A 144,179-nucleotide genomic window follows, 5' to 3' on the forward strand; every position below is an offset into this window, starting at 1 on the left:
TTGAAGTATATTCTTGGCTCCTGTGACATCACATTCGGGTGGTTTTCCTTCTGCATTTTTGATGCTTCTTTTTAATCTCACCTCCTTGTTCCTGTGGCTGTACACATTCTGATGGTGCCTTGCCTCTACCTCTAGCTAGACTGCTTTCCTAAAGTTTACACTGATACGTCCTTCTGTTATTTAAGTACCTTAAGTTCTGCATGTCCAAACTGAACTCATGACATTACTTTCCATATCTGCCTCTTCCTCTGTTTCCTATCTCAGTGGATAATGTACATATGGCTATTCAAGTCAGAAACATAGTATATGTTGTATATGTATATATATATCTTGACTCTTCCCTCCCCACAATCTTCCATGTGATAAACCAGCTCGTCTTTACATTTTATTTTTTAAGTATCTCCCAAGTTTCTCCAGACTTTTTCATCTCCACTGTTGTCTCCTTGGAACAGCTCACCATCATCCTTTGGTTGGATGGCTGAAGTAGCTGTCTGCCTTCAATCTTTTCTTTATCTAACTCTTTCTATACATCATAGCTAGAGGAATCTTTCTAAAGTTCAAACATGGTCTCTGTGTTGTTTATTTCCTTAAAGCCCACTGAGATCTCCCTGCTGTTCTTAAGATGTCTAAATCCCTACGTGAGGCTCACTGGCCTTTCCTGTTCTGTTCCTGCTGATATCTTTGGCCTCATCTCTTGCTACCATCCCTCAAGCCTCCAGAACTCAGCCATTCATTAGTGCACTTATCATTTACTAACTAATCAGGTGAGTATCCATGGCTCAAGGCATTTTCATCCCTATGTGACACACTTATTTCCCTTCCTCTTCCTCTTCCTCTGGTCTCAGCAGGGAAATCACTACTCAGACTGGCTCTTTACTTGTCTTGCAACTCTTTGGGCCAATATCCCTTATAGAATCTAAAACACTTTAGATAATCAGTTTACTTTTTGGATGAATGAGTGAGTGGGTATATATGAGGTATCTTTAAGCAATGAAAGATCATACAATTTGACTTCAGTGTAGGATATATGAAGACAGGGGTGAAAAATATTGAAAGAAGCTGTTTGGAATTCTTAAATGTAAATATTGAGATGAAGATTAATGCAGGGGTTGGCGCCACAGCTCACTTGGCTAATCCTCCGCCTGCGGCGCTGGCACTCCGGGTTCTAATTGCGGTTGGGGCGCAGGATTCTGTCCCAGTTGCTCCTCTTCCAGTCCAGCTCTCTGCTGTGGCCCAGGAGGGCAGTGGAGGTTGGCCCAGGTGCTCGGGCCCTGCACCCGCATGGGAGACCGGGAGGAAGTGCCTGGCTCCTGGCTTCAGATCGGTGCACCACGCTGGCTGCAGCACCCTGGCTGTAGTGGCCATTTGGGAGGTGAACCAATGGAAGGAAGACCTTTCTCTCTGTTTTCCTCTCTCACTAACTCTGCCTGTCAAAAAAAAAAAAAAAGATTAATGCAGGAAGTTTATTGGAGAGTGTTCTTGGGATCAATGCCTAAGGGAGGGTGAGGGAGGCAATGTATGTTAGAGGGGAAGTTGGACTGAAAGGAAGATGCATCAGTGGATCCCATGGGCACTCAGAAGCTGGGATAGGCCTACAAAGTAGTTCTTTTTTTTTAAAAAAAAGATTTTATTTATTTATTTGAGAGATAGAGTTACAGATAGCAAGGGAGAGACAGAGAGAAAGGTCTTCCATCCATTGGTTCACTCCCCAAATGGCCACAAGGGACAGAGCTGAGCCGATCTGAGCCAATCTGAAACTAGGACCCAGGAGCTTCTTCTGAGCCTCCCAGGTGGGTTCAGGAGCCCAAGCACATGGGCCATCTTCCACTGCTTTCCCAGGCCATAGGCAGAGATCTGGATTGGAAGAAGAGCAGCTGGGACACAAATTGGCACCCTTATGGGATGCTGGTGCCGCACGTCTAGGCTTAGCCTACAGCACCACAGCACTGCCCCTCCCCCCCCCCCCCAGTAGTTCTGAATTGAGGAATGAAGCTTGGGGTCTTTGTGATATCACAGCATTCAGTCACTGGGCATGGGTTCTGTCTGGCTAAGGGAAAAAGTTGGGCCAAACAGCTCCCTTTGCCAGGGGCAATTTTTGAAAAGAGATTCAACTATGATCTGTCAGAAGCCAGCGTTACTGGCATCTAGGGGAATGAATATCCTGGTTTAGGGAGCTCTGGGTGGTACACCACAGTATCCACTACACTGGGCCTAGTTCATGCCACATTGAAGAATTTATACTTTATTCAGTAGGCCTTGGGATGCCATTAAAGGTGTTTATAGGAGTAATGTGAGTCAGAGTTATATTTGAGAAGATTAATCTGGCTGGGGTGTTTAGATTGGATTAGAAGAGGGGAAACTGGAGATAGAGACCAGTGGGAGACTTTTGAAATAGTCCAGGTGAGGAAATAAAGATCTGACAGGGGTGTTGGCAGTGGAAATGGAAAAGGCAGGTGGTTGCAAGAGATATGAGAATGCCAGAATTCACAGGCCCTGGTGACTAACTGAATATGGGAAATGTGGAAGAGGAAGGAGACTCAAAGATGCTTCCAGAGTTTTGAGTCTGGCTGAAATGTAACAGTGATAGTTCTAATAAAAGAAACCTAAGAAGCATATAGACTTCGTAATATATCTATTGAATTTGCAGTATGGAAGCTTTCCAAATAGAAGTGGTCTACATGAGGTATGGAAATTTGGGGGGAGGGCACAATATATCTAAATAACAGGTTATATAGTGATATGAGGATGGTCATGTAGCAGTGTAAGTATTATATGGGTACAAAAACAGATACTGCTACAGGAGGTAAGAGATAAATCTCTGGGGCTAACAGATGTTCATGAAGGAGGTAGCATTGACATGAGGTCCAGATTGGAGGCCTGTATTTTCCAAGCGGACCATAAGAAGATAAGTTTTGCTAGAAGTTAAGGAAATATTGGTTCAAAAGTTGGAAAGTCAATTTTGGAGGGACTTGGATGACTGTTTAAATGACAGGGAAGGTAAAGGAGCTTAGGAGGTTTTTTGTGGAACTTTGCCTCTGCTTCTGAATTTTGATCTTATCCATCTGCCTGAATGTAGGCCTCTAGAAACCCACAGAACCAGAACTTCCCACTTGAAAGACACACTAAGTGTTTTTACACCCAGGTGGCTGTGATTAGAAGACTACCGTCTTTGGGGGTCTTTCTTTATGGAGATTGAAGACACATTAGAGGATTCCAGTCTGTTTGTTTTTCTGAGGCTTTTATACCCACAGTCTTTGCTTAACTTTCGTGAGGTGTAAGGAATCCATGGCCTAATTAGTCAGCTGGTTTACTGGCTCACCCTGAAAAGTAAATATTGTGTATCTCAAGTGGAAAGTCAGTACGTATAATCTAGCTGCCTAGTCATGCCTGCCCCAAATGCTGTTGAAAACTTTAACCAAGAACTATAAAACTGTCAAGAGCTGGGATCCAGGCTTGCTTACACACCAAATAACTCGTTGTTGAAGCTATTGGGAAGATAACTGGACAAGCATTTGACTTGTTGAGATTCCTTGTTTGCTACTGAAGCATCTGGCAGAGCTAAATAGCTTTGTATTATATCATTTTCCAATTATTTCTTGCCTTTTGTTTATTATCTATTTTGATTTATTTGACATGAAAGTTTATCCCACCCAATCCTGAACACTTCATTGAATAAAAAGGATATCTTGATGTAACTTTACTGACTTCCAAATGGAGTCTTCAGATTGCCACTTGGACCACTTTTTCTTTTCAGAAAACAAAATAAAATTTCTTTGATGTCCTTGAGCAGATGTTTAATTTCACCTTCCTTTGAAGTAGTCTTGAAGCTGCTCCGGGACTTCCCCCTCCCACTTTGTGCCAGTCACAACATCTCATGTTTTGCTTCCTTTGCATAATTTTATCACATAGTATTTGAAACATCTCTTGGGAAAAAGATGAAAATTGGTGCTTAAGAGATTAAGCTGTTTTCAGGAACAGGAAGTAAATGATGTGTATGGAAGACTCCTGTGGTTGCTTTTGGAATGCATTGCTGGATTTAGGATCAATGACAGAGTATTGGTGTGAATGGTTACTTCTGTTAAGGTAAAGCGATCCTAGGATGTGTGTAGCTTTCCTCACAGTTAATTGCATGGGTTTTCATTCAACAGAAGAAAATGTGCCAAATCAAGAGTGATTAAAAAATATGAGCATGTTATTAAGTTGCAATTGATATTCAAGCTCTATATTAACCTCTGACAAGCAAACAAAGGAGTATTTACTGTTTTTATTAATTGGTCAACCTTGCCCAATTGAATATTTTCTTCCACAGAATTCACAGAATGTTCACTGTACTGCATTTTAAAAATATTTATATTGATATTTAATAGTTTTCTTTAGATGTTTGATCTAAACGGGGCATATTTCAGCAATCCAAAAAAGATTCCTACAAGGGTTGTATGTTGCATTTAAATTTAAATTAAAAATCTTAACTGCTTAATGTGTTGCCTACTCCATTTAAATCAGTCCTGAATCCAGACTAATTTTTCAAGGTTGTATTAGGTATTCCTAGTTAAAACTTTTTACTTCCTTTCTATTTATTTTGCCTAGAGATGGAGAGGAGGAGTTGTCTCCTATCCCCATCATGTGTTGTTAGGGAGGTGGTGTTAAAAAAATTCCTATTTCCCAAGTTAACCCTCATCAATAGTTTTCCCTTAGGAGTATTTCTTTAACAGGGACCAAATACCTTAATGCAGCTTACTTACCCACAGTGTCTGCCAGCCCCACTCCTGTTTTTGGTTCACTGCCATGTTGAAAAAGAAGGCACATATCACAACCACATAGAATCAGGCACTCTACCAGTATTGAGGTGGTTAGGAATACATCAAACTGACCTGGCTTGGAGAACTGGCTACTGTACTTTTTAGTTGTGTGACTTGGGCAGTTTCTTATTTCTCTGTTTCCCAGTCTTTTCATTTTTTTTCTTCTGTTTTTTTTTAATTTTTTATTTAATAAAAATAAATTTCCAACGTACAGTTTATGGATCACAATGGCTTCCCCACCACAATTTCCCTCCCCCTCACACCCCTCCCATCTCTCGCCCCCTCTCCCATTCCATTCACATCAAGATCCATTTTCAATTATCTTTATATACAGAAGATTGATTTAGTATATATTAAGTAAAGATTTCATCAGTTTGGACCCACACAGAAACACAAAGTGTAGAATACTGTTTCAGTACTAGTTATAGCATTACTTCACATTGGACCCTAATTTAAGGACAGATCCCACATGAGAAGTAAGTACACAGTGACTCCTGTTGTTGACTTAACAATTTGACACTCTTGTTTATGGCGTCAGTAATCTCCCTAGGCTCTAGTCATGAGTTTCCAAGGCTATGGAGGCCTTTTGAGTTTGCCGACTTCGATCTTATTCCGACAGGGTCATAGTCAAAGTGGAAGTTCTCTCCTCCCTTCAGAGAAAAGTACCTCCTTCTTTGATGGCCCAGTTCTTTCCACTGGGATCTCACTTGCAGAGATCTTTCATTTAGGTCGTCTTCTTTTTCTTCTTCTTTTTGTTTTGCCGCAGTGTCTTGGCTTTCCATGCCTACCATACTCTCATGGGCTCTTCAGCCATATCCGAATGCCTTAGGGGCTGATTCTGAGGCCAGAGTGCTGTTTAGGACATCTGCAGTCTTTTCATTTTTAAAATGGGAGGAAATGCTCATGTCACAAAATGGGACAATGTATGTAAAGCACATAAAGCAGTGCAGTGGGAAGCCACAATGTTTGGTATATAATAGGTGCTCAGTAAATATTTGCTGTCATCATTACTATTTAAGTATCTGGACATTTCCAGCACTAAGCTATTCCAGTAAGCTGATCGAAGGCATGCCAAAAGTGGGCCTGGTTTTCAGATGAGTTTCTAGCCCAAATTCCATCCTAGAGAATTAATATGAACTACGCAGCATTTGAATGCTTGCTCCTGAACCTCACTTAACATTTAGGAACCTATTTTGCTCCTGAAACTTTCTGGATCTGCTTGTTTTACATCTGGTACTCCTTGCTGCTTCTGCTGTGGTGGCCAGTCTTTGGCCTTTCCCCCTTGTTTTCTGTTGCTCCATCTCATCTGCCCAAGCCTGATTATCTGAAGTTCCTTTTCTGTGTCAGCATTGATGAACCCTTCTGTGGACTGCATATATGACACCAACATGTCAAAGTTAATGGGATTTTGGGTTTTGTACTAAAACACTGTTAAACAATCACTTATGTAGAAGATTCTGGTAACCCATTCCTGGATTTTGCAGTGATTTTCCAGGTATAATCTGATGTCCATTTTACTTGGGAAGCTTAAGTCTCCTATGGATTTCTTGAATTTTCTTTGAATTAAAAAAGCTTTTTTTTTTTTTGACAGGCAGCGTGGACAGTGAGAGAGAGAAAGATGGAGAAAGGTCTTCCTTTTTCCGTTGGTCACCCCCTCAAATGGCTGCCATGGCTGGCACTGCAGCCGCTGCACTGTGCTGATCTGAAGCCAGGAGCCAGGTGCTTCCTCCTGGTCTCCCATGGGGTGCAGGGCCCAAGCACTTGGGCCATCCTCCACTGCCTTCCCGGGCCACAGCAGAGAGCTGGACTGGAAGAGGAGCATCTGGAATAGAATCTGGTGCCCCAACTGGGACTAGAACCCGGGGTGCTGGTGCCACAGGCAGAGGATTAGCCAAGTGAGCCGTGGCGCCAGCCTATAAATATAATTTTAATTACTGCACAGTAATCCACATACAGATGTGCCGTGGTTTTTTTTTTTTTTTTTTTTTGACAGGTAGAGTTATAGACAGAGAGAGAGAAAGAGAGAGAGAGAGAGAAAGGTCTTCCTTCTGTTGGTTCACTTCCCAAATGGCTGCCATGGCCGGCGCTGCAACAATCTGAAGCCAGGACCCAGGTGCTTCCTCCTGGTCTCCATGCGGGTGCCTGGGCCCAAGCACTTGGGCCATCCTCCACTGCCCTCTTGGGCCACAGCAGAGAGCTGAACTGGAAGAGGGGCAGCCGGGACTAGAACCTGGTGCCCATATGGTATGCCGGCACCACAGGCGGAGGATTAACCAAGTGAGCCACAGCTCCGGCCCCTGTGCCATGGTTTTAACTTATCCATTATTATATGAGTATACTTCAAAAAGTTCATGGAAAAATGAAGCAGCAGGTTTCATCTCAGGTAACAGGGTTCCTGCTACCTTTGTGGGAGACTTGGATTGAGTTCCTGGCTCCCTGGCTCCCAGCTTTGGCCTGGCTCAGCTGTTGTGGTCATTTTTCTCTTTTTCATTATTTTATTTATTTGAGATGTAGAGTTACAGAGAGAGGGAAAGACAGAGACAAAGTTCTCACATCTGCTGTTTTACTCCCGAAATGGCTGTAACAGCTGGAGCTGGGCCGATCTGAAGCCAGGAGGCAGGAGCTTCTTTTGGATCTCCCTCGGGGGTGCAAGGGCCCAAGTACTTGGGCCATCTTTCACGGCTTTCCCAGGCCATAAGCAGAGAGCTGGAATGGAAGAGGAGCCGACACAAACTGGTGCCCATGTGGGATGCTGGTCCTGCAGGTAGAGGCATAGATTACTTCAGCACAGCACTGGCCCCCTTGTTGTGGTCATTTGGAGAGTGAACGAGAAGATGGATATTCTCTGAAAGATTGATTTATTTTGGTATAAAAAATTTTGAAACCTATGCATAGTTTGCCATAATATGCATTTTCTCTGAACTTTTGATGTACTCTCATACAGTTTTAATGTTTGGCTATTAGAAAAACACCAGACTGGTTGTATTTGCACATAAACATTTTTCATAAGCTAAAAATCCAGTTTTAATATTCATTTTTAAGTTATTAATTTCCCTTTGTTTCTGTGATCCTTGGCCATTTGAAATGGTCATTGGTTATTTATTTGTTGATGCCTTATTGTGGTATATAATTATCAGTTTTGTGCTATTTTCACTGATGTTAGTTTTCCATATCAAAGTAGTGGGGCATTTTAAATCCTTTGCCAGTGCATTAACATGATTCACCCCTCTTCACCAATTTGATTATCAATAAACTCAAGAGTTTATTCATTGCTTCTATTTGAAATTTACTGCTTCTTTTCAGTAAGTTACAGCTTTTGCTATTTTTCTGAACTTTTATTTTGGTTACAATTCTCATTGTCAATGATTTCTGGTGAGTTCTGATAGAAATATATGAAAATAATTTCATGGGATGGTATATTTACAATTGTATATGCTGCATAATTAAATATATTCGTAACTAGGCATTGATAAAAAACCAAGTCCTCTGCTTATCATTTTACATCTCTGGTAAATGGAAGAATTTTTCACAGATTAGCTTCAGGCTGTGTACATCTCAAAGCTCGATTTTTCTCTACTACTTACATGTCATGCTGGATGCTGTAGGATGTTACATTGTGATAGGACAACTGGCCCTGAACTTTCATGCATTCTCTCATGTAAAGTCAACACAAAAGGTAGTAGGAATATTTCTAAGAGCTATCACTATACCAGACAGTAGTTCCAATTAGTTATATGCATAAAGTTACTGTGAACTATATAAACATATCCTACTAATCCCAAACTAAATTTATCTTTTAACTCAACTTCTCCAGGCTACATTCCCAAAAATCCTTGTGACCATTCCAGTATTACATAATATGAAGAGGTGTACCACAGGGAACCTGAAAGAGCAATCCTAATCAATTTATCTAAAATGTATTACTTTCGAAAATTTTGTAATGTATGACTAGTAAACATAATAATGCCTTGGAAGGAATTGGTGCAAGGTGGGGATTTTGAGGCTTTAGCTTCATTAACTTCCTTGAAAATTCACCATTGAAGGGCAATCCGGTCATATCTGTAGTTTGATTTGTAGTGAGTCTAGAATTATACAGGCCATGGTGTTAACTATATGATTTCACTTTGCATAGTATTTTATACCTATTTTTATCTAGTTCAGACCCTGTGCGTTGCCTCCTAATTGAGTAATACTTTGAGGAGAACAAACCTTTAGTAGAAGAGGAAGAGAGGGGAAAAGAGAAAGTGAGAGAATCAATGGAAAAAGGTCAAAAAGGAGGTGTAAGTGAAATGAAAGCACCAAGCAAGTAAGTAATGCAAATTTCAGTTGTCAGCGAGATTGTGCTGACCTTGCTCAGCAGATGTTGCTGTCCTACCCTACAACCCCTTAATCCACGAGTTTCCTGGGAAATCAGCCGCAATTTCTAGCTTGCTAATAGCATGTCATATGAAGCTTCCATCTCTCTTCCCTGCTGCTTGAGAGCTTTCTTCAGTACTAGGGTCCTTGTCCACCTGCAGGCAGTTACAGGCATGTGAGGCCGTCCCTTACCGTGGGGATGGGTGTTGTGGATAAGTGCCCCAGTCTATTTTGCTTCTGGTGGAATGCTTTTGCAGTGAGTTCCATTGGCTTTCTCAGAGGATCCCAGATGGACTGAGCCCAGTTCCCCACAGAGGTGGCCCATTCATTACTTGACTTGTTTATTGATGTTTCTCCCCTTCCTGACTCACTTTCCCCCACCTCCTTGAATGTGCTGCTTGAGATAATCTCTCAACTACCTGAACTCAATTCTTGTGTCAGGGTCTGCATTTTGGTGAAGGCAAACTAAAACACCTGGTTTAAGCCATGTGTGAGGAATTTACTTCTTAAAGCAAGATAATCTAAATATTTCAATACAAAAACATGGAATATGGTTTTAAGGGAAATAAACAATTTAGAGATATCTAAATAACTCAACAAAATTATTTATTTATGTTATATGCATCTGTTTATGCAGAGATTCTTCAGAAACTAATTTAGTTTCTATGAGAAGGTAAAAAACTGAATTGTTACATTCATGTCTTTAAAATTCTCTTACATTTATATTCCAACTTTGGCTTATTATAGGGGTCTGTGATCCGTTAACATACACATGTGCTTACAATATAAACAGCTTAACTAGACATCTGCGTTGACTGCATATAAGAGGCAGTTAACTTTTTGCTTTGTTTCTGTTCAGCGATTTTGATATTTTAGTCTGCTAGCCAGATGAAACAAGATTGGCTTTTCTGGTACCAGATGTGTCACAGTTTGGGTTTGTATTTTGCAGGTGTTCCCCCCCAGCTGGGGAGATGGAAGCTTGCCATCTTTCAGGGATAATGATTCAGGATAGAAATATAAGTGTGTTAAAAATAATTCGACATATTAATGGGGGTCTTTGTCCCTTGTGGGCTGCGTATGAATAACATATGAGGAAATCAGCAGCTGTTCTATATTTTAAAAGGAGAGAGAGTTAGATGCATACAGAGCTATGCAAAACATAAGCAACTGCTTGAAGTCATGGAAACAGGATTCAACAATAAACTTTTATTTGTGAAGCTTCCTCCAAAATAATAATCCCCTTGAGCTGTGTTCAGGTGGTCTTAGTGTATTGAACAATCTATTTCCATTATTTGGATTCACTAAAACATCTTCTTTATTAGAGGCAGAGTTGTAGAGATGTCTACATTTGTTAGATATGGGTTGGTTTCTAGCTGATTTCTATCTCCCCCTGCCCAGTATTTACATTTTTAAGTCATAATCTTTTTTAAAAATGCTTATTTGTTTTTACTACTTTCATGTAAACATAATGTGAAGGAATTAAAAGCCTCTCTTAAAAATTGACTTGCTAATAAAGTGTGGTATCTTATCCTGCTCAAAGCTTTAGAGAAAGAAGACTTTTGATGTACATATTTGCCTCTTCAAAAAATTACCTAATGAATAGTGACCAATCTGACGGAATCGTGGCATTCTCTAGCCCCTTTACCTGTTGCTGATCTTTATGGTAAGAAGAGTTTTGTAAGCCAGTTGTCCAGCTCCTGGACCAATAGAGTGTTAGACCCATTCTATCTTCCTCACTCCCACTCCTGCTCCTGCTCCCACTCTCTCTCAAGATTCCCATGCAAAGAACTCTAGCAGGATCTTTAGTAGTAGGCTTTTTTTTTTCCTTTTGGAAATCACTGTTCTGTCTGGTAAGGCCTACTTGATTGCTCCTTGCATTACAGTTTCTAGAGTTTAGGGATATTTTGTACTACACAATTACATCCATCTCTCTGGAGTTAAAGAGAACTAATCAGCTTCAGTTTAAGAGACTAAATGAGAATCCAGTTGGTGTCTGTGTTATTTCTACCTAATTGTATGCAACAGAAGGGTGACAACTGGTCATGCAACCAGCAAAGCTGGCCCATGATGTGGAGTGGGTATTTTAAAGGAAGAAGCTTGGAAGGAAAGGGATCGCTCATTAGAATTTGGCCAAAGAAAATAGCTCTAATCTGTCTTATGACCTGCATTCTAGGCACAGTGTTCTTGTTCAATTAACTGCAACCTTGAATAAATTTTAAAAATAAGCATGGTTGACAAGATGTTCTGTAAGTTCTAGAACTCTATTGTTATTTGAAAAAAGATGTGTAATAGTGTAATATTATTTTGAAAAGGGTATGAAATATGTTTGGAGGGGATGGAGGTGTCAAGTTGTCAAACTACATAAGAGGTGAGGGCAATTTGGCAGCTGAATGGAAGCTATTCTTTGGAGAGGGCTTAAGCACCAAGAGGTCTTTTCTGACTACTACTGTCCAGTTAGAAGGTATATGAGTCTCAGATCCCAGGCATTAGAATTGTGAATGATAGGAACATCTCAGTCAGTCCTCATTACTGAGGTTAAATGAATAAAAACATAGACATTTTCCTGGAAATATGTTTGAAAGTGCGGGAACTCATAACTGGCCTTTTTTTCTCCACTGGTGAAACAAGGTAAAAAAATAAAAGAGGCTTTCAGTTTAACATGAGTAATCATGATTCAGTTAGTATCAGGGAGAATGAACAAAAACATGCATATTTCAACAGAGTGAATATTAAAAATATTTATTTTGTTTATTCAATGTATTTTGAATTGTAATTAAAACAAACTTAGAGCCAAATTGGGTTGTTCCTCATTTCCTCAGCCAGAATAGCTAACCCACATTGTGAGGATTTGTTTTGAGGTGGGAACTATTAATTTGTTATTAATATATGCCCAGTGTTTCCTAATAGCCGCTGCATAGAAAGAATACTCGGATACTTTCAAAGACTGGCAGATAGAGCAGTCCCTTCTCTCAGTGCATCTGTGGGGTAGAGATTAGTTATAGTCTTTAAAATTGGGAAATCTCTTTGATATAGAAAGAAAAAAGACAGAGACCTGATTAGAAGCAGGTCTTTCACTTAGAAGCAGATTTTCACTTAGAAGCTAAGTGATCAAGATCTTTCAGCTAGCTAATGTTAGAACCAAGACTGAAAAAACGATCCCTGTTAAATATAAGAGTGGGAATAAGAGAGGGAAGAGATGTACAATTTTGGACATGCTCAAGCTGACTTGCCCCAAACGGTAGAGTTAGAAACATACCAGGGGATTCCACTTCAATCCCATCAAGGTGGCATGTACCAATGCCATCTCACTAGTCCAAGTGATCAATTTCTGTTCACAGTTGATCATAATGATGGGACTAAGAGTCAAAGGGATCACATAAACAAGACTAGTGTCTGAAAATACTAACCTATAGAATAAAAAAGGCAGAGAATGATCCAACATGGGAAGCAGGATACACAGCAGACTCATAGAATGGCAGATGTCCTAAACAGCACTCTGGCCTCAGAATCAGCCCTTAAGGCATTCGGGTCCAGCTGAAAAGCCCATGAAAGTATTTCAGGCAAGGAAAGCCAAGATACTCTGTCAAAAAAAAACAAACAAACAAACAAAAAAACACCTAAATGAAAGATCTCTGCGAGTGAGATCCCAGTGGAAAGAACAGGTCATCAAAGAAGGAGGTACCTTTCTCTGAAGGGAGGAGAGAACTTCCACTTTGACTATGACCTTGTCTAAATATGATCAGAGTTGGTGAACTCAAAAGGCTTCCATAGCCTTGGCAACTCATGACAAGAGCCTAGGGTGATTGCTGATGCCATAAACAAGAGTGTCAATTTGTTAAGTCAACAATAGGAGTCACTATGCACTTACTCCTCATGTAGGATCTCTGTCCTTAATGTGCTGTACATTGTGATTTAATGCTATAACTAGTACTCAAACAGTATTTTTCACTTTGTGTTTCTGTGTGGGTGCAAACTGTTGAAATCTTTACTCAATATATACTAAACTGATATTCTATATATAGAGATAATTGAAAATGAATCTTGATGTGAATGGAAGGGGAGAGAGAGCGGGAAAAGGGAGGGTTGCGGGTGGGAGGGAAGTTATGGGGGGTGGAAGCCATTGTAATCCATAAACTGTACTTTGGACATTTATATTCATTAAATAAAAGTTAAAAAATTTATTTAAATTAAATTAAATTAAAAAAAAAAAGAGCCAAGACTGGAATCCTGATTCTTCTATACTACCTCACACTGTTAGATTTTGGAAGAGATTACTATAAAATTTTCTCAATAAATGTGTTCTAAGAAAAAATAACAATGACTTTTTTTTTTTTGACAGGCAGAGTTAGACAGTGAGAGAGAGAGAGAGAGAGAGAAAGGTCTTTCTTTTTCTGTTGGTTGCCCCCTCAAATGTCTGCTATGGCCGGCGCACTGCGCCGATCCGAAGGCAAGAGCCAGGTGCTTCTCCTGGTCTCCCATGCGGGTGCAGGGCCCCAGCACTTGGGCCATCCTCCACTGCCTTCCCGGGCCACAGCAGAGAGCTGGACTGGAAGAGGAGCAACCGGGACAGAATCCGGTGCCCCAACCAGGACTAGAACCCACGGTACTGGCGCCGCAGGTAGAGGATTAGCCAAGTGAGCCATGGTGCCAGCCATAACAATGACTTTTTAAAAAAAGGTTTATTTATTTATTTGAGAGGCAGAGTTAAAGACAGAGAGAGGAAGAGACAGAGAGAGAGGTCTTCTATCCACTGGTTCACTCCCATGGCTGCAGTGGCTGGAGCTGGGTCAATCTGAAGCCAAGAGCCAGGAGCTTCTTATCAGTCTCCCACATGGGTGCAGGAGCCCAAGCACTTGGGCCATCTTCTGCTGCTTTCCCAGGCCATTAGCAGAGAGCTGGATCGGAAGTGGAGCCGTCTGGACTTGCACTGGTGCCCATATGGGATGCCAGGGCTGCAGATGGAGGCTTAACCTACTATGCCAGAGCACCGGCCCCAACAATGATTCTTACAATGAATTTTTCCCACAATCTAAATCAGTGATTTTTATGGAGGAGAGAACTAGGGAATCGTGTGTCGTTTGAAAACAAACCAGGGCTTTGTCTTACTGCTTTGGTTTGTTTTCACTCATGATGTTTACTTTATTTTGAATTTCAAATTATTTTGAAACAGAGCCTGAGGTTTTTGTGTTTACTAAGGATGGTTGTACCTGTAAAAAAACTCATGTGTTAGCTTTTCGAAGTTTTTTCCAGGTTTTTGCTCCAGTAAATTAAAAGTTTTTTACTTGCTATTTTTTATTAGTTAAAAATGAAACTTAGAATGGGTATATTTAGGCTGTGAAATTAGTGGATTAGTCTTGGAATTTATTTTTTGAAACCTAAGATCAAAAGGAATTGTAGGTATTAACAACTGATATCCATCAACTGATTAATGGATAAACAAAATCTGATGTATCTGCAGGGTAGAATATTATTCAGTCACAAGAAGGAATGAAGTTCTATACATGCTACAGCATTGATGTTCTTTGAAAACATTATGCTAGGTGAAAGAAGCCAGATGTAAAAGGGCACATATTCTATGATTCTATTTATATGATATGTCCAGGGAAGACGAATCCATAGACAGACAATAGATTAGCGGTTGTTTCCAATGGAGCTTACGAGAAAAGTGAATGACTGCTAACGGGTCTGGGGTTTAGTTTTCAGTGATGAAAACATTATAAAACTGGAAAATGGTGATATTGGCACAGGTTATCAGTGGTGATAAATGACACTGACTTCTATATTTTAAAATGGTAAATTTTATATGTATTTTACCACAATTTACTACAAGGTACTGTGTCAATGACACTTCAGTGTATCAGTCCCCTCCGTGTGTCTGTGATTTGTGAACAGGACTAGACTTTGGGTGAAAATTTGCCTGTATTGATGGCTTCTGCAGGTTCAGACTATGGATACAGTACTTGAAGGTGAGGGCAGGGTTTGGGAACAGAACTTATTCATAAGTATTCCAGAGATTGCTGTTTGTTTTACAATCCTCTGGGGAGCTATTGACAGGATTCCACCTTCTTAAGAGTGAGAAATTTGTTGGAAGAAGGCCATGGCCTTTTTGTTTTGTTTTGTTTTTTGGACACTACTTTTCCCAGTTCTGATTTGAGAGCTGTGTCCATATGCAGGAAAATAAGTAGACTGATTACAAATGGAAATATTCCGATCAAGTTTCAGTTTGTTTGGACCACAGTATCATGTGGCTAGGGTAAGAAGTCATACTCTAAAGTCCTGCTGTGTGTGGCTGGTTGTTTACTCTGCTTCCATAGTTGCTCCTTGGTCAGGCCTGTTCTTTTTCCATGGTGTCTTTACTCCTTTAACTGCTAAAATCCTGCCCCCACAACTCTCAAACAAGGAGCTTGTGTTTTGTTCTTTGGTCTCTTGATGAACATTTGTTTTTTGATAATTCCTGCATATTTGGTCAACTCTTTGAGAGATGATTGTTTTACAAGAAAGCTTACTTGAGTTGATTCCATATCTTAGCTATGATATGGAATCATCTCAGATGCCCAACAACTGAAGACCAGATAAAGAAATTATGGTATATATACACTATGGAATACTACACTGCAGTAAAAAAAAAATCCTGTCATTTGCAACAAAATGGATGTAACAGGAAACCGTTTTACTTAGTGAAATAAGCCAGTCTCAAAAACACAAATACAATATGTTCTCCCTGATCTGTGGCAACTAACAGAGTACCTTTTGATACTGTTAAGGTACCTTTTAAGGTGATCCATAGGTATGAAATTGACACTTTGAGATGTGATGATTTTTAACAGCTCTTGTCTCGACTGTTGAGGTACAGTGGTTTTTTTTTTTTTCTTTTTTTCTTCATACAATTTGTTGAACTCTTTAATTAGTGTAGGGTTAACCTTATGAGTATAAAGTTAACTGAAAATAGATTTTTGTAAAACTAGAATGAGAATAGGAGAGGGAGGAGGAGGGGTGGAAAGTATCACTGTGTTCCTGAATCTGTATATATGAAATACATAAAATTTATATACCTTAAATAATTAAAAAAAAAAAAGAATGGTTACCTTGTGACAGACATTATTCATTTGTGCTTTGAAACTGGATGTAAGAAAAAAAATGGTAGTATGTATTTTTCTTTTTCTGGTGTGATTTTAATCGTCTTTTTGTTTCCTCATCTTTTAGTTTATATATTTATACTAAAAAATTAATGGGCATTATTTCTCTGACAGCTATAAATGATTTTTTCCTCAGATATAAAATTATATTAGCCATTATTAGCTACATTAAAAAAATCTTCAAAGACCAGGTGACATCTAAAAGCGTATTTATTTTTTACTTAAAACAATTTTTATTAAAACTATAATACACCAAAGTGAAGCAGTTACATTTTAAACAAATAAGAAGACATAAAACTTTTTCATAGAATTGGAAGGGAGAGTAATTTGCTTTAATTCACTGTCACTTTGGATGCCAGGAATAAAACCATAATTTTCTTCATCTGTGAGCACTTAGTACAAAGATTGAGAAAATTTCTTGTAAATTAGTGAAATTTAAGATTGCAACTTTATTTAGAAATTTAAACTTTCCCAGCAAAATACCTTTTCTTCACTTTGCTCCATGTGGAAGTTCTGAATTCAGTGATATAATTACATTTCCTGCATATGTTTAAGAACACATTGTGATTTAGGAAGAATTTATTTTCTTATCTTGTCTCCATAGATATTGCATCATAATCATCTTCTAGGGGATACTAATTCAATTCCGGAATTTTAGAAAATTTTGCTTTTTTTCATAATCAGTATTTTCTTACAAAATTAAAAATGTCCTATAGAAGCCATCATATTGTATAATACTGATTTATTACTATGTAGTAAGCAACCATCTTTAGACTGATCTTGAAAAGAAAAAAGACCAACACAAAGATAGAGTAGAGCCTCATTTTCTAAAGAAATATATTTTTATTGACTTTTTCCATTTTCTTACAAAGCGGTTAAAAAAACTCCTCCTTGCCCTTCCATGCTATTCAGTGTATGATGGCTGCCTCCTATGAGACTGTGGGTGGAGCTATGGTAAGTTTCCTTAAGCACCACGAAAGATCTTCATTTCTCGGTCCCACTTTTACAGCAAATAATCCAAGTTTCACCAGATAGTTTATGCTTAGCTCTCTTGAAAAAGACCAGTTTAGTGGATTAATGTCTAATTTACATACAGTAATAAAGACAAACTTTGAATCTTTACAGATTAAATGCCCACTTTATACCAGGGTGTAATTGTTTGAATTATGGGTGAGTGAAAAGTATATAGATGTAGATGTACTAGATATGTCTATAAATAAAATAGTGCTTTAAGGTAACAATATTCTTTGGCTGATTTAAAATGCCTATGGTGGACTCTTACAAGAGACTAAAATGCAAATGGCCCCACGATTATTGTCAATCGCAACACTGAGCTTGTGCGGAAGGTTCCTATGCTGTTGACTGTCAGCATCTCCAGATCCACGATGTATTCTCTGGGTCCTGTCAGTGACTTCACAAGCACAAGCATTGCACTGACAGGACTTGTTTGCTAAAATAAAAGAAAAAAGAAGGTGAAAGAGAACACTTTTTCTTGAATATTTTCTTGAGTATTTATTAATTATTAGTATAATTCTTATAAGAATAAGGAAAAGAATTTTGAGGTTGAGCTAAAACAGTTACTAGTTAGTCCTGTTTTGGTACCAAACCTTCTTGGTTCTTATCCCTTGTCTACCCACGGTCACTAGCTCCAAGTTACAAGTACCTGTTTTTAAAAGTTTTTTGCTTCCTATTCTTCTCTGTCAACATTTCTCTTCCCTTTTATTGAATAGCTCCAGCCTTTACAGAAACTAGATTTCAGGCCGGAATCTGATAATTTTTTAACAAGTACAGTACTTTCTTAACATTGTACACTTTTTATATTCTCATAGGTGAAAACCGAAAACCTACGTAAATTACAATAGAATGCTGTGAATGTCAGGCTCTATGGAGATCTGTGGGATTATAGAAGGGTGTATATACATACAGAAAAAGAGGAAGAACCCTGAAAATTGGGCGATGGCTTCTGATTGCCTGAAGAGAGTCACCAGGATAAATGGAAGTTTTGTAAAGCAGTACATTCAGGAGAACTGGATGCAGTTTCCTTATGATGAAGAATATGATGGGTACCCGAGAGCTGTGGGAGATGAGGTTGGAGTAGCAGGTGAGTAGATGTGTGAGTCTGGATGCTAACGGGCAGAAACATGGATTAGGAATTAGCAATGACCCCAAGAGTTGGACATTTAACCAAAGATAGAATGTGTATGTGATAAGACGGAGTTCCAGAAAAGGAGAACATTTAAGGAGAAGGCAGAGGAGAAATTGTTGAAGGAAGCTGAGAAGAAATGGTGATTCAGTAGAACACATATGAATAGCCCATAGCATCCAGTAGAGTAGGGGAGGATGAATTACATAGTTCCCTCTGGGTTTAGCAGAAAGAATGGCATTAGTGTCTTTTTTTTTTTTTTTAAAGAAATTTCAGTCCAGTAGTAGGAGTAGAAGACAGAGAAGTGACTATGAAGTGAGGACTTACAGATCATTATTACAGATTGTCTAGGGAAGGAAGGAAAGGGCAAAATCTGGAAAAAAGTTAAATGCATAGGAGACAGAGGAGAGTCTAATGGACAAGTTTCCAGAAGAGATGGAGTAAAGAAAACAGGAGCTGGGTTGGCCTTGATTGACAGAAGTAACTGTCTTTGGAAACTAGAAGGAAGCAATAGGAAGGGGGACACATGGTGTGTGTAGGGGTGTGGGATGGAAGCTTCGGGTAATTCATGCATGTTGGTCTCAATGGTTTCAGAACAATTACAGGTGAGGTCTTCTACTGAAAATAAAGAGAGTATGGAGACATTTATGATTAGGAACTGAAGAGAATGGAACTAAAGAAATATGAAAAAGTTATGGTATATTATGTTGAGCTTACTGAGGACTTATCAAAGGTGGAGACTAAGATTTGATAGTGCAATGTGAGCTGGGGAGGAACATAGAAATGGATTATAGGATTGATCCAGGATTACTATGGTGGCAGAGTAGTTCAAATGTCCACTAAGAAGTTGATATGGAGGCCAGCACTGTGGTTTAGCATGTAAAGCTGCTCCCATGACATCAGTTTCCCATATAGGTGCCAGTTTGTGTCCCAGCTGCCCCACTTCCAATCCAGCTCCCTGATAATGGCCTGGGAAAAGCAGTGGAATATGGCCCAATTGTTTGGCCCCTGCCATCCATGTTGGAGAGTTGAAGACTAGCATCATTTTGAAGGTGATCCTCTCTCAGAGAGAGGACAGAAAGTCAGTTACTGAATTTCTATTCAACACTGGGGACCAAGATTCTCTATGGAGCTGTTCTGAATGATTATAAAGCCCATAGAGCAGTCATGGGCCTTGGTGGCAAAGTAGAATGAAGTTGAAGATCATAGGAGATGAGATGGCTAGAGAATGGTAGACTGAGGTATGAGATGATTCTGATAGTGCCAGATGAAGTGTCAGAAAGTGAAAGTCTTCATAATTTAACCCCTCCTTCTCTTCTGAGGAATCCGATCCACTTACTACACAGCTAAGCCTTCAACTATAACATACTTCCCAGCACTTTGTATTTGAGTTCCAAGCCCACATGTCCAGCTGTCTACTCATCTCTACTTGGATGCCTGATGGAACTAGGATTTAATACATCCAAACTGAATTCATCACCTGCCCAACACTAGTTCCTTTTTCTTTGTCTCAGTAACTTGCAATAGCATTTACTATTGCTTAAGACAGAAAAAAGAAGGGAGTTATCCTTGGTACTACCTTTCCCTCTAATTTTAGCAAAGCAAATGGGTTATCAAGTCATGTATATTTTCCTCTCATCTTCATAAATCTACCTGTTCTTTTGACTGACAGCCATTACTGAAGTCCATATAATTTGAAATGCTAACTGGCCTCTCCACTTCCATTCTTGCCCTATTCAGATCCATGGTTTGCAGTGTAGCTGGAAATCTTTTTTTACATGAAAATATTATAGGGACTCCTCTTCTTGAGACCCCACTTGTTCTGTAAGGCTTTGTGTGATCTGGCCCCTGCTCTTCTCTCCTAGCTCATCTTAAGCCACTCTGCTTCTAGAACTTGGAGTTCCAGATTAACTGGACTTCTTTATATTCCTTTCATTCATTATTCTCCAATTTGTCTTTAAATCCACTTCTTCCAGGAGGCTCCTAGACCATAGTTGTCTTGGTTAGGTCTACTTGTTATACACTCATGATCCACTTAGAACTCTTGTGTTGTAGCACTAAGTGTCCTTCATAGCACTTGTTCAATGTCTCTTTTTTAAAGGTTCATTTATTTATTTGAAAGGCAGAGTTACAGAGGTAGAGGCAGAGAGAGACAGAAAGGTCTTCATCTGCTGGTTCACTCCCTAATGGCCACAATGTCTGGAGCTGGGCAGATCTGAAACCAGAAGCCCAGATATTTCTCTGGGTCTCCCATGTGAGTGCATGGGAGACTGCTTTCCCAGGGAGCTAGCAGGGGGTTGGATTGGAAGTGGAGCAGCCGGGAAAGGAACCCATGCCCATATGGGATGTCAGCACTGCAGGCTGAGGCTTTACCCACTATGCCACAGCATTGGCCCCTTATTCAATGTCTTGACTGGAAGCTCTACTGGGGAAGGAATTGGCATGGTTTTATTTACTATTTTGTCTCTAGAATCATCCAGGGTTCTTGTCTCTTGTAAGCAAGAGGTGTAGATCATAATAATTCACAATTACCAACAATAATTATAAAATTAATTGAATCAACATGCAAAAATATTGACTGAATTAATTCATTTAAAAATATTTTTTGAGGGCCAATATTGAGGCACTTCCTGCAATGCCAGCATCCCATATATATTCCATCTCAAGTCCCAGCTGCTCTGTTTCCAATCCAGCTCCCCACTAATGGCCTGGGAAAGCAGCAGAAAATGGCTCAAATACTTGGGCCCCTGCACCCAATGTGGGAGACCCAGATGGCGTTCTAGGATCCTGGTTTTGACCTGCTCTAGCCCTGGCCATTACAGCCATTTGGGGAGTGAACCAGCTGATAGAAGATCTCTCTCCATTTCTGTGTCTCTCTGTAACTCTACCTTTCAAATAAATAAAAGAAATCTCAAAAAAAGATCACTTTCTATGTGTTCAATAAAATTCTATATGCTGAGGTTAGAAGAGTGAACAGAGGGGCTGGCATTGTGGCACAGCATTTAAGCCACTGTTTGCAACATTGGCATTCTATATTGGAGTGCCAGTTCATGTCCTGGCTACTCTGCTCCCAATCCAGCTTCCTGCTCATGCTCCTGGAAAGGCAGCAGAAGATGGTCCAAGAACTCAGGCCCCCACTACTTATGTAGGAAACCAGGATTGAATTCCTGGCTCTTAACTTTGGCCTAGCCCAGACCTGGCTGTTGTGGCTATCTGGAGGGTGAACCAGCAGCTGGAAGATTTTCTCTTTCTCTTTCTCTTTCTTCCATTCTACCTTTTAAGTAAACAAATAAGTCTTTACAAAGAAAAGCAATAGTGAACAAACAAGCAAGTACTCTAATTATGGTCACATTCTAGTGGATGACAATAAAATGAACAATAAGCTGGGTAGTGATAGGGCTATGAATAAAAATAAAACCCAGTAAAGAAGCACAGATCCTGTTTGGGAGGGTGGTTGTCATGATACTCTACCATCAATATCATATACTTTTTGACAATATGTCCCCTTCAAGGGAAGAAGCTTTTCTAAATAGGCTCTTGAAAGGAATATAAATAGAATCCTATATTCCACATACCCTTCAAGGATCAGGCCAACTCTTATGGCTACCAAAAAACCTCTTGGGGGCAGGCATTTTGCATAGCAGTTAAGTCACTGCTTGGGATGCTTGAATCTCATGCTGGAATGCATGGTTCAAGTTCTGGCTAAAATTTAAAATAATATAAACACCCAATAAATTCAAGTTATTTAAAATTAGTTAATTTTTGAAATAAATTGTCTATTCTACTTCTTCCCAGCTTCCTACTAATGTGCACCCTAGGAGATTTCACGTGATAGCTCAAATACTTGAGTTGCTGTCCTACATGGGAGATTAGGATTGAGTTCCAGGCTCTTGGTTTCAGCCTGGTCTGGTCTGTCATGGGTATTTGGAGAGTAAACCAGCAGATGGAAGATACTCAATCTTTATGTCTCTACCTTTCAAATTAAGTGAAAAACAAGCAAATATAAAAATTTAAAAAGAAACCCTCTTTGACTATACCAGCCCATGTTAATTTTTTGATGACTTTAGACTATAGCACAAAGTTGTCACTTCTCTTTTATTTATTTATTTATTTTTTTGACAGGCAGAGTGGATAGTGAGAGAGAGAGACAGAGAGAAAGGTCTTCCTTTTTGCCGTTGGTTCACCCTCCAATGGCCGCTGCGGCCGGCGCACCGCGCTGATCCGAAGCCAGGAGCCAGGTGCTTCTCCTGGTCTCCCAAGTGGGTGCAGGGCCCAAGGACTTGGGCCATCCTCCACTGCCTTCCCGGGCCATAGCAGAGAACTAGCCTGGAAGAGGGGCAACTGGGATAAAATCTGGCGCCCCAACCGGGACTAGAACCTGGTGTGCTGGCGCCACAAGGCGGAGGATTAGCCTGTTAAGCCATGGCGCCGGCCACTTCTCTTTTTAATAGTTGTTAAATTTTGCTATACAGTAATATTTAAAGCTCTTTGAAATCATGAAGTATGCACTTCATGTCTTTGTAATTTGATATCACAGCACCTAGCATGAGCCAATCACATATTAGGTGCTTAATTAAGGTCTATTAATTGATTTTACGCATTTTTTTGCTCAAGTGGAATTTAAGTGGGCAAATTTTGTAGGATTTTATCCAAGTTTTTTTTAATTATGTGGTAAGAAATAGGAAATATCTATTTTTATTTTTATACTTTATCAATTATTAAAATTATTCAATTCTGGACATATATTGGTAATATTTTATATCATTCATGAGAAATAGGATTTCATTTGAGGAAAACACTTTTATTATTTCTTTTTGAAAATATCAAGTCCATAAATACAGATATGAATCAAATAACTTCTATGTTTATTGGGGTAAAAAAGTTTGACCTTTGTTTAACTGTTTGCTATTTCTGCTAGGAAATTTTATTTTCTTTAATAATTATGGCTAAGAATTGAAAGTAGAAAATTATTTTTAAAGATTTTTGAGATGAACTTATTTTATAACCATAATGTTACTTTTTGGGTTTGAATTATTTAATTGATATTGTCTGGTGCTGGTGTTGTGGCACAGTAGGTTAGGCTGCTGTCTGTGACTCTGGCATCCCTTATGGGTACCAGTTCAAGTGTTGGCTGCTCCATTTCTGATCCATCTGCCTGTTAATATGCCTGGGAAAGCAGCAGCAGATAGCCCAGATACCTGGGTCCCTGCCACCCACATGGGAGACTCGGATGGAATTTTGGGCTCCTAGCTTTGGCTTGGCCATTTGGGGAATGAACCAGCAGATGGAAGATCTTGCTTTCTCTCTGTCCCTTTCTCTATAACTCTGCCTTTCAAATAAAAAAAAAATTTAAAGAAACTTCTTACAAATACCTAGTGTGTTTCAAGCTTAAAATATCAAACCTCATTACATTCCATCATCCCAATTTTATCTGTAAAGACTTATGCTGAGCAATAAGTATAGCATTTATGGTAACTTTGAAATTAGCATATTGTTGAAATATTTGCAGACTTGAAAATTTCGGACTTAATGGGTTGAAGAAGCTTTCTCTTTCCTATTAGGACAAAACTAATAGTAATAGGTTGTATTCTGGGTTGCAGTTTTCAGAAGCTGGTCATGAGAAATTAATGATTTCTAATTTACCGGCAAAGAAATAGAGTCACGTAACTCGAGCTGGAAGGGAAGTTAATATATCAAAGAACAGGATAAACGTGTAAACATTAAAAATCTGTAAGCTTTAGCACAAGGATGAATTTCTCAATTTACTTTCATATTCTCAAAATGAAATTTTGACTTTAAAATTTACTTTCATATTCTCAAAATGAAATATTGACTTTAAAATTTAATCAAAAGTGAAGAGTGCCCAAAGAAGTTTTGAGAAAATTGTATCTGGATGAATAACATCCTTAGCATGAAATAGTTACAGTAACCCTACAAACTGCTTGATGGGGTGCCATCATGTTCATATTGGGTGGTGAGCCATATTTTAAAATATTTCAGAACCTTATGATAAAGTGAACTTGCAGATATATTGCAGGGGAGGCTAAAGGCTGAGACACAGGATCAGGAAGATCAACCCTGGAGCCACTGAAGAGACCAAGGAGGTGACAGGAGCAGTTTAAAGGTTTAAAGCAGCTTAAAGGAGCAGTTTAAAGTGGGGGGCGTGGGGGAGAAGGAGAATGGGCAGCAAAGATGACCCTGGAGACACTGTGAAGAGAGGAGCAGCAAAATTCAGAAGCTAGATTTCATATTGGCAAGGTCAGAGAAAGGACACACGGTAGGCAAGGATGGCACAGCTCTTGACAGGTACCATTCAGGGAGGTGGGGCCGCTTCTCAGAGGTTCAGGTTTCAGTTTTGGTTTGAATGTAAATTCTCTTGTGAATGCAACAATAAGGAATTAATGACATTTGAAAATGTCTGCAGGAATTATTTTTTTCTATGTACGGCCAAGTGTCACTGACTTGTGATTTGTGGTACGTAGGGATATGTGTGTATGTATAGACTTGTTCTTTGGTGTTCCCACCAAACTACAGTAGAGTTTGTAGCTTAGCATCTGAGTGACTTTAGGGAAGCTGATTAATCTCTCTGAATCTCATTTGTCTCTTCTGTAAAAAATGGAGATCAACATTACTATCCACCTGACAGTGTTAGCAAGAGGATTAAAAGAGAGAATGTATACTGAAAGGCTTTATACAAGGTCTGAACACAAAGCTCTTTCCTTCCATGTGAATGCTACCCAACGCCAATAACCACAGCAAACTTCCAAATTTCTCAGTAGCTAATGCAGTTTTCAGGATACTTACTCTTAGGTAGAACTCTCCGTTTTCATTTCCAGATTTAATCCGAAAAGTATTGATAGTGTTGGCATAAATGGTTGTGGCCTGTATCTGGAAGATGTCTGATGGCACCGACCTGTCCGATCGAATGCTCATGTATTTGTAGACTATAGACTGGGGCAGATCGCGACACATAGCATTCGAGACAGGGCAAACACATCGGCTGCAGAGACAAACAAAAGTATTCACCACTTTGGCTTAGGAAGATCAGAAAATTCTCACTTTCGAAAGCTCTGATGTTTCTTACTTCTCTGATGTTAGGATGTAGGGATCTTGACAGGGATTTCGTGGGTAACAACGGAAGCCACCATGATAATTCCAACACATTTCATCCTCCCGGCATTCATTTGTGGTCTCACACTCGTTTATATCTGTAGAGACATAGGGGCAAAGAGTTTACTGATTTATGGAAACTGTGTAAGTGGCAGATTCTGGTTCTCAAGTATGGTTGTGTGGGAATCTGGACTGTGTTAATTGTCTCATCCACAAGACTGGATGGAACCAGACTGGACCAAATTCAGCTAAGCCATTCTTGATTTAACAATGTCATTTCATGACAGTTTTTCAAGCACCTATTGTTCATCTGTTGAGTTTAAAGCCAAATGCTAATTATAGCCTCTGCTTGTATAAAAGTAAAAGCCACCAGTGCCTACCCTCAGGGAGATTATAATTTAGGTGGGAATGTAGATATGGTAACAGTTATTTCTAAACTAAGATGGAATTAAATAAAAGGTAGGTAGGTAAGTGCACTGGAGGATTTGAATCAGAAATGATGAAATCTGCCTGGTGATTAGGGAAGGCATTGCAACTTGGTTTTAAAAGGTATCAGGTGGAGTTACATGGATGGGGTAGGGAAGGCTTTCCAGGCTGAGAAAGCAGCAAGCAAATATAAAGAAGGCAGCTCATCATGTCTCAGGAGCCGAAGAGAGAGAGAAAGGCAAGAAATGTGGATTCAGTAAGGGGCAGCATTCTGGGGGAGGGCTGATTCTCTGGGAGTGGATTGCACATCTAGAGGAAGCCCAGCACAGAAGTGAAGCGTGGGTAGAACATGCGTGGGTAGAGAACGGGGCTGTTAAGGGCAGTGTGGAAGAAGAGGAGTTAAGGAAAAGGCGGTCAGTGGTGTCAGGAAAAGGCAGTGCAGGAGAGGGTCCCGGGAAGAAGGGCTGTGAATAGTCCAGGATGGACAAGGATTGACTTCAGATCTGAGAACTAGAAACCCCTAAATGACAGCTGAGAGAACAGTTTTACCAGTTTATCCCTTTACATTTGGATTGTCATTTATATTTTATCCAACATGAGTCTTTTCTCATTTTTCCCCATAATTGAATATTTTCATTCATTTATTCACTTATTCCTTAGTAATTTACTCAATCCTTGCTGCAAGTCATATGTGGTCAAGATGCTGGGATGAAAACTGTGCTTAAAAACCCCACTACCAACCAACCCCTTTGGGTTTTTCCTCTCTTGGAGCCCCCATCCTGGCCACTCTGCCAGGAGGTCTCTGACTTAAATAAATCTTGCTTCTCTCTCTCTTTCTCTCTCTCTCTCTCAAAAAAAGGGTGGGGATGCTAGGATGTGATTTCCTTTGAATCCTTGTACCTCATATTCCCCTTTTAGGAATTTTATTATTTTCTGCCTTGCATTATTGAAATCTGTGACTGTCTTAATCCTTCTATTGGCCTGTAAACTAAGAGTTGTTGTCCTTGTCTTTTTACCCTTCCACCAGCTAGCATTAATCCACTGGGGCACCTGATGCTTAAGCAGCATTAAATTCAACTAAGTTGCTCCTTACACAAACTCTGTGGAGATGGGTGAGAAATATATTATGTCCTTTTGATATGGAGGAAAAGCAACTAAGGGTTCAGTGGTTGGTTCAGGTTCCTTGGTTCGTGACAAGCATCTTTCCATTGAAAGGTACTCTAAGAATCATTCCATGTCTTGGCTTTGGAGAAATACTTCTTTTAGCCTCCAACTAATTTATCTGGAATTCCTGAGGAGACTAGAAAAGCCTGTGCAGTTTCCAAGAGTTACAAGAAGAGTCTTCTTGAAGTGGCTATGGCTGAAGGAAGAAAACTCAGATTCCTCAGAAGAAATCACAATTCACTTTTCCTTCAATATTTTTACTTTAAAAAGGATGCTATTTAGCTACAGAGAAAACTCAAACTGGTTAGTTATGTGGAATCTAGCAGCAACCAAAGGAAACTTTATGTTGTACTTTTTTTTTTTTTTTTTTTGACAGGCAGAGTGGATAGTGAGAGAGACAGAGAGAAAGGTCTTCCTTTTTGCCGTTGGTTCACCCTCCAATGGCCACTGCGGCCAGCACATCTCGCTGATCCGAAGCCAGGAGCCAGGTGCTTCTCCTGGTCTCCCATGCAGGTGCAGACCCCAAGGACTTAGGCCATCCTTCACTGCACTCCCGGGCCATAGCAGAGAGCTGGACTGGAAGAGGAGCAACCGGTTCAGAATCCGGAGCCCCGACCGGGACTAGAACCCAGTGTGCCGGCGTTGCAGGCGGAGGATTAACCTATTGAGCCGCAGCGCCAGCCTTTTTTTTTTTTTTTTTTTTTTAGTTACAAGCTTCATACATTTCATAATTACAACTTTAGGAACATAGTGATTTTTCCCACCATGCCCGCCCTTCCACCCATACTCCCATCCCTCTTCCTCCTCCCTCTCTTATTCCTACTCATTTTTTACTAAGATCTATTTTCAATTGATTTTATACACATATGATTAACTCTATCATAAGTAAAGGTTCAACAAATAGTATGAAAAAAGCTCTTCCTCAACAGTCAAGTCAAGGGCTGTTCAAAGTCATTGCTTCTCAAAGTGTCAATTTCACTTCTACAGAATTTCATTTATTACCTATATTAATTTGGAACGTAGAATAATCAATACCTTCATTATTCTGGAATGTTTTTCAGAAAGTAGGAGTATTAAATACTTGATGAGTCTGTGTGTGTGTGTGTTTTCTTTGTCTCAGTCTTTCTGTTACCTCCTCCCCATCCTCCCCCCGCCCCTGCCGTAGTGATTTCATTTTTGCAAGCCTGTGGAAATGACAGGAGTTACTTCAAACCCATAATAAGCCTTTTGGAGGAAGGTAAGAATCCAAACCTTTTCAATTTTACTTTATGCTTGTGGACAAAGCTCAGAAGGGATTGTTTCAGTAAGGGAAAGCAATTGCTTTATACTTTAAAAGAATGTAAGTCTCTTCCCCAACAAAATCTTCTGGCTTAACCAAATATTCTAAAGTTGCATGTCTTCAACTGTTAACACTCATGAACCTCCCTCTTGCAATTTCAATGCATTTCTCACCTTTAATTGTAACAGACAGAAATATTTTCAGACATACAGACTATGGCATGTATTATCCCCCTGCACATTAATTTACTTCCTTTTTTCTTTGAGCATCAAATCCATTTATGATTAGAAACACAGAAACATTTGTTTGAAGGGCTCTGGGGAAATTGGTTAAGATATACCTCCCACTGGCTAACATTTTTCTGCATGTAATATTTATGTTAAATTCACAATTAGGTTCAGTAAATAAGCCCATTTGGTGTGCAATGTTTTCCCAGAATTAACATTTACAGTTTCTAGTAACTCAGAAAGGGTTGTAAAGATGCTCATCATGTAATGAACAACATTTTGATTATGCTCATATCTAGTGTTTGGAGACTATTTGAATAATCATATGCATACCACAAAATCCCAGGTCATGGATATTCCTTTGAGTTAATATTCTCCTGTAAAATAATGGTAAAGATTGGGTCTCCCCAATGTCTCCTTTCCTTGATCTTTTCCTTTCTTGTGCTCCTCATTCCAATTCTGATTTAAAGAGGCTCTGGAGCAGGTTGACTATTAGTCATTATATTTCTAAGTAAATTTAATAAAGACACTTTGAATTGTTCAGGCTTAGTCTACTAATTATTTTTACATGTTATCCAACTTCGTTTCTACAACTTCCTTTTCCAAAGGAGAAAGCGAAGGCTTAGAGAACTCGATAATTTGAATATAGTTCAGTTAGGATTTAAGTTAAGTTTTCTGGCCTCAAGTTAGGTCACTTTTTTTTCTTACCCTTTCACTGCTTTCTATAAATTAAATGTATGTAGTAGCCTTTCCAGGATTGTCTACATTTTTTGTTTTACCTGACAGTCTATTTCCTGTTAAAGCAGTTTTACTTTATAGGAAGCTTTTATTTAATAAATATACATTTAATAAGTACAACTTTTGGATAATAGTGGTTCTTATCCCCATACCCACCCTCTTATCACCAAACCATCCCACCTCCTACTCCCTCTTCCATCCCATTCTTCATTAAGATTCATTTTTAATTATCTTTATATACAGAATATCAACTTTATACTAAGTAAAGAGGTCAACAGTTTGCACCCACACAGACACACAAAGTACAAAGTACTGTTTAAAGACTAGTTTTACTGTTAATTCTCATAGTACAACACATTAAGGACAGATATCCTACATGGGGAGCAAGTGCAGTCATGAGCTGCCAAGGCTATGGAAGCCTCTTGAGTCTACAAACTGACATTATTTAGACAAGGCCATAATCAAAGTGGAAGTTCTTTCCTCCCCTCAGAGAAAGGTACCTCCTTCTTTGATGGTCCCTTCTTTCCATTGGGATCTCACTCACAGAGATCTTTCATGTAGGTCATTTTTTTGCCACAGTGTCTTAGCTTTCCATGCCTGAGAAACTCTCATGGGCTTTTTAGCCAGATCTGAATGCCTTAAGTGCTGATTGATTCTGAGGCCAGCGTGCTGTTTAGGGCATTTGTCATTCTGAGTCTGCTGTGGGTCCTGCTTCCTATGTTGGATCATTCTCTCCTTTTTAATTCTATCAATTATTATTAGCAGACACTTGGTCTTATTTATGTGATCTTTGACTTAATCCTATCTTTATGATCAATTATGAACTTAATCTGATCACTTTGACTAGTGAGATGGCATTGGTACCTGCCAACATAATGGGATTTGGAATTCCATGGCAAGTCTGTTAAAATAGTTTTACACTCATTATAGCATTGAAGGTAGGAAGAGAAGGATGCATATTTTCAGGTCTTCCTGAGAGAGTTTGAAATCATATCAGTGTAGAGAACTGCCTCTGCTACTTATGTGTAGATGTGAAGATTATCTGAGAGCTGCTTTTGAAACTGGATCCAAGGCCATTAGCTTTTTCTGGATGAATAGTTTTTTCTAAAGAATTCAGAAACCCTAATTTTCATTTTAATACACATCAGGATGATTTTTCTCAGCACTTATATTGCCATCCAATTTTTTATACAGGTATTTTAGAGAAATGAAACTGGCTTAAGGTATGCTAATTCACATAATAAGCTTAGATTCTAAATTCAAACTCTTGGTGAAACATTTTAATAATAGAATCTTTTCTGATAAATAGTTGGAAAGATCTATCATAGAGATCATATAGGCTATATGAAAAGGATATCAACATGTTACTAAAATTACTTATATTTTAAGAAATAAAAGCTATTACTTAAATTTCAAGGAAAGTCATTGTTAACACTGAATTTTTTAAAAAGATGTATTTGAAAGGCAGAGTTACAGATTAAGAGAGGGAGGGAGGTAGGGAGAGAAAGAGAGAGAGAGGAATCTTCCATCTTGAAATAGTCACAATGGCTAGGGCTGGGCCAGGCTGAAGCCGTGAGCTAGGGGCTTCATCCAGGTCTTCTACATGGGTAGCAGGGGCCAAATACTTGGGCCATCTTCTACTGATTTCTCAGGCCATTAGCGAGGAATTGGATTGGAAGTGGAGCAGTCAGGACTCCAACTGGTGTCCCTATGGAATGCAGGCATTGCAGAAGGTGGCTTAACCCAGTACACCACAACTCTGGCCTCTGATTCTTCTTTTTGTGATATATATATATATATATATATAAAATTATATATATAATTATATACATATATTATATATATATATATATCTCATGATGAACAGTGAAAGAAAAAGCTCAAGTTGAAGTTGTATATTCAGAGTGGGGGAAAAACAAAAGTCCAAGGTAGAGAATCCTATGACTTTCTCCCTGCTCTTCTTGCTTAAAACAGAAAACATATATGATAACAATAAGCTTACCCTGACATGTTCTACTTCTCACCACTTGGTATCCCTGTGGACACATACATGAGAATTTCCCAGGTTCATTGACACACTGATATTGACACAGGTAGCTTGAGGTTCTGCATTCATCAATGTCTGTTGAATCAGATAAGAGTGAGAACACAGAGTTGAAAAGCTTACATGCCACTACTTCGGTAATTTTGTTTTAGATGAGCTCAAGAAAGTAAAAATATCACAAACTCCAAAACAGAAATGCGGCTCCAGGGCAGATTCTAACAATATCAGCTCATTTCCCTCTATAACTTCATAGCAGAAGGAACTTTTCTTACCATCAGTTTTACTGAATCATTGCTGACGGTTTGGCTAATTCTGGACCTAACTACACCAGCCAAATAGCCTGAATGAATTGGCTTTTGTTTGACACTTTTCACATTGGGCTCTGTAGACCCACCCAGGATGTAGATTCATGCTTGCCTTCTCAGAAATTGGGCGACTCTGCTGCTGAGTTCATCTGATCTTTGAACTCCAAGTCCCATCCCTGTGAAAGCTTCCAGAGGTGACATCGTGGCAGGATCTGGCTTTCAAGGGGAAATAATGCTTTGCATTTCTGAATAGGAATGTCCATGTAGGTTGCTCAGAAAAGCAGAGGCAGCTGTCCAGAGCCAACCCTTTCAGTTACAAGCAAAATGGCATGATGTGAGGCCTCCTGGCCTTTGTGGCTCCAAGTGAGGCTGACAGGAGCCATGAGGAGTCAGGGACATCAAGTGTGCATGGCAGCCCCCCCAGGGTGCCTTAAGCCTTTTGAATTACCAAGGGAAGATGCACATGCGATGGATGCTGAAGGTTATCCATCCTGTTAAATGACCCTGTTTTCACTCGTGTGGAAAGGGAAGCCCAGGCAGTTTATGAAACATGCTGCAGTCTCACCAGAATAAGAGTAGGAGCCAGGGCTCTAGTTTTTGATTGTTCATGATATGCCTTCGGCTGTTCTCAAACTTGAACGGGCAGACCTGTCATCCAACAGTTGTGTTAAATGCGGATTCTGACTTTACCAAGTCTGGGCTGGGGCCTGAGATTCTGCTGATTTCTTATAGGCTCTCATGAAGTACCCATGGCTCCTGCTGATCATCAGGTCACACTTGCAGACACACGATACTAGAGCACCCTTTCTAGTGATTAGACCCAGCCTACCACTGATATTTCAGTTATTTTCTTTCTTCCCCTTTCTCATGGTAATGTATTAAAATGTCATTGTTATAGTTGAACAAATTAACTGGATCTTGGAACAGAATTTCCTTGTGTAAAAATCTGTTTTCTTTAACAGATACATAGTTAGATGAAACAACAGAAATGACACAGATTGTACTTTTATTGCATATTATTTGGAAAATAGTTTACCTTCACAGTTGAGTCTGTCGCTGCTTAACTCGTATCCTTGATTACACTGACAGATGAATGAACCAAGAATGTTGTAGCATTGCTGAGCACACTGATTGCTGGCATCACATTCATTTATATCTGAAGGGAAAGGTTTTATATAGATTTATGTCTCTAAATCTATTCTTGCTGCTTTGTACCTATATCATCCGATGATAAGTAATTCCCTAGTTGAATTCTTTGCCCCGCAGAAGCTCATTGGAGAACATCCATTTGGTTTCATATTTGTTGGAACAACTTCAAATGTCTGTCATTTACTTCTTTGAGAAATACGAAAATATTTTTTCTAGGAATATCAGTTTGATGTTTGATGAATCTTCTGAAAAGAATTTAATGCTCCTAATAAATATACATTCCTGTATCAATTTTCTTTTGTTGTTGTGTTAGATACAAAATTCCAAGTCTATAAATAATTGATATAAGACACTCATACTGATATGGTCTCTCAGCATGCTGTGGTGAAGATTTATCTGTGCTATTTATTACTTTTTAAATGGTTTCTGTTAAATTCCATTACAATTATAACATAAGCCTTTGAGACCCATACTGTGTTGTGCAATGCTCTGAGGCACTGAAAATATTGGGAAAAGGCATTTTTCTTGCACTAGATTCTTTCCATGTCATGCCAATCTTATAATTGTGTACCGTGACATTGCATTCTAAAAGAGGGGAAGCAACATGTAAAAATCAGATGTGCTTTCAGTGGAAAGTTTATGTACTTGAACTTTCAGTAACCCCTTTGGCACCTTCAGCATTTATAGCACACACTGTTGACTAATTGGTGTGTGTATTTCAATTGATCTGTAGTTTAGAATATTTTTCTGGATGCACCCATAGAGGAGAACTAGAAGCAATGTTTAAAATATTTTCCATTTATAGAGCTTTCCATTTACATAGCTAGCTGTGTTTTAAGAAACAGATTAGTTATAATCTTTTCAACTTCATGATTGTTTTAGGGGAAGTTGATGGAAACTAGTTCACTCAAGAATACAGAAACTGGAAATACTACACTGTGGCACGGGGTTTCCGTTTTCTGAAGACAAAAATCAGCCAGGATATTGGTTCCCCAACGGCTTACCTACACAGGTGTAGTTATTTGCGGCCAACTGAAATCCAGGACTGCACTGGCAATAAAATGAGCCTGGAGTGTTCACACATCTTTGGTGGCAATATGGAGGCACAGTGCATTCATCTATGTCTAGATTATCAGGCAAACACACACACACACAAGAGAACCAAATTATTGATTTATCATAATTCTTTGCATTCAAGTTCTAAGTGTAGCATTATCTGAAAAAAATCCTTCTAGGAAAGACTTCATTTTAAAAATAATTATTCCTCTTTCTGTTCTTCTCTTTTCATAGAGTCTATATGTTTTAAATATACTTTGGTCCACATTCTGGATGTTTAGTAAGAGGACTGATCAGTTGCCCCATTCAGGGATAAATATAACTACCAGGGTGGGCTGAGACTTGGAAAAAAAGAAGAATCATAAGACCATCTCAAGTACATATGAGAATGTCAGTCTGGGGAGCCAAAAACTTATTTAGAATGAAAGAAGTAGAAAAGAATGGCCAAAGAATTGAGCAATGCAGTGCAAAACTAAGAGAAAGGCACTGTGGGCTGTGCTCAGCTGGTGACTTTGGCTGAGTCACTTAAATGTTCAGTTCAGGATCTCATTTTTTCCCTCTGCAAAATGTGACAGTAAGACTTACCATGTGTATCTTAGAACTTTTTGTGAGAGAATCGAATGAAAAAACACCGTGGAAGGAATCGGATGCTCAGCAAGTTACCTCTTGAGAGTGCCCTTCTGACACTCTGATGACGTGTTCTAGTTTGTATCCTTCTCATATAAATATTTCCAGCTATAAAATGCTCAACTGAGAACTTGCAGAGTAGGACTAGCATCTTAAAAGTATAATAAAATGTCATCATTTCATGACTCTACACTTTGTGACAACTCCAACATGGCATGTGTAATTCAAACAACAATTGTGCACGCACAGTGTAACACTATATAGTGACACTGCCTTATGATAAAACAAACAAAGCTAAACTTTGTTCTGGGCTCTTTGGGTACTTTAAATAACTAAAAATGTGGGAGGCAATATGCTCAAGTGATCTCAGGGTAAGCTGAATTTGAGTCTTTGTTCTGGCAGTTACTTATCTGGTCTTGACTTCCCTGTGTCCCTTTCCTCTTCCCTAAGTAATAAAACAACAGCATATTGGAACTATTGGGAGATGACATGACATAATGTAGGCCACGTTCCTGGTACACAGCAGATAAAAATAAATGGAAGCTATTATAAACAAACTGTAAAGTATATTTGCTTTAACCTGAATATCAAAATAAATTATAAGAAGGATGGCCACATGGCTTCCCCTCTTACCTCATTCAGGTGTATGCTCAAATGTCACTTCTCCAGGGAGACTACCCTCCCACCCATACTTTTTCTTTTGCCTTATGTATTCCTTTGTCCTGCTTTAGAATTCCTTGTGGCCCCTGACATTACTTGACATTGTCTTCTGTGTTTATTTGCCTTTTGTCTATCTTTCTTACTACAGATAAGATTTGCCTCCTCCCCTGGAGGTAGAGGAAGAGGGTTTTTTGTTTGTTTTTGTCTGCTCACTGCTATATGCTTAACACATAGAATGGGGTTCGGCATAGCAGTTGCTCAATAAACATTATTTGATTGAAAGGAAATTGAATGGTAATTAACAGCAATTTCAGTACAGTGCTTCCTAGGTCCCAGTATGATAGCCAGGTGCCAGTACTGCTAGGTAACTTGTATAAATGGCACTTCCTAATAACTTCATGATCATCAGGATTTTGTTTGTACACTAGGATAGCCCATTATCCACAGCAGTGCCTGGCACACAGTCAATTCTCAGTGAATACCTGATGAACAAACGATTCATGTCTTCCCAGTCAGTAAACACGTTAAGCCACTGTTATTTGCTATCATTATGTTAGGCACTGCACCTTTTCAGTGATATTAAATATACAAAATTCTGCCCCATCCAGTATGGAACACAGGCATAATTGCTCTGTGGAATGAAAATATCAACAAAAGAAAAGTGTAGAAGACCCAGAGGGAGTACTGTGCTATTCAAAGTGTGGCCTGCTTACTGCTGCTGGTTCACGAACTACTTGGGTCAGTCTCCAGTGAATAATTAGAGGCTGATTTGACAGTACACAACATATTTATTGTATGTTACAGAAGAACTGGTCTGCAACAGATTGGAAATTTACAGAAAGGACCCTTCAGTATAATTTGATGAGTAAGGAGCAACTACTTATATTTGGGTAGATCTTGGAAGGCTTCCCAGAGGTGGTGACCCTGAGCTAGGATTTGATAGGAGTTTTCTAGGAAAGAACATTCTTGTTGCTGGCAAGAACTTGTCTACACAGGCACTGAAGTATGATGCTGCATGACATATGTGGGAACTGTAATTGGTGAGTGAGGCTGGACTGTAATATTTTTGAGGAGGGAAGCGTGTTGATGTAACAGAGCTGAGTGAGGGTCAGATTGAGGGAGATATTTTATTCTGTGTTGAGGAATGGGCACTTGCTTCTGTGAGTGAAGGGAGCAGCAAGGAGGACACAGGATTCTCTGAGTTTAAGTACGTTCCCCCTTCTTCATCATGGGCAGCTGTGACCATACGTTCCTTTCTCTTGGTGCACCTGACAGTAGGTTGGGTTAGTCCTTTTTTTCCTTGCTTCTCATGTCTTCAAATGTTTATTTTCCTAATACAGTTGTAAAAGGTGGCTGTTGGTGGAATCTTCTGCATATTTTCCTGCTCAATCAGGGCTTCAGTCACTGCAGAGCCTGGACCCCTCCCTCGGAGGCTGGACACCAACAGCAGCATCAGGGCATAGCCCACAAGAGGCAGAACTGGGCCAGGCCCAAAGGAGCTCAGTGCTGACAGCCTCACGGCAGCAGCTCATATTCTGAGACAACAACTGATGCTGGTTGCCTGGCCCTGCTCCTAATCTCCTGTTCCTAAAAGAAAACGAGGTCTCTTCGGGGGTCTGTGGTATGGACCTAAATGGCCAGGGGAGTCCACTTGCTGAGCTTCATGCCTAGTGCTGGGCCCCATGACTGAGCCAAGAACGCTTCTTCTATTCCACTGTTCGCCAGCTGATCTTCTCCTGCTGGCAAATTGTTCTTCCAATTGTTCGCCCACCATGTACTGAGCACTCTTCTGGGCCTGGGAGACAGCAGTGACTCTAACCAGCCTCGTCCTTGCCCTCAGGGCGCTCACACTCTCAGACCTTCAAGTCAAGAACATGCTCCTTGTGTCCTACATAGCTCTGCAACATCAAAAGCCTTTGGTATTTGTCTACTAACTCACTGCTGACGACAGCACGTAGCTATATGGCCCAGGGCCATTTACTGATCCACATGTGCACTCCTAAGGTGGAGACTAGCACTATTTTCAAAGACAAATGAGTAAGATGAGACACTCAGAATTTAAGAAATTTGCCCAGGCCCTCAAAATGAATTCACTGGTGCTGGAATTTGAACCTCACTGTTGCCTTACATGCTATGCTATGCTCTGTGACAGTGAATGAAGCCCATGTCCCCAGTGTGTTGGTGTTATGGCCTCAATTATTTTCTCATTCACACTCCAAATTTCTGCTTTTGGTCTGATATGTAACCAACACTTTGATACTCAGAATAGTTCAGCTCTTAAAAGTTGCTTCGTTCTTGTTGATATAGAAAAGAGATTGGTAGTCAATGAATGAATAAGTTCGCATTCTTAAAAGAAATAAGTGCTGTGATTTGAATGCCCAAAGCTTAAGCAATTCAGATGCTCAAAACAGGTCTTTGCTCACCCAGCTGTGGCACTTACCTACACACTGCTCTCCTCGCTTCTGATACCCTGGAGGGCACTGACAGGCAAAGGAGCCCCGGATGTTGACGCACACTTGGTCTGCCCTGCAGTTGTGTGTGCCTGTGGCGCACTCATCTATGTCTGTTAAGGACATGCAACACAAAAAGATGAGTCAGTTCTGAAGATGTCAGTAGTTCCTCCATTCTGCCATTATACATTTCTTAAACTGTATTTTTTCCTTTACCCTTTTTTTATTTGAAAGGTAGAGTTATAGAGGGGCAGAGGCAGAGAGAAAAAGGGAGAGAGAGGTCTTCCATCTGCTGGTTCACTCCCCAGATGGCCACAATGGCCAGAGCTGTGCCAATCAGAAGCCAGAAGCCAGGAGCTTCTTCTTGCACATGGGTGCAGGGGCCCAAGGACTTGGGTCATCTACTACTGCTTTCCCAGCAGAGAGCTGGATCAGAAGTGGAGCAGCCAGGAAATGAAGTGGCACCCATGTTACCCACTATGCCACAGTGTCAGCCCTATCCTTTTACTCATATTTTTTTTTTTTAAATTATTTATTTATTTGAAAGGCAGAGTTGAAGACAGAGAAAAGTTTTCAATCCACTGGTTCTCTTCCCAAATGACCATGGCTGGAACTGAGCTGATGTGAAGCCAGGACCGAGGAGCTTCCTCCAGGCCTCCCACATGGGTGCAGGGGCCCAAGGGCCTGGGCCATCCTCTGCTGCTTTCCCAGGCCATTGTAGAAAGCTGGATCAGAAGTGAAGCAGCCAGGACCTGAACTGGCGCTGTAGGCAGCAGCTTTACCTGCTACACCACAGCGCCGGCCCCGCATCTCTTTACTCTTAAAACCTTACTATGTAACATTGTTACTGGCAATGTTTAAAATACAAATAATTTTAGGGTTCAGAAAACAATTTCATAGAGATCAATGTATACCACGCAGATTGGACAAATGCTGACCTTTTGCCATGCTTCTCTCAGTTCACTTTGTTAATAAAAGTATTTCAGACACAGATTATACCTCCCTCCACCGTCATACCTCATTCTCTTAGGTATTGATCCTTTCCTGTGATGTTTTACATTTCTATTATACAGGGATGCACCCATTAGAATATACAATATTGTTTTATGTATTTTAAAATTTGTTTTATAATACTAGTTTTCCACCCAACATATTGCATGTGGGATAATTTCTATTGATAAATTTAAAACTATTCCCAATAACTAGGTATATTAAACCTTTAATATTCTATATTTCCTGTTTTCTTAAATGATAAGGTAACATATTTGTATAAATCTTACATTGTACATTTGAAATGCAAAAGATTCAATGTGATTATATTCTTTCAGGAGAGAGAGCTGGTGTACTGTATTTATTTTATTTATTTTATTTTTTAAGGGAAAGAGTTTATTGGGGGAAACCTGACAGGCCGGAGGGAAGGGGTGAAGAAGGAAAAAGAGAGAGAAGGAGAGTGTAAGAGAGATAGAGACAGAGGTCAGAAGATGGAGAGGAAGAGAGAGAGAGAGCCACGTGGTCAGGAACCAGCTGGTGTAGTTTAAAAGACACATTTTCCCAAAGCATTTTGCTTCTGGGAATAGTTTACAAAATGTGCCTTAAGGAATTGGCAGCTTTCAGTTCTAGAAAAGTAGGAAATGCCAATTTATAACAAAACAAAAAAGTTATAAGTAACTTCTTTGGTTGAGACCAAAATGTGATATGAATTTGTGTGTGTACATTCACATTTATAGTAATTTACAAGTGAAATTAAATTTTTCCACACTTATATCACCTTTGCATTCATTGAAATCCTTCATATTGTGAAATTAAATAGGACAAATGAAAGATTACACAATTTTGGCATTCTTCCAACAAGTGAAGACTGAACTTCATTAGAAAAATCACAAAACTGGGGAGTACGTGTTCATTTTAGTGGTTAATGTGACAGTGTCCCACTCTGGATTGTCTGGGTCCCCTTCCTGACTTGCTTCTGATTCCAGCTTCCTGCCAATGCAGACCCTGTGGGCAGTGGTGATGCCTTAAGTAATTCAGTTCCTGCTGCCCACTTGGTAGACCTGGATTATGATCCTGGCTCCTGGCTTTGGCCCTGGCCCAGCTCTATCTGTTGTGAGCATTGGGGAGTGAACTAGCAGATGGGAACTCTGTCTTACTTTTCAAATAAATCAAATATCATAAAATTTTTAAAAAATCATAAAACTTGTAGTTTGTATGACAAATTTTGCATAAAAACTGAGACAGACTAGGGTCTATTAAATAATTATTATGATATATCCAAGGTGGTGCTTTGGAGGAAACAGAGGCCCAAGATTCAATTAAAAAAAAAATGATCCTGGGTCGGTGCTGTGGCTCACTTGGTTAATCATCCACCTGCAGCACCAGCATCCCGTATGGGCACCAGGTTCTAGTCCTGGTTACTCCTCTTCCAGTCCAGCTCTCTGCTGTGGTCCAGGAAGGCAGTGGAGGATGACCCAAGTGTTTGGGCCCCTGCACCCTCATGGGAGACCAGGAAGAAGCACCTGGCTCCTGGCTTCAGATCGGCGCAGCGCCAGCCGTGGTGGCCATTTTGGGGGTGAACCAACAGAAGGAAGACCTTTCTGTTTCTCTCTCTCTCTCAAAAACTCTGCCTGTTAAATAAAAAAATTTTAAAAAAATAAAAATTAAAAAATGATCCATCAGTATAATTAGAATTTTCTCAATTTCTGGCTTTTCTTTAAAGGACCCTGGTGTTGTTTGCCTTTCATTTTTCTTTATTTTCAGGGAGAATTACTGCACTTACATTACAGAAGTTTCCAATGTAGGAAGCTCAGTTTGTAAGAGGGTTATCCTCAGATACTGGCTTCACTTAGATGGGTGTGGAAATCGAGATTCTACCCTTAAGAAAGAGGGAGAGATGATGAAAAATACCTGAATGATATACAGCTGTCTATTGGATAATAACCTATAAAAACATCTATTTACATAAGCCTTAGAGCTTTGTTTTAAAGTTTGGGCTAAGGTTTTTTTTTTTTTTTTTAATTTATTATACTATTATTGCTATCATTATTTTCAAGCCAATGATTATAAATTCTCCTTTTTAGGTACTACTTAAATACAATGGTGCAATGATCTTGCTTTGAAGCAATCTGCTCTTTTTTGTGTCTTTCCTTATTTTTTCACATGCACTTGACGAAAACCTTTCTACTGGGGTTTCTTCAGAGCTTTCTGACTCGCTAATGCAGAAATGACAGCCGAATTCCTATTGTTTTATGTCAAGAACTTTTGCCAGCATTTGCAGTGATAACAGCCCTGAGAGATACGGCAATGTTAGATTCAGATGTGGCAAGTTTCCCTAGTACATCCTGGCAGAAGATCAAGGGCAAGGGCTGGCTGCTGCATTTTCTGAGGGAGGCCTCAGCAGTGACTGAGTCTTTTCTTTCTGAGACATCTCTTTGCAAACTGCCTCCACCCCACCACATTCCTGATGTCCTACAATTTCCTTCCTACTTTCTTGTTAATTTCTAAGGCTCTTTGATAAACAAGCCAGTCTTTCTAGTGAAACTAATATGTCATTAAATAGTTTTGTTAAAAATTATATTTTTTTATTTGATAAAGACAGAGAAAGGGATCTTTCATCCATTGGTTCATTCCCCAAATGCCCACAAACAGCTGGGGCTGAGCCAGGTTGAAGCCAGGAGACTTTAACTTAATCCTGATCATCCACATGGGTGGTAGGAACAGAATTACTTGATCCGTCCACTTAGGGTCTGCATTAGCAGGAAGCTGAAGTCAAGAGCCAGAGCCGGGTTTTGAACCTAGTAATTTGCATATGGGACATGGGTGTCTTAATTAGCATCCTACCCACTAGGCAAATGCCTGCCCATATTAAATAGGTTTTATATGAAAACCCATGCTATACTTTCTTAAAAACCAGATCTGTTTACCTTCTGAGATGGATTATTAAATAAAAATATTAACTGAGTTTAACTAATTTAGTAAAAACAAACAAAAAACCCAAATACTCTCTTCTGCAAGGCTAATATATTCTTTTCCTTTGTTTATCTAAAAAACAAACAAGGCTGCAACAGTACTAGCCTCATCTAGGATCAACTGGTAATTATACTTTCTACTTACCTGTACTCATAAACTCATTAAACAAATAATTTCTGTGACCAGGAAGCAGCTATTAAGCACACTTCCACTTGTGGCTATTGTGACTATAGTTTAGGATATTTCTCCTCTTACTTGCTTTTAACAGATTATAATAATGAAGGCTATAGACAAGCTGCATTTCTTTGAATTATCTTCGATTATTATGTACACTTATTTGCTTATTTGAATAACACAATTTTAGTATTTTAAAAATTATACTTTGAGATTCTTGTTGCTTATTTACACATATATACAAAGTCACATAAAATCACTTGTACATTGTTAAACTGTTTTATGTTTGTTTCTACTTGTATGCATTTCTATTCGTTTTAGATGTCAGAAAGTTGAGTGCCACGCGGAAATCACAGCCATATCAGACACTCAAACCAGAATGCCCATCCCTGTGTGGATGCTCCAGAAATCCTGGCTCACCCCAAGAGTATTTATGCAACCCCAACTCCTCCTGCCTCATCAGGTAAACATCATGTAAAAGAAAAATCAGTTTCATGCATTGATATGGGAGACTTCTGCACTGGCAAAAACAATGCTTTACTTATAAGGAAAACACTACTCAGGCCAGCTATGATTTTCCTGATAATCTAGGGCAAAAAGCTCCAATGAAAGAAGTCTGTTGTTGTTGTTAATTCTTTGTAATTTGTTCAGCAGTCAGTTAACTTATTCTCTGGTCCTTGGACTTAAGCTCTATGAGGGTGGGGTCTATGTGGTAGTCTTTTCTGCATTACCAGTGCCTATGTGTGTAAAACATGGTGGGCTTTCAGTAAATATTTGCTCAGTAAATAGGTGAATAAATCATTACTCTTTGCTGAGAGAGGAGCCTGGAGTTTAAGGAAAATAGGTTTACTGTTTTATCACAGGGACTAGAAACATAGAGTAATGGCAAGATCTGAGAAAACACAGCAGCACGGGTCAGTAAGTGGAAAATGATTAAAGCTGTCGAGTGTGGAGTCAAGAAGCTATGGGGAATAAAGCAGCATGGGAGGTGGGTGGCCGTGGAGGGCTTGCCAGAGGAGGTGGGTTCTGAGCTGCATTTTGAAGAAGGTGAGATATATGGATTTTCAGGAAAAGAGGATGTCTGTAGATAGGAGGCAGTTCACATTAGAATATACTGATACAAGACAAAAGCAGCTTGCAAGAGGAGAGTGACAGGCAGATGAAGTCAGCAAGGATGGAGGGCCTGTGTGTGAAGAGCATGCTGCAATGTAAGATGGGAGGTGCTCATAGAGTGGTGGTTCAAATCAAGAGCAATACACAGGGCCTTAAAGGTGGGATTAGAGAGTTTGGATTGAAAACCAGAGCGAGCAGCTCTGAACACTGTGGTCACAGCCTAATGTTAACATCACCAAAGTACAAAATAATAGAATGTGCTTCCTAAAATATCACAACACATTTCTCCATTCTAATAGATTAAGAATAGCTAATGGCAATATTTGGTGATTCCCTCATTTTTCAAAAATGTGGCCGTGCTTTCCCTCCTAGTGATTTATTCTATTGCAGGTCCCTCTTTTGCTGACATTGGCAGTGTAAATTGCTTTAAATAATCCAGTCTAATCTTTGCTCAGTTCTCACTTCTCACCTCTTTATCATGCTGACCTCAAGTCTATGCAAGCACATAATGGACTTTTCTCTCAGAACTGATGGAGGCAATGATATGCACATCTCTGTGCTGTCTGTTAAGTGTCTGCTTAGGCCCTCATTCTCTGTTTTTGGCTCCTTCCCTTCAGTCTGACTCACATTTCCCCAAACCCCTGACTCATGCTGCTTTCTCTCTCTTATGCAACATTTTAATCTCTGTAATGTTCTTTCCATAATTTGATAACTTACCACGACATGGAGTCACTTCAGTGTGTTTTCATGGGCAAAAATTATCTGCACCTTGAATGCTCTTGAGTACCATTTTGACTTTTCTAATTGGTGCTTGCTTTCAATTTAAGAAAAAATTCGGAACTACTTTTGAATGAGTCACATCAGTTAGTGATAAGGTTGCACTGAAATAGGAGGGAGAAGACTGAAATTATTTTGCTTTTGTCACTGCCTATGTATGTGATCTAGGCCATGGTGTTGATGGAACTTTTCTGATAAAAGGCCTCACTGTGTGAAGATCTTGTGGTAATTTGAAGTATTCCGATTGTTTTTCAGTATAATCCTAGGAGATAGGAACTATCAACTTCGAGCTGAGGGTACTGTTGTTTTACTACTGCCTCACCCAAGCATGGCTTTTGATAATTAGAATCTGAGAAATCAAGATATCACATTACCTGGATTGAAATCTGAGTAAGAAGAAAGTATTTAATATATAGCTTCATACACAAATTTGTTAAAATCCTTCAATTAATTGGTATGAAAGCAGATCAATGTTTAGCAACATGAACAGATCTATTATTTGATTAGGAAAACAGATTTACAAAGGCTCTGATAGTATCTCTGGAAGATGTGATCACATCATTCACAGTTTACAGATAGGGAAGAATGTCCCTGAAATGTAGACTGAATGAGCTGACTTGCCCAAGATCACACAGAGCAAAGATTTAAAACAAAGATTTCCATGTTGATACTTCCGTACAGGTCATCAGAAAGACTTACTGCCTAGGAGTTGGGATAACAGGTTTTTACAATAGTTGCACATATTTTCAATTTTTCTTAGCATTAAAGAGAGGATTGTTAATTTACAAGCACTTGTTTTTCTCTTGCATCTTTCTTCAACTTAAAATAACATTCACAGCACTCCAAGTTTTCTGTTTCCCTCTTCAGTCTTTAGCCAATTATCAACAATTTTTGTCAAAGACTTTCTGGTTCCCTTGCTGCTTCCTTCATAGTACTGGAATCAGATTTATCTGGGCCAAAAGCCCAGTTCTAGTTAGCTTTTCACCCTTCTGAAATTATCAGCTAGAATTCACCCAAGCTAAGCAGTTCTAGCAGAGAAAATAAATACTGATATTAAGTAACAAAAGAGAACTGTCTTCATCGATAGCCAGCAGTAGATTTATAGTTCTAGATTCTTATCAGTTCTGGCAAAACAGATTGTTAATAATTTAGTGTGCTTTAAATGATAAACAAAAATATCACCAAAATCAACAAATATCAGCCTCCATGATAGTTCCTTTCTTTGTTTCAGAGAGTAGTGAAATCAAGTGTCCTGGAAGTCGTTGGCATTGCACTGTGTTGTCAGAACTTTGCAATGTTTTATTCCCATATGGAAAAATCATGCTACATATAGTTGGAGGTTGATTTTGGAGTGATGCTGACGGATTTGCATTGCAAATGAATCCCTTCTCACCTAGTTTCCTGTGCAGATCAGAGTGTCCATTTGCAAGATGGTTAGGTGTGGTTAGACATAAAGTTCATGAACTTGGGGAAGAAAACCTGCTGGTGCATATGAATGATCCATCTGTGACTCACAAGCACTACACACAAACCAAAGGAACCAGTCAGTCATGGGCTGAAACAGAAGACCCAGCAAAGAGACAAAGGCTGTAATTCTCATTCTTCAACTCTTTCTGCATCCTGGCAAAGTGAGGCTGATTTCTTTCAAAATCTTAAGGATTTATTTTCTACTGACAGGTGATTGTTAATTGTCAAGAAGTATTTTCTGCATTTCTGTGAACGTGATACCCAGATGAACTCTTTTTTTTTCTTCTTAAATTTAATTATCTATTTTTAAATGTTTGGGGACAAATGACTTTGGCGTTTGTTGGCATTTGAGGATATCAATTTTTAAAATTTAGCTCCCATGTACAAGGAAGAACATGTAGTATCTGTCTTTTTGTGTCTGGCTTATTTTGCTCATGTCCTCCAGTTGCATCCATTTTGATGCAAATGGCAGAATTTCATTCTGTTTTATAGTTGAGTAGTATTCCATTGTATATATATCCCACACTTTCTTTATCCAATTCCAATTATCAATCTTTGACTGACTGTATCAGTCTTTGCTCCAGATGGTTCAAGTTCAGGCTAAGAGTAAAGAACTTCTGTGTGTAGGTTTAAGCCCATTCTAAATAGCCTGGGGCCTTTGGAGGAATTATGATTCCATGCTATTGTGGAACGCCTTTGCAATGACATTTCAGTTGTTTTCCTGGTTCCCCTGTACTTTGCTTCACTTTCCCCCCATCCTGCACTTCCCTGGCTCCCCAGATCAAACCCTGAAGAGTGGTAAACTGAATTCAGACTAACTACATTCAGCTGAGTCCACCATGCCCTGCCTGAGCCCTATGATTTGCTTCTTGGCCTCCCTCCCTGAGGCCTTTACAGCCAGATTAGTCAGTCTCCTTTGCTCAAAGCACACACATTCCTGGCTTACTCCTTTGGGCTAATCATCACTTGAGGGTGCATAAGCCCCTGGCTATGGAAATGCCAATTATAACAAGCATGGCTTGGTGACCTCTTAATTATACGAAACCAATTATATTATACTTGTTGTTCATTCAACAATAAGCAGCTTTTGTGCCCACCAAATTGAGATATACTACTCCATTTTGTGAGTGTAACTTAGCAATATTTCTCCAACTCATTAACTGCCCAGAGCTTTTTCAATAAAATGCATCTTTGTGCTTCTTGCTTTCCAAGCATGTTACATTCCTGTGTGTATTTTCCTGCCCATTTCATTACATCTTACTACAATATTTCTGTTGTTTAAAAAATTTAATTTACTTGAGAGGGAGGGAGAAAAAGAGGAGAAACAGACAAGCAGAGTTCCCATCTGGTGGCTCACCACTCAAATGCTCCAATATCTGGGTCTGGGTCAGGCTAAAGCTGCGATCTGAGAATTCAGTCTAGGTCTCCCACATGAGTAGCATAGATCCAACTACTTAAACCATTACTGCTGCCTCTCAGGATGAAAATTAGCAGGAAGCTGGAATTGGAAGCAGAACTGAGACTCACACCTAGGTACTTTGATAGGGATGCAGGCAACCCAAACGGCAACTTAACTGCTAGGCCAAATGCCAATACCTTACTTAAAATATTTTTCCACAATGTTTCCCCATTTTTGTTTTCTGAATTATAAATGGAGAAGAGTGCTATGATGATGTTCTGAATTCTTTTTTCTTTTCCATTCAAAATTTCAGCACAATGAAAAGCAATGAGAAGAATAAATATGTGGGTAAATTTTAAAGAATATGGATTATAAAATAATAAAAGTAAAGTATTTAAAGATTTATAAGGTATTTAGAAATAAAATTCATGTGAATAATAGCATATCGGTTGGCAAGAGGCTAAAATGGATTTTAAGTATTTTAAGGCCCTTGCACTGTCTAGTAAGAATTAAAATTTCTTTTTTAGATTTTTATAAGTCATGGAAATACATTCAGGTAGTCTGTAGGGAGAACACTAAAGGAGTATAAAAGAAGATAAAACTACAAAGCTAATGGAGGGGAAAATGGAATCATAGGAAATACTCCATCAATTTAGAGAGAAGGCAACATTGGAAAGAAGAGGAAATAAAATGTTCTGGACAAATGGAAGGCAACTGTTTGAATGGATATTATAAACTTAAATATAGCATTAGTTTAATTAAATGTAAATGGACTAAATTCTCTGATAATAATTGTCATATGGGCTACAAAACATAACACTGATACACTGTTTCAAGAGACATAGTACAAATATAAAGTTACAGAGATTGAAAGAAAATAGGTGGAAAATATATAATACAAACACTAACCAAAAAAAGTTGGCTTTGCAATTTTAATATTAGACAAAATTGAGGTTAAGGGAGAAAGATTAATAGAGAATAGAAATACTACATAATAAGTTCATCAGGAAAATGCAGAAATTTTATATTTAAATGTATTTAGTCACATAGCCTCAGTATAGATAAAACCAAGGAAAAATAGACAAACATAAGATTTTTAACACACCTCTCCCAGCAACTGAAAGAGTAAGCATTCATTTTCAGAAGTGAACAGCAAATATGAATAATATGATTAAAAACTTTGAACTAGGTAGGCATTTGGTGCAGCATTTAAGTGGCCACTTAGGATGCCTGTATTCCATATTGGCCTTGGTCCAAATCTTGGCTTGCTTCATGCTAACGTGTACTCTGGAAGACAGCAGATGATGTCTCAAGTACTTGGGTTCCTTACCCACATGGGAGACCCATACTGAATTCTCAGCTTTTGGCTTAACCCTGGCCCAGTAATGGACATTACAGCATTTATGGAATAAATCAGTGGATGGGGATCTTTTTCTCTCTTTTAAATAAATTTTAAAAAGTTATAAATTAAAACTTTGAACTAATCAACATATACAGAATATATAAACCTTTTTAGATATTGAGGGAACATTAAAGAAAATGGCTCTATGCTAGCCTTAAGGTAAGTCAAAATGAATGTTAAAGAATTGCATACAGATTTATGCTCTTTAACAATAATGAAATAAGAGAAACGATAGTGACAACAGTTATAAAACTAAAAAAATTCTCTTCTTTTAGAAAAGAGGGCAACATTTTGACCCATGGTTTAAATAACATAATAAAATTTGAGAATGTCAAACTGAATGAAAATTGAAATATTACATGTTGAAATTAGTAGGAAAAAATGCCAGTCCATAGGAAGACCTATAGTCCCTTCCTGCCTGCTCGCATCATACTTATCTTTTCCCTTGGGCTCAGCAGAGAAGAAAATGCAAATGAGATCTGTATTTGAGATCATGTGAGAGTGGATTTTAGTAATGTAAAGGGCTGCTTTGAGAAGAAAATGATCTGGACCCCATTCTTACAAAAGGCAAACTAGAACAAGTGGCTGGGAATTCAAGGAAGGTAGACTGTAGTTCACTCCAAGAAAAAAAAAGTGTGATGTTTTAATGTATTAGAAGATAATGAATTTCTATCACTGAAAATATGCAAATAGTGTAATGTGGCTCCTAGCAATGGGTGGAGAATCTGGTTAGTCATCTGGGTTTAAATATGTCAAGGGCATGCATGTGAACACAGCAGTGTTGATGATTTTTAAGTCTGGATGTTGGGTGTTCAATGTTCACTATACTGTAAATCAATTGTTTTCTAAGTTTGATAATAAAAAATAAAGGCTATATCCACCATAATATAGAAAATTGTGAGGATTCAATAAGATTGAAATGTCTGTATCTTCTCTTACTTGACACATAGTGCACATGCATACACATATATATATAGTATAGTTGTGAGGTTAACTTTTATAGATTTATAATTTATCCACTAACATCTGAAAAACTGGCTTGATCATAAAGTATAGCAAGAATAAATCTTAAGTGGCTAATTATTCCTTCCCTCTTCCTTGAGTAGGGAAGCTGTTAAGAAATCTTTGTCCTCTCTTAGGGATTTCTCAGGAAGGAAAACTCCATAGTCTTTATCATGTTAAAGAATCAAAAATTGCCGCACCGAGGCTCAATAGGCTAATCCTCCGCCTTGCGGCATGGGCACACCGGGTTCTAGTCCCGGTCGGAGCGCCGGATTCTGTCCCGGTTGCCCCTCTTCCAGGCCAGCTCTCTGCTGTGGCTCAGGAGTGCAGTGGAGGATGGCCCAAGTGCTTGGGCCCTGCACCCGCATGGGAGACCAGGAGAAGTGCTTAGGATCAGCGCGGTGTGCCAGCCGCAGCGGCCATTGGAGGGTGAACCAACGGCAAAAAGGAAGACCTTTCTCTCTGTCTCTCTCTCTCACTGCCCACTCTGCCTGTCAAAAATAATAATAATAATAATAAAAATTTTAAAAAAGAATCAAATTACTCAGTGATCAAAATGTTACATGAGAGAATAAATATGTGCTTGTGCCCAAATCTTCCATATACCATAAAACTGATATTTGACTTCTTGATTTTGCAGCAAATTAATGCTACAGTCAAGTTTTCCTCCAAATTATACAGGCAGTATCATGCATATTTGAGTAACTTGCTGATAATTGTGTTGATGTAGGCTGTAGGATTTACCCTTCTCTACTTCTGCATAAACTTGTTTGTGTAGAGAAACTACAGTATTGAAATCACCCCTCAGTATTCATTCAAGGTGTGGTGAAAGGTCATAGGAGACAAAAGAAAACACTGTTCAGAAAGACTACTGACCTTTTGAGTGAATTCTAAAGACTTTTCAAAACTAGCACAGAAAGTAGTCTTTGAACTTTTAACCTAGGCTGGTGTATTTTATTTTACATTTCCTTTGTGGGGGAAAATAAGTTTGGACTTTGTATCCTCTGAGATCTCTTTCAGTTTTAGGAATCTGAAATAATGGTTACTTCCACGTGTTCCTTAATGCTGTTTTGAAAAGCTTCCATTTTATAGCTCTGATCTCTTCTTGTCTCTTTACCTAGAAACCTGAAGAACATGTTCTTGCTCTTTGGGGTCCCTAGTCATGGGTCTCTATTTCTTCTTCCCCCGTATTTCATTTTTCAGCAGTGACTTCTCCCTCTCTCCAACACGTAGGATCAAAGGAGAGTCTAAGAATGGATTCATCTTTCTGGATGAGATCAAATGGCTCCGTTTGCATAGTGGGATGAATAGAAGTTCTCTTCAATGTTCAAATGCACTACTGTATACCTGTAAAGTTACACACTTGTCAGGAATTTTGAGAAGCTTAATGTCTGTTTGGCAGTGTAAACTCTGGAGGAAAAAAAACCTCATGGGGAAACATGCTCTGTTCATGGTTTCTATTTCAGTAGAGAACAAAGGCAGATGGACCCATGCCAGTTATGCAGTTGATGTGTTAAAGGTAGATGCCAAACTAAGTTAGACTTCGAATTTCTTGGCATGAATGAATACAGATGAAAAACCCCAGCACATTCTTAGATATGTTACATATACTTAAAACAGTTACCGAATGCAGCACATCCATGGAGTCAATCATACTACAACTTTTATTTTTGGAAGAAAATTGGAAAATTGATCAATTTATATTGTTAATTTAAAAATTAGTCTAGGCTTATTTTTTCTAAAGAAATGTACTAATTTGTTTAGGGAAACCTCTAAATGAAAACTTTGGCTTCAGGCACATGTGTGGTTACTGTGGATGACTGTGAGACGGCCAGGTGAGTGTAAGGAGGCTCCCTGTCAGGCATCTTCAATTACAGATCTCTTTTTATGGTTTTCAGAATTAGGAGAATCATGATATTCTCTCACCATTAGTATTTTTAGGGCCCAATTGTTTTACTTAAGATTTTATCTTTCTTTTGTTGCTTATGCTAGCCTTACTGATACCAAGAATTAAACGTTTATATATAATTTATTTGACCAAGATTTAGAGTTTAAGGGGGGACCTATTGATCTTTTCAGAAAGTCTGAGACCCATGGAATAAAATTTTTTCTTATGTAGCTCACTGACAGAAATATGATTGAGACAGGAGAGTGGGTAAGATTATGGTTTTTAGAGTCAAATGTAAGTTAAATCCAAATAACCTCACATTTTACTTATGTGTCCTGGTAAGTTATTTAATCTTTCCAAGCCTCAGCACTGAATCTATCAAGCAGGGATAATACCAATTTCACAATGTTGTGAGGATTACCTGCAATTATATGTCCCCCAAATGGTACCTGGTCGATAGCCAAGTGCTCAGTAAATTGTACTTAACAATGTGAAAAGACTGTAAGTTGGTCGTGGATCGGGGTGGTATTTTTGTTGTAAACAGAGGAAAGAGAACCACAGAAAGCCACAGTTTTAATGTAGTTTTCTATGTACCTGCATAGAATTAAACATCCTGTCTTCATTTCCTTGCTTAGTGTCAGGTTTTGAATATGGTCCATCATGACCAAAAGCCAATAAGGAGGAACAGCACAGCACTGTGTGTCCTTCCCTTCCTTTGACATACTCCAGATGAATGGATACAGCAACAGACAAAACCAGCCTTTCCTTCTTAAAGTTATTTCTCATTAGGGTAATTGCAAACATTCAAACAAAAGGGATCTGGCAAAACAAAATGAATCTGGGATCTTTTGCATTTCATATTTTTTGATAGGATAGGATTGCTTGTTGATAGCTGCAGGACATTTCACAACAATGAGTTTCAATGTTTATGAAGACTACTAAACAAGCACAGCTTTTATCAGAACTTTAATAATAACCCATGTGTAACTCTACTCACTATTTCACTATTTACTGTATTGCCTAGGACATTATGGTCACCATCTTTCATGGAAGTAATGCGATTATAAATCGGAAATAGAGAATAAGTGGGAAATATTTTCAAATGTCATCAAAATAACTGCCTATAAATCCAAGACAAAGATTTCTGGTCATTTGTTCACAAGGGCAAGGTTCAGAGTTAGACTTCAAGACAAAATGAGAAGGCTCAAGGCATCTCCACAAACTAGAATGGTGATCTCTATCACCAGTACTAGTACAGGATTCATCTACTGTGATTTGGAACCAGACTTTTTAAAAAATGTATTTATCTTATTTTCATCTACTTGAAAGGCAGAGAGAGAGAGAGAGAGAGAGAGAGAGAGATGTGTGTGTGTATATATATATGGAGAGAGAGAGAGAGAGAGAGAATGAATGAATCAATCTTGGCCGGTGCTGCGGCTCACTAGGCTGATCCTCTGCCTGTGGCGCCAGCACCCCGGGTTCTAGTCCCGGTTGGGGTGCCGGATTCTGTCCCGGCTGCTCCTCTTCCAGTCCAGCTCTCTGCTGTGGCCTGGGAAGGCAGTGGAGGATGGCCCAAGTGCTTGTGCCCTGCACCCACATGGGAGACCAGGAGGTAGCTCCTGGCTCCTGGCTTCAGATCGGCGCAGCACCAGCCGTAGCAGCCATTTGAGGGGTGAACCAACAGAAGGAAGACCTTTCTCTCTGTCTCTCTCTCTCACTGTCTAACTCTGCCTGTCAGAAAAAAAAAAAAAAAAAAAAAGGAGAGAACCTTCCATCTGCTGGTTCACTCACCAAATGCCCACAATGGCTGGAGCTGAAACAGGCTGTAGCCAGGAGCCCAGAACTCCATCTGGGCCTTGCACATGTGTGGCAAGGGCTATAGCACTCATCTCATCATCTACTGCCTCAAAGGATACATTAGCATGGAGCCAGATTGTAAGCAGAGGAACCAGGACTCCAGTTCAAAGCAGCACTCCAACGTGAGATGCGGACATTCCAAGTGGCACCTTAACCAGCTGTGCCCCAATGCCCTTTCTTTGACCCCCCAGTCTTTCTTTGTTTAAATGCTGTGCTAGTAATACAGTAAATTCATGGCATATTAGAAAGGCTCTTTTGGAAAGTTAATTTTAGTTTCTTTAAATATCAGTTGAGCTCCTCCAAACACTTTCATTATAGCTGTAGGTAAAGTATATATGTATATGATTGTCTCTTGTTCTCATATCAAGGTTGTAACAGAATTAACAAGAAAAATGAAAGAATTTAAAGCCTGAGGAAAAGCACATGCTATGGGGGAAGGTGAAAAATCAGCATGTGGCTTAGCTGACTTCCTCTGCTGCTTTCCTATCATACCTGTCCCTGGCCAGCATATCTGACTCCTTCCTACTGAAATGTTCCATTTTGCAGTGGTTCTTCGACCATTCTTTAAACTGGACAGCTCTGCAGCTGCCACGTCTGATGTGTTGCAAGGACTGCCTCCTACTGGTCTGAAGGCCCTGGGCACTGCTTTTTGGATAATGGTTTGTGCATTCTGCTTCCCTGGCTCAGCACAGGGCATGCCCTGAGCCCCCTTAAGGAAAATTGGCTGAGCTGCTCTGCCTTTTTACCTCCCTAGTGAGGCTGGCTGCTGTCAGCCTCCCAGGGCTCTAAGACCTGCCTGTGACAGCACACACAGATGGTAATAAAATGCAGATGGTCCTGTGTGATTGCTCTGAAACTTCATTGCAATATAACAGGTGGTTTCACGTGAAAAATACGCTCTTCTTTGGACTCCGTGTCGCTGCTTCCCTAGTGATCCTCCACATCAGCCAGACTGCCTGCTGTCATGTGCAACACTGCTGTGCCACTTGTTTGCCTTTGCGCGCCTACCTCAAACCTGTCTGCCTTACCAGGACAGAGTCTTTTGCAAGGTCCATTTCCCATCTACCCTCTTTTTAAAAGATTTATTTATTCATTTAAAAGGCAGAGATATCTACCATCTGCCAGTTCATTCCCCAAATGCCCTCAAGAGCTAGGCCAGAGCCAGGACCAAGGAACTCCATCCAAGTGGATATCAAGGACTCAAGCTTTTGGGCTGTCAATTTCTGCCTACCAGGAGAATCAGCAGGAAGCTCAACAGGAAGAAGAGGCAGGACTTGTTCCAATATAGGATGAGGGCATCCCAAGTGGCAGCCTAACCCACTGCACCACAATGCCCATCCCTTCTTTATGCTTCCCCCAGCCCTGCCCTCCAGGCTCCTTTGGCCAATGCACGATCAGCATAGAAAGCAGATTGACTAACTGACCTTGTTATGAAAGAGAAGTAGCAGCAAACTTGCTATCCTTGGAAAGTCAGCTGACTTTGTGAGGCCCTCAATGGCTGCTCCCCACCTCATGCTTAACTAAAGCCACCTGAGGGATGAAGGAGTGGCTCACGGCACCTTGTATGGCTGAGGTTCCTAAACAAGTTTTGTTCTGAGCCCCAGAATTTCGCATTGTCCATTAGGAAACCAGCAGCTGGACAGGCCTAGGCACACATCAGTGGCCTTTATAATTTTATAACCTCAACTCATTGAAGGTAGCAATTGAGCACTCCATTAAATTTGATGTACAAATTCTAGCACTGCTACAGAGTAGCAAAACAAAATAATAGTGGATGCTTCCATGGTAGTTATACAATCACACAGTCACTATAACAATCTTTTTACAAGATTAGGGGATGATTTGCCAAATAAGGTGAATGTGTAGCTTCTGCAAAGGCTGAGTTACAATTTTATTTTGAAACCAGTGTCCAGTAAGTTTTAGTACAAACTCTAAACTGGAACAAATCTTCGATAGCAAAAATCCTTTAAATATTAGTTATATTCCATCTGGAGAAAAATGATGAGTCACTTGAAATAGCACAACTAAATTCTGAATGAATTTTGAAGTCTTATTTGATTTCTGTAGCTTTTCCTTGAGTGAACATATTTTCTCAGGGCCGGCATTGTGGCATAGGAGGTTAAGCCACTGCCCGCAATGCCTGTATCTCATTTGGGTGCCAGTTCAAGACCAGGCTGCTCCACTTTCTGATCCAATTCTCTCCTGATGCACCTGGAAAAGCAGCGGAGGAAGTCCCAAGTCCTTGGGCCCCTGCACCCATGTGGGAGGCCTGGAATAAGCTTTGGACTCTTGGATTAGTATGGGCACAGCCCCAGAAATTGTGGCCATTTGGGGAGTGAACCACTGGAAGGAAGATCTCTCTATTTCTCTCTCTTTCCTTCTCTCTCTCTCTCCTTTCCACTCTTTCTCTCTCCCTCTCTCTCTGTCTCCTTCTCTTTCTTTCTCCCCTCTCCCACCTCCCTCCTCACTCCCTCCCTCCCTTCTCCCTTCCTTCTCCTCTCTCTGTAACTCTGATTGTCAAATAATAATAAATAAATCTTTAAGAAAAAGATATTTTTGGGCCAGCGCTGTGGCTCACTTGGTTAATCCTCCACCTGCAGCGCTGGCATCCCATATGGGTGCTGGGTTCTAGTCCCAGTTGCTCCTCTTTCAGTCCAGCTCTCTGGTGTGGCCCAGGAGGGCAGTGGAGGATGGCCCAGGTGCTTAGGCCCTGCACCCGCATAGGAGACCAGGAAGAAGCACCTGGCTCCTGGCTTCAGATCGGTGCAGCGCCAGCTGTAGTGGCCACTTGGGGAGCAATCCAACAGAAGGAAGACCTTTCTCTCTGTCTCTCTCTCTCACTGTCTATAACTCTACCTGTCAAATAAAAAAAAAAAATTCTCCACCACATTAGGCTTGATAAAAATCTAAGCTTAGGCTCAGGCATTTGGCATAGTGTCAAGATGCTACTTGGGATGCATGCATCCCATATACAAGTGCCTGGGTTTGAGTCCAGCTTCCTGCTTATGCATACTCTGAGATGTAGCAGGTGATGACATAAGCAGTTGGGTCCTACCACACGTAAGGGAGACCCAGACTGAGTTCTTGGCTCCTGGCTTTGGCTTGGCCCAATCCTCCTGTTGTAGGCATTCAGGGAGTAAACCAACGGAAAGGAGACCTCTCTGCTTTTCAATAAAAAATAAAAATTAATAAAATTTAAGTCTACAAATAGACTGTGCTATTATTAGGATAAAATTAATGATTAATTTGCTTTTGTTACACTATTCTAAATGAATAAAACCAATCCTAATTAAGTTACAATAAAATTATCTGACTAGGTCAAAAATTAGAATTCAGAAATAAATTTAAAAAGCAAACAACATTTTTCATGCATTGAATTCTTTTGTGGGCACTATGGCTTCATTTGGATTTGCCCAAGTAGATTTCAAATCGGTAGAGGGCATCATTCACTCGGAAAGGAAAGCTGATTACGTCATTTCTCACCATCTTCAACATGAAACTCAAACTTTTTTTTCTAAGAGGCAGCAAGACAGAGAGAGCGAGCGAGCAAGCAAGCTCCCTCTCACTAGTTACTCCCCAAATGCCTACCATGGCCAGCAGCTGAATCTGGGAGCCAGGAACCCGGTTCCAGTTTCCCACTTGGAAAGCAGGAACCCAACTACTTGAGGTATCTTCTCTTTGGGTCTGCATTAGTAGGAAATTAGCATCAAGACCTGGAACCAGGAACTGAGCCCAGGTGTTCTGATGTGGAGTGTGAATATCCTAAAAGGAGACTTAACTGCTAAGCCAGATACTCACTTGAAAGCCAAAGTTTAACATGACGTGCAAGCTCTCCATGATTTGACTCCCATCTACTCTCATGTACAGCACACAGAAGTCATATAGGGAGAAGCTCCCCTCTTCTGTCTTCAACTCATGACCTTAGCAAATGCTTCTTCCACTGCCTGGAACATTCTTTCTCTTTCCCTTCTTCCCCTAACCTCTAAAGGTCAGTTCCCACAATTTCCTGGGACTGAGGGCTGTTTTGTCTGATTCCTCACAGAGAGTGAGTTCTTTCAGGGCAGGGCCTATAAGCTTTCATCTTTGTATTCTCGGCACTTAACTACGTGTCAGGTTTGTTGAATAATTTCAAAACGTAAGTTTAGGAATCCAGCTATAGGCTATGCCATCTCCACAATTGTAACTAAGCACTGTTAATTTTCCTCCATCTTATTATTCCCAAATCCAATATAAACTAAAAAAGTAAATCTGGACAACTAACATATCAACTCCAGCAGATTCTTAACCTTGAGAAAGATAAGTACAACTATTGTTTATGAAGTGTGTCATAATGGAAACTTTAATAGGTTAGTAAATGGACAAGCCCACTGCTTTAAGCTTTGCAAGCTAGCTGTGAGTATGTCTTCCAGGGAAAAACCAGAGTGAAGACTTCCTGAAGTAGGGCCAGTATGGTAGCCCAGTAGGATAAGCTACCAACTTGCCTGTGATGCCAGCATCCCACATCAGAGCACTGGTTGAAGTCTCAACTGCTCTACTTCAGATTCAGTTCTTTGTTAATGTGTCTGGGAAGGCAGCGAAAGATGGCCCAAGGATTTGGGCCCCTGCCATCCACGTGGGAGACCCAGATGTAGTTCTTGGCTCCTGGCTTTGTCCAGGCCAGCGCCTGCTGTTGTGGATATTTGTGAGTGAACCAGTGGACAGATTCTCTCTCTCTCTCTCCCTCTCCCTCTCCCCCTCTCTCTCTCTCTCTCTCTCCCTCTCTCTCTCTCTCCCTCCCTCCCTCCCTCCCTCTCTCCCCCTCTCCCTCTTTCTCCCTCCTTCCCTCTCTCTCCCTCTCTGTTACTCTGCCTTTCAAATAAATAAAATAAATCTTAAAAAAGTAAGACTTCCTTAACTGAGGTCTAAATCCAGTTCAAATTTCTTTGGATTATTCCAAAAGCTAAATTATAATTCTCATGTCCTTACATTTTCCCCACTTTGTTAGTTTAGTAGTCCAGCCTTATCCCATTCCTAAACCAGCATTCCTCTTTATGAACTCCTTTAAAGTTCTTAATTTTAAGTGAAAATAACTCAACTGGAAAATGTATTTCCCCTAGACATATCAGGAGAAATCATTGCTCTCTTCTGTGTATAGCCAGACGATTCCTTAGTTCATCTGTATTTGCAAAATAGATGGTAGGAGGTTTCAAGGGGAGAATGGGCTTATGGGATAATTGCTTCTTGCTGTAGTTTTTGATAATATCAAAAACCTTGTTATAATCAGGGCATGAGTCTGCATAGGTTGATTTCATTGCATTTTGCACGTCATAGCCTTAAATATGATAAAATAAGGGTAACCACTGCTAACACTCTATGTATAAAAATAGTTTATAGTTGGAGAATGGCTCCATTTTTCCTTTAGCTGCACATTATAGGTAATGAACATTCTACATTTTAACGATGTGGGCATGAGGCAGAAAGGCTGATTGTTCAGAAGATCATTAAGGGTTTATTTAGCATATAATTGGTTATTTCATAGGGCACAGAAGCTAAAATTATACCATCTTATTAATTTGTAATTGATGCTTACCTCTATAATCCTATAAATAAATATATCACTAAAGAATATTATGAACCATTTATTCTACTTGGAGTTGAACTTGTTTAGAATCAGTTTGACTCAGGAGAAGCACATACATGCACAAACAGTGAAAGTTTCTGCTGGAAAAATTTTCAAACCAATTGTTATGATCCTGAAAATGTGACTTAAGCTCTCATGTTATGCTTCATGCTAGCTTTGCTACTGTACATACAGTACCTAAAAATAATACAATTGTTTCTTGAGAAACTCACTTTTCTATGAGTCAGAGTGACACATGCCCCCTCCACCCCTGCCCTCACCCCAATCCCATGAGGATGATTTAATACAGTTAACCATATGTGTATACTTATTTTTCCTCCTCATCCTGCAACTATCTGGAGGTAGCATTTTCATTATGCCATGCCTTGCTCAGAATCTTTCACTAGTTATGAGATTATTAAATGTAAATGGCTCAAACAAGAACTCAGGGTCCTACCTAAACTGTCGTCCAATGAGTTTTATAGTCTTGTTTCTCACCATACCTACTGTAGTTCCCTTTTCCCTCAACCCAAGCAATGATGCAACGTTGTCACCATGATGCTGTGTCAGGGTGCCCACTTAGCGAAGTCTGCCCTGCTTTTTCCGGATTTCCTCCTATCTAGTTCACCCTTCATGAGCTCAGTCACATCTCCTTCCTCTGAAATCTCCTAACTGGCTACCTCAGAGTCCTCCAGGGTTGTTTAGTACCCATGACTGACTACAGTGAAGACTAAAATTCCCAACTAGGCATGTGGACTTGAATTGCTGAGTTTAATTTATTTGTATGATTTAATTTTTTAAAATCCGAGCTTATTTTACCTCTTCAGATGGACTGACAAGTCCTTCGGGAAAGGTGGAGTGCCTAGGCATCTAGCAGAGTTAGAACACATATTAACTGAATGTGTTGATGCTTGGATAGATGGATAGATGATTAAAAATTGAAGAAACAAATGCCTGAATAGTATAGATTTTAGGGTATATGTGGAGAAATATATCCTAGCAAGGAGAAGAAAAGTGAAGTTCTTAAAGAAAAAATAATGCTCTTGATATTTAAATTATCCTTTAATGCCCGCAGGGCAGGTTCAGCAAGAATAGGCTGGAAACAGGCTCTTTTGGTTCTATAATCCCTCAGAGCCCTGAGTGTTTAGGAATTTAAGAGCGGCTTGAGGTTATGGTGACAATCTGGCCACAGGACATCTCCCTTCCCTTCCCTTCTGTGACCTCATTCTTTGGGAAGTGGACATTCCCCCAACACATTCACAGACCACCCTCTGAAGGATTTAAATGCAATGCAAAGTAGGAGCAAGACAACAAATCTTTCTCAGAGAGCATGCATGAGTTCTAGGGGGGAAAAGCCATTGCTTAGTTTTATAATTTTTCCCTTCTGAACCTTTGAAAAGATCAACTCTGGTTTCAGTTTAATTTTTTTTTTCTTAAAGAAACCTAGATGGCCACTTTTTCAAATTTGTTCCAGATGGATTTAGTCATAGAATGATTGATTATCCACTCAGTTGCAAGCTATGTGGTTAAGCTCAGAAACCTACAACAAACTGGTTTGGAGCTGTGTTTCATGGTAAGTGGCAGAAAGGATAATCCTTAAACTGTCATTTTAGAGTTAGTGATGAGGAAAGAGGAATTTAGCGGGGCTACTTATGTCAAGAGAATGTATTAGCAAATGGATGACTGAATATGAAGAAATTTTATGAACATAATGTTGTTTTTTCCTTTTGGGCTTTGCAGTGAAGGGAACCATAGTTGACTGGCAGCCCCTACAGAGTTGCCTCAGCATTCACTGCCAACTCCATGGGCCTTACCATTCTTTCCCGGATACACAAGACTGGGGCTAGGGGCTCGCTTCTCCCTGGCTGTGAGACACTCATATGTCCCACAGCCCACTCCATAGGTCCACACAAGTTTGTGTTAGAGGCATCACAGACACCACGATATACCTAGGAAATAATCTGGGAGACAGTAAACTAAGGAAAAAATATAGACCCTCCTTATAGAACTGTATCATGCATTTTAGAAAGCAATTTAAGAACATTTGGTCCATTTCCATTTTCTTTACCAAAATGCCTTCTTTAGCATTTTAGGTACTCATCTGAATAGATGTATTTGCCTTTTTCTCTATTCTTTCTGGTTAAATCACAATCTCACTGCTAGAATATTTTGAAGAAGATGAGGTGTGACTGCTGGCATTCTCTTTATGTCACCATCTAATTTTATATTTGAATTTTTTATTTATTTGAAAGTTGGAGGCAGGGGAGGAATCTCTCCTACCTGCGGTTCACTCCCCAAATACTTGCAACAGCCAGGGTTGAGCCAGGCCAAAGCTGGGAGCCAGAAACCCAATCCAGGTCTCCAACTTGGATGGCAGGTACCCAGCTCTTGAGCCTTCATCTGCTGCCTACCAGGGTGGTCATTAGCAGGAAGCTGGAATCAGAAGTGGAACCAAGATTCAAACCCAGACACTCCAATGTGGAATGTGGCACATCCCAAGCAATGTCTCAAACATTATGCCAAATGCTTGTTCCACCAGCTGGTTTGGTAGGTCCTCTTATGTACTATTCAGTTACACAGCTTCCACTGTCAATGATTTTTCTCTGTTTTTGGAATATACATCTTTTCTCTTTTTCTTGGAATGACATTCTACTTTATTAATGGCCTCTTGTCAAAAAAATAAGCCACTATCCTCCCTCTTATCAGGACACTTACTCCTTAGAACCCCATGAAAGTTTATGTTGTATTTGTTGCTCCTGAATTTTTAATTCTTTTTTAGCCTTAGATTATGTTCAGTGTAGGTCTCCTAGTAGAATGTGGAGGCAAAAGAAAAGATGTAAACATATTTGGACATAAAGATGATGATTCTTGGAGCAGGCTTTTTAATAGGCCATGGAGAGAAAGCTGAGACCACAACAGAACAGAGCTTTCTATGGAGTGATGGAAATGTTTACCAAACTCCCAAACACACAAATAGCACTGAGCTTCAGACAAAAGCTAACATAAAGCTAACAGTGTTTATGGAACAGGCATGTGACTACATGTTAATCTGGAAAAATAAAGGGAGTTTTTGTGCTTGCTCATAAAGGTTTTGTTTATGGAGATTGTTTATTGGTAGAGTGAAGTGAAAAATGATTTTAATTTTTCTGAAAAGATTTAAAGCAATTTTAAAGTGGTTTTGGGAAAGATTGATAGGTTTCTAGAAGCACCAGGTCAATGAAGAAGGAAAAAGGAGTTGTTAGAGCAGCTTGGTTCTTCTTCTGGATCGGCCTTGGCCTTTGCTGCCAACCACACCCACCCACCCATCAGGCTGTGGATCTGAATGAGTCATCCAGTTCCCTGTACTGCGAGCAGGAAGAGTGCATTTTGATTTTAACTTATATTTTGACTTTTGAAATTACTTAAAATTCTACATTTAACTCTAAATGTTTGGTTGCGGTCAGTTAAAGGGGAATGTTAATTACAGATTGGGGCTGGTGGCTTCTGCCATGGCTCCCAATGGTGCCAGTCTCCTGGCATCTCTTCATGTTCTTGGCTATGGGCTGGATCTAGAGATTTGTTTCTATTGAACAGAACATGCAAAAGTGATGGGTTTTCACTTTCATGATTAGGTTACAAATGTCCTTAACTTCAGTCTTATCAGCATTTTCTCTCCTGCTGGCACCTTCTCTTGCTTGCTTACTTGCTTACTCTGATGAGAGCTGCCAAGTTGTGGGTCCCTGGGTCCCTATGGCATGAATGACAATAATTACCCACGTCAGTGCCTGGGGAAAAGACTGCAGGGATTTAGCTTCTAAAGCTTCAGTAATTTGGTCCAGACTTTTAGCAAACAAATAGTACTAGGTGTGAACTATTTTGTCAATAAAGCTTCAGGTCATTAGAACTGTCTGATTTTTTGTTTCTGAGTCATTAATGCTATTATAATCAGAGAATGCACCTGCATTCTTTCCAGGGCAGATTTCAGCTTGCCCTGGTATGTTTTTCTGATAAAAATGCCATCCAAGAAACCAAGAAGAACTATCAATTGACAGTTTAAATAGCAGGCATTTATCAGTCAAGTGCCACATTCTTACCATACTTCTCTAAAAGTTTATATCCTAAATAGAGTGCATTCTCTCTCTGTCTCCCCCACCCCCACAATTACCTTGAATAATAACTGTAAAGGATAACTTAAATTTTACAGCTGAGAAAACTGAGGCCCAGAGAGATAAACTGATTCCATACAGTCAACAAATCACTTAGGGGGAGAGCCAATGGGAATCTTGGTCTCTTGCTAGGTTTTATGTGATTACCACCACTCTTTGCTGCCAAAGACTGCTTTCTGGAATCCTCCTGAGCATTCAAGCATAGAAACATTCCAGTACAGGACAAATTTCTATTGATTAGTAAGCAAGGGAAATATCTGTGTATTACTGCTTGTAGTTGTTATAATTTATACTGGAGGAACTGGGTTTCTAACTAAAGGAGAAAAATAGCTCTTTGAAAAAGCACCACATGTAAATTTTGATTCTATGTGAATTATACCACAATTTGCTACTGCAGTACCTAGGGAATGAAGCATCATCAGATATTATCCGCATCTCAACGGGAAGCTCATTGGCAGAAACTGGAAGATAGGCTCTGTGTGCATCAACAAAATTGAAGAGCTGGTTAGAAATGTGTAGTATCTGTCCTCAACCCAGACACACTGAATCAGAGTCTTCATTTTAACAGCATCCTAAGGTAGTCTGCATTTTCATTCCAGTTTGAGAGGCACTGGTCTATAATGTATGCTACATGGGAGCTTCTCAAAAAATATACAATGAAACAATTGAATTTAAAACTCCTCTAGCTGATTTTTGAAAACAGCAAACTGATTTATTTAGGTGTCACCTTTTCTTTTACTCAGCAATCATTCAAGGGAAATAGGCATTTACGCCACCTGCCCCCCGCACATGTGAGAAGGCTTCAGAAAGTTCATGGAAAATGTGCCTTATCTTCTAATTCCGTGTTTTTCACCAACTTTTTGAAGTCTCTTCACATTTGCAGATATGAAAAGTGTGCAGTATTGTTTTCTGAAGTGCCTCGGCAGAAGCCATGTTCCATTGCTAGAGTCTTGTGAGCACCCATTGTCCCCTGTGCTCTTATCTTGCTCTTTTTTCCCCTCCCTCCCAGTTCCATCCTACATCTTTCTTTGTTTCTTTTTCTTTTTCCCTGCATCTCACTCCTCTCACAGCTACTTCTGTCTCCAGAGTAAAAGAGGCTCCTGGAAGAAAAGGATGTGGCTTAGTTCTTTGCTCCATTTTGCTTTTTCCTCCACAGATAAATGAATGCACTCCTGGTCCCCACCTAGCCAGCATCTCTTGCATTTGTGCTTTTTTCTTAGATGACTGTTTTTCGTACCTGAGTCCTGTGTGGTGGTAGGCGGTACTGGGGGAATACCACTGTTTCCTGAGTCACTCTGCCCAGGAGCAAGTGAGTTCCCATAACTGGCTCTACTGTTTCATCCTAACAATACGTGGTTTGTGATTTTTAAATTGATCAGTGGGTAAGCAACCCCTCAGTCATGGGTTTTCAGCAACTCTAGTTGTCCAGTTGTGATCTTGGTGGCTAAGAGGTTGGAATGGTTAATTTTATGTGTCATTGTCAATGGGCTAAGGGAGGTCCAGATACCTGGTAAAATATTATTTTCTGGGTGCTTGTCAGAGGGCATTTTGAGAAGAAATTGCATTTGAATTGGCAGACTTGGTGGAGGAGATGGCCTTCACCAGTGTAAGAGGACATCACCCTTCTATCCCTGAGACCCATATAGAACAAAGCAGTAGAGGAGGGGCACATTTGCTCTCTCTTCGTGAGCTGGGACATCCATCCATCCTTTCCTTCTCTCAGCTGTTGGAGCTCCTGGTTCTCAGGCCCATGGTTTCTGGGTCCTATACTTGCAGCCCTCACCCCTCATGCCTTCTGAGGATGTGGACTGATTACAACATTGGCTTTCTTGGTTCCTCAGCTGGCAACACTGGAAACTGTGGCACTACTCATAACTGCATGAGGGAATTAATTCCCATGATAAATCTCTCTCTCCCTTACTCTATAAAGCTATTGGTTCCATTTCTCTGGATAACTCTGACTAATACTGAGATTCACTTAACTGTTACATAAAAGATAAAGGATTTCTTCTAAAGAAAGTGGTATTTTATTTTTGCTGAGTAATAGTTTTGACATAACAATAACATGTTATCTATTAAAAACATTTAAAAAATTAGGTGTTCAAAATCAACTGCAAAGTCTTGGTCTGAATTTGGATTTGTTCTGATTCTTCTTGTCCTAATTTCCTGGAGGAAGAGGCAAGTCCATTGCTTGCAGTTAGTTTTATACATTTCTCAGGACACTTAATTTCTTAAGCTCTGTAGAGAATTCAAAACATCATTCATATTTAATCAAATAATTTATGCACTCTTCCTTATTTTCTCTTGTCACTATAACTTTTCCTCTCAATCTAAGATCAGCAACTGTGTTTTACTAAGAAAAACACAATTAAAGACATTTTGTAATAGCTTTATAATACTTTTGATAATGTGTAAAGCTGCCTATTCTCGATTTTAATATTTTAACCAGATATTCCAATAATTCCTTAAAACTATTAGAACTCTACTAGCACTTATGACCAGGTTTTTATAACGGCAACTAGTGGCCTAGGGTCTTTTTCTTATAGAGTCACATTCTGATAGTCTATTTGGGCTATTAACCCTCTTTGATAAGTTGGTTTTATTGGAAACTCCTGCCCTGGCATGCTCACACAATCCATTTTTCTGCTTAAATTGAAAAATCAATGAGAAGATTTTTCAGTTTACTTAGAGTTGAGCTCTAATTCACAATGGTCTTGTTATTTAACATTTCTTTTTTTGAATGAACTATTCACTGAATAATCTTTCCTGGTTTTTCAGAACTGTCATTAGCTGCTTAAATTGCACTACAATTAAATTTCCTCTTTTCATTTAGTTCTTTTTATCATTAGCACCCTCCCCCAACATTGAAAGAGGGAGGTTCAACAATTGAAGTTCACAACAAAGCCCTGTGTCTTTTACAGTTTGTGTGGGAGGACTTTTTTCTCTGGTTCCTTCCCTGGCTTAGGGTTCTTGTGATACACTAGGTCATGAACTGTTTTAACAAAAAGGGCCCACAGCTTTTCCTGCAAAGTAAAATTTGTCATGAATGACTGGAATTTTCTGCCTTGCTTATTGAGTGGAGTTGTATTCCAGACTACCTCCTGACTGTACAATTTACCAGAGTCTGAGGAATGAAATGGCTTGGAGACTCAATGTCAGCCGAGATAAGTTATTATTTCCTAATCCACTCTATGATGGCATCTCTAAAATGTTAGTTTTGCTAGAATTTTAGTTGTTTAGCATAAAGGTATGTCAGGATGGAATCCAGGTAGGTCACTCAGAAAGGTAAGTAGAGAAATGACTGTGGTGCTGCAGAAGTGCCAGACAGCAAAGCCTCTAAGATTTATGCCTTCAGCACTTGCCATTTTATCTGCTTAACGCTTTCTATATACTCTAACAAAATTCTTTGCTGAGCCAATAGCGTAGTAGCTGTCCAAGGTGCCCTATTCTCTTGTGATAGGTAAACATGTGCATTTAGGAAGCAGGTTTCAGTGTTAATTTTACAGGAATAATGAGAGGGGAACTGAGTTCTGAGTCATTTCAGAAGCATCTTCATCTTTGATCAGCTTAATTTTGGTTTACACTACTTTCCTACTAAAAATAATTGTGTGTGTACATATTTGTGCTCATGTATGTATATAGTCATGTACTTGAGTAGGTATGTGTATGTGTTCACAGGTGAGCATAAATAGCTGAAATAAGCTTACTGAAGACAAGAAAGGGAGTATCTAGCCTTTTTTTTTTTTTTTGACAGGCAGAGTTAGAGAGCGAGAGACAGAGAGAAAGGTCTTCCTTCCATTGGTTCACCCCTCAAATGGCCTCTACGGACAGTGCACTGCACTGATCTGAAGCCAGGAGCCAGGTGCTTCCTCCTGGTCTCCCATGCGGATGCAGGGCCCAAGCATTTGGGCCATCCTCCACTGCCCTCCCGGGCCACAGCAGAGAGCTGGACTGGAAGAGGGGCAGCAGGGACAGAGCCGCGGCACCGGCCAAGGGTATCCAGCCTTTATAGGCATGTTTCTCAAGTATCTCTTAAAAATTTCTACTGGGATTTTTTTTTTCTTTCTGTTTTTGATAAAGGATCTTCTGATATCACAAACTGTTTCGCAAAGAGCAAGGACAAGGAGAGAAAGCCGTTTACTACAACAGTGTCTCTTTAGATCTCAAATTATGAAAAGGAATGATTAGAAAAAAGTTCATTGGTAGGTTTTGCAAAGTTCAGTGATGCCAAATACCCAGACTGTTGACATATTTTAGGAGAATGGTTATCAATGAAGTAGTTCTGTCAGAAGCCACTTAAATCACAGTGGTCCTAAGGATTTAAGATCAAATTCTGAAAAACAAATCTATACTGCTCTTTGTAATTTGGTATGTTCAGAAACATCAGAATATTTAAGGATTTAGCAAATAGTAAAAATGCTAACGACAATTCAGTGGCATGCTCTTGTGAATGAATGCATGAGCAGGGGGCTTTGCTGCCTTTTTTTTTTTTTTTTTAAATAAATTAAATCTAACTAGTCATCCTCAGATAAAATCTCTTCCCTAATGCAGGTTGTGATAGATCTAGTCTCCAGGGCAGGTGCTGAAGAGGATTCCTTGAGTTGTTTCCCATTTTTGGATTATGTTCCTAGACTCCACTCAAGGCAGTAGGATTAGATTCCTGGCAGCACAAACAGTTGTTGAGAGTAAGCGCTTATTTCACCACAGTCCCTGGAACTTTTTGAGATTTAACTGTATGCACACAGAGAGGTCCAATTTCTGTCACTTTACGTAGGAACACATAAAGCCACACATCCAGCCTCCATGGCAGTCTGCAGTTCATGAATAAGTCAGTTATCAGCTCTCAAGGGGCTGTTAGTAGGTAAAGCTCTTTATTCGTGGGTCCCTGAGATCAAGGGCATTCCTTGTCACTTCTCTAGCAATTCAGTTCTTTCTAGTTGGAGACCAGGTTAGAACTGCTGCATTTTGAGTCACCTACACCCAAATTTGTGAATTTCTGGCACCTTATAAACAGAATTAAAAAGGATAATTTCTAGCCTGCAGTCCTGGAAATGGTTAAGGCAAGAAGGATTTCTGTGACCCCCGTCCTCCTTTCTCTCATTTCACAGAACTTCATCAGAAGCTCTGAGTTTCTTAGCAATATCAGAGAGATCACACTAATATTTTATGACCCTACAGAGATGAATACTGCATGATTTCATTTTAAGTAGCATCTAAAAGATGCATAGAAGGAGAGAGAATGTGAGCAAGGGGGTGGAGATAAGTAGGGAGGTGCTAGTCAAGTTAGAAAGAATGAGTTTTTTAAAGATCTTTGCCCAGCATTTTAGACATTTGTACCTCTCCCTTAACACACAAATATATGAGGTGATATATATGATAATTTGCTTGAATTAATTATTAATAAGGTATGCATGTATTAAAACATCACATTATACTCTTTCCATTTATATAATTATTAATCAGCAATTAAAATGCAATTAAAAACTATTTCCCAGACTCATGATTATCTCACTTCAACTATCAAAAATGTTAAAATTTCTATAATTCATGTGTGTTTTCATTATTCACTATGAGATTTCTGAGAAAGAATATATTAGATACATACATTCACTAGTTAAAAGGCTTGTCAGAATACAAAAAAAAAAAATCTAGCATTTCTAATTACTAGTCTTGCTCTAGAAACAACAATAACCTATTTAGTCACCAACACTCATTAAAAAACTCATACTACAAGATTAAAAAAATAGTTTTTTATATCCTTCTTCCCAAAAGTTAAGACTGAAAATAGAAACAAAGGGGATGTACTTTGTGTTCAGGCTTCTGCTTAGGGTATTTGAGTGCCTGGGATTAAGTCTCACCTCTGACTGTGCACCCTGGGAGGTAGCAGATGATGATCCAAGTATTTGGCTTCCTGCCACACATATGGGAGACTGGATGGAGTTCCTGGCTCCTGGCTTTTGCCTATCCTACCCTGGCTGTTTTGGGCATTTGAGGAATAAACCAGTGGATGGAAGATTTCTCTCTCTCCTGCTCTCTCTCTGTCATTCTGCCTTTCAAATAAATAAAACTTCAAAAATTGAAACAAGGTATGTAACTCCTTCATTATTTAAGAGATATAAGAGTCTCTTTTAATAGCTACTCACGGACACTGAAATTTTATAACATTTATAGTTCAGGCATATATCTTATAGATATGGTATTAAAATAGCTTGTTTTCAAGGCTGGCTTAATTTTTAAAACTGAGTTCTCTTAGGATTGAAAAGCATGCATTTATACAAATAAAAAGAAAGCTTTTATCAAGGACCTATTTAATATAAGTAAAACACAGCACAGTTCTTGTAAATGTTTGTACAGAGTCAGATGAATTAGTATTTTGTTGATGAGAGTTACTGAGTATGGAACTAGTCATAGATGTTTGCATGCAGAGTGTTCAGAGTCATGATTTATTTTATTTATTTGAAAGGCAGAGTTACAGAGAAAGTGAGGGAAAGACAGATCCATCTGCTGGTTCATTCCACAAATGGCACAATGGCCAGGGCTGGGCCAGGCTGAAGCCAGGAGCCAGGCACTTCATGCGGGTCCCCCACAGGGTGGCAAGGACCCAAGCACTTGGGCCATTTTTTCCTGCTTTCCCAAGTACATTAGCAGGCAAGTGGATCAGAAGTGGAGCAGCCAGGACTCAAACTGGCACTCATATAGGATACTAGTGCTGTAGGGGGCAGCTTAATCTGCTGAACCACAGCACCAGCCCCAGGCCATTCCTTCATTCTACTTTGACTCTATCAAAATAGTGCTTTCTTTCGAGTTTGAGTCCATCAAATCACAACAGAAAGTGGTTCTCCAATTTGCTTGAATTCATTGAATTCATCCACTCAGTGAATGGTTTTGTGTTCTGTTTGATCAATTTCAGTTGCAATTTTGCCTGGTTAACCTGGACTAGTATAAATGCACAACTATTTGAAAGGTAGTTGATGTTTTAGAATTTACTTTGTTACAAACCGCAAGTTTTTAGCTTAGTTAGCACACATTTACATAACATTGTTTCACTCTCTCCCCTTTTGTTTCCTCTGTGGTCCCATGAAATTGACAGTAATAAACAATCCCTGCTGCTGCCAATATCTTGGCACTCAGTCTTTCTTTCATGTCATTTCATTGTTGTTAAACATTTACAAATCATTTAGGTTTACACTACAAACCTGCAAATATGTCTACATTTACACAATGACAACATGTTCTTCTGCCAGTGTAGTTTTCTTGATCAGTTTTATTTCTGAGTGTGCAATTTGCAGTTACCTCCTGGAAAAAGCAGCATGCTAATGAATTTCAGATGTGGCATGAATTACTTATTTGTACATTCGTGCAAAATCAAACACATTTGGGACAAATTTTGTTTACTCTTTGGTTTCAAAGAATAAAATAGTGCCAGCAATTCAACAAGTGCAAAGGCAACTCTTACAAAAGGGCAACTTGTTGATTTCAGAGAATATAGCTTGAGACTTTCTGCTGGAAAAAGAATAATAAGCCAATACCAGTGCGCATTCCTGAAGTTACCCAGGCTTGCAATTCTACTCTAATCTTTTTGCTTCTATGGGGAGAGAGAAATTCATTCCACAGATTAAGCGTTAACCAGTCTTAACAAGAATCTTCTTGTCTTTGGGAAGTACATATGTGATCAAGTTTAAACTGAACAGAAGACACTTATGTGAATACTCTTCAAATATATGATATTTCACAGAGTCTAAATGGAATGAGATGGTCACCTGTGCATCTGATACTGGAACAATTCCCTATTACTTTGTTAACTGAAAGATTTTTTTTGCCACCAACAGAGTCAACCTCCTGGCCTTTCTTGGTGCTACATAAACTGGACTTGCAAACAGCATTGTCTCATCTCACAAGTTTGTGCCATGAACTTATGGGGGGGATTGCTGTAGAAGATATAGGTATCACTGAGTACCAATCATCACCAGAGATAGCCAGAACACACCATAAAAATTTAATCTACTGACAGTTTAAGGCTAGTTATATTCTTTCATATTTGTTAGCTTTATGGAGCAATGTAAGACTCTCCTGTTTGTTTTCTCAAGATATCACTCCCCCACCCCTTGCTCTAGATGGCACATATAAAGTCCCTGGTTCAGAGAAATAGCCCTAATCAGACCTCATGATTGTCCATGTTTAAGGATCATAGTACTGATGATGACAACCAGCAAAGTGAGAGAGATAAAATGGGAACATTATTCTCTCCTAGAAGCAAAATGTATATTCTTAATGTTTTCCCTTCACTACTTCACGTATCTCATGTCAAGTATTTTGACTCTGCCTCTGATTTATGTAGCAGGATACAATATCCTGAATTTAAGTTAGGACATTGGTTCTCAGACTTGATCAAACACCAGAATCCTGGGATTGTTAAAATACAGATTGCTGGGTCCCACTCCCAGAGTTTCTGATTGAAGAAGTCTGCTTCAGGGTGTAGGAATCTGCATGTCTAATATGTTGCCAGGTGATGCTGACACTGCTGGTCTGCAGTCCACAGTTTTGGACTCATTGAATTTGGTTTGTCTTTTGCTACAGGAGAGTGATCATACTGACCTCATCTATCCTTCCACCTCAAACAGTTATCATTCAATTTTTATGAAGAAATTTTAAAGACATTTTCTGAAGCTATGAATCAGATGCACATACTATTCACAAATGCATATTAAACTGTCTTCAAATGACTAAAAATTCAGTAACTGCAGTTTTGAAAATTAGGAAACAATGCTACATTTTCAGAAGGGTATCAAGTACTGTTACTATACCGTATTAGCTTATTTCAAAAGTAATTAAAATTTCACTATAAACTCAACTCCAAACCATTTATATGGCTTTAGAGCATTTTCAGGTACTCAAAGGTAATTACAACCAAAAACAATGAAGAACTGTAAGCAGGATAAATGCCTACTTTACTTTCTGCTTTAAGTACTTTTTTAGGTTAATATCATAATTTACTCAATTATAGTCTTCCTTTTGTAAGATATCTATTTTCTGAGATCAAAGTGCTTCACCGAGCTGTATAATTATATGTAATGAAAATTAGGCATTTCCTTACAAAACTAACCCACGCAGCCAGAATGCTAATGACATTAGTCAGGATCAACAAAAGGACAGTGTTTTAAAGTTTGGTAATAACAATGCCAGGTATGTAGAGTCACTTGATTACACTATAATTTTTTTTTTTTATAAGCAGAGTTAGAGAGAGAGAAAGAGAGAAAGGTCTTTTTTTTCCCCATTGGTTCACCCCCCAAGTGGCTGCTACAGCCGGTGCGTTGCAGCCAGCGCACTGCGCTGATCCGAAGCCAGGAGCCAGGTGCTTCCTCCTGGTCTCCCATGCGGGTGTAGGGCCCAAGCACTTGGGCCATCCTCCATTGCCTTCCCAGGCCACAGCAGAGAGCTGGACTAGAAGAGGAGCAACCGAGACAGAATCCGGAGCCCCAACTGGGACTAGAACCCGGGTGCCTGGCGCTACAGGCGGAGGATTAGCCAAGTAAGCCCCGGCGCCGGCCACTATAATTTATAAATCCTGTTTTTGGATATGAGATCATTTAAATTGGAAATGGAAGAAGTCAAATAAAGGTGTCCCAAGCATCTGAGAAGCTCAACTTGTTAGTTCAAGTTTCCCTTTTTAAAAGTAGATGTGTAGATAAAAACTTCTTTCCTTTTCAAAATGGTATTTTGTTATCCTTATGTTTACAAAGAAATGTGCATGGATACTACATGGTAGAGAGCTCTTTTTAAGCCTGAATATAACTCGTTTGTTTCTTTATACACTTTATATGTGGAAAAGCATTTTTTAAAAGTGTTTTAGTTGCCTCTGTAGCATAGGTAATAACAGTAAGAACAAATCCAATCATTGAAAATACATCAAAATTGCAAAAAATTAGCAATCTGAGACATGTACAGTACATGTGGTAAAATTTTTCCAAGCAGAAATGTGAAAAGATGAGCCAAATATGGTATGGCATACATCTAAGTATATGCATGCTAAAGTCTGAGTCTCCTGCAGGTGTGATGTTTCAAACAATGCGGAGACCTGCTCACTGGCGAACTGGCAGGGCAAAGAAAGGTCCTGTCCAAGTAGTTAAAAATCAGTGAAATTTTCATTTTGAAAGTTCAAAACAAATTGAAAAAATAAAAACCTCACTGGACAAACCAATTGGTGAAAAATGTTTCTAATCTTAGAACTTGCTCCCTCTTGGCTATGAGGTACAGAGGATATGGTTGTAGGACTAGGCTAGGCTGACCAATCACCCTGTTGGCTTGAGATTGAGGTATTTTCTGTTACATGGAACTATTAGCTTTAAAACCCAGACAGTCCTGGTAAACAGAGATAGTTGAAACTCTAGAGTACGTTTTCACTTCTCTCAGTGACACCTTATTGCATACGAGCCAGGTACCACACTCTAGATTTGGCTCCATTGGACATTTGTACTGGGCTTACTCATGGATGGTACAGTTTCTACAGCAGGTGAGTAGTCATATGTGTAGATCCTGACCAAGTCTAGTAACAGCTTAATTACCAGCTATGCAAAATGCTCTATGTTTAGTTTTTTCAGAGTCTAATTAAGTGAACAAATTCTTGGGCAACCAGTGCTTTCTCCTTCTTGCCAGTTCCCAAATGATTTTTTTTTTTGCTAAAAAAATGGAACTCTTAGAAAGTTGTACGTGATTAAAAAAAATCCTTTCTCTATGTAAACTAATGATTTGTAACTCCATCTCCTTTGAAGAGGATTACAGAAAGGCTATGCAATAAAAACTCAGAAAACTCAAGATGAGCCGTCAATGGATTATAACACACTCCCTATTCAGGCAACTTCCTTTTGGCATAGATGAATATTTGTTGTCTTTGAGGTAGATAGTATCTCTTGGGATTAATTAATTTCTAAAACTATATGTATGACTTCAGTCATATAATATTGAAATGATCTTTATATAATTTTATAGCTGCCAAGGAAAACACCAGTCACATGGAACTCTGTGACCAGAAGCACCCTCATTTGGCAAAAATTACTTGAAAAAAACTCACTGTGGCTTGGTCTTCGGATGTTATATTACATTTCAAACCTTGTTTTTGCAAAAACGGAAAACTCAGGAAAAATACACAAAAAGGAGTAAAAGTGCCATTTAAAAAATTAAACTGTCAAAGCATGGAGAGCTGATTAAAAAACATATTTATAAATCATTGCACACTAAAGGATCTCATAGTGTTATTTCAGTAATTAGGAGCCTTCTGTGACATAGTAGATTCAAAGGCACAATTGATTTTAAGACTGAAAAGACAGATTTCAGCCCTTACAAGAAAATGTTCTCAGTTTTCAGTTATATAATCATAAACTGTACCTGTTGAGAAATATATGTGGAAAAAAGAAATAATTTTTATACATCTGACTCATTGCTAGGCATTCATTTATTCTAATTCAGCCGACCATGGTAAATGTGTTTGGATTATTGGGCATAAGTATGCAACATTTAAAAGGGAGTGGCGATCTTTATTAAAACAGAAGGCTCCTCAAACTCCACAATGATGTCAGGGATATAGATCCTCAGAGTATGTTATTGTTTTAAGTGGAGGTCTCCACACTTTCACATTGGTTATAAAACATGATTTTGTGCTGCTGGCCTGGAATGAGAAAGTCATACATCTGCAGGCAATTAGAAGAACTGGACTGCATGTTTGATTAGCTCAATAATAAACGGGCACAAGTGTTACTCGACTTATGTTAGTCAGATTCCCTAGATAGATTATCCTGTTGTTATCATATGAAATAACCCCCTTTTATCAACAATTAAGTAAATCCACATTTATGGGCACTTTGCAAAATTGTGAAGTGGGAAGAAGTCCAACTTAAGCCTTAAGTCATCCAAAAAACTTTTAACCCTGCTTTCAGTGGTACAGACCCCTATCCCAAATTTTAGAAATTGACTGAATTAAACAGAACAGTTTGGGTTGGAAATATCCTGTGTGCACACAATAAATATGTTTTTAACATCTTCCCTAGAGGAAAGCATTTAATAGTTTTAGTATATAATCAAAACAGAAGAATTAGAAATGTTTTATTATGTGAAAGGTAATTCACTTTGTAACATAGTCTAAATATTTTACATAAAAATAAAATTTCATTTTAATTGTTTGAAATACAGTTTTTACTGTAGCCAGTGCATGTTGTTAATGTTAATATGTATTTAATTCTAGAACTTCCTCCTTCAGTTCTAAGCATTGTTCTTGAACTCAATCTTAAGTGTCAATGATGAACTAAAAACTACCTTAGGAAATGACCCTTTCATTTATCTTGTTTGTTTTTTCTCCCAAGTACCATTAAAATATGCAGCATCTGAAGTGCTAAAAATAACTTCATGGATAAACATCAACACTTTTAAAAAAAAATTCTGCAAACCTTTTTTACTTCAGGAAAAATACCACTAAACCTTCTGACCTAATTTTATATTTAAATAATGCCATTAAATGTTAGTTCATAAATAAAGTCAAGGTATTTTTATCACTATTTACCCAAATGTTCTACAGGAATAACTTCATCAGTTTATCTCCTTGACATCCTTAGATTAAATATCAGAAGATCGAGCAGATGCTGAGGCATTCATCATCAATACTGGAACTCTGACTCATGACAGTAACACGAAACAGATGCTAATGTGATGTGCCCTCTGAAAAGTGACACCGTCCCAGCATGGGTTAGCTCTTGATGTGGGGTACTTAAAATTTGAACATAAAATATAAAATAATGAAAGACAGATCATGAAAGTTTTTCTTCATTTATCAGCCATTTAAAATCTAGCATCTCTTACACAGAAGATAAAACTAAGCCCTGGTGAGTGAGGGCAGCATCCCAGGGCACAAGGAGCTGTGTCTCCTACTTCAGGCAGCAGCTGCAGAATCCTCACTGAGCCCTTCCATGGCCTGGGAGAAAGGTGCTCTCTTCCTTGCTCATAATTGATCAGAAGGTCAGAGATCCTGGGCCCTTTCCACTGGCCTATGTGTAGCATGCACTCATGTGGTGGTGACAGGGAGCCCGGGGAACAGGGGTATACCCATTGGTTACACTGTCACCTCACTAGGCAGCTCTGAGAGGGTTTGCTAAGAAGAAAAAGGGAAACAGAATCCCTCAGCACAGTCCAGTTAGCTAATATCTTACATGTCTTCAAAGCCTGAGATTCTTATCACTTTGCTAGCATGAGTCTACAGCTGTTTCTAGAATACACACTGATGTGTACTCTTTGTGCAAATAAACAGAAAAGCCCAGGCAGACGATGCCATGGTGCAAGTGATAGAAGCGAAATGTGCTCAAATGAGAGCTTTACAAGAGATATAAATGTGAGCAGGGGAGACTCCCTCCAAGGTATTGAAAAGTGGGAGCCCCATTCTTTATTCCTGAATGAGGAAAATAAGTCAGCGGCAAGTTCACGGAAAAGAGGCTTGAGAAACCGAAGGGCAACATTTATGGAGTAACTTGACAGCACAGTTTCAAATTCCAAGTGAATACAGTGATCTCTGCTTTAGCCAGCCAGGGCTCTGGCATCTGCCTGCCTGGATTTGAAGGCCAGCTCTGCACTTCCCACCTGTGTGGCCTCTGCTTCTCAAACTTGGCTCCACACTGGAACCACATGGGGAGCTTTAAAAAAATACTAATGCCTGGAACCCACCCCTTAGAGGCTGTTATTTGATTGGGCTAGGGTGTGGCTTGGTCATGAAGAAGTTTTCAAGGCTCCCAATTGACTCTGTGGGTAGCTAAGGTTGGGAACCACTGATGAGTTGCTAAGGCACAGTTTTCTCCATTGGAAAATAATGATACCGATAGTAACAGCCTTTGAGGAACGTTGCAGTGATTAAATATGATGATGTGTAGAAAAAGCACCTCGCACAATATCCAGCGCAGGGGAAGCCCCCACTCAATGTGAGCTATTATCATCCTTCCCACAAGATGCACTTGGGCAAGAATTTTGTTGTTAGTAAAAGAAGTCATGCTCACCTTGGCACACGTTATGCTCGCTCTGCTCATAGCCTGCTGCGCACTGGATCCGGTGGGAAGGGTTGGAGGGAATGCGTTGTGGGTCGGCTGGGTTCCTCCGGATCACGAAGTTGTTTCTGCCAGTCTGCACTTCAGGGCCTGCAACTGCAGCAGCACTGGCCACAAAACCACCCCCAGGCACCACTCCACTGGCTGCCATGCTACTGGCAGCTACACCCCCGGTGGTTGCACCCGAGGATGCTTCAGCGGCTGCTGGTGTTTCTAACTGAGGTTGTTCATTATTGACAATAATCTGGGCTGTTTTGGGAAGGCAGAGGTATCCTCCATAGTGGTTGACACATTTCATCCCACCTTTGCAGGCATCTGGGACAATGTCACATTCATCAATATCTGTGTCCAGTAATAAAAAAAAAAGTCAGAATTCTTTTGAGAGGGAAAATCATGTAAATAAATGCTCATGCCTTTCTGGAATAAGACAAACAGTGCAGGGACACATGAGAAGGAGACAGAAAGCTAAATTCAAAGGGGAAGTTTCTGAAGCTGGCTTACCTTTGCATTGCTGTCTTACAGGGTCCCACTCATATCCATCAGTACATTGCTGTGAAAACAACAAAGTTGGGGCCAGGACAGTTATTGGTGGGTCTGCTCCCTGAGCAGTCCTTCTAAAACTTCATTCTTACAGAAACTATCCTTGTGCTAGAATCCAAATATATGATGGGAGGGCAGGTTAACATTCTCTGGCTTGAAGTTTTTTAAGGACAAGTCTGTGCATTGGGCAGCTCCAGGGGTCCTTTCTTTATCATCAGTTGCCTAAACTCTTCTCTTGGGTTTGGTCCAGTTGCTCATCACCATCCTGATAGAATTGTAGTCTTTCTGTCTTCAGGCTGATCTTTCCCAATCTTTCTAACTGCTCTTCTAAAAAATGTAATTTGCTCCACTTTTCCACATTATAAATTTTACTACAAGGAATTCAGCCAAGTTCCTTTTTTTTTTTTTTTTCCCAGTCCTTAACTACTAAGCCATTCAGACATCTGACTTTGCTTATCTTTCCCACCTGCCTTTCACACCCTGCTCTGCCTCCTAGCTTCAGTTCCTGTGGGTCCTCTGCACAAACCATCCATCAGGTGCCTTCTCACACCAGGCATTGTCCTAGGCTCTGGGAATGGCAAAGGTGGTGATGATTTTGGCCCTCTTCTGAAGAAGTTCACGGGGCAGAATAGCAGACAGACAGGTTGACAAGTTGGAGCAAGAGTGTGTGGGGAAGGAGTGAGGGGGCTCCGCCTGGGACTGTACGGTGGGTGTGACAGAGCAGAGGAGGTAATAAGTGGACTGGGTCTTACAGGAACAGTAGGAATTTTCTAGGGAGATGCTGGAATTCTAAGAAGAGGTGCCATTATGAGCAAATGCATACAGTGTTCAAGAGGGAAGGATCTCCAAGTAGTCCTAGGTGGGGGAGAGGTTAGAGAGGGTAGGCAGGACCGAGTCTGGGAAGCCTCTCTGGCACAGGGGACAATTCGATCCTACTTTGCAGATGGGTGAATCTTCAACTTTATGCCTAAGGACTACCCAGTGTGCTTATTACACATGCATATCCGTGGGCTCACAAGAGGATCTGATGCTGTAGGTGTGGGTTGGGGTCTGAAATCAGAATTCCTTATGAGCATCCGTGTGATTCCTATACAGGCTGTCTATGGGCCACATCTTGAGAAGCTCTGCTGTCAGTGATAAGTAGCTCCTGAAGAGTTTTTAAGCTTACGAAACAATTTGATTGGATGCTCATTAGCATGGGAGCAGTGAGCCAACAAGTGAATGCATTCTTTTAAACAGGACTGAGAGTTTCTTAGGCACATGCCAGATGCTTGGTAAGTAGATAGTGTAAATAGCAGAATGGATGCAGATATCAGCTTAGATACTTCACAGCTATTTAAAACTTCTCAGGGTGAATACTGAAGTCACAGCTATCCCCAGACTAATTCTCTTCAGTTTCCCCAACACTGTCCAAGGTACAACCATCCTTCTTACCACCTAGGATTACAACTTTAATTCCAGTCCTGACCTCCCCCCACCCCCGCCCCCATTGATTGTCCTTTAAGCTCTGCTGACTTGTGTCAATTTCTACATCTATTGTATTGGTACAAGCCTTCCTGGCCTCCTGAATGGGCAAGGCTTGGTATCTCTACATCCATGACAATCTTTCTTGCTTTCTTGAGTCACTCTACCTGACTCGGGTGCCTCTCGGGCCCTTCCTTATCAATATGAGGTCATAAATTCCCTTAAGAACTAGCATAGAGTCCTATATTCCCCATTGTATCAGCACCAACACCAATCAACTCCTTGCTTTTCCACTTTAGCAATTTATATAGTCAAATAGTCTTATTTACACTTTAGCAACTCTGTAGTTTTCAACAGTGTCTTTTTTCACAGAGTAAACTCCCTGCAGGCTGAGTTGTCTTGGGAAACAAAGCTAAAATTCTTTTGATAGTGATGGAAGTTGCTTACACACATATTTGTCAAGTAAAGTAGTTAAATGGACCCTATTGTCAATATGGAAGGGGAAGTGAAGCTATCGTGACTACCATTCCATCCTTTGGAAAAGTATCTTTCAAGCCAGGCAAAAAATGCCAGTTCACTTGAACCATATGTATGGTAACTAGAGAAGGCTTGTGGTTTGTTGTAGGTATTTAGTTCCAGTGCATTTAATATGGGTCTACTATTAAACAAGCCTAGACCAAATTTAGCTTCACCACTTGCTGGCTGTGTAGCCTTCAGCAAGTTAGACACTCTCTGATCTTCAGATCTACTATCAGCAAAAGGAAGATGATGCTACTTGCCTCATACTTTGTGGCAAGGATGAAAGGAGACAGTGTCTCCACAGTGGGGTACTCAAAAATGGGGTTACTTCTTGTCCTTTAACCATGAATTACTTAACATAGGCAATTCAAAAGAGGATAGACCTAATCTTAGCGCTAAAGGGTTCATGACAATAATAACGAACCCTGTAGTGTTTAATCCACAGGGAACTTCCTCTGCTAAAAATAAATATGATTTAGGTAATTAGCAAAAGGAAGGGGGTATAGATAAGCAACTGTAAAAGCAATAAAATCTCATTTGATGATTATAAAAGTGAGTAGTGAATTTAATTTTAACTCCCTGAGATGGTATTAAGTTTAGTTGGAATAACAAAACATTTTCATTTGAAGATAAACAGCACATGCATCCATTTTTCTTGCTTTATTTATCTTCAGCAGGGGAAGTAACTGCATTTATCATCAAGTTAACAAAATATTTATATTAAACTATTTTATTTATAGTTGATCTGAACAACGGCAAGGAACATTTACCAAATGAATGCTAACATTCTAGGAATAACATGGTACCTAATGTTTATCATCAGTAATTGACATTAGCTCACTTTTAAGAGTTTTATTTTCAAAATTTTTCACATTCTTTTGAGTAGGATTACTTAATTTTAAATTGGGAGCAAATAGAAAAATGTGTTTTTCATACTCGAATCCAGGACAAATGTCATTTGCTTCACAGCACTGATTAAAGACAAGAAAACATAAAGCAGAGGTGCAAACTCATAAGTGAGGTAAGTGTGCCTTGTTCTGTTCTTTCTGTATCTATTCCTGGGAGTGGGAGGGGCCAGATGATATGTTCAATGTTTTATTAAACATTAACTGTGTTCATGCAGTTAATTAAATATTAGTTGGAAACATCAGAGATGCTAATTAGAATACGCAAAACTGAGTTGCACAAACAGCATTTTAAAGCCATTTTAGCAAATCCTGTACCCTAGTAACACACAAATTGTATTTGAAGGGTATATATATGAGTTACACTATATATATATATATAGCCTTTATAAATGCAGTGAAGATCACTTACAAGTCAATATATGTCACAACCACAAACGTTGTACAGTGCTTTCATGTCTAACATTCTTATTTAACTTGAGTGTATAGCTTTTTATCTGCATGTATGAATAAGCAGGAATCCAGGTTTTTGGATTCCTTATACCCGTTAAATTATTGAGTAAGTTAGATATGTACAGCTTACTTTGGTCCTAGTTTTAGAAGAGATCCCTTTTCTGGCCTCACACAAATCAGTACATTTTGGTCCTCACTTCAGGTGGTGGTCCAAATGAACTTTGGAAAGGACCAGTAGCAAGTTATGAAAAATTTGAAATGTGAACTATGGCGAAGTGTTGTTTATTTTATTACCCTCCACACTGCACAGCCCACATGCATTGGTGGGGATGGCTGAAGCCTTACTGTGTCACATAAGCCCACAAAACCGCACTTATCTCAAATTCCATCACCCCTTACCGTGTAAGTGATGGTTTCTTCTGTGTCCTGTGACTTGACCAGCACCAGAGTCAGCATAGTTAAGAAAAGGGCTTTCAACATTGTGAATCTTAACGAAAACAGGACAAACATGTTTAGTACCAGCTGCAGGGGAAACAAAACTTTACCAGAGAATGGAAATTCTGGGGCCAGGGGAGGCTGAGGCTCCACCAGACCCAACTTCCAATCTGCCTTCTCATCTCCCTCCCTCCTCTTCAACCTTCCCCACAACCACCAAAATGAGGCGCAAGCACCCTAACGCGGCTTCAGAATTGCACTGTACTTTTCTCCAGCCGCATATGAGGAATCTTCAAAAGGTGCATGGAAAAGGTGCATTCTGGAAAAACTGCATGGGCTTCAAAATTTTTTTTTTTTTTGCACCAAAAATAAACATCTTTGAATTGCATTTTCCCATGAGTTTTTTGAAGTCTCCAAGTATATTCAAAGGCTATTCAGCATGATTTTATACTGCACCTACCCAGTGGGCTCCAGAAGATGAAGAGGGAAAAAATACAGTAATCAATCTCAAAGCGACAGTGTATTTTTTTTTTTTCAGGGCTAGAAGTGGGGCAGATCTCCCTGGAAGGTTAAAGCATTCCCTATATGCATACCTCCAGCGAGTGAAGTTACTCGAGAAGTCAGCAAAATTCGTGCCAACCAGTCAGCATTATCTTGGCCTCAAACTTTTAGTCTATTATTATTATTATTATTATTATTATTATTAAGACACGTACCTAAACAATCTCCTCCTGGTTCTGGGAGAATGCTAGTGCTGCTTCTCACATCCCTCTGAGCTACTTCTCGCATAACCTCTCCTCCTCCCCCCGCACAGTCTCTCAAAGTGGGATTCCCACTCCCTTCTCCACGCACAGCTTTGTTCGAAAGCCCCGGGTCGAGTCGTGCGGAAGAGCAGCCCGGGGAGTCTGATGGCTTTGCGGCTCAATTGTCCTTCGGTCCCTAACGTGCTACATTCAGGGACCGGGGCTGCCCATGGCCTGGGCCCACGAGCGCATCACAGCCCGAGGCACCAGTCCCGGGGCGGCCGGCTTGGCGCCCACGGGGAAATAAGGTTTCTTTCTGAGCAGCCGGCGACCAGGCGGCAGTGCCTCGGCCACTCGGCCACTCGGCGCCGCAGCTTCTAAGCAGCTCCTGTGGAATCCAGGTGCGGCGGTGATCTCGCACAGTGGTTCCCTGGAACCTTCCAAACCACGTTTCGGGGCAAATCCCTCCGGCTGGTCGTCGGCGCGCACTCTTATGCCCATCCCAACTTCTGTCAGCGGAGGACTGGCTCCTGCTGACAGATCGCATTCCGAGCCGCGTACCTCCACCGCCCTCTGCCAGCCCTGGGACTCTGCGCAGCCCCGGGGCAGTGTTCGTTGGGGGTGAGAAGGGGGCTCTGCACCCCTCAGGTTACCCCAACTCACTCTCCGGCGCGCGGCCCCGCGGGCACTGGGCGCTCTCGGGGCGACCCCCGCGTCGGGGGCTCCTACCTGCGCGGCCGCGCTGCGCTCCGGGCCCGGGCAGCGAGGGAGTGCGCAGGGGAGGGCAGCCCCGTGGGTCTGAACTGGCGAGGTCTGGCAGCGGCTGCAGCTGCAGGAGGAGGAGGAGGAGGAGGAGAAAGGGAGGGAAAGGGGGAGGGCAAAGGGGGGCGGAGGAGCCAGCGGAGGGAGGTGCGAGCGCTGAGTCAAGAGCGAGCCGTGCTGCTGGGTCCGCGCCCCCTGCGCCAGGGGCCTCGGCGCCGCCCTGGCCTGCCCGGCCCTTGCCAGCGCCTTGCTCGCTCGGCACACTCCTCCGGACCCCAGGCGAGACAGGGCGCCTTGGGGATGCTTCCAGCCTCCGGGGACATTTATGGAGTCCCGGGGAGGGGAAACTTCTAGAGAGCCATGAGGGTCCCTAGAAGTTGCTTAATATTTTCTTTTTGCTGGTAAGTGAATCTTAGGAGAGTAAATGAAGCCCATTCATGGAACTAGTACTGTCTTTCGGATTATTTTGAGGTGGTGTTTAGTTTTCAGAAAGAGAAAAATGAACACCCATTCATTCATTCAACAAATATTTGTGACCTATAATGTACAAGTGTTGGGAACTGGCCAAGTACAATTCACACTAACCAAATTGTGAGGTAGGGATTTTGGTCTCCCATATTTCTCTTTTGTGTGTCCCTTTTGTCACCTAAATCTTTTCTTTTCTCCACTGGTTCACTTGCCAGGGTCCCCAGAACTGCTCATTCGAATTTGGGCATTTCTCTTTTACCTTTTACAATAATGGTATAATTTCACGAATCTGCAGAAGAAAAAAAAATTACAGATTTTTTCTGACTTCATCAACTCACACCGCACAGATCGCCCTTATCCCTGAAACTCCCACTGAAAAGTCAGAGTAATAGTTTGCTTCCAATGCAGCTGAGTCTCTGAGAACTGAACAGCCAATGACAAGGGTACTTCAAAAAGTTATGGAAATGTGTAGCATGATAAAAACTATGCATGGATTTCAAATTATGTTGCACCCAAATAAGCATTCTCAAATTCCATTTTCTGAGGAGGGAGGGAGGGAAGTATGGCTATCTTAAAAAATAGTCCATTTTCCATGATCTTTTAACCTCCCTTGTACAATTTCATGAATGAGAGGACATATGCATTGAAGGAATTAAGTGACAGGCAGAGGTAACTGAGCACAGATTGGAGGCTGCAGGAGAGTCAGGTGGAAGCTGCTCTTCTCATCTCTGGCAGATCTGGGGGATTTCCTAAACCTTGCCAGTTTGGAAGTGAGCTACCCAATATTGGACAAGGTCAGAAGAGCTCCATGACCTTCTCTGAACCTGACTAGAGTGCACTGGATTATTCTAATTTCATTGATGATATTTGCATAAAATTCTAGCATCATCATTAATGACCTCCAAACTTTTGTCTTTTTTAAAGGATCTTTGTTTTTGGTACAGAAAAAAAAATCTTTCCAGATCTTTTCTTTTATTTCATTTGAACTCTCTCTCTCCATCCCGTTCTCCAGAAAAATGAGGTAAAAACTCTCAAAATGCTGTCTCCAGTCTGGACCTCTCCCTGTACATCCACCTCCTGACTTGTTATCTTCATTTGGATATCATCTGGACTTTTTTAAAAAAATATTTTATTTATTTATTTGAGAGGTAGAGTTACAGACAGTGAGAGAGACAGAGAAAGGTCTTCCTTTTGCTGGTTCACTCCCCAAATGGCAACAGGTGGAGCTGTGTCAATCTGAAGCCAGGAACCAGGAGCTACTTCCTGGTCTCCCATATGGGTGCAGGGGCCCAAGAACTTGGGCCATCTTCTACTGCTTTCCCAGGCCATAACAGAGAGCTGGATCGTAAGTGGAGCAACTGAGACTTGAACCGGTCCATATGGTATGCCGGTGCCACAGGTGGAGGATTAACCTACTGTGCTACAGTGCCAGCAACTGGACATTTCTTAGAAACAGGTCTGCTGTTCCCATTCTCTCCCTCAACTCACTCCACCCACCTGCTTCTCCACCTCAATTCATAGCAACTTCATTGTTCCACTTGCTCAGGACCATGGACTGATCCTTTATTTCTTTTATCCTCACATGTCCTATATTCATCTTTCAGAAAATTCTGTTGACTCCATCTTCAAGATAAAATCCAGAACAGGACTACTTATCATCATCTTTGTAACCTGCTGTAAGGCACCACCATTTGTCACCATTTGTCATTGCAACAGCTTCTTAACCTCACTGCTGCTTATACCCTTGTTCCCTTGTAGCCTTTTCTCAGCAGAAGTTCAGGTGCATGGAAATAGTGTATGCACTCTTTTATGTCTGGGTTCCTTCACCCCGTGTGTTTTTGCGATGAATCATTGTTAAGTGTATCAGAAGTTCATTCCTTTTTATTGCTCTGTAGTAATCCATTGTGTGGATATATCCTGATTTATCTGTTCACCTGTTGATAAATATCAGTATTATTAGTGAATAAAGGTGTTATGGACATCCACATAGAAATATTGATGTAAACATGTGTTTTCTTTTGGGTAAATGCTTAGGAGTGGAATTGCTAAGTCAAGCCAGTAGGTGTATATTTAATTTTATAAGAAAGTGCCAAACTGTTATCCAAAGTGAGGTTACTATTTTACATTCACACCAGCAATATGTAAGAATTCCCTTTGCCCAATATCTTTGCCACCATCTGGTATTGTCAGTCATTTACTAGTATAATATTAGCTATTCTAGGGGTTGTAAATGGTATTTCATTGTGGTTTCATTTTACATTTCTCTGATGTCTAGTGATACTAATCTCTTTTCATATGCTTATTGTTCACCAATGTCTTCCTTTTTTTGAAGGATAGATCCAAAACTTTTATTCATTTATTTGTTTTTTTGTTTTATTACCTATAAGAAGTTTTTAAAAAGAGTATTCCTGCAAATACTTTGTCAGATATATATATATATATATGTGTGTGTGTGTATATATATATATATATATACATATATATATATACATATATATATTTTTTTCTCCTAGTCTTTGCCTTTTCAGGTTGTTTGTACTACATTTTGAGAGCATTTAAAAATTTTATGAGGTTCAGTTTATTACATTTTTACTTTATACTTTGTCCTTTTTTTGTCCTGTTAAAGAAATCTATCTTGCACAAATCATTTCTGCTCGCCACATCTCAGTTCCTGTGTCTGTAAAACTCGAAGGGTAATAGACTCCAGTTCTTAAAGTCCCTGTGAAGACTGAGTGAGACACTCATCTAAGACATGTGAATGACTGCTTTTAGAAATTAGAAGGTATGGTCTGGGGGTGTAATTGATCATTCCTCCACCCTAAGGCAACCTTCCCATTCTGACTAGTCTAAATGTGATTCAGTTGGCCATGATGGCCGTTCTAAGGCTGTTGCTTCATAGGTAGGCCATTGCCCCAAGTGGGACTAATCAGAATGAAAAGGATGAGTTTCTTTTCTACAGTAGGGGAAAGACTTTGCAGGCTGACGATGAATAGGAAAAAATTGAGTGTATTGCTCCAGCTGCCACTGGCAGTCATGGTGCAGCTCAGAAGTTAGCCAGCCCAAGGCCATAGGTGAGCCATGCTGTGTGTGGCCAACAAATGGGAAGAATGTGGATGTCCACTCATTCTAGAGTCCAGGATACTTTGAGTGGTCCTCCATGATGTTTTAAATTAATTTTAAAATCAGAGGAAAAAATCCTGCCTGGATTGTATTTTTCTTTATACTAATACAGTCATAAACTATAAATTTTTATCATAGACCGGCGCCGTGGCTCAATAGGCTAATCCTCCGCCTTGCGGCGCCGGCACACTGGGTTCTAGTCCCGGTCGGGGTGCCGGATTCTGTCCTGGCTGCCCCTCTTCCAGGCCAGCTCTCTGCTATGACCCGGGAAGGCAGTGGAGGATGGCCCAAGTGCTTGGGCCCTGCACCCGCATGGGAGACCAGGAGAAGCACCTGGCTATTGGCTTCAGATCAGCATGGTGTGCCGGCCGAAGCGCACTGGCTGCAGCGGCCATTGGAGGGTGAACCAACGGCAAAGGAAGACCTTTCTCTCCGTCTCTCTCTCTCTGTCCACTCTGCCTATAAAAAAAAAAAAAAATTAAATTTTTATCATAGGGAGAACCCATGAAGATCAAAGTGTCTAGCAACCACTGAAGCTGTAATGTGGCCCTTCAGAACTTTTTAAGTCAGCCAGACATAGATCTTGTGCTACCTCTGCACCTCCAGTTTTGGATAATATATCTCCTATGGCTCAGGCTAGTTTGAGGCAGGTGTTTAGTTCCTTCCTAGCCCAAGAAAGCTGCTTACTTTGGGAATTCTGCCTCTTGTGATGTGTTGAGCCTGAGCCATGCATTTCAAACTGTCCAGCCTTGAGTGTTTCTTATAAGAGATAGCAACTCAGCCTTTCTACTTCTAGGTGAGCCAACTAATAAACCACTTCTGCTAGGATCAGCTTCTAAGTATGCCTTCTGTGTGTATGTGTGATTTTCACAGATTTAAGATGTGCCTTCTCCCTTTAACAGGGACTGCCTCAAGAAGACAATTTTAGCTTCTCTTAATGTGATTTGAAAATTGACTGGTAAACAGGTTTTTAAGGGGGCTCTTTGCTCCCCAGCTGCCAGATATTACATTATAAGTATCACAAAGAAAAGTTTATAGGATTAATTTTTCTTTAATATTTACCTTTTAAAATTATTGAAAATAATTCAAAATGTCAAGAGCCCACCTGACCTTTAATTTATTGAGCCACAGGAAGTGGGTATTTGGCCTTCAGTTAAGATGTTAATTAATACTCATTGGAGTACTTGGGTTCAAGTCCCAACTCTGCTCTTGATTCCAGTATCCTGCTAATGTAGTCCTTTGGAGACAGTAAGTGATGGCTGAAGTAGCTGGATTCTTGCCACCTACATGGGAGACCTGGATTGAGTTCCCAGCTCCTGACCTATGAAGGCCAGCCCCAGCCATTGCAGGCATTTGGGTAGTGAATTGGGGGGATGGGCTCTCTCTCTCTCTCTCTCTCTTTCTCTGTTTCCATCTCTCTGCCTCTTAAATCATAATAATAAAATAATTGAGTCATAGAACCAATAAGTCCTTTGGTTAAAACCTGAGTAAGCAAATCCACTGGTATGTGTGGAAAAGTGAAATCTATGAGAAAATGAATTCAGATAGAAGAGGTAAAGATGGAACAGTTACATGAGGATTAACACCCAGGACTTCTCCAGTTTTCGCACTAAATGATATGTGTCCTGGGAAACCTCTCTGTCCAAGGCAAACCTAAAGGTTTGTGTAGTGGGAAGTTACAGTGGAAAGCAAATGGGACAAGTAGCCAGAATTTCGTTCTGGCCATGCTCTAGCTGGTGGGAATGTAGACTGGCACAGCCACTGTGGAAGACAGTGTGCAGAATCTTCAGAAACATCAATATAGACCTACCACTTGCTTGAGTCTGTTCTGCACATGTGTTAGGGCAACAACATTTATCTAGAGTTACTGTATTTTACTTGCCTGTTGCCATCACATTGCACTTACTGCAGTTATCACGTTGCTTTTGCCTGTTCATCTATTCTGTCTTCTTCTAGTACAAATATCCTGGTTTTCCTTTGGAAGCCAGGAAATATATGAAGGGAAATTGCCTAAAAAGGCTCTAAAAGAGAGTTATGGGGAAATGGCCCAGTGCCAGCATAAGAATGTCAAGACTATTAGGCCTGCTATTGTGGCAGAATGACTGCCTGCTGTAGTGGTTTACGTGGGTTCTGTGTGCTGGTAAGACTGGGGTCACAATGAATACTGTTCCATGCTCCTCTGATTGTAAGCCAGCCCATTCTACCAGTCAAGACTTTGTGAGCTACAAGGCAGGGCAGAAATTGAGGCACCCTTAAGCCCTTATTTTATTTGGGCTCTTTACCTGTCTTATACTTACCTATCCTTGAATCCAGACAGCATGTTTTGAATTACGACATTTCCAGTGCCCATGATTTGCATGGAGTTTTTTTTCCTCTGCTGATTGGATGAGCATGTACCCAAGCCTTGTGTGTCATAACATCAAATCTCCTGTAACCACAGTGATTGGTCCAGGAATGGCAGACACACCCTAATACACTTCCAGTAAGAGGGCAATAGAATATGAGACTTGGATACAGAGAGCTTGGGTTTCAGTTTTAAGGGTGCCACTTGTAGACTTTGTGAATCTAGGAGGGTTACTTAACCTCTTTGGCCCTCAGTTTCCTGGTGTGTAAAATGAGGGGGCAATGATGGTTTGTTCCTGTAGAAGTTTTTGTGAGTACTAAAGAAAGAAAAGCATACAAGCCCCTTAGTACTGTTCCTTGCCTATAGCTTTTGTTGCTACTGTTATTGTTACTGGTCATGGTGGCCTAACCCAGACTGGTCTTTGCTATGAGCTTAGTAAATCAGATTCATTGTGTGATAAGATGGATTATTAAGTTTAAAAATTCTCTTCACATGCTGCAGTTGGTGCCTGGATATTGGAAATGTGTAGCACCAACATAAGCAACATCAGAGATGAAGGCATTTTTTGAATAAATGGCTCTGAGGAACCTGAAATTCCAAAATTAAAATATAATATATTTATATTCCCTTACTGATAAGTAGTAAGGACACTTACGTGTCAGAAACTGAGGGAACCAGTTTATGAGCACTAGCTGAACAGCACTGTTAACTATCCTTATTTTGCTAAAGAAGAGACGGAAGCACAGAGCGGTTAACTTACTTGCCCCAGGTCACATAGCTAGTGAGCAGGAAAGCAGAGGCTCAAAAGCAAGCAGTCCAGTGTCAGAACCTTTGCTCTAAGAACTGCATTGGGGCCGGTGCCATGGTGTACTAGGTTAATCCTCCACCTGCGGCGCTGGCATCCCATATGGGCATTGGATCTAGTCCAGGTTGCTCCTCTTCCAGTCCAGGTCTCTGCTATGGCCCGTGAGGGCAGTGGAGGATGGCCCAAGTGCTTGAGCCCCTGCACATGCATTGGAGACCAGGAGGAACCACCTGGCTCCTGGCTTCGGATTGGTGCAGCTCCGGCTGTTGTGGCCACTTGGGGAGTGAACCAACGGAAGGAAGACCTTTCTCTCTCTCTGTTTCACTGTTTCACAGTCTGTAACTCTGCCTTTCAAATAAATAAATAAAATCTTAAAAAAAAAAACTACATTCCTCCCTGCCCACCACCTACTGAATATAGGGTGGCAGATACAAAAAGAAGCATGGGTGATTTCTTCAATGGAGTTAACAATGGAGACTCAAACAGGACGCATAGATTGAGCAGAATGCAGTTGGAGACAGCAATGATTCCATCTTGTTAAATAGCTCTGGGCTTAGAGGAATCAGGTGTTAAACATTTGAAGGTTTGGTGGGGGAAAAGTCACCATTTCAGAAGGGATTGACACATGTTGATAACCTTGCACTTAATACTGTGCTTTAAGGGTCTATCATTTGGAGCGTGTCCCACTCAAACTCTCAGTGTGGCTCAGGTTCAAAGGTGGTTCACTGAGTTTAATTATGTGCAACAGGGACCCACAGTGGGGATCTCTGGCATACTAGAGACCAAGACATGAATTACAGAGTCAATCTACAATTTCTGGCCATGTGGCAAAACCAGGCAACGTTGGGGTCTCCTTGGTTTGTAGAGTTATATTCTTTTCTGAAACTGCTGAATGGAAGCCCAGCTGATACTAGAACTGGCAGAATAATCTTCTGCCTTTTATAAAAAGTGTTCTTTGTTAAATCCCAGTCTTCTTGGGAAACTGATAAAAATCCATCTCTGACTACCGATTGCCTTGTTAATGCACTCTTGTAAAAATGATATTGATTAAATTATGTTTTCTTGGGTTGCTTTCATATTGATACTTAATATTTAATATTTTTTCAAAAAATTAAATATTTTTGAATAGATAAACTTCTCATTTTTGTTCCTGGAAATATTCTCATGATACACACACATATGGATTTCCAATGTACTTACCATGATTGAAACAAATCCTTGGAATAGGTAGTTTCTAAAAGGATTTTCAGTGCTAAGATTCTTTGATTCTATGTTGTCTTTCATTGCTGACTTGCAGTCAACATAAGGCCAAGAGAAAGGTTGAGTTTAAATGAGTTTTTAACCAATGCTGTCTTAAAAAATATGTAACAGTGGTGGGTAGGTACCTGGTGTAGGAGCTAAAATGCCAGTTGGTATGCCCACATTCCATATCAAAATGCCTGGGTTCGAGTCTTGGCTTTGCTTCCAATTTCAACTTCCTGCTAATGCACACCCTGGGAGACAGTAGGTGTTGACTCGATTAGTTTGGGTCCCTTACCATCTGCGTGGGAGACCTGGATTGAATTTCTGACCCATGGCTTTGACCTAGCCTGGACCTGGCTGTTGTAGGTATTTGGGAAGTAAACCAGTGGTTGAGCAATGTCTCTATTTTTAATCTGCCTTTCAAACAAATAAACAAATGATTAAATAATACATACAATCATAAATATTATTGGTAAATAGCATACATAAATAATTATGAACTTGCACACAGAAGACAATGTATATTTATTTACTTGACTGCTAAAATATTCCCCAAACATTAACCTGCCATGTAACTGGTGGCCTGTGCTTTAGAAGAGGACTCACTGAAATTCGCGGTGTTAGATTACAGCTTTGATCTCAAAACATATTGACAAATCTGCATTTATGTGACATTAATCTGCCTGAAGTGTGTCATTGCTGTGTTCTTTGTTTTAGTCAGGGCTAGATGTATTATTACTTGGAATATGTTTGGTAAAACTCTCTTACTGAATGCCAAATGGACATGAGAAAACTTTCAGTCATCTGGACCTTGTAAATTGTTCTGAAATTTTTGGAATTTTATTGGAGACTTCATTTCATCATAGAGCAGAGAATACCTTGGATGAATAAAAGGCAAATCAATCAGAAATGATTAGAAACAGTAATTAGAATTTCCTTGGAGAGATAAAAATGTATGATGTAAATCCACTGCCTTGCAAAAAAGATTGCTTTCTAACAAGTTATCAGATCTTCCAGAACAACTTCAGATGTGGACACAGATGTGGGCTTTTTTTTTTTTTCTGCTCTAGTTCTTCCCTCTGTTCTTTCAAAATTAACTTTTCTGGAAACGTCATTTCACTAATCAAGGTTGATGGAGTTTCAAGATGATTGTATTATGGAGCATGAAATTAGAAATAATACCCTCTGAAAATTGATAATTTTATTTCAATATGTAATTTAAAGTACTAGATCATGACTCTTTTTCTTTTGCCAGGTTGGAAACGTTCAGTAATATTTGTTGATTTGGAGGCAGGCATTTGACCTAGCCATTAAGATACTCACTGTGTCCCACGTCGGAGTACCTGGGTCTGAAACCTGGCTTCGGCTTTTGGCTTTTGACTTCAGCTTCCTGCTAATGCACATGCCGGGAGGCAGCAAGGTGGTAGCTCACAATAGCTGGGTTCCTGTCACCCATCTGAATTAAATTCATTGCTCCTGATTTTGGTCCCCATTTAAGGCATCTGGGGAGAGAACCTGTGAATGGGAGCCCTTTCTCTCTGTCCCTCTGCCTCTCAACTAAAAATCAAAAAGTATTTTATGATCTTTAGAGTTTTGTATGTTCCAATTTGACCTTACTTGAATGATTTTCTTCTTACATTTTGTGGATTTTTATTACAACAGAGGTGCTCTTCATCTTTTCTTTGTAAAAACTTAATATTATATCTTGATATTAATTACTGATAACAAAATGGGCTTCAAAAATCTCTGAAAATATTTAATTTTTAGAGAACAACGATTCAAACAAAATCATAGAACCTTTGTGTATGTTGACATTTAGGATTTCAAAAATTCATAATAGCATAAGTTAGACTGATTTGTGACTTTTTCCCTTAGTATGTCATACCCTATACCAATGGATCTCCTGAGACCACAGCCTAAAAATGATATGGACGTTATTATTTTCTCTTTGCTCTTAGAGGAACTTAAAACATAAATTATTTTGAAGAACTAGCATTAACTTCTTTGTTACTGTAGCATGTGGAAAGGCTGAAAAAATCCCTTTCTACTTGGAATTTATAGTATGCTGCTCAGGGATAAAATATAAGGAATGACATATTTGACATTTATTGTTGATTAAATAGGGCAAATGTGGAAACTCTATTCAAGGTAGGAGGTTAAAAGTTTACATACCCACAAGAGAGATATTGCAAGGATATTGCTTGGATTTAGATGTTTTCTTCTTTTTAAGAACTCTGCTCCAGCAGATGCCTCTATTGTAGTTAATTTGCTTAAAAACCCAAGCATTGTAAAACATTGTTGAATTTTTCAATTCAGTTAGAATAATGGCAGGATCAGAAAGGACTTTAGAACTGACTTTAAAAAACCGATGCATTCATTTCATGAAAAGGAAAAGGAAGAAAAAGGAGATCTTAGCAACCATTTTCTCCAACTTTCTCTTGAAACTTGTGCCTTAGGTAATTTGTCCAAGTTAACACACTGTTCAGTGGCAGTGAAAGATCAGGACAACATGGCTTGACTTCCTATCTTTGGAGCTGTCCCATCTCTTTATTTACAGCATCCTTTATCTACTTGACATAATTAATCTTTGTTATTATCATCCGTCCATTCACCACACATTGAGCATTTGACGGAAGCATGTTTCTAGCTATCAGGGAGCTGTTGAGTGTAGATAACATGTACATGTGCAAAATGAAATGAGTGTTATCTCTCTCTTCTGCAAGACTGTGATCTTGAAGGCAGCGACTGTGTTTATGCACTTCCCCAGCAGCCCACATTGAGAAGATGCTCTTTGAAGATTTATGCACAACACACTTTACCTCAGGGAATTTCTCCACTGGGCTCTCACTTTACCATGAAGCCTCATGTCTGCTTTGATTTCTGTTTCATTGCTTCCTACTAGGAGCCTTCACAACTTTTATCCCCTTTGGACAGATAATTTACTTGGTCAGCTTGCTTTGATTTTGGCTTCTCTCCTGGAGATTACCTTTTATTTTTGATCAATGCTGTGCTCTGCAGATCTTGGGCAAGTGAAGCTCATATCTGCCCTTGCTAGCAAACTCTAGGGAGGCTGGACCTAGCCCATACTAATGGCCAAATCCCTATTGTCTGAGAGCTGAAATTGATAGTTTTATCTTTGTATTGCTTAGCAAAAGTGTGAGCCTCAACAGATGTTTGTGGGATGAGAGTAAAAACACTTCATAGTGTCATATTTGTTCTCATCCTCCTCATCTCTTTATTGAGTACTTAACTTTGAGAGATTGTGCTGAGTGCTGTATGTGATAAAAACATGTTTAATGGTTCAATTGATCATACTCAGATACATAAACAAAACTTACCCTTAAACTTGAACTTCCAGATAGCTTGTTTAAACATATAGGAAACTGTATGAATAAATGTTTTTTTTTCACGTCTGCATATTGTGAACACTTAATTTGAATATGAGTTTATGTTATACTAAGGAGTTATCTCTTCTTGCAAAATGAACTATCAAATCAGTGAAGAAAATAGGGCTGTGCTGTATGTACACACCATTTCCATCATGAGTTCTTTCAAACACTGTGAGAATCCTAGACTGGAGCTAATTAATAAGTAGTAAATAAAAATTTAAAAGTCATATGTGATAATAGTCCCTATATCTTTTCTGCAGAAGTATATTAAAGAGGTACAATAAAAGAGGCTTGATTAGAAGTTTGTTTTCAGTGGCTTGTTAACATTTCAAAATTAATTTATTAAGTTTCCAAATAGTCTGTAGTTTTACGACTGTTCTTAGCAGTAATACTTTTTTCCCTGATTATTAAAGTAATACATGTTCAATATAGACATAATACACAGAAAGTTATAAAAATGTAAATCAGAATAATCCACAATTAATGTTACTTACATATTATCAACCTAAGAAACAATCAGTGTTTACAGTGATGTAGGAATATTTCTTTCCAGAGATATTCATAATTGCTCTCTATCCATTTTAAATACAGACAGTAATGGCCGACGCTGTGGCTTAACAGGCTAATCCTCAGCCTTGCGACGCCGGCACACCGGGTTCTAGTCCCAGTTGGGGCGCCGGATTCTATCCCGGTTGCCCCTCTTCCAGGCCAGCTCTCTGCTATGGCCCGGGAAGGCAGTGGAGGATGGCCCAAGTGCTTGGGCCCTGCACCCCATGGGAGACCAGGAGAAGCACCTGGCTCCTGGCTTCGGATCATGTGAGATGCGCCAGCCGCAGCGCCCATTGGAGGGTGAACCAACGGCAAAAAGGAAGACCTTTCTCTCTGTCTCTCTCCCTCACTATCCACTCTGCCTGTCAGAAAAAAAAAAAAAAACATAAATACAGACAGTATTGTTTTTGAAGCATATACATTATACATATAAAATATAATTTTACACGGTTTAATTTTTGCTCAACACATTATTTTAAACATTTATGCACAGTGTGTAATGTTTTGTAAAAATTAGATTAAAGTTCTGGTCATTACTGAATTGAACTATTATAATTTCCTAGATAATAAACATGCTTTATTTTAATTGATTAAAAATCTAACTTTGGTATAAAAATTATCTCTTCCATTTTGTGACCTTCCCACATTGGGTTGTGTGTTTCTCTACAGTATGACAGCACCACATGTATTTCTCTTTTCATCACATTGATCTGCAGTCTATGATTCTGCACGTATGTGTGTCTGTGTCTGCCCCACTGCTAAGATCTCCTTGATGGAGTATTCAGCAGAGTGACTGTAGTTGGTGGTCCATGTTTATTAAGGTAATGTAAGAAGTCGAGGCCCAGGGACATTAAATGTTCAAGAAAGCAAGGTTAGTCAAGGCCTCTTTGTTAGAGGAGAGGCCTAGTGCCATTCATTTCTGTTACTAAGCCACAGCAAGCCCACCTGGAGAATAACAATCAGGTTCCTGGTTTTTGTACCTCCTTTTTCTTTTTCTTTTCTTTTCTTTCTTTCTTTTTCTTTTCTTTCTTTCTTTTTTTTTTTTCTGCAGGCTCTCCTATTCCAAAGTCTCTCCTTGGCAGGACAGGTCTTTGGGTGGCATGGGCTTATAAATCTGCCATCTTCACCTTTTCTGACAACTGAGTTGGGCAGCCTCTACAAAATGGTGTAATTTTCCTGAGGATACAGTCTGAGGTGTTCCAGTTTGCACCTTGGCACCCATCGTAGAGCTGGAGCTCTCAAGATTCCAAAGCGACATTGTTTTCTGGGATCCTCAGTGCTCTGAATCCAGCCAGTTACCATGCAGAAGGGAGGGAAATGCCACTTGCTCCCTCTTGGGCTGTGCTTTGCCACATGGATACTAAAGTGAAATTGCACAGGACAGCAATATTTACACAGTTAAACTCATAAACACCTTTTTTTTTTTTTTTTACAGGCAGAGTTAGACAGTGAGAGAGAGAGAGACAGAGAGAAAGGTCTTCCTTCTGTTGGTTCACTCCCCAAATGGGTACTACAGCTGGAGCTATGTTGATCCGAAGCCAGGAGCCAGGTGCTTCCTCCTGGTCTCCCATGTGGGTGCAGGGGCCCAAGGACTTGGGCCATCCTCCACCGCACTCCCGGGCCATAGCAGAGAGCTGGACTGGAAGAGGAGCAACTGGGACAGAATCCGGCGCCCCAACCGGAACTGGAACCCAGAGTACCGGCGCTGCAGGCGGAGGATTAGCCTAGTGAGCCATGGCGCTGGCAAATGCCTTTTCTTCAGAATCAGAGTGTGAGGCTTTGATGGGGGAAAAATCTAGGTGACAGCACTATGCTCAGTGCAGGATGCTACACTCTTCTCATCCTCAACCACTGTGTCTGTCATTGGATCAAGCTCGGAATGACAGAAAGGATTTTGAACTTTTGCCACAGAGTGAAGAACTTCTTTATGTTTGCTAATTCTAGTCTTCCTTTTGGATATTCTTTGGGAAAAAATGCTACTTTGCTATGTTCTGACTCTTATTTATTATGCCTAATCACCATTACCTGTCAGCTCTTCTCCATAGCATTTGCTATGTGTCTTTCTTGGTGTCTTGTAATCCCTGACTTCTACTAGCTACTGAAGAAAGTCTGATTTTTTAAACCAACATCATTGCATCTGCGTGGGATAGAGCACCTTTGTATTTTTTTCTTTCTACTCCTTTTTTTTTTTTTTTTTATTTTTGACAGGCAGAGTGGACAGTGAGAGAGAGACAGAGAGAAAGCTCTTCCTTTTGCCGTTGGTTCACCCTCCAATGGCCGCCGCGGTAGCGTGCTGCACCGCGCTGTTCCGATGGCAGGAGCCAGGTGCTTCTCCTGGTCTCCCATGGGGTGCAGAGCCCAAGCACTTGGGCCATCCTCCACTGCACTCCCTGGCCACAGCAGAGAGCTGGCCTGGAAGAGGGGCAACCGGGACAGGATCGGTGCCCCGACCGGGACTAGAACCTGGTGTGCCGGCGCCGCAAGGCGGAGGATTAGCCTGTTGAGCCACGGCGCCGGCCGCTTTTTTTTTCCTACTCCTTTCTCAATGCCTTGAAATAAGAGTTGAACAAATTAATAATTAGTTTAAGTAAAATTAAACATTCCATTGTCATGTAAAAAGAACTAGATTCCTTTCTTTTATGTTCTAACCTGAGATTCATTTTCCAGACCCTTCTATTCCCATATTCTCATGTTTATCAATGACCCTGAAACATTAAACAGGGTTTTCAACTTCCTAAGTTGTGATTATACGTCAGGGCTGAAAGCTCTAATCCCATTTCTCTTTTATAGAAATTTATTTGAAATAGAGAGACAGACAAACATAGACACACACACATGCATACACACACACACTTCATAGGAGTTCTGGATCTGGAATCTGTTTTCTTGATTCTTATCCCGTGTAATATTCATCCCACTGTTCATCCTTAACTTTTTGAGTGTTTGCTGTGTAACAGACTCTGGGATGGTTGTGAGAGATAAAAAGAAGACAGCCTGGTTCACCATTATCTAGAAAGGGAGTCAGAATTAAGCATTAATTCTACAAGAGCACTCAAAGGTTACTAAGAACAAGTGATACTTGAGTTAGACTTCACAGGATGATAGGTTTTTTTTTTAATTTGTTTATTTAAAAGGCAGAGAAAGGAGGAGAAAGAGAGAGAGAGAGAGAGATCTTTCATCTGCTGGCCCACTCCCCAAATGACAATGACCAGAGCTGGGCCAGTCCAAAGCCAGGAGCCAGGAGCTTCCTCTAGGTCTCTCACGTTGGTGCAGGGGCCCAAGCACCTGGGCCAGCCTCTGCTGCTTTCCCAGGCATGTCAGCAGGGAGCTGGATTGGAAGTGGAGCAGCCAGGACTTGAACCAGTATCGATATGGGATGCCAGTGCCGCAGGTGGCAGACTTACCCACTATGCCACAGTGCTGGCCCCTGGTTGATATGGTTTTATAATACAAATCCTATATAGAGAGGAAACAGCATAAACAAAGGCACAGAAGCATCCTAGTATTATTTGTAGAACTGTGAAAACTTGGGTTTTGCTTGAATAAAGGTTCAGGGTAGGGAGATTGGTAGGAGACAAAGTTGAAGATCCAGGGATGGATGATTTGTGGGTCCTGAAGAGTGGCTTGGTCTTGATGTATGGTTGATGAACACTGGTAAAGAGTTTAGGAAGAGATTGATAATCTAGATTAAATGTTATAAATATTGAATTGGTGATAGAAAGGGTGCCACGTGGGTGAAGTTTTGAGGGGAGATGATATTAGAGTCAGTTGGCTCTGCCAATAGTTGGATCACTGGAAATGGACCTGCCCTGGAGTCGAAGGATGCCCAGGTCAGAGCCACAGATCTTATTGGCTCTAAGCTGAAAAGCCCTTCACTCAGCCCAACTTCCAAAGTGACCACTGCAGCTGAGGGGATGGTCAAGTAGGGTCAGCAACATTGCAGGCAGAACTGTAAATTTCTTGTTAGAGATGCCCCCTGCCTTTACCTGGCCAGCTCTCCTCCCAGGCCAGCCAAGTCATGAAAGTCAACAGAGTGCCTTCCCCTAGGAGGTTCACACCTCCCTTAGGATATACCCCATGTGAAGAGATAGATAGGTCTGGGCCTCTTAACTTACAAGGCCTAAAGCCCAACAGATTATTATCAAGCCCCTTCTATCAGGTTCTATTTGCCTCTCAATCAGAAAACTTAATTGTAGCTTAGACAGCACCTTTCTTAGCACATCTAATAATGACTCTGTCCTTTGTTCTAGGCCCTGTCTAGTGCACTTGGGCCTCATTCCTTTGTAATCATAACCTCTACTCTACCACCAATGGCTCTACTCCCAACCTGTGTGTACTGATGGTCCTCTTCCCCACTTAATGCTGTATAATTGTTCAAACCTGGTAAATGCCACTCTTAGGATCATTGGTTACTATCCTCACTCTGTCTTTTATGACCTTGTCTAAATATGATCAGAGTCGGCAAACTTGGAAGGCTTCCATAGCCTTGGCAACTCATGACGACAGCCTAGGGTGGTTACTGGTGCCATAAACTAGAGTGTCAATTTGTTGGGTCAACAACAGGAGCCACTGTGCACTTGCTCCTCAGGTGGGATCTCTGTCCTTAATGTGCTGTACATTTTGATTTAATGCTATAACTAGTACTCAAACAGTATGTTTCACTTTGTGTTTCTATGTGGGTGCAAACTGTTGAAATCTTTATACTAAATTGATCTTCTGTATATAAAGAGAATTGAAAATGAATCTTGATGCAAATGGAAGGGGAGAGGAAGCGGGAGAGGGGAGGGTTGCGGGTGGGAGGGAAGTTATGGGAGGGGGAAGCCATTGTAATCCATAAGCTGTACACTGGAAATTTATATTCATTAAATAAAAGTTAAAAAAAAAAAAAAAAAAAAAAAAACCTTGTGTCGAGGGCTGACTTTCAATAGATCGCAGCGAGGGAGCTGCTCTGCTACGTACGAAACCCCATACGAAGGTGCAGAGCCCAAGCACTTGGATCATCTTCTGCTGCTTTCCCAGGCCATAGCAGAGAGCTGGACTGGAAGTGGAGCAGTTGGCCCATATGGGATGCCGGTGCCGCAGGCAGAGGCTCAACCTACTACACCACAGCGCTGGCCCTAAGTGTCTTATTCTTTTGAGTCTCTATTTTATTTGGACATTGGTGAGATTTTAAAACACATAGAATGTTTAAGATACATTCAAACTCAAAAACACTTCGCAAATTAAAGTGAACTTGTATTTCCAATACTATCTGTAATTAGTAATCCATTAAGTCTGATTGCCTCCAAAATGTGTAAAAAATGAGAAAGCTCTGAGTCATATATTTGAAACTGATTAAGAGGCTCTTTCTAAATTATAAAATCATAAAGTCAGTGACTGTATGATTTTTGAGTAGCCCATTAAAGCAGCAAAATTCTGTGAAAAATAAAACCTATTAGCAAAACAATTTATAGACAATAATGGAGACTAAATTGTTGGTTTGCCTGCTATACAGAGATACCAGTGTTTAGTTTGGTGATTAGATTTAATTATATGATTATGTGCTGGCTAACTGCTAACACATTTTCTTTGAAATTATTGCATACGCTTTGGTTGTTATAATTGAATTTTATGACTAGAAAATCAAACCTAGTCAAGTGTCTATGTAAGATTATCTGGATGATTTGTGTATGTAGATGTGTTTTATTTATGTGTAAGATTGTTTATTTGTCTTTTAAAGTCTTCTTGGCTCTTCAAAATTTTTCTACAAATATTTGTGGAACACATATTGTGCTCTAGGCAAGTGTTTGCTAGCTTGTCCTTAGGGATATTACAGTCTGAGCAGGCAATTATAACTGATTGGATGCCATGGGGGAAACACAGAGTGCAAAGAGGAGGCACGGAACTTAAGTGTATGAAGTCCAGGGATGCTTGGTCTCCAGAGGGAAGTCCTGGAGGATGTTTTACCCAGGGCAAGAGGGAAATGGCTTCACAAGGAAACAGAGCGCCATCAGGAGAGCTGTACATAGTTGACGGGAGTGGAGTGGAGAGACTTTGGAGGGGGAAAAAGGAATTGAGGCTGAAGAAATAAGCTGGTGGCTTACAAAGACCCTTGACAAACTTGGGCTGCATGGTGCTGTGAGGTGTGTTTCAAGTACATTTGCTTTCTATTGAAAAGTATGGACTGGATTTAGGAACAAAGGTTACTTGACCTTGAAGAGAGCAGTTTGTGTGTGTGGAGGCAACGGAATAGAAACCAAACTACAGCAGGTTGAAGAGTGCATAAAAATGGTGCAGTAGAGATACTGCAGTAGAGCCAATGGTTGTTGTCAAGAAGTTATTTGATTTATAAAATATTTAAATTTATGTGTTTTCAATAAATATAGAAGATTAGTATGGAAATATAGATCGACCACAATAACAAATGATAGCACTGGCATCATAGAGAATACTCTGTATTAATCTATCATCATTCTATTGCTTTTAATTGTTTTACTATCTTCATGGAACTGGGGGATGCTGACCAAAGTAAATATGCTTAGTCAGAGTTTATGGATTGCTTCTGATAAATATTTCCATTAATGTGGCTGTTTTTACTTTCTGAGAGTATTGTGAAGAAAATAATATTAGGTGATAAAAATGTTTCATCTAAAATAAAAGCCCTGTAGGATCAGGGCTAATTTCTTCTATTTTAAGAATCATGGAATACATTAGATTTGATAAGTTCCTATAAAGTTCTATCTGAATTTAAGATTATAGTTACTCCCACAAGCAGATCACAGGAATCTAATTTTTAAAAGTAGATTACTCATTCATATAAGAATTCTTGATAAGAAAGATAAAAGCTATAACATTTCTTTGGGTATTTTATTTATTTTTCATTTGTGCGTTTTTCTCCCATAAAACTTTTATTTAAGGAGTACAAACTTCATACATTTCATAATTACAACTTTAGGAATATGATGATTTTTCCCACCATATCCAACCTCCCACCCACTCTCTCACCCCTCTTCCTTCTCCCTCTCCTATTCCCATTCTTATTTCTTACTAAGGTCTATTTTTAATTAATTTTTTACACATATGATTAACTCTATGTTAAGTAAAGAGTTTAACGAATAGTGTGAAAAAAAAAACTGTTCCTCAACAGTTGTGATAAGGCTGTTCAAAGTCATTGCTTCTCAAAATGTCAATTTCATTTCTATAGCTTGCCTTTTACGTGATCTATTAGTTATCACAGGATGGGGAGAACATATGGTATTTGTCTTTTTGGGACTGGCTTATTTCATTAAGTATGATGTTTTCTAGGCTCATCCAATTTGTTGCAAATGACTAGAATTTTTTTTTTTTTACTGCTGTGTAGTATATGGTATATGTATCCCATAATTTCTTTATCCAGTCTTCAGTTGATGGGCATTTTGGGTTGATTCTGTATTGTAGCTATTGTAAATTGAGCTGCAATAAGCATGGGGGTACATATAACTTTCATTTGCTGATTTCATTTCCCTTGGATAAATTTCCAGGAATGGGATGACTGGGTCATGTGGTAGGGCTATATTGATGTTTCTGAAGATTCTGCACACTGTCTTCCACAGTGGCTGTGCCAGTCTACATTCCCACCAACAGTGGTTTAGGGTACTTTTTTTCCCCATACCCTCACAAGCATTTGTTGTTTGTTAATTTTTGTATGAAAACCATTCTAAGAGGAGTGGGGAGGGGTGAGGTGAAACCTCCTTGTGGTTTTGATTTGCATTTCCTTGGTGGCTAGTGATCCTGAGCACTTTTCATGTGTATGTTGGCCATTTGGATTTCCTCTTTTGAAAAATGCCCTTTTAAGCCCTTTACCCATTTCTTAATCGGGTTGTTTGTTTTCATTGAGTTTCTTGATCTCTTTATATATTCAGGTAGTTAATCCTTTATCAGTTGCATACTTTGCAAATAATCTCTCCCATTCCATCAGTTGCCTCTTCACTTTGCTGAAGCTTCTCAATCTGATGTAATCCCATTTGTCAATTTTTGCTTTGATTGCCTGGGCTTCTGGGGTCATTGCAAGAATTCTTTGCCTATGCCAATGTCTTTCAGGGTTTCCCCAATGTTCTCTAATAATTTGATGATTTTGGGTCATAGATTTAGGTCTTTAATCCATTTTGAGTGGATTTTCATGTAAGGTGTAAAAAAGTAGGGGTCTTGCCTCATACTTCCACATATGGAGATCCAGTTTTTATGGCACCATTTGTTGAAGAAACTGTCTTTGCTCCAGGGATTGATTTTAGATTTCTGAAAGATCAATTGGTTGTAGATGTGTAGATTAATTTCAAGAGTTTCTATTCTGTTTCATTGGTCTACACTATTTTTTTTTTTTTTTTTACCAGTACCAGGCTGTTTTCATTACAACTGGCCTGTAGTATGCCTTGAAATCTGATATTGTGATGCCTCCAGCTTTGTTTTTGTTGTATAAGATATCTTTAGCTATTTGGTGTTTCCAGTTTCCATATGAATTTCAGCATCATTTTTTCGATATCTGAGAAGAATATCCTTGGTATTTTGATTGGTATTGCACTGAATCTGTAAATTGCTTTCAGAAGTATGGACATGTTGATGATGTTGATTCTTACAATCCATGAAAATGGAAGATTTTTCCACTTTTTTGTATCTTCTTCTATTTCTTACTTTAATGTTTTGTATTCTTATTGTAGGGATTTTTGATATCCTTGGTTAAATTTATCCCAAGGTATTTGATTTTTTGTAGCTATTTTGAATAGGATCGATCTTAGAAGTTCTTTCTCAACCTTGGCATTGTCTGTGTATACAAAGGCTATTCATTTTTGAGTATTGATTTTATATCCTGCCACATTACCAAACTCTTCTCTGAGTTCCAATAGTCTCTTAGTGAAGTCTTTTGGATCCTCTACATATAGCATCATGTCACCTGTAAATAGCAATAGTTTGACTTCCTACTTCCCAATTTGTATCCCTTTGGTTTGTTTTTCTTGCCTAATGGCTCTGGCTAAAACTTCCAGGACTATATTTAATAGCAATGGTGAGAGTGAGCATCTTTGTCTGGTTCTGGCTCTCAGTGGGAATACATCTGACTTTTCCCCATTGAATAGGATGCTAGCCATGGGTGTCATAAATTGCCTTGACTGTGTTGAGGCATGTTCTTCCTAAACCCAATTTGCTTAACATTTTCATCATGAAAGGGTGTTGTATTTTATCAAATGCTTTCTCTGCATCTATTGAGATAATCATTTTTTTGTTCTTTAATGTGTTAATGTGATGTATCGTATTGATTGGCAAATGTTGAATCATCCCTAAATAACAGGGATAAAACCCACTTGGTCTGGGTGAATAATCTTTCTGATGTGTTTGTTGTTTGATTTGATTGGCTTTTATTTTGTTGAGGATTTTTTACATCTATATTCATCAGGGAAATTGGTCGTAGTTTTCTTTATCTGTTGTATCTTTTTCAGGTTTAGAAATTAAGGTGATGGTGGCTTCATAGAAAAAATTTGCAAGAGTTCCCCTCTTTCAATTATTTTGAATAGCTTGAGAAGAATTGGAGTTATTTTCTCTTAAGACTCAGAATGTATCTCATTATTCTCTCCTAGCCTGTAGGGTTTCTGATGAAAAGTCAGCTGTGAGTCTAATTGGAGATCCTCTGAAAGTAATCTGGATTTCTCTCATGTACATTTTAGAATCTTTTCTTTATGTTTTATTGTGGAGAGTTTGATTACAATGTGTCATGTTGAAAATCTTTTCTGATCATGTGTATTAGGAATTCTATATGCTTCTTGTACTTGGACATCCCTTTCTTTCTCCAAGTTAAGGAAGTTTTCTGTAATTATTTCATTAAAAAGTCCTTCTAATCCATTCTCTCTTTCCACAACTTCAGGAAATCCTGAGACCCATATGTTGGGTTATTTGATAGTATCCCATATATCTCCAACACTGTTTATTTATTTATTTATTTTAAGGAAGCTTTTATTTAATAAATATAAATTTTGAAAGTACAACATTTGGATTATAATGGTTTTTCCCCCCATAACCACCCTCCCACCCACAAACCATCCCACCTCCTACTCCCTCTTCCATCCCATTCATTCTTTAAGATACATTTTTAATTATCTTTATATTTAGAAGATTAATTTAGTATATACTAAATAAAGATTTCATACAAAGTATAAAGTACTGTTTGAATACTAGTTTTACCGTTAATTCTCATAGTACAACATATTAAGGACAGAGATCCTACATGGGGAGCAAGTGCACAGTGACTCCTGTTGTTGATTTAACAATTGACACTCTTATTTATGATGTCAGTAATCACCTAAGGCTCTTGTCATGAGCTGCCAAGGCTATGGAAGCCTCTTGAGTTCACAAACTATGACCTTATTTAGACAAGGTCATAGTCAAAGTGGAAGTTCTCTCCTCCCTTTAGAGAAAGGTACTTCCTTCTTTGGTGGCCTGTTCTTTCCACTGGGTTCTCACTCACAGAGATCTTTCATTTAGGTCATTTTTTTTGCCACAATGTCTTGCTTTCCATGCCTGAGAAACTCTCATGGGCTTTTTAGCCAGATCTGAATGCCTTAAGGGCTGATTCTGAGGCCAGCATGCTGTTTAGGGCATTTGTCATTCTGAGTCTGCTGTGTATCCTGCTTCCCATGTTGGGTCATTCTCTCCTTTTTAATTCTATCAATTATTATTAGCAGACACTGGTCTTATTTATGTGATCCCTTTGACACTTAATCCTATCTTTATGATCAGTTATGAACTTAAACTGATCACTATAACTAGTAAGATGGCCATTGGTACATGCCAACTTAATGGGATTGGAGTTCCATGGCATATTTCTAGCTCTACCAACACTGTTCTTTAGTTTTTCAATTTTTTTTGGTCTGATTGGCCATCAAAGAAGGAAGTACCCTTCTCCGAAGGGAGGAGAGAACTTCCACTTTGACTATGACCCTATCGGAATAAGATCAAAGTCAGCGAACTCTAAAGGCTTCCATAGCCCTGGCAACTCATGACTAGAGCCTAGGGAGATTACTGACGCCATGAACAGGAGTGTCAAATTGTTAAGTCAGCAACAGGAGTCACTGTGTACTTACATCCCATGTGGGATCTGTCCTTAATGTGTTATCTAATGTGCAGTAATGCTATAACTAGTACTGAAACAGTATTTTTACACTTTGTGTTTCTGCGTGGGTACAAACTGATGTGATCTTTACTAATTATATACTGAATCGATCTTCTGTATATAAAGAGAATTGGAAATGAAAAAAAAAACCCCTGGTGTTAAATTGGAAATGGCATAGAAAATTAATTAATTTTTTTAAAAAAAATATTATGTAGGATCTCTGTCTTTAATGTGCTGTACACTCTTATTTAATGCTATAACTAGTACTCCAACAGTATTTTTTTTTTCACTATGTGTTGCTATATGGCGGCAAACTGTTGAAAATTTCCAGTGATTTATCTTCTAGCTCAGATATTCTTTCTTCTGCTTCACTGAGTTTGTTGTTAAGGCTTTCAATTTGTTCTATTGAATTCTTCATTTCTTTTTCTTTTTTTTTTTTTTTTTTTGACAGGCAGAGTGGACAGTGAGAGAGAGAGAGATAGAGAGAAAGGTCCTCCTTTGCCGCTGGTCCACCCTCCAACAGCCGCTGCGGCCGGCGCGCTGCGGCCGGTGCACCGTGCCGATCCGAAGGCAGGAGCCAGGCGCCTCTCCTGGTCTCCCATGGGGCGCAGGGCCCAAGCACCTGGGCCATCCTCCACTGCACTCCCCGGGCCACAGCAGAGAGCTGACCTGGAAGCGGAGCAACCGGGACAGAATCCGGCACCCCAACCGGGACCAGAACCTGGTGCGCCAGCGCGGCTAGGCAGAGGACCAGCCCGTTGAGCCACGGCGCCGGCATCATTCTTCATTTCTTTTCTTTTCTTTTTCTTTCTTTCTTTTTCTTTTTTTTTTTTTTTTGACAGGCAGAGTTGACAGTGAGAGAGAGAGACAGAAAGAAAGGTCTTCCTTTGCCGTTGGTTCACCCTCCAATGGCCACTGCAGCCTGTGCGCTGCGGCCGATGCACCACGCCAATCCGCAGCCAGGAGCCAGATGCTTCCTCCTTGTCTCCCATGTGGTGCAGGGCCCAAGGACTTGGGCCATCCTCCACTGCACTCCCGGGCCATAGCAGAGAGCTGGCCTGGAAGAGGGGCAACCAGGACAGAATCTGGCGCCCCGACCGGGACTAGAACCCAGTGGACCGGCACCGCAAGGCGGAGGATTAGCCTATTGAGCCACGGCGCCGGTCTCATTCTTCATTTCTAAGATTTGATTTTGATTTTTCGTTATGATCCCAATTTCATGGGAGAAATTTTCTTTCATATCATGTACAGATTTCATTAGTTAGTGGATTTTCTTCTGATTACTTCTAAGTATTCCTACTATCAATTTTTTGAATTCTATTTCTGGCATTTTGTCAATCTCTCCCTCACATTCTAAACTGTTGTGTTCTTTGGGGGTGTCATGTTGTCTTTCTTATTCTTGTTTCTTGAATTGCTGCATTTATTATTAGGTGTTTGTGGTGATACTTGTTGGCTTATTTTTTTCCCCTGTGATGGCTTGTATCTTTGGACTATGTGTCCGTGACTTAGTGGAGTGTCTACTTTTTCAGTGAATACCTGAGGCATGTGGTGTGTGTGGCCAAGGATCTCTGTTCAAGGCTCCAGAATCAAGGGAGTATCCAAGGTGACACCTAGGATGGGCATGGTAAATCTCACTTTTTTTTTTTTTTTAATTTATTTGACAGGTAGAGTTATAGACAGTGAGACAGAGAGACAGAGAGAAAAATCTCCCTTCCGTTGGTTCGCTCCCCAAGTGGCCGCTACAGCTGGCACTGCGCCAATTCGAAGCCAGGAGCCAGGTGCTTCCTCCTGGTTTCCCATGTGGGTGCAGGGGCCCAAGCACTTGGGCCATCCTCCACTGCCCTCCCAGGCCACAGCAGAGAGCTGGACTGGACTGGAAGAGGTGCAACCAGGACTAGAACCCGGTGCCCATATGGGATGCCGGCGCCACAGGCGAAGGATTAACCAAGTGAGCCACGGTGCTAGCCTTACTTTTTTTTAGTCAGAGGGTAGGTTTCTTCTGCTCTACATAGTCTCACGCTCATGTGTTCTCAAAGGAGACCAGTGCCTTGATGTTAGTTCCTGTGGATACAATATTCATCCGTGCTGCCACAAGAACCTCAAAAAGGATCTGTGTAGTCCTTGGTGTAAGCAAGGATCCCACTGCAATGACCTTCACCAGGGATTCAGGGAGCTCTGAGCATGTGGAGTTGTCCTCAGTGACTGCCCAAAGTCCCAGCCACACCCTGTGCCCTCCCACACAGACACAGTGTTTTCACAGTCCTGGGACACAATCCTCTCACAGTCATGATCTCTCAGCCCCCTGTCAATGCTCCCATTCAGACTCAGGTGTCTCAGCTGGTTGCTAGGCCTGCAGACACAAGCTGGTGCAGCTGTTACATATATCCAAAATGGCGCCCACCCTCTCTTGACTTGTTAAAGGACACTGGTGCAGGGTGGTTGGGGAGAGGAACATGTCCCCTTTTTTTCTCCTTTAGTTTGGAAGGTACATTGTCCCTGACAGGGCTCCAAGCTGGACTCCCACCAGGCTCTCCCCATAGCTTTATCACCAGTGGCTTGAGCTGCTGCAGTCTGGTCTCACCTTACTCTTCAGAGCTGGTACTGAGACTCTCGTCTGCTGGGGTCTTGAGTTGTGCACATCCACACCCTCTATGTAGGTCCACAGTATCCCTCTAATTTGTGTGGAGTTTCCTCTGCCATTTTCTCCTTAACTCTTTCTTGAGACTGCACTCTCTCCACTTTTAAGAACTATCTTCCCCTAGACTAAAGTAGAATTCTCCTTCCCTATTCCACCATCTTGGATCTCTCTAGATCTTTTATACATGTAAAATTGTTTGATAAAAAAGAATTCTATTTTTATAATAATATGCAAAGCACCAATCTGTTCTATAAGCACAATGTTGCCTACCTTTCAGTTCAAATTATCTTTTTTTTTCAGGTTATTATCCTTAAAAATTAAACTAATAGATGATGTTTCTGGTATGAAAATTGTTATCACTGTAGATTGGCCTTGAAGTTAATGAAACTTCAGGGTCACTTACTTTTATAGTTTTCTACTTTCATATTTTAATTTCTAAGACACATGTGGGCATTTGGTGCAGTGGTTAAACCACAGCTTGTGATGCCTGCATTCTATTTTGGGGTGCCTGAGTTTGAGTCCTGGCACTGGTCCTGGTTCCAGTTTCTTGTTAATGTACACCCTGGGAAGCAGCAGTTGATGGTTCAAGTTGTTGGGATCCTGCCACCCACATAGTAGACCAGGACCAGGTTCTCGGCTCCTAGCTTCAGCCTGTCCTACCCCAGCTATTGTGGGCATCCAGAGAGTATACCAGCAGTTTGCAGCTCACTCTCTGTTTGTCTGTCTTCTGAATAAATAAAATGAAACAACATTAATTTCTAAGGCCTTTTACTTGATTTTTGTATTTATAATTTCATATTCTTTTTCTTAAAAGGACCCTGTATTGTATAAGTTTCAAACTCACAAAAACCTGGGGTGTGTAACAGATGATCCCTAGATTAAGATTCTGAATGTAATTAATTATTTATTTATTTTATTATTTATTTTGACAGGTAGAGTTATAGACAGAGAGAGAGAGACAGAGAGAAAGGTCTTCCTTCCATTGGTTCGCTCCCCAAGTGGCCGCTATGGCTGGCTCTGTGCCGATCCGAAGCCAGGAGCCAGGTGCTTCCTCTTGGTCTCCCAAGCGGGTGCAGGGGCCCAAGCACTTGGGCCATCCTACACTGCCTTCCCAGGCCACAGCAGAGAGCTGGACTGGAAGAGGTGCAACCGGGACTAGAACCCGGTGCCCATATGGGATGCTGGCGCCGCAGGTGGAGGATTAACCAAGTGAGCCACAGCGCCAGCCTGAATGTAATTATTTAAAACTTTTCTTTTCTTTTTTTTTTTTTTAACTTTTATTTAATGAATATAAATTTCCAAAGTATAGCTTATGGGTTACAATGGCTTCCCCCCTCCCATAACTTCCCTCCCGCCCGCAACCCTCCCCTTTCCCGCTCCCTTTCCCCTTCCATTCATGTAAAGATTCATTTTCAATTCTCTTTATATACAGAAGATCAGTTTAGTATATATTAGGTAAAGATTTCAACATTTTGCCCATATAGCAACATCAAGTGAAAAAACTACCATTGGGTTACTAATTATAGCATTAAATAGCAATGTACAGCACATTAAAGACAGAGATCCTACATAATTTTTTTCAAATTAATTAATTTTCTATGCCATTTCCTTTTTAACACCAGGTTGTTTTTTTTTCATTTCCAATTCTCTTTATATACAGAAGATCGATTCAGTATATAATTAGTAAAGACCTCATCAGTTTGTGCCCACACAGAAACGCAAAGTATAAAAATACTGTTTCAGTACTAGTTATAGCATCACTTCGCTTTAGATGACACATTAGGGACAGATCCCACATGGGGTGTAAGTACACAGTGACTCCTGTTGCTGACTTAACAATTTGACACTCCTGTTCATGGCGTCAGTAATCTCCCTAGGCTCTAGTCATGAGTTGCCAGGGCTATGGAAGCCTTTAGAGTTCGCTGACTTTGATCTTATTCCGATAGGGTCATAGTCAAAGTGGAAGTTCTCTCCTCCCTTCGGAGAAGGGTACCTCCTTCTTTGATGGCCCCGTTCTTTCCACTGGGATCTCACTCACAGAGATCATTCATTTAGGTCTTTTTTTTTTTTCCATGATATCTTGGCTTTCCATGCCTGCTATACTCTCATGGGCTCTTCCGCCAGATCCGAGTGCCTTGAGGGCTGATTCTGAGGCCAGAGTGTTGTTTAGGACATCTGCCATTCTATGAGTCTGCTGTGTATCCCACTTCCCATGTAAAACTTTTATTTTCAATGTTATTAAGAAAACAGAAGTAGACTCTTGGAGGGAGAAGCACATTTAAATTTTCCACAGATGCTAATGAGTATATTTTTGAAGACCAACAAAGCAAGAAATTCCATTAAAGAAGTTATTTTGCTATTTTGTAGCCCTGTTATCTAGGAAGCACACACAATTTTTGGGGCTTGTGGTAACCCAGGCCTTAGTGAGGTAGAATCCATTATTGCAGACATTACACAGATGAGGCAGCCGAGGCCTGTGGAACTGAGACTGATTTGGGACTGCCAGTTCTTGTGGCTGCATTGTTCATATGGTTAATATACATTGCTCAAGTGTTCATGGTCGTCTGTCTGACACCTGAATGAGCATAACTTCACAGAGAAATGGGTCCAAAAGCAAATGCGCCTTGTCACAGGAAATGCTTAGAGGCCATGGCTGGCTCCAAGCACATCTGTGACCACACGGGGAAAGGGATGCCAAATGGACTTCTCTGTATGAGTCTGTCTGTGGCACTATTGGTATACATGAATCATAATTTGTTACCTAGGTGTATTTTAGATAACAGTCTCTCCAGTGAAGACATCCTACTGGTTTCTACCTCAGAGAGCTTCAGATCACTTAAAAACCTACTGATTGTCAATAATCAGAATCTTTTTAGTACATTTAAATGCTATCAAGAAATTTACTTTTTAAGGAAGGAAGGGTAAAGCTATAGTCTTCTGAAAAAATAAAATGAAAGAGGTGGGCTAAATTAACCATAGCCATAGGAAGAAACAAACACCAAGCATTCAATAAAAGCCACCCCAGTAAGTGTTTATATGATGTGCTGTCACACAAACAGCCTAAGATTTGTCTTGTCACTAAAATATGTGCCGTGTGCAGGGCTTGTGTTGGATGTAACTAGACTCAGCAATCGCACCCATCCTAAAGCCATCCACGGGTAGTGGAAAAACAGTGCCTCTCACTTTGTCCTTTGTACACAGTCATTAAGGCATTTATGTTACTCAAATGGAGTCTTGTCATTTCGTCGAGCCACGAGTATATTAAATTGAATCTTTCTGCAGTAATTGTATTTTTCAGCTGATCTTCAGAATTCTCTCTAGAAGCCTACAAAGGGGTTAGTTGTTACAGGTTTTTTCCAGACTATTCAGGCCCTTCCTCCCAACTTCTCCCTCAGCAAAACTGTATTTTTAAAGAGAACTTGGTAATCCAAGTATAGTTTATTTTCATGTTTCAAATCTGAGCTCTGATTTTCAGAAAAAGTAATTAGCCAGCATCTGGGGTCAGGTATAATCTATTCAGATTTAGCAATATCTTTTTTTTAAATGTCAGTTGATTTTTTTCCTATCCCTATCAGGTTGTAATTTTTTTTTTTTTTTTTTTTTTTAGTGGGAGGTAAAATAGCAAGGTTTATTAGGGAAGGGACATTCGTAAGAATGGATGGGCACCTCTCCAGACAGAGCCTGAGAGACTGGGGGTGGGGGGAAGGAGCGAGGTTACATGTTCAGTGGAGAGATTACACCTGACCAGGCCAGGCGGGCGGCTCAGCAGAGAGACAGAGGGCTGAGCGCGCAGTCCCAGTCCGGTTGAGGCCAGGGTTTTTTAAGGAGATGAGTCTTGCTTCCCCACCTCTGCTCCTCTTGGAACAAAGGGCTTTTTGGATGTAAATAGAAAAACTTCTCTCTTGAAGGTCTGAAACAAAGGACTTTATGGATGCAAATGTTATCAGACAGGAGGAAGGCAGCAGGGTATTTGAGATGCAGATACTGGGCTGCACCTGGGAGATTGTGGAAGATTGTCAGGCAGAAGGGGTAGGGACCTCCACCTGGCAGGTTATCAGGTAGAAGGGGGCAGGGCAGGGCAGGATGTGAATACCAGGCTGCCCCTGAAACACCATGGGGATGACCTTGAGATGCAGCATATGCTGGACATAGAGGTTATGTCGTACACACATAAGCTCATAACTGACTTGCTACCTAACATTCCCCCCTCAAGAGGTAATACCCAAAATTCTTCTTTGGGATTATGGGTGGAGTTCCGTTTTCTGTAACTTCTTCAAAACTGGCATATGGGCGTCGAGGGGGATTTGGGTATTTCCTCTTGCTATCTGTCCTATGGTGTGCAACAGTGGCCTTGGAAAGACTGTGCTGCTTGGTCCAGAGGGCTGCTCAGGTCGTCCAATGGAATGAGCTGGAAGCCTTGTCTGACGAACATTTGGAGTTCAACAGCTTTTAGTCTGTTAGAGACAAAACGAACAAGGGCATTAAAACACACGGTGCAAAGAGAAGCATCAAGATTACAGAAATTATTGGGCCAAGGAGAGGAAATAGCCAGGATTTCCAGGATCAGATGTCAGGCCAGAAATCCCAGCCCTGCTTGGCCTGGTCCTGGAGCTGTTTGGCTTTGTCCAGGAAAAGTACGAATTTGAATTTGTACCTGTCTAGTCTGATTGACCCAGAGACAACATTCTTCCTGGAACATGGCACAGATACCTCCGGGAGCAGCAGTTAGCATGTCCAATATTTCTTTCATAACCTTTTGTGACTTCCACACACCCTCTTCAACTTACTTGAAACATTCCATCATTTCCATTCCAGTCTAGAGTAAACTAGCCATCAGGATTCTTAGGTTGTAAAATTTTTTGAAAAGTTTGATAGTAAAGAGATTTGAAAAGAATTGCATTTTTGAAGACTTTATCATTTGATAGTGCTTTTTTAGGTTTTTGCATTGAGCAAATCACCACAAAACATCTCCTGTTTGAAATTTACCAAATCATTTTATAGCTGAAAGAACTGCTTCTGAGTGTTATATTTTATCCTAAATAGCTGACAGATGTATCCTTTCAATAACCTCTCACCTTTGCCCCCTAACCCTACCTACTAATTTTGTCTTCTATAGTTATGAATAAATAATACTTTGTGATTGCTCTTGGGAACTGTGAGATGCTCTCAACTGGAATTTGAATTTCTATGAGCAATAATCTCAGTTTGTCAGATTTTGGGCTCCCAGCCATGTATTCTTAGCCTTATTTAATCATCATTCAAAGTCATATCTCTAGGAAAGAACAGGTCTCGCCACACAAATTCAGTCTCAGAATGAAAGCCAGCATGAGTCAGACAGACACAATTAATTGGGTCTTCACCATAAAGAACTGTGAGGAATGTTTGTTAGCAAGTTGCAGCATAATTGTTCATTATCTGATGGAAAACATTTAACTCAACTGGGAAAATGTTTTGCTATGAAAATATAATACATGTGAGTTGGAGGTATTCACTAGGGGGTACTCATTGGGAGGTTTAAGCCATGCTTTGGATGTAACAGAAAGCCTTTTTATGCTAGTGCATCAAATTTGAAATGACATTTAAAGCATTTTTGGACTGATGAAGTTTGTCTTCTAATTACAGCTTGGTTTAGTATGTTTAATAAAAACTTACAAGCCCTTGTGTGAAAGGTTAGCACTGGATGATTGTGTTTGGAATTTAAGCCACCTGCATCCCTGAATTGTTCCCTCCCTCACTTCCTCTTTTCATACATGTGCAGTTATTTAGAGAAAGAGTAAAAGTCAGACTTGTCCTTTCATTTCCAGAGCATTTTGGGGATACTAGTAAAAGTATTTCCTTGATACTTATACTCTATGGGTTAAATAATTTTTCTCCAAGTGAAGGGACCATGCAACTGCTGGGAATGAAATGTAGGTTATAATTCTTAGTCATTGTTGTTCTAGGCTAAGTTCCAGACAATGGACTAGTGGTGAAAGTCCCTAGGTCCTATTACTAACCTCCATGGCCTCTTAGGTTCCTTTTGTTTTTCTTCTCATTGTGTTATTAACTGTGTAATGTCAGAGAACACATCAAATTCCCATTATGGAAGCACAATGAATAAACAATGTGTAACTTGGAAATTGCTCATCATATATGCTTTCTTGTAATTTAATATATGCCACCATTGAACTTGAGATAACTTTTTAAAATTTGTTAAATTTCTGCAGATCTTCTGTTTTCTTGATATTGAATTTTAATTTGTATGATATTCCAGTTCATATATATTAATTTATGGCCACCTTATAATAGAGCATTTGAAAATCATTTCCCTGGTGATGTTCATTTTGTTCTGTAGTTGGATATTTTCATATTGGACTCAAGTCTTCTTGAATCTCAAGAAAGGTGTCAGACTCTCCATGTGAAATAGTGTAAAGTTAATAAAATATTATCTGATATTGCTAACACACAATATTACTTTTCTAAGTAATACATTTAAATATTTTTCTTTAAAAAGTATTCATTATACATAGTCATTGTAGAAAATAATGGAAAAGCAAAAGACATACATTAAAATTATCTCAAATCTCACCACCCAGAGGTAACAAGTATTATACCATTTTGATGTATATTCTTGAACATCTTCTATTTATACATATATATTTTTAAATGGAGTGCCTGCTTATATTGCAGCTGTTTGCACATTTTCCTGTCCATAATTAGATATCTATGCCATTATTTAATGGCTGTCTAATGTGTTGTTGTATAGATTGGTATAATTTATTTGACCAATCTATAATTATTGAACCGTTAAATTGTTTCATTTTATATTGTTAAAAGAATTTTCTTTTTTTAAAAAGATTTATTTATTTATTTGAAACGCAGAGTTAGAGAGAGAGAGAGAAAGAGAGACAGATAGAGAGAGGTCTTCCATCTGCTGCTACACTCCCAAAATGGCTGCAATGGCTGCGGCTGGGCAAGTCCGAAGCCAGGAGCAGGAACTTCATCTTAGTCTCCCACACTGCTGACAGGGGCCCATGTGCTTGAGCCATCTTCTGCTGTTTTCCCAAGCACATTAGCAGTGAGCTGGATTGGAAGTGGAGGAGCCAGGACTTGAACCAGTGTCCATTTAGGATGCTGGTGCTGCAGATGGCAGCTTAACCCGCTGAACCACAACACTGGCCCCAAAAGAATTTTCTAATCAGTGTCCTTATATGTGAATCTTGTGCATTCGATTGTTTTTTCAAAAGATGTATTTAGTTATTTGAAAGGCAGAATGACAGGGAGAGAGGGAAAGGCAGAGAAAAAGATCTTTCATACACTGGTTTACTCCCAAATGGCTGCAACAGGTGGAAGCCAGGAACCAGGAATCCCATCCAAGTCCCCCAAGTGGGTGCATTTGATAGATTTTTTTTTTTTTTAGAATGAATTTCTAGAAGCACAATTCCTAGGTTATCAAGTTATTAAGACTTTTTAGTATCTTTTGCCAAATTGTTTACCGGAAGTGTTAAATCAATAGATAATCCCTCCCTCTGAATGTGAGTGGTCTTTCAAATCTGATACTCTCTCCTGTTTTTGTTGAGACTTATTTTATTTTGAGGGTCAGCATTACAGAGAGAGAGGGAGAGATGGAAAGAGAAAGACTTTCCATCTGGTTCACTCCCCAGATGGTTGTGATGGCCAGCACTGGGCCAGGCTAAAGCCAGGAGCCCAGAGCTTCATCCAGGTGTCTCACATGGGCCCAAACAGTTGGCCTATCTTCTCCTGCTTTTCCTAGGCCTTTAGTAGGGGGTTGGATCAGAAGAGACATGAACTGGTGCCCATATGTGATGCTGGCATCGTAGGCGAAAACATTACCCACTATGCCACAGTGCCAGTCCCTCTCTTTTTCTTTTTAATCTTTGGCATTTTCACAATTGAAAATGCTATCACATCATTGTTGTAATTTATATTTTATTATAAATTATTATAGTAAATAATTTATAATATATATTATAAATATATTAGTATTAATTACTAGTGAGATTAAATGCCTTTTCTTATGTTTACTTGTATGTCCAAAATTTTTAATAAATTATCTTTTTAGTATGTCCAAAATTTTTAATTATCTTTTTGCCTACTTTTCTGTGAAATCTAACTTTAGGATTTTTAAAAATATATGGTAGTTCTGTTAGATATAATGTAATTTTTTGACATTTGCCTTGTAATATTTGTAATATTTTTGAAATGCAGTTAAAAATGACAAATGCTAACTTAACATTTACAGTCAAAATGCCCCATAATAACATTTTAGTCAGTTGATGGATCATGTAGACCACAATGATTCCATAAGATTATAATGGAGTGGAATAATTCCTAATGCTTAGTAATCTTAGTGTACTTTTCCATGTTTAGATACACAAATAGCTATTAATGGGCTATAATTACCTATATTATTCTATGAGGTACCATGCTGTTCAGGTTCGTAGCTTAGAGTGATAGGATATCCCACATAGCCTGGGTGTGTAGTAGGCTTTAGGTTTGTGTAAGTGCACTCTATGATGTAATCACCTAAAGACGTATTCCTCAGAGTGTATCCCATCATTAGTGATGTGTGTCTGTATTTTAAAAACCAAATGTATCAGTTGAACAAAAGATGCTATAAATAGGATAGGTGTACCACTTAAATAATAATAAAGCAAGTACTCCTACACTCACAGCCCAGTTGAGGAATATTACATTTTCAAAACTCTTGAAGCCTATATTAGCTCCTATCATATCACATTTTCTCTTCTTTCTAGAGATAGCCAATATCCTAAATTTATTTTTATTTTACTTGTTTTTTTAAATCATGCATGGATAATTTATAGACATAATTTTATAGATTTTTATAGTATATAACTAGAATCATACCTTATGAACTCTTTATGACTTACTTTGGCTTTTGAATTATGTTACTCATTGAAAATTACTCACATTGACGAATCCTTTTGTAAAAAATAAAGTTTTATTTATATATTTAAAAGGTATATAGAGGCCGGTGCCGTGGCTTAACAGGCTAATCCTCTGCCTTGTGGCGCCGGCACACCGGGTTCTAGTCCCAGTTGGGGCGCCGGATTCTATCCCGGTTTCCCCTCTTCCAGGCCAGCTCTCTGCTATGGCCCGGGAAAGCAGTGGAGGATGGCCCAGGTGCTTGGGCCCTGCACCTGCATGGGAGGCCAGGAGAAGCACCTGGCTCCTGGCTTCGGATTAGCGAGATGCGCTGGCCGCAGCTGCCATTGGAGGGTGAACCAACGGCAAAAAGGAAGACCTTCCTCTCTGTCTCTCTCTCTCACTATCCACTCTGCCTGTCAAAAAAAAAAAAAAAAAAAAAAAAAAAAAGGTATATAGAGAGTGAGCTTCCATCACTGGTTTTCTCCCTGTTTGGCCACAGGACTGGAGTGGCCAAGTTGAAGCTGGGAGTCAAAAACTCAGTCCAGGTGTTCCACATAGGTGGCAGGAATTTCATTCTTTGAGCCATCACCTGCTATTCCCCAGTGTGTGCATTAGCAGGGAGCTGGATCAGGGTCTAGGACCTAGGCACTCCCATGTGGGATACAGGTGTCTTTACCACTAGGCCAAATGTCCATGCCAATAATCCTCTTAATGTATGTATAGTACTAACCCATTTGGTTACATCACAATTTATTTATTCATTTTTCTGTTGCTTCCAGTTTTTCGCTACTTAAAAAGTAGGCTACCATAAATTTTCTTGTACCTATTTCCTGGTACACTTGTATGTGAAAGCATGTAGTCCTAGGATTAGAACTGCTTGGTCATGGGGTATTCATTTTTTCTGCTTTAAAAAAAAGTCAACTTGCTTTCCAAAAGGCTTGCATCATTTTTTACTCACACTAGCAATGTTTAAGAGATTCTATTGTTTCACATTATTGTCCACATTTGGTATTTTCAGATTTTTAAATCTGTATTGTATTTTATGATGTCATAATTTAATTTACCAAGCTTTGCTTCATGATTTGTGTCTTTGATTTCTTATTTAAAGTCTTTTACCATCATTAGGGTATGAAAATATTATTTTTGTTACCTGAAAGATATAAAATTTTGGCTTTCATGTTTATGATCCCAACACATCTGAAATTTTTGTGAATGGTTTCCTGTGCTGTTATAATTACATTATTGATCCTAATTCCTCACCCCTTCCCTGTATCCATATTCCTTGGCATGTGGCTTCAAGTACCTTCCATAAAATCAGTTGATATTTCCCTTGCTGTTAACTTGGGATCTGTCATATGACTTGTATTGGCTAACAAAATGACCAGAAGAGACACTCGTTCTGAACTTGAACCTTAAGTTTCCTTGTGTGTTTCGCTCTGAACTTGAACCTTAAGGTTCCTTGTGTGTTTCTGCTTCTTCCACTGCTCTGAAAAAAAAAAAAAAAAAAAGTCTGAGTAGCCTGCTAGACTCAAGAAGGGAACTGCCTCAGTCAAGCAGTCTATACTGAACCCAGTTCCAGATGACTTGTTGATCTGTCAGCAGTAGTAAACCATTGATGGTTTAAGCCACAGAGTTTGAGGTGGTTTGTTCTGTAATAGTGGTTAACTGATTTAGATAATGATCTAATTTCACTTTATTGTTTATTTATGAAAACCACTTGTCTTCATTATTTTATAATAGTGTCTCTAGTCTCTTGCTTTTCTTCTGGCTAGTATTTGCCTAGTATGTTCTTTGAAGGACAGAGTTTACACATTTTCATTTATAATGGTCATTGTTGCTTTTGAGTTAATTGCTACTAACTTACTTTCATTTTCTCTTTGCTGTACTCTTTTCTATGTTTCCCACTTCCTTTTTTGCCTTCTTTTGGGTTTGTTATTAGGATGCTTTCTTCATTTTATTTTTTCCCTTTCTAGTTTTTAGTTGTATGTCTAGTAATTTTGTGGATATCTTGAAATTTTTATATGCAAATTTAAGGTAAAAGTGTTCAAAGGCCATACTATATTCACTCTCTTCTTGAACAATATGAGGGCCTTAGAATACTCTAACTTTTTTTTTTTTTTTAATTGTCGGATAGAGTTAGGCAGTGAGAGAGAGAGAGAGACAGAGAGAAAGGTCTTCCTTGGTAGTTCGCTCCCCAAGTGGCCACTACAGCCGGCGCTGCGCCGATCTGAAGCCAGGAGCCAGGTGCTTCCTCCTGGTCTCCCATGTGGGTGCAGGGGCCCAAGCACCTGGGCCATCCTCCACTGCCCTCCCAGGCCACAGTAGAGAGCTGGACTGGAAGAAGAGCAACCAGGACCAGACCAGAACCTGGTGCCCATATGGGATGCTGGCACCGCAGGTGGAGGATTAACTGTGAGCCAGGGCGCTGGCCCCAGAATACTCTTTCATAACTATCTGATATACTATTGGTTTTTAACAATTTTTATTCTATCTTTTTAAAACCCACAAATTGGCTGGTGCTGTGGCTCACTTGGCTAATCCTCCGCCTGTGGCACTGGCACCCTGGGTTCTAGTCCCAGTTGGGGCGCCGGGTACTAGTCCCGGTTGCTCCTCTTCCAGTCCAGCTCTCTGCTGTGGCCCAGGAGGGCAGCGGAGATGGCCCAAGTGCTTGGGTCCCTGCACCTGCATGGGAGATTGGGAGGAAGTACCCGGCTCCTGGCTTCGGATCAGCGCAGCGCCGGCTATTGTGACCACTTGAGGAGTGAACCAACGGAAGGAAGACCTTTCTCTCTGTCTCTCTCTCACTGTTTATAACTCTTTGTCTCTCTCTCTCTCACTGTCTAACTCTGCCTGGCAAAAAATTAAAAAAAAAAACCCACGAATTAAACATTATTATCTTTACAGTACCCACGAATTAAACATTATTATCTTTACAGTCTTTGTTTATTGAATTTACTAACATGGTTACTGTAGTTTTTTTTCAGTATTTCTTTCTGTATTACAATTTTGTCTTCATCATATTTATCTTTAAAGATAATTTGCTGGGTATATAACTCGAGGTTGAAGTTATTGTCATGTGGCATGTTATAGATATTCCATTATCTTCTTGCTTTCATTGTTATTCTAAGACGTTAGGAGTCATTTTAATTGTTTGTTTATAAATAATCTCTCTTTTCCTCTGAAATCTTTCAAGATCTCTTTAACTTGGGTGTGCTGTGATCTCTCTTCATGTGTCTACGTATGGTTTTCATGTATCCCTTTTGGCATTGTTATAATTCCTGAATCTAAAAATTTGTGCTTTTCTGCAGTTCTAACAATTCTCTTACATTTCCTCACTTGCTTCATTAGCTCTTTTGGCTGTCCTGATGGATAGATCTCTGTATTCTTGCTCTCTTCTCCAAGTCTTGACCTCTCTTCATATATCAGTCCTTGTTGTTGCTGCACACAAGTACCCAGGTTTATCTTCTGGATCACTGATTCTTTCTTCAGCTTCAACTTGCTGATTAATTCAACAATTAAGTTTCAAATCTTAATTATGATATTTTCCTTTCCTAGAAATTGCATTTTCTCTTTCCAACCTTGTCCATTTTTATAGTCTCTTATTTCTTCATCATTTCATCATCATTTTCTTTATTTTTCTTAAATTAGGAAAGGAAAGGAGGGGGAAAGTGACGTAGAGGGAGAGAGAGGGAGAGAGAGTGAGCTTTCATCCACTGGACACCACCCCAATGCCTATAATGGCTGGGACTGGGTCAGGCCCATGTTGGGAGTTAGGAACTCAATCCAAGTTTCTCATGTAGGTGGCAGGGACTTAACCACCCAAACCATCACCAGCTAACTCCCAAGATCTACACTGGACGAAAACTGGGGCTGTGAGAGAACTGGGAATTGAACCCAGGCACTCCATTGTGAGATGTGGGCATCTTAACTGGCATACTAACTGATAGGCCAAATACCTGCCCATCCATCATTTAAAATATGTTTTTACTTTTTAAAAGTGATTTATTTATTTATTTGAAAGGCAAAGTTAACAAGAGAAGGAGAGACACTGAGAGACAGACAGGCGTCTTTCAACTTCTGGTTCACTCCCCAAATGGCCGCAATGGCCAGGGCTGGGCAAGGCTGAAGCCAGGAGTATGAAACTCCATCTATGTCTCCCATGTGGGTGGCAGGGGTCTAAGTACTTGGACCATCATTTGCTGTTTTCCCAGGTGCATTAGCAGGGAGCTAGATTGGAAGTAGAGCAGCTGAGACTCAAACTGGTGCTCATGTGGGCTGCAGGTGTTAGTAGGCGGCAGCTTAAATCACTGTGCGATGACAATGGCTTTATGCTTTTGCTTTAAACACATTAAACTCATGTTTTAAAATTTAGCATCTGATAGTTCCAATACCAGCAATTTCTGTGAATCTAACTGAATTGCATGGTTATTCTATTGACCCTTGTTCAGAGTGGCTTGTTTCTATATTTGTTTTGTGATTTTTATTTGTGAGTTCACAATCAATGAAATTGTCTCTGTGAGCAGTCTTTGAGACCAAAGCTAAAAGTATTTTTTTATGGAGTGAATTTTAATTTGCTTCTGCAAGTCAACTGGGACTTTACAAAATCCAGGGCTACTTTAGTCTATTTTAATATTTTTTGAAAAACATGTATTTATTTGAAAAGCAAACTGACCGAGATAGAGAGACAGAGTAGTCTTCCACCCTCTAGTTCATGCCCCAAGTGCCCATAACAGCTAGGTCTGCACCAGGCTGTAGCCAGGAGCCAGGAACTCCATCCAGCTCTCTCATGTGGGTGGCAGGGACCTAAGGACATGAGCCATCATCTGCTGCCTCAAAGGTACATTAGCAGGAAACTGGATTGGAAGCCAAGGGGGGGCTGAATCACAGGCATTCCAGTATGGCATGTGGGCATCCCAAGCAGAGTCTTAACTTGCTGTAGCACAATGCCCACTGCTGTTTTAATCTTTAATACATGTTTTTTTAGGTCACATAGATAATGAGTTCTATTACCAAGCCACAGTGAAAGTTGCCTTCAGGTTATGCGTTCTCAGGCATTTTCTTCTTGTCTTTATTCAGATCCCAGAATCTAGAGCCCTCACTTTGTAGAGCACAAGGATCATTTTGTTTTGTTTTGTTTGTTCACTTAGTTTACCTGAGATGATTTCCTTTAATTATTTCAGCTTTGTGAAAGTGCTTCATTCTAAATTTCTGTCTTACACTGATCTTATCTCTTCTTCCTCATTAAAATTGAAATCTCCGAACTGTCAGAAATCAGCAAATTTCAGCAAATGCCTCCAGGCAGCTGCACAGTTAATGCTTGATTCGTTTTCTGGATTCTAGCTCTGAAGTCATTTTTGCTTCTGAAGAATACATTTATTTTCTTGCCACATAAGCTATACTTATAAATGATTTTATATGTTTTATTTGGATTTTTTAGATATCTTATACAGAAACATTCCTTGAGATATACCATATTCCTAAAGTAATAAATCTAGAAGTTTAAAAATTTATAGTCAAATCTGTTAATGTTTCCTTTTACAGAATTTGGTTTTGGTATTATGTTTAAGAAGTTCTTTTCCACCTCAAAAATAGTCAAATGTTCACATATGAATATATTTTCTTTTTATAATTTCATGGTTTCATGTTTTAAATACTTAAATATTTAGTTCCTTTGGAATATATCTTGGTGATGAGAAGTAGGAATCTACTTTTATTTTTTCTCAGCTTGTTGTCCCAACATACAGGTAATGTGTCAAAAAATAGAAGTGTGAAATAACTTATCATTACCACTGAAAATTTTGTGTTTCAATAGAAGTCATAAGAACATTTATTAGCTGCATAATATGGAAAACAAATTATGAAAATGAATGGTTTTATGCTTTTAAAAATATCTTAATTTTCTTTTATGCTTCAAAAGAAGATGGATTTTTGATTTCTTGGTTTATTTATCAGCATCCACAATGGAAGACTTTTTCAAAAATTCCCAGAATACTGTAAAATGGAAAATTAAAATAAAAGACTCTGGAGAGCTAAAGAATTTTACTAACCTCATGTATATATTCTTTGTTTTTCTAAAATCAGAATCTTGTATATATTGAATTTCCCACATGTAATGCAATTATTGTGGTCTATTAGAGAATTAGAAACAGACACACATTAATTTGGAGGAGAAAATTTGTTTCTTATTTCCCTGGGGATTAGGGATATGAGGATGAAGAGAAGGGTGCTTGGATAACTGCTATGGAAAGTTATTAAGCTCTTTATAGATTCAATTTGTACTTTCTGATCAAGTTTCCCTTAATCTATGGAATTATTTCTGTGTGAACTAGAAATTTACTGCACTAAGAATTAAAACTAAATGCAAAGTGAAACTCGCAGGTTGTTTGGCTACAAACTTACATGGGAGTAACCTGAGTTTTGCATTATGGATGCAGTCTCAGTCGTTCAGTAATTATTTGTTGACCCTTCAAAACTCCATGCCGGGCCTTGCACTGAGACGCAAAGAGACTCAGATCTTCAATTATTTATCTAATTTGGGGGAATAGGTTAGTTTTATCAATACAACACATGATTTATCACCCACATTAAAAATCAGCCAACTAATACAAGGACATTTGAAACTTAAAGCATATGGGAGAGACCTGGCTCTCTTTGGTGGATCTGGATTTTACTGTTTTTCTCTTATTGCCAGAGGTTTGGCTGTTATTGCCTAGCCTGCATTATAGATGAACAAGGTGATTAAAGACTGAATTAAATCAAGATTGCTTTTATGGAGATTTGGAAGTTGCTTTATGGACTGCATTTCTGAAACCTTGTTACTTGTTATTTTTCCTCATAAAAAAGTCATTGAACAATTCTAAGCCATAGTTGTGACATCTTTCATGTGCCTACTGTGTCTAACTTAGTAGGTGTTCAATAAACACCTGTAAAGTAATGAAAGAGGGAGCAGAGGAAAACTCTACCCTGTGTATTTTAACTTTCTGGTTAAATACATTCTAGAGAAATGACAGATTATTGTAGGGGGGAAAAAACAAGACCTGATGAAATCTAGGAAACATGTGGAAAGGACAGTTTGCCCAGCAGGTCAGGAAATTTGTACTGTTGTTAAGACTTCTGAATGTTTTTTCTGGTTATGAAGTGCTTGCCCATCATTCGTTTTAGGGTGTTTTTTTTTTTTTTTTTTTTTTTTTTTAGTGAGCTTAAACTTTAGGTGATTTCTTGACTAAGCCTTTTTATTTAACATCAGGCTAGTGCTTTTTTATTTACCATCAGGCTATTTTTTAATGATTTGCATTTTGTTTTATAACAGTTGCCTAAAATATCCCTTAAAAAGGAAGGCTGTGTTCACCTTTAATACTTAAAAATCACTTGGAGGCAGTTCACTTGAACTTAAGTATGTGTTTGCAGGGAAGTAAAACATATCCAGAATGAGGAACCTGTGTTCTCTGAGGTTCATTGCGTATCATTTATGCTTGAGAAAACAGAGTGAATTTATTTGTTTTAATGTCCAAAAGCTTTGACCCAAGAGTTAAAAGGAGATAGCTGGCCAATAAAGTAAAAATAGCAGCAAACTTATTTTTTAACTCGGATGATATTTAGCCTTACATCTCTTCATCACAGAACATGTTGAAAACAGTTTGAAATCATTTTCAAATGTCAGAAGCAGATTTAGATGTCTTCTCTTGTAATATAAAGCTTAAATTGGCCAAACTCTCTGGATAACCTAGGTCCCCAAACCCACCCTGGAGACAAAAGAGAGTTATTTATTGATTTATTTATTTATTTTAGTTTCAATTATCCAAGGAGCTTATCTTCATAATCCCATGACACTCAGTAATTGCTCAATGTTCATCTGATCTCTGCTGCCTTGTAGATTGAGTTATAGTAATGAAATGAAAGGATTTAAGGAAATAGTATGTTAGGAATCAGCAGTGGAAGGCTCATTTTACTTTTAAAATGTTGTTTTTAAATTAGAGTTGATACATGATAATTTAGTTAAACCTGAAGAAATTCTGATTAATCTCCTCATCTATCTACATTTTGTTGATTAATCCTCTGGGAGTTTGTTCTCTTGTTTTCTACTTTCTCTGAGGGAGTGGGTGGATCTTAGCTTGATTTGATGTTCCTTCTCAGGCCACTAATAAAGGCGGGCCTCTTTCCCAAATGACTTTTTTATTATCTTTGTAAAAAAATGCTGATGACAATATCTTTTTTTTATTACACTTTATACTGAGCCTCTCCATGCCTTCTCAATTGACTATGATAACAGTCAATTGTTTAATATTTAATGAGTAATTCTGGATCGGACAAGGGCCTCGCCCTTCCTGCCAGTCATTTTACAGCTGTTCTTGTACTCCAGAAAGCACAGTAGATTGTGAGACTCACACATTTATTTATTTCTTTTAAGCTGGAATTTGATTGTAGAGAAAGAGACATTGTTAAAACGGCCTTTCAATAACTAAACACTTGTGTTTTATCCGTGGTGTTGGCCATGTAAACTGTGGAGTATAAAAGCTTAAGATGTTGTTACTGTCATGTACTGACTTACGGTCTAGATGAGGTGATCATGTACATCTGAAAATCTAGCAATTAAATAGCAATGGAAGACAGTGTATGACCAAGCTCCAGAGTAAGCAGTATGAACAGCAAGGACTGTAAGTGCTTCTGATGGGGTTAAGTATTAGTTGAGGACATTGAACTTAAACATGGAGTCACATCTTACTAAGGGGTTAGATGCTTAAGTCAATATATGATATAAAAATTGAAAGTCTCTTCAGTTGCTCATACATTTTATTATCTATAGCCACAAATATGAGCTGCATTAGATACTGGAACATACTCCATCTCTTAGCAAGTTCTGTACAATTAATATTTCCTTTGCTGGAAAAACAATTACTCAATAAATTGATTTGAGTTTATCTCTCTTTTTTAAAGATTTATTTATTTATTTGAAAGGCAGAATTACAGAGAGGCAAAAGCAGAGAGAGAGAGAGAGAGAGAGAGGGAGAGAGAGATGTCTTCCATCCACTGGTTCATTCTCCAGATGGCCTCAATGGCTGGAGCTGCACTGATCCGAAGCCAGGAGCCAGGAGCTTCTTCTGGGTCTCCCACATGGGTGCAGGGGCCTAAGGACTTGGGCCATCTTGTACTGCAGAGAGTTGGATCAGAAGTGGAGCAGTTGGGACTCAAACCATTGCCAATATGGGACACCAGCACTATCTTTTGAAAATGCCTATTTTGTTTGATGAGCCTGTGGCTTTCCCAAGCAACTGTGTCCATGGGCAATGGGAAATATTGATTGGAGAGTGGGATTGAAATTAAGGCTGGGGATACAGATGTAGACTTAACAGTCACAAGAAGAAAGTGATGGATTAGAGATTGATGAAAGTATACTGGAATGATCTCTGGGGAATTCATGAGGATTGTATTGAATTGAATACTGTTTCCCTCAAACTTCATGTCTATCCAGAACCCAAGATTATTACTTTAGATTCTGAAAATAGGGTCTTTGCAGAAGTAGTTAGTTAAGTTAAAACAGTGTTATACTAGATTTGGGTGGGTCACAATTCAAAGACTAGTGTCCTTTTTTTTTTTTTTTTAAAGAGAACAGATACCCAAAGTAGAGAAAGCCATGTGGAGACAGGGCAGAGACTGCAATGGTGCATGTGTGAACTAAGGAATGCCCAGAATGGCCAATAACTTACCAGAAGTAGAAGAAGGCAATACAGCATCTTCCTAGCCTTCAGAGAGAACATGGCCTTACACTGGCACCATGATTATAGACTTCTAGCCTCCAGAATTGTGAGAGGATGTACTTCTGTTTTAAGCCAGCCAACTTGGGGCACTTGTTATGGCAGCCTCAGGGGACTGACACAAGGATCCTGGATGGACAGTTAAGGGTAGCTGAGGAGAATGTGAGAAAAAGGTAGATAAGGAGTAGTCCAGAGGCAGGGAAGAATCTGTGAACACAGGTATGGATTAGCACAAACATAATTTGATTAGAAGAGGTGATTTGTATTCAGGCATGGTTCAGAGATCAAGTTCACAGGTACTTACAACCTGTTGAGATGCACTTCTGTGCCAAGTACAGGTGTGCGGGCACTTCTGATACGAGCAGGGAGGGGGCAAGGTGGTTCTGAGCTGTTTCTGAATCTCCAGTCCTTTCTTCACCATTGGTTTTCCCTCAACACCGGTCTCCCCAGTCTTTTAAAGTACAAAACAATGGCCGGCACCATGGCTCACTAGGCTAATCCTCTGCCTTGTGGCACCAGCACACCAGGTTCTAGTCCCGGTCGGGGCGCCGGATTCTGTCCCGGTTGCCCCTCTTCCAGGCCAGCTCTCTTCTGTGGCCAGGGAGTGCAGTGGAGGATGGCCCAAGTGCTTGGGCCCTGCACCCCATGGGAGACCAGGAGAAGCACCATTGGAGGGTGAACCAATGGCAAAGGAAGACCTTTTTCTCTGTCTCTCTCTCTCACTGTCCACTCTGCCTGTCAAAAATAAATAAATAAATAAATAAAGTACAAAACAAATGACCCTGGGTATAATCTACTGCCTCTTCTACTGCTTCCTTTTTTTTTTTTTTTTAACTACTTAACCTCTAGGATTTGATTTCTCTCCTTAGTTTCCTGAATAGCTTTTAACTTGCTAAAGCCAGTGCTTTTTTGTCTCTCCTCTTTTCCTTAACTTCACTGCATCTCTGCAGTGTTAACATCTCTAGTGTTTGTCTTGTTGGAAGTTTCTCTTCCTGTGATTTTTCTGTGGCTATTTTTTTCCCATTCTTAAATTGTATCTTACTGTCTACAGGGTTTTTGCTTCCTAATACTGCATGATATGGCCTAGATGACTTTCCTGGTTTAACTGTGACTTATTCCCTTTCTTCCTTCTTCAAACAATTGCTATAATGATTCATTGAATGAATTAATTATGATTTAATTTATTAAATATGAATGCCACCAAAATGCTTTCTTCACATCCAAGCTCCCTCAGGCCTAATCTTGTTTTGGTCAGGAATTTTGAGCATCAATTTGAATCCATGTCTGTTTAAAATGCCTCTTATTTGGGCCAGCGCCTTATGGCGCCAGTATCTTACATGCACACCAGTTGGAGTCTCAGCTGCTCCATTTTCGATCCTGCTCCTTGCTAATGCACTTGGGAAAGCAGCAGAAGATGGTCTAAGTCCTTGGACCCTCCACCCACTGGGGAGACACAGATGAAGCTCCTGGATCCTGGCTCCTGGCTTCAGCCTGGCCCACCACCAACCACTGCAGCCATTTGAGGGTGAACTTGAAGATGGAAGCTTTTGTTCCTGCTGTCGCTCTCATTCTCTCTCTACCTCTGCCTTTCCTTCTCTGTAACTCTGACTTACAATTAAATAAATAAATAAATCTTAAAAAAATCCTCTTATTTTATTCAAAATGCTTCCTTAAAGATCTCTTTGAAGAAAATTTGGAAAGTGTAGAAAAAGGAGAAAAAAGATCCAATCTTTCCTTTTATCTCTTTTTACATGGAGAGTTTTAAAAAAATGCATGAGCATAATTATATGCAAATATTTTATATATGTGTATCTATAACATGTCTTCTGCTTTTTAATTTAACATTATTTTCATGTTATTACCCATGTCCACTGATATTTCTCATGGCTGAATAACTTTTTGTTGAGAAGCTATTTATTATTTAACTATTGTTGTTCAAACATATACATTCTTTCTGTTTTTCTCCTACAAATAAAGTTGTCATAAATAACTTGGCACACAAAAAAATCTTTCTAGTCTCGATTTTTTAAAAAATGATAAATCACTCAAAGTGGACTTTTGGGATCTGGAGTTAAACATATAAAACCTTAGTGTGTATGGTCAACTTGCTTTTGACCCTGTTCTAGCAATTTGCACATCAAAAATCTTTTCAAGTACCTGTTTTACCACACCCCTACTAAAATGCTTACTTAAAATTTTCCACTCTTTAAACATTTGACATTTTTTCCACAAGAGCATTGATGGTGTCTCTTAATAAACAGACCTACAATTTCATTATTTTTGTGATGCATGCCTATGAAGGACTGATGGCAGAAAAATGTTGATGAGAGGGGCACCTTTTGCAAACAAAAGCATATTGACTTAAAGCAGAACCTCAGAAAAGACACGACTTGAAAAGAAAATTTGATATGGTTTTCAAAGTAGTCTCTTTGAATCTGTGGGGTAGAGTTTTGGCATGGAATTTTCTGTAATTACTCTGCAGAAAAATATTCTTAATTTTTAAATTTTAAGCCGAAAATCAATTCCAGCAGATGAGGACTAGTTTTCTTGCTACAGATGTGAGGTTCACACATACAGAACATCTTCCCTGAGGCATACACAGATGACCCTCTTCTAACACTCCTGTTGTCTGCTCTAAATGAAGTGACTGTTTAGCAAAGCTTATGTGAGAGAATCACACATTGCCCTGATGCAGGTGTGAGCAGCTTGTGGTGTGTAGGTTTGGTTCAGAATGTTAATTTCTTCTTACTAAGTTCTACAGAACATACTATCAGTTTGTAGAAGAGAAGTTTATATGTTTGTTGAGTCCTTTCAAAGAGTCTGAGATCTGATACTTTACATAAAATAGTCCATGTCTGACTTAGTCTAATTTCTGGAATCACTTTCTCATAACTCCCTGGATTTCAGGTTAGTGATACTGAATAAAACTTTGAGAAAAGGTAGGTACTTGAGAACACGTTACTGGTATGTTCTGTATTCCCAGTTTTTGAAAAATCAAACCACTAGTGATATACTAAGAGCTAACTTTTGTGAAATGTTAAACATTCATGAAAGGAATGATGAAAGAAAGGCTAGTTTTCCTGCCAGCCTTGCGGTCAGCAGCAGTGCTCTGGCCTGATTACTTAAGCCGATGTTTTTCCTAAATCAGTCATGAATCAGTAATTATCAAGTTTTGCAATACTAGGCGATTCTCTTGAGAATGGCAAATGATTTGTAATGTTAAGTTGATAGCTTTTTTAAAAAAGAAATAATTTGGCTCCACTTGATGGGTTTCCCTGGGCACTGGGCAGAACCCGGATTGATTTAATGTAGCTTTGTCAGTAGAAGCTTTGTAGATTTATCTTTTTTGCATGATCAAATAGCACAGATTTGCTTTCTTTTCCCCATGAAAATAAGAATGTTGTTGGTGTGTGGTACATGGGTTTCACATCCATTTATTTGGCTTAACTATCTAAACCACAATTTAATCCAAAAAATGAAAAAAAGGAGAAATCATAGATGAAAATTCAGTAATTATTGCTTTGCTTAGTTTCTTCAAGAATGTTTTAGGATGACCTGTTGATAACTGTTTTCTTCTCCAGTAAGTATTCTCTTTTGTGTATCAGGAAAATATAGATCTCAGAATTGGAAAGGACATGGTAGAAATTTTCTAATTCTGTCCCCTGAATTTTGAAGCTCAGAGGAGGAGTTAAAAAACTGTTTGTTCTTGAGCCCAGAATGGACTGAATAGGGATCCAAATGTGGGTTCTTTTTCTTACTTGATGGTGCTTCAACAAACACACCCACATCAATGCTGAGACATTGTCTTAGATACAAGAAACTTGAAGCTCAGTGAATTACATTCTTTGCAATTTGTTTTGATGTGCTCTGTGCTGCCAGAATTTTAAGCAACTTGCTCCTTGGTTGTCCATGACCCTTAGGCTGTTGCCCATCTTCTACAGTCACCATTCTGTGACTACATATTTTACTCATGAGGCCTCTATAACTTTGGTTTGCCCACCCTGATTATCTATCTTTGGAGCTACTCATTTTGGGCTTACTTTTTGCTTAAAGTTTCCAAAGAACCTTAGTGTCCTCACATCCATAAGGGCCCTTCAGCCTGGGGACCAGGACACCTGGCCTCAAATGAGGTTTTCAACATTCTCCAGACTCCTACATATCTCCTTTTCAAGGGGCTCCGTTTTAGTTAAATCTTCATTTTGCAGTGCCCCTGGTCTAACAACTTTGACACCTTGCTTTCCCCAGACCTAGCATGATGAGAGTTCAGGGTGCTTTGTAGAAGTTAATCTTCTCATTCTGTTTCCTCACCACCACTGGTACCCTAAATGAGCCTAACCCATGACTAATCTTCAACATTATGGTAGCAGTGTGGGTTCCCGGATCTGTCTGTTGTGCTATCAAAGGGGAGCTGAAGAAGTTCACAAACTCACAGGATTGGAAGGGAGCCTGCTGGTCATTGAATGCTTGCGTCACCCCCACAAATTCACTGCCAAGCAATTATCTAGCCTAACAGGAAACTTATTACCTCCCAAGGCGTTCTTTCTAATTCGAACAGCTCCGGCTGGTGGGAAATTCTTTCTCATACCTTTTCAGTGCTGATATGTTTCCCGTATTGAGTAAAACAGAATTTCCATTAATTAGACCCCCTAGAGTTTTTCCAGAGTTGACTTAACCTAATACCTTTGGGAGGAAAACTTAATTGCATTTACAGAACTTGGTAGATACTGCCTTGCGAAATTCAGAATGCACCCTTACATCATCAACAGACCTGTAGTGGGCATTTAATGTAAAACACTTCTTGAACTGTACTCAATTATTCTCTGAAGAAAGCAGCGATGGCTAGGAGTATGGTGCTTATAGCATGTGTCATTCCTTTGGCAGCTACTGCTTTGGGCTCTTAGTTATTTTATATGTATGAGTCTTGCCTACACAGCTTGTTGTTAAGCTGCTTGGGGTGTGGACCTATCTTGTATGTATAGTTCCCAACAAGCCTCACTCATGACCTTGCATTCACAGGATCAGCTGTTGCTTTGTAAAATGCTCAAGAACAGCCCCTCCTGACACAAACTTGCTTTTCTTCTTTGTGCTAGATGAATAGTGGCAATGGTAGTGTGTGTGTGTGTGTGTGTGTTGGCATGAGCCCAGGACCAACTCTGTCTTATTGAGTGTCTTAGAACTAATCTTCCAACAGCAACATGTTTCCTCAAACTGGCCTACAAAAACCTATTTCATGTCTGTCTTTGACTTAGTACTGACACTACTGGCAAAGCTACAGTAGGGGTTAAACTGACACTTGGGTGTTGGTCTGGCAACCTGACAACCACATACCAGGAACACCCTTCTCCACTCATCTGGTGCGTGCTTCCTCATTCTTCAAGCCTCACAGGAATGTCTCTTTGTGGAACCTTCCTGATCTGCCCGGGCACAAGGATCACCTCTTCTTTCTTGTCTTCCCTGTACTGCAGGCAGCTTGTATTTTTATGCAAGCTGCATTGCTTATGTATTATTTGCTTTTACCACAGTCTCCTTTGTTTTTCTATAAACTTCTAGGGGAAAACAGACAGTCTCCTTTCTCTTTGTTTCTCCTGTGCCCAAAACATTACAAAGGAGGAAGGTGCTCAATGGATATTTGTGAAGGAATGACTTATGAAATTGGTGGATTGTTTGTACATTCCCAAGTATTAGAGAAACTATTTACAAACTTTGGAGTATAACATTTTTGAAGTTGTGAATTACTCGCACTGTTTTTGTGCTCAGAGTACTGCCCATGGTAGGCATGACTAAACTGTATGCTTTCAGTCCAGCATAGTGAGGGTTCTGTGGTCCAGATAAACCATGAGCTGGAACAGGAACAAAGTGAGGCAAGCCCTGAGGATACAGATCCACTGTGAACATCCTGCAAGAGTGCAGAGTGATGAGCAGAATGTGGTACCCACTGGTTATGGCAACCAAGCACAGGGCAGGAGTTGGCTTTACAGAGTCTAATAAAATAAGTGAGTCCTAAAGGTGGTTGAATATAACTGCAGAATTGAGAAAGACATCTTGCTTTTCTGATCCTCAGAAGTGCAATCTGATTGGTCAGCCAGAGCAAGGAGTTTGTCAGCAGGTAAGAGATGAGTGTTTGAAGGATGTTGTGGCCAGGGCCTGGCAGGGCTCTAACCCAGGGAGATGCCTGCATAAAAACTCCTTTCATCACTCATTTATTCAGAAAATATTTATTGGCTGCCCACTGTGAAAATGCTTCAAAGAGTAGGCCAGCGCTTGATCAGAGTAGCAGCAGGAAGAGGAAGAAGTTGCTCAGTGACTGGCATTGGGGCACATGACCAGGGCTGAGCTAACTCCCGTGTCATGATGTGAATTTCTCCTTGTGAGGGATAGAACTCTTTTTGAAAAAAAAAAAAAGTTTATTTATTTATTTTGAAAGTCAGAGAGAGAGATAGAGACACAGAGAGATCTTCCATCCTCTGGTTCACTTCCCAAATGGCCACAATGGCAGGGGCTGAGCCAGGCTGAAGATAGGCGCCAGGAACTCCATCTGGGTTTCCCACCTGTGTGGCAGGGGCCTAAGCACTTGGGCCATGTTTCATTGCTTTGCCAGGTGCATTAGCAGGGAGCTGGAGCATAAGTTTAGCAGCCGGGATACAAACCGGTGCCCACATGTGATGCAGCATCACAAACAGCAGCTTTACCCTCTATGCCACAACAGTGGCCCAGAATAGAACTCTTTTAAGTGTCTTTTGTCTCCAGTCAGGATTTATCCTAGAGAAGGGATAAGGCAGGATGAAATGAACCCAGGCCATGGTAGGAAGAGGCCTGGAGGTTAGAGTACCTGGAATGGTCTCCAAACATCTCTTAACTGATAGAACTGCATCTAGCCTATAACTGTTTATTAAACCATTATATATAGTTGATTGGTCATACCAAATGATGACAGTATGTAGTAGAGAACAGGACACACTGACTTGAATAACATCTTACACTTGAAAAGTAAATATTCTATGCTTACTAAAATACTTCCACATTTCATTTCAGAATTCTTTGATATAGGCAGAGGTAGTGTTATACTCAGTTCTCTTTTTGCTAAGAACATAAATGGATAGTTGAACTCCTGGGTAGCTAATGGCAGAGTCAGGACTAGAGCAATGGCTTATTGCAAGGTCTCTGTTCTTTGCTTTATGCCACTGCTTAGCTTGTGTGATGTTGTAGCAACTTTTGGAAGACCATCAGAATTGAGAGTTTAGTCCAAGTCTGACTACTGGCAAACAGAACCCATTTGAGTTTGAGCAGTTAAAATTACACTCTTGGGGGCTGGCGCTGTGGCGCAGCGGGTTGACCCCTTGGCCTGAAGCACCGGCATCCCATATGGGCACTGATTTGAGACCCCACTGCTCCACTTCCAATCCAGATCTCTGCTATAGCCTGGGAAAGCAGTAGAAGATGGCCGAATCCTTGGACCCTTGCACCTGTGTAGGAGACCCAGAGGAAGCTCCTGGCTCCTGGCTTTGGACTGGCACAGATCCAGCCGTTGCGGCCAATTGGGGAGTGAACTAGCGTATGAAAGACCTCTCTCTCTCTCTCTCTCTCTCTCTCTCTGCCTCTTCTCTCTCTGTGTAACTCTGACTTTCAAATAAATAAATAAATCTTAAAAAAAAAGAATACACTCTCGTCAATAATCATAAACCTGAATAGTACTTAAGATACTTGCTTTAAGGAACATGATTCAATTCTGATTGAGTGTGCTAATGTAAATTAACATTAACAGAGACTTAAACATATCCATTTACAGTAAAAATGCTCCAATTTTTGTGATATCACCATGTTGCCTACTTACTGAATTAATATATACCAGGCACTACTTTAGCAAAGAAAACATACAAAATTCTGATTTTTGTCTGAGGGCTTTTATTCTAGTTGTAGAGGGGGTGTTTGTGGAGAAGTCTAACACAAACCAAGTAAAATGCTAAATATGTCATATGACAAGCTGCTATAGAGAAAAATATACCAGCAATGGGGACAGGATATATGGGGATGGGGAGGGGTTGCAATTTTAGATAGGACAGTTAAAGGAAAACCGCATGAACACAGAAAGGAAATACCTTTTTGTGTATACTTTCAAAAATGATGAATAATTGATAAATATTCAAATTACTTATCAATAATGATTTCTGAGTAAAGGCATACCACTACTGCATACCAGAGGGTACCTCAAAAAGTTCAAAGAAAAATGGAATTGAAAGATAATATGCATTTTCCATGAAAATTTGAAAGTACCATACTTACATTTACTTTTCAAATGAACTCCCAACTCTTTCTGTACCTAAAATAGGGACTACATTTGAATTTATGTTTTTGTGGCACTATAAGGCTATGGAATTCAGCTCTTACCCATCTCTGCTTTTTTGTTGCAGACCTCCCACTGTTTAGCTCAGTGATAAAATTCCACAATAAATTTTGACTTGAAAGATTTCAGGATATCACAAAAATGGGAATGACGAATGAAGGCTATGAGATGAGGCAAATATTTGGCAAACCCTATAAAGCACTTAGAACAAGCTTTATTAAGTGTGGCAGAATCAAATGATCATTGCTGTTTTTATTTTTATCTGGGGTCAAACATAATTAAAATAAAACATTTTCTGTGGGTTTCCAAATTAGCCTAACAATTTATGGGTCTCCAAAGATCTTTGTAGATGGTAATCTTGGCCCCGAGTTCTAAAACAGAGGGCTCTCTAGATCTGCAAAGAAACTAGAAAATAATTTGTTTCAAAACAAAAAGAAACAATTCCCAAGAAACACCGTGAGAGAATGTTTGGTGACACATTGAGAATTCAGTTGAAAGGTGCTATTAGGAATTCTACAGCCAGCTGAGTCCCCAAATGCCAGTTCATCATGGTTTAGAACTGTGACACATAGGAGGCAAGGTTGTAGCTGCCCTCTTGTGGCCAAATTGATGTTTTTTTTTTTTTAAAAAAATTATTTAAGTTATACAAGTTTCATGTATTTCATATATACAGATTTAGGAACATAGTGACACATCCCCCTCTCCCCCCAACCCTCCATCCTCCCTATGCTCCAACCCTTCCTCCTCCTCCCTCTCTCAATACTTAAAGGAAACAATGCTGTATTTCCAACACCCCTCTCTCCAGGGCTATTCATACAATAACCTAAGATTAATAAAACATTTCAAGTTTTCAAATGGGCTCACAAGTCCTTCCTCCTAAAACAAGACCCTGCAGGTCAGTTAATACATACTTTTCAGTTAGATAAAACCTATTGGTCGATGATATTAAATTTGAGATCCTTTACCATTCCTGAAGGGAAGTCATGTGAGATTTCACGACACAGGGGAAATCCTCAAGTCTACAGATTGTTTGGTGGGGAGTTGCGGGGTTCAACTGCAGAGGAAGATGTAGGCAATAATCAGGGCTTTGGCACTTCTAAACTGGATGATCAAAGCTAAGCCCCTGAACCTGAAAGAGGAGACTTCTTTGTTTCCTCACGTAAAATGAGATAGTCTAAAGGCAACTTCTAGTATTTCCTATAGTTCCAAAACTTTATAAATATGTGAACTGATAAACACTGTAAACTTCTTTTTGGTTTCTGGATTTTTTTCTGGCTATGTGGCTTTATGATTAGTGGACTAAAGAGCCATACAGGGAATTATGTGATGAAACCTATGTGATGAAAATTGTGGGGCTACAGGGATATTCATAGATGTGCATGCTATGCCCCACTGGTTCTGTGAGCATTTTTTCAGTTTATTCATGGCTATTGTATTTGTTAAATATCTGTTGTATATTCTGCATTTTCCCAGGTGCTAGTAATACCATATGGTTGGTTTGCAGTTGTGTGCATGTGTTTGGAGGTGTGTCGTTTTGTCTTCAAGGATCATAGTTTGAAAAATTTAAATTCAGTACTGTTATGTGGTCTTATACAGTTTGCTTATGTTCAAATGGTTCTGAAGATATTTGAAGATATTAAGATGAATTTAGCTTTAAATGTCTAACATCTTTGATGTGAGATTTTCTTAAAGCTTAGCACAATTCCCTGTGAACTTTGGCATGAACTGAGTTCAGAGCAAGTGTGCCCTTTGATGAAGCTTCTAGTGAACGAAGTACCTGGCTATGCTTTGGTCATTCTGCAAACTGCTGTCCAGTGGGCCAATTTTTAATGTAAAAGGAAATCCTAATAAGTCCTACATCTTTTTAGAAAATGGCTTTTCTTTGTTCACATTCACTCCATGGAATGATTAATTTAAAAGTTGAGATTATGGGCCGGCGCCGCGGCTCACTAGGCTAATCCTCCGCCTTGCGGCACCAGCACACCGGGTTCTAGTCCCGGTCGGGGCACCGATCCTGTCCCGGTTGCCCCTCTTCCAGGCCAGCTCTCTGCTGTGGCCAGGGAGTGCAGTGGAGGATGGCCCAAGTGCTTGGGCCCTGCAACCCAAGGGAGACCAGGAGAAGCACCTGGCTCCTGCCATCGGATCAGCGTGGTGCGCTGGCCGCAGCGCGCCAACCGCGGCGGCCATTGGAGGGTGAACCAACGGCAAAAGGAAGACCTTTCTCTCTGTCTCTCTCTCACTGTCCGCTCTGCCTGTCAAAAAAAAAAAAAAAAAAAAAAGGTTAAGATTGTGTCTGAAATAATTTAGAGTTTTATTTAATATTTTAGTTTTATCACTAAGATTATCTTCCTTGGTTTATTTTCTCCTCAGATATGAATGTGTCAGTGTCTAAAGCAGTGAGATAATCTAAAATGTGGCAACATTAATGGCTTTGGGTGTGATAAAACTTAAAATATACATTATTAAAAGTTGACTCATGTTATTATTTATATAGACATATACATATGTGTTATGATCAGGTTACAGGAGCTTGGTAAATATGATTATTCCAGATTATGAGAAGTTCTGGGACAATGTCTCGATGACACAGACTTTTTTTTCCTGTTGCTTTGGTATTTTTGGAATATCTTACACATCATCTACTATATGTGGCTTTGTTGTAAGTTAGAGTTTGGTTAGATAGAACATTTGAACTCTATTCAACTTGGCAATGTGCAGAGCCTGGAGTCCAATGATTCGTCTTTAGGGCGGTGTTTGGGGAATAACAAAATATTTCAGAATCATTAAGGGTATTCCAAGAGGGAATTTGGGAGTGGTTGAAATGCTTTGTGTACTTCTAAGAAGGCAGGATGGGAGAGATTAGAGGAGGAAAATGGTTTTAAAATTTCACTTAGAGTTTTATAAACATAATCAACATTACTGCAGGTTTATAATAAAATAAAATGGTCATAAACTGGTAAAAGGATGATGACTTTTTATGGTCTGATTTTAATAAAATTCAGTTTAGTGAAACTGAGAAGGTAAAATTAAAAATATGCTACAAAGGCAGATTCACTAATGAATGATATTAGAATTTCCTCCAGTCAGAGATGTGTTTATTAGGAAGATGTTTAAATACAAGGTATGTGATGGTACAAATGCTGATCCCATAGGTTACTTTTTATTTTCATGTTAGAGAGACTCTGAGGGAGGCCTTGTGAAGTCTTGGAAAGGACACAGACCTGGGTTCAGACTATGCTGCGTCCATCACTGGTTTGTTGTGTGAACTTAGGTAAGTTCTTCAGCATCAGTTTCCTTACTTATAAATCGGAGTGATTCTCCTTTTCTAATAGGCTTCTCCAGAGTAAGTTCCATGCCTTGTCTGTCACTTGTCTAGATTTAAAATTATCTATTTATTTATTTGAGAGAGAGAATAAGAGGAGGAGGGAGAGAGAGAGAGAGACAAAGAGAGAGAGATACAAAGAGAGACAGAGAGAGAGATTCCAGCTGCAGGTTCACTCTCTAAATGCCTGCAATCGGTAGGACTGGTCCAGTCCAAAGTTAGGAGCTGAAAGCCCAACCTAGGTCTCCCATGTGAGTGGCAGGAACCTAACTTCGTGAGCCATTACCTTCTACCACACAAGGTGTGCATTAGCAGGAAGATGAAATCATGAATGGAGCTGGGATTGCAACCCAGGCATCCTGATATGAGATGTGGGAATTCTAGTTGGCATCTTGACTGCTGCTAGCCTAAGTGTCCACAATGCTAAGAGAGTTTTGCTACACACTTGACTGCACTTCAAGATCAAGTCTGTCAGTAAGGCCTAAAGAAGTAAAAGAGATCTTCCACTCACTATTTCACTCTCAAATGCCTACAACAGACAGAGATGCACCAGGCTGAACCCAAGAGCCTGGAACTCAATCTGGGTCTCCCATAAAGGTGGCAGAGACCCAAGTACTTGAGCCACAACCTGCTGGCTCCAAGGATGCACATTAGCGAAAGTTGGAATCAGAAGCGGAGGAAGGACTCAAACCAGGCATTTCTTTTTGTTTCTGCCTCTGGGTGTCTTTTCCTTTCACATAAAAATAAATGGAAAAAAGAGTTTTCATAAGAATTTAATGAAATACTAGACAAAGCATAATTTCTAGCACATAGGAGGTGCTCAATGAAGTTGTTTCTCTTCTCTCTCTTTCATTCTTCCTAGGCCTTACATGAAGAAGGTATGATTTCCTAATGAGGGAATATGAAAGAAACTCTAATAATATTGATCACTTCACTAGCACCTTCTAAATCATTCTAAATACAGTATAGATTTTAACTCACTTGATTCTTCCCCCAAATCCTATGAGATAAGTGCTGTTACCATCTTCACTTCACGGATGAGATGCTCAGTACCTTGCCAAGGTCACACAGCTGGGGTTGCGATTTAACCCCAGGTTATCTACCTCTCATTTGTCCATTGTTAGATAGTGAGAGAGGCTAACTGCATCTTCAATCTTAGTATACACATCAGCAGTCCTCAAATAACAGGCTCTGGCTTGATTTGTGTGGTGTTTGAAAAATCAGGAGAGAATTCACATTAAAGTTTGTATTTCCAACTGCTCCCCGCTAAAGTTGGGAAATATGGCACTATACAGCCATAGGAGCAGGCCATACTCATGTGACAATATGCCATTGGTTGGTGGCTAGATGGAAGACCTGTCTCTCCCTCTCTCTATCTGTAACTTTGCCTGTCAAATAAATAAAATCTTTACCAAAAAAACCACCATCAAATGTTGCAAAATTTTTTTCTCCCTAACTGTGTCCCTTATGTTTCAAGGAGCAGAATCCGAGTGGATAGGAGGTATGGATGAAGGGAAGGAAGGAGGGAGGCAGAGGAGCCCGGTAGTGACACAGGGAGCAGGGCTGCACAAAATGATCTTTGACTTAGATGAATTTCTCAAATCAAGACAGGATCCAAAAGCACACACAAGACTGTTAGGAAAGCCCCCTTCACCTTATCAGGCTCTGCTGTAAACAGCTTTTGTTTGTGGTCGGTGGAATAAGAAAGTACGACAAGTTTACTTAAAGGAATGTTTGCTGTTATAAATCACACACAGTCTTTCCCAATTAGGCCTGAAGTCACAGCCATCTGCCACTGTGAAGCAGGAAAGTCTTTCTGCTGGCTGATGAAATGTTTGTAAAGGGGTTTAACTCCTCTCCCATCTGAGAAGTCTGAATGTACACACAATGCACCCTTGCTTCCTTCACTCAAATGTCTTAGGAGCCAGCGAAATGACCAAAATCACAAACTCGATGATTAATAGTTCTGTTTTTAAAAATCAAGTGGAAAAGAAACAGACAAATGAGAACTAGAGTTGCGCTCAGTCCCTTTGTCCTTTTGCTGTCTGCCTCCCATAGGTGGAGGCACTGTCAGGACCTGCGTCTCCATCCTGCCGTTCCCTGTCTCCAGTTGGAGTGTTAAAGCTGTGAAGGCTGTTTCGCCTCGTTCTGGGAACAGATAGGCTCAGGGATGGACCCTGGGAACTATTCCAGATGCAGAGCAGTGCTGAGCCTGCCCGACCAGAATGTCCAGCCAGTGCGCTTTAATAGACTTAATCTAGAGCCCGTGCTTCCTGGCTGAAGGCGCTCTGGCAAGGTCTCATTTTCATCTATGAAAGGGGAATAATCCTAAGGCCTATTTCACACGTGATGAGTAAATGAATTTACCACATGTGAAAGGCTTAGCATAGGGATTAGCACTTATTCATTAGTGTAATGAATAATATTCATGTTACTATTAAACAATTTTAGAGGTGATATTGATCACAAAAGCCATTGATCATATATGCACTAGAAATAATCCTTTTCAATGTGCTTTCACTTTGCAATGTGCAAATGACTTTGGTGTGAGATGCATTCCATTCATCACTCTTCAAAAATTAGAACTAGAAATCTCCATTCCTACCATAGGCAGACTCTGACCTTTTTATTCAGACTTTAGAAAAGGATATGATATGTTCCTGTTCCTTGGCATGGGGAGACAATGTAATTCTACAACAACTCTGTGTTGATAAAGAAGTGATCAATTAGATGAATTAAATGTGTTTTTTAAAAAGTAAGCCAAAGAGGAGGCAGGCATTGTGTCGCATTGGATGAATCTCCTTTTGGGATGCCTGCATCCCATACCAGAGTGCCTGGGATGGGGTCCCATCCCAGCTTCCAATCCAGCTTCCTGCTAATGCAGGATGTAGACATGATTCTCTGGAATCAGACAGCCCTGGGTTCAAGTTAAAGCTCTGCTGACCTATTAGAAACTCCTTAATCTCCAAAAACATTATGCATTTGTACGGTAGATGCTGTGGACCAAATTGTTCTCCCCCGACAAAATTCATATGTGGAAGCCCTAACTCTCACATGATAGAATTTGGAGATGAGGACTTTGGGAGATAATTAAGGTATGATGAGGTCTTCAGTACGGGGCCCTGAAGATGTGATTAGTGTCTTTATCAGAAGAGACACATGAGAGCTGCCCCCCTCTCTCTTTTCTTGCCACTCTTCCCCAATCCTTTTGTTTCCCTCCCCACATCCTGCCTTTTTCATCTAACACTCCCCTTTTTCTCTACGAACCAGCCAGCACCTTCATCTCACACTTCCCAACTTCCAGAACTGTAAGAAGTAAATTCCTGTTGTTTAAGCAACCCAGTCCATGGTATTTGGTTATGGCAGCCCTACTGATAAAATAGACATTCCTTACCCTGGAAGACAGGGATGTAATGAGATGCACTGTGAAAAGTGCTGGCTGCCTGTGGTAGGAGGTAGTCAATGATGTTGGTGTTATTGTTAGCAAAAACAATGATCACTTTGTCCTTCCAATCCCTTTGCGGGATTTCTTCCCACCCTCACTTTACTAGGAACTCCCCATATCCAATGGTCAACTTATTATGGGCATTTAGATAAGTAGTGAAGGCTAATTCATCATTGCCTTTCAACTTTGTTGCTGCAGATTAATTTCTGTCCTGCTATTTCATCTTTGGATCACCACATAGTGATATAATGGCATCAAACATCTTCCTAGGTACATCCTGTCCAAAAGAGCAAGCCATCTTGTGTGGCTCATTTTCCGATGATGTTCCTTGTTTCAGAGCAGTGTCTCTTGGATGATATCTTGAACATGTGGTTTCCATTAAAGTAGCAACTGCAGAGTGGCAACTGTGAATCTTTTCTGGCTAGTGCTCCTGTTCGTTTTCTTCTTCTGTAATTAGCCTAGGGTGGATGCTTTTGGAGGAAAGGGATCAACTTATTTATGAATTGAAAATTGGACTTCATATCTGTGACACTTAGCTAACTAGGTGAGTCAAAAATTTCTCCTGGTTCTCCCTTTGTCACTAGAAGTTCTTCATTTATAAATAGTTGCTTCAAGCCCTTATGTTTCTATGATTGTCAAGCATCTAAATGTTTTCAAAATCATATTAAAATATTAAAGACTTAATTTAAGTCTTAAAATGAAGCCAAATGACTACAATTATAAGAGGGGACTTGAAAAGTTAATGGAAATGGAATGAAAAGAAACATTCATTTTGGTGTAAAAATTTTTGAAAACTATGCATATAAGGGTCTTCAAAAGACTTATGGAATATAACAAACACTATGCACAGATTTAAAAATTCGTTTCCTCAAGATAAACTGATCTTTTAATTCCACTTTCCATAAACTTTTTATGGTACCCTAATATTTTATCACAGTGAACAACATTAATTGGATCACCTAAACATTAGTAAACATGTTTTCAAGTGATCACTTTTAATCATTTTTATTATTTTATTTATGAAAATGACATTATGTATGCCTACTGTGGAAAAAGTCTGGCAGTTTCTTGTGAAGTAAAACATACATGTACCATGTGACTCAGCATCCCACTCAGTATTTACTGGAGAGAAATGGAAATGTTCATTCACAATAAAACTTGTGCACAAATGTTTACAACAGCTATATTCATTGTTGTTAAAAACTGGAAATGGCTCAGATGTCCTCGTACGAGTGAGTGGATAAACAGTGTGGTGTGACCTTGTAATGTTCTACTACTCAGCAGTGCAAGGAACAGATGACTGAGGCTTGCAGCAACTTGGGTAAATCTCAGAGGCACTTTGCTGAAGTGAAAAGTTACATGACAAAGGTTATGACAAGCTTGAATAGGTGCGTGGAGCCTTGGTTCGCGAACAGACCAGTAGGTTAGCTAGTGTTGGAAGGGAGATGGGGGACTACAAAGTAGGAGCAACAGATAATTTAGGGGCTGATGGAATTGTTCCGTACTCTGATTGCAGGGGTGGTTCCATAATGGTATACACATGATAAAATCCACAGACCTGTGCACTAAGAGAAGTCGATTTTGCTGTGTAATATAAATTTAAACACTATTTTTTTTTTAAATTGGTTTCAGAGGGGATAGGAAAAGATATAGTGTTTCTTTCAGGAACACAGATGTCTCAGTGTGTAAAACAGTGAGATGAATCTATTGTGTAATTTCTGTACAGGTTGGAAATGTCAGAAAGCGATTTATTTTTGATTGCTGTGCATATTGAAGAGATAGAGGAAAGATGGGTTCAATTTTATCCATGGTTTCACATACAGCCACCAAAAAACAAAATCAAAGGACAATGTAATGAATTAACAATACTCATAAATTGCTTTTTGAAATCTCTAATCCTCACTACTTATTAACTTTCTGATCTTCCCTGCATTTCAAAAATGAATTACATCTGGATTCTGAGTCTGAGATGTTCGAGATAGGAAGTGGTTGGGTCAAAAGTGGGAGTTCACCTTCCTTTACGCTGCACATCAGCTATTCATATCCTAGCATCTGAGACTCATTTGTTGTACGTAATTTATTCCATAAAGTTGCTGGAATAAACAATGCATGCAAAGCTCCTTAGATGTGTGTTCACCAGGGATTTGTTTGGCTGTGTGTGACTCTCAGCTCTCCCACTGCTTTCAGATGTACCATACCACACTGGGGATGTCATGTGGGTTCTCAGATGGTCTATTATTTATCAACTAGGGTACTCTTGTGGGTGGTTTGTCATCTATGACTGATAGGACATAGGCCATGGTCTCCGTTCCAGAGTTGTTCCCAAGTCCAGTTTAGAGAGCTGGAAGTGGGAAACAGACATGCCCACTCAGTGCCTCTCAACCAGATAAACACAACAGGATTGGGACTGT

At 39.8% G+C, this 144,179-nt stretch overlaps 1 protein-coding gene across 2 annotated transcripts; it reads right to left on the reverse strand.

Annotated features, from left to right (window-relative positions):
• Window positions 1–16,483: 16,483 nt before the first annotated feature.
• Window positions 16,484–82,426, reverse strand: EFEMP1 (EGF containing fibulin extracellular matrix protein 1). 2 transcript variants are annotated; one of them, XM_062209474.1, is made up of 11 exons: window positions 82,319–82,426; window positions 80,811–80,898; window positions 77,032–77,080; window positions 76,483–76,872; window positions 37,660–37,782; window positions 33,881–34,000; window positions 32,764–32,883; window positions 31,381–31,500; window positions 25,519–25,642; window positions 25,239–25,434; window positions 16,484–17,741 (listed from the first exon to the last, which is right to left on the reverse strand). In XM_062209474.1, exons 2-11 carry the CDS (start codon window positions 80,889–80,891, stop codon window positions 17,580–17,582), a joined length of 1,485 nt encoding a protein of 494 aa, XP_062065458.1. In that variant the 5' UTR covers window positions 80,892–80,898; window positions 82,319–82,426; the 3' UTR covers window positions 16,484–17,579. The 2 variants fall into 2 exon arrangements, with proteins under 2 accessions (XP_062065458.1, XP_062065459.1); XM_062209475.1 differs by lacking the exons at window positions 32,764–32,883; window positions 33,881–34,000.
• Between the last annotated feature and the right edge of the window lie 61,753 nt (window positions 82,427–144,179).

This window comes from Lepus europaeus, chromosome 13, assembly GCF_033115175.1.
Source record: "Lepus europaeus isolate LE1 chromosome 13, mLepTim1.pri, whole genome shotgun sequence".
Lineage (NCBI taxonomy): Eukaryota > Metazoa > Chordata > Mammalia > Lagomorpha > Leporidae > Lepus > Lepus europaeus.

Coding starts and splice junctions, on each gene's coding strand:
- EFEMP1 (XM_062209474.1), bottom strand. CDS start 80,891: ATGTTGAAAGCCCTTTTCTTAACTATGCTGACTCTGGTGCTGGTCAAG. Junction 37,783..76,482: donor CGAGCATAACGTGTGCCAAG/GTGAGCATGACT, acceptor TGTCCTTAACAG/ACATAGATGAGTGCGCCACA. Junction 17,742..25,238: donor ACGGAGAGTTCTACCTAAGA/GTAAGTATCCTG, acceptor CTTTTATTTTAG/CAAACAAGTCCTGTCAGTGC.